The sequence below is a fragment of the Piliocolobus tephrosceles genome, chromosome 6 (assembly GCF_002776525.5).
Source record: "Piliocolobus tephrosceles isolate RC106 chromosome 6, ASM277652v3, whole genome shotgun sequence".
Classification (NCBI taxonomy): domain Eukaryota; kingdom Metazoa; phylum Chordata; class Mammalia; order Primates; family Cercopithecidae; genus Piliocolobus; species Piliocolobus tephrosceles.
In genome coordinates this window covers 51,977,711-52,085,142 of record NC_045439.1, presented here as the reverse complement: position 1 = coordinate 52,085,142, position 107,432 = coordinate 51,977,711, and the positions used below count along the sequence as shown (strand labels likewise).

The 107,432-nt window shown below is 42.3% G+C and overlaps 2 protein-coding genes across 2 annotated transcripts; both read right to left on the bottom strand.

Moving 5' to 3' along the window:
- Window positions 1–7,325: 7,325 nt before the first annotated feature.
- ATG14 (autophagy related 14) lies at window positions 7,326–52,797 on the bottom strand. Its single transcript, XM_023231147.1, has 10 exons — window positions 52,520–52,797; window positions 38,347–38,409; window positions 36,918–36,960; window positions 31,783–31,864; window positions 26,879–27,116; window positions 23,028–23,257; window positions 21,354–21,471; window positions 18,749–18,839; window positions 18,581–18,666; window positions 7,326–10,847 (listed from the first exon to the last, which is right to left on the bottom strand). The coding sequence occupies exons 1-10, from the start codon at window positions 52,738–52,740 to the stop codon at window positions 10,541–10,543; spliced, it is 1,479 nt and encodes a 492-aa protein (XP_023086915.1). The 5' UTR covers window positions 52,741–52,797; the 3' UTR covers window positions 7,326–10,540.
- A 2,290-nt stretch (window positions 52,798–55,087) lies between these two features.
- Window positions 55,088–80,872, bottom strand: TBPL2 (TATA-box binding protein like 2). The gene is made up of 7 exons (XM_023231161.1): window positions 80,652–80,872; window positions 77,318–77,778; window positions 76,603–76,690; window positions 74,590–74,681; window positions 69,803–69,970; window positions 64,761–64,855; window positions 55,088–55,332 (listed from the first exon to the last, which is right to left on the bottom strand). The coding sequence occupies exons 1-7, from the start codon at window positions 80,799–80,801 to the stop codon at window positions 55,256–55,258; spliced, it is 1,131 nt and encodes a 376-aa protein (XP_023086929.1). The 5' UTR covers window positions 80,802–80,872; the 3' UTR covers window positions 55,088–55,255.
- Between the last annotated feature and the right edge of the window lie 26,560 nt (window positions 80,873–107,432).

The following is a 107,432-nucleotide window of genomic DNA, read 5'->3' as shown; positions in this document are numbered from 1 at the left end:
CCTGGGAAGCTGTTCACCAGGCTCTAGATAAAATTCCTTCCATCCAACAGTTCCAGACTACTGCAATAAAGCAAGTCCTGAATTTTTTGGTGCATATACAAGTTGTGTTTATGTGATACTGTACTAAGTGTGCAATAGCATTATGTCTAAAACACAATGTACATACTTTAAGGAATGCTTTATTGCTTAAAGCATGCTAACCATCAGCTCTGAGTCATAATCGTTTTGCTGGTGGATGGTTTGCTTCAATATTGATAGCTGACAACTGATCAGGGTTGGTGGCTGCAGAAGGTTGGGGTAGCTATGGCAATTTCTGAAGACAACAATGAAGTTTGCTGTATCGATTGACTCTTCCTTTCACAAAGAGTTCTCTGTAGCATGTGATGCTGTTTGATAGCATTTTATCTGCAGTAGAACTTACTTCAAAATCTCAAACCTCTCTGTTATTTCAACAATGTTTGTAGCATCTTTATCTGGAGTAGATTTCATCTGTTTCTGCCAGTAATCCCAGCACTTTGGGAGGCCAAGGTGGGAGGGCTGCTTGAGCCCAGGAGTTCAAGACCAGGCTGGGCAACATAGGGAGACCTTGTCCCAAAAAAAAAAAAAGCGTGGTAGTGTATGCCAATAGTCCTAGCTACTTGAGGTGCTGAGGTGAGAAGATCACTTGAGCCCAGGACGTCAAGGCTGCAGTGAGCCGTGATCATGCTACTGTGATCCAGCCTGGATGAGAGTGAGGAAAACAATTTTTTTTTTTTTTTTTTTTTTGAGACGGAGTCTTGCTCTGTCACCCAGGCTGGAGTGCAGTGGTGCGATCTCGGCTCACTGTAACCTGTACCTCCAGGGTTCAAGAGATTCTCTTGCCTCAGCCTCCCAAGTAGCTGGGACTACAGGTGCACACCACCACACCTGACTAACTTTTGTATTTTTAGTAGAGACGGGGTTTCACCATGTTGGCCAGGGTATTCTCAAACTCCCGACCTCAGGTGATCTGCCTGTCTTGGCCACTTTGGGATTACAGGCGTGAGCCACCACGCCTGGCCAAAAGAAATACTTTCTTTTGCTCATCCATAAGAAGCAACTCCTTATCCATTCAAGTTTTATTATGAGATTGCAGCATTTCAGTCACATCTTCAGGCTCCACTTCTTAGTTCTTTTGCTAGTTTTCACGACATCTCCAGCTACTTCCTCCATGGGTCTTGAACCCCTCAAAGTCATCCATGAGGATTGGAATAAACTTAAAAACCCTGGGTTTTTTTTTGTTTGTTTGTTTTTTAACTCTACGTTTTATCTTTTCTTTTCTTTTTTTCTTTTCTTTTTTTTTTTTTTGAGACAGAATCTTGCTCTGTCACCCAGGCTGGAGTGCAGTGGTGCAATCTCAGCTCACTGTAAGCTCTGCCTCCTGGGCTCACGCCATTCTCCTACCTCAGCCTCCCGAGTAGCTGGGACTACAGGTGCCCACCACCATGCCTGGCTAATTTTTTTGTATTTTTAGTAGAGACGAGGTTTCACTGTGTTAGCCAGGATGGTCTCAATCTCCTGACCTCATGATCCGCCTGCCTTGGCCTCCCAAAGTGCTGGGATTACAGGCTTGAGCCACCGCGCCTGACTATTTCATACAAGATATTTATTTTAAACAATCAGAGGCTAGACTTGAAGGTGAAAGTAGAAATTAGACTTAAAGGTGAAAGTAGAAAGGATTCTAAGCCAAACTCCTGTTAATGTTGATATTTTGGCTGGGCGTGGTGGCTCACATCTGTAATCCCAGCACTTTGGGAGGCCTAGGCGGGTGGATCACCTGAGGTCAGGAGTTTGAGACCAGCCTGGCCAACATGGTGAAATTCTGTCTTTATTAAAAATACAAAAATGAGTTGGGCATGGTGGTGTGTGCCTGTAATCCCAGCTATTTGGGAGGCTGAGGCAGGAGAATTGCTTGAACCCGTGAGGTGGAGGTTGCAGTGAGCCGAGATCATGCCACTGTACTCCAGCCTGGGTGATAGAGTGAGATCCCGTCTCAAAAAGAAAAAAAAATTGATATTTTTCTTCTTCCAATGAATCACAAGTGTTTTTAATGGCATCTAGAATGGTGAATCCATCCCGGTTTTCAGTTGACTTGGCCCAAATCCATCAGAGGAATCACTATCCATAGCAGCTATAGCCTTACAAAATGTATTTCTTAAATAAGACATGAAAGTCAAAATTACTCCTTGAGCTATTGGCTGCAGAATGGATGTTGTGTTACCATGCATGAAAACATTAATCTCCTTATATATCTCCATCAGAGCTCTTGGATGACCAGGTACAATGTCAATGGGCAGTAATAATTTGAAAGGAATCTGTTTTTCTGCGCAGTAGGTCTCAATAGCAGGCTTAAAATAATCTGTAAACCATGCTGTAAACAGATGTGGTGCTATGCAAGCTTTGTTGTTCATTTACAGAGCACAGGAAGAGTAGATTTAGCATAATTCTTAAGAGGCCTAGGATTTTTGGAATGGTAAATTAACACTGGCTTCAACTGAAAGTCACCAGCTGCATTAGCCCCTAATGAGAGAGTCAGCCTGTCCTTCCCAAACTTTGAAGCCAGGCACTGGCTTCTCTCTAGTTGTGAAAATCCTAGATGGCATCTTCTTCCAACAGGATTCTGTTTCATCTCTATTGGAAATCTGTTGTTTAGTGTAGCTATCTTCACAGATTACCTTAGCTACATCTTCTGGATAACTTGTTGCTTTCTCTTACACTTTTATGTTACAGAGACAGCTTTTTACACCTCATGAGCCAACCTCTGCTAGCTTTCAACTTTCCTTCTGCAGCTTCCTCACTTCTCTCAACCGTCACAGAATTAAAGAGATAGAGCCTTGTTCTGGATAAGGCTTTGACTTAAGGTAATGTGGCTGGTTTCATCTATCTAGACAAAGTTTTCTCTATATCAGCAATAAGGCTGTTGTGCTTTTTAAATCATTTGTGTGTTCACTGGAGTAGCATTTTTCATTATTTTCAAGAACTTTTCCTTTGCGTTCACAACTTAGCTGTTTGGCACAAGAGATCTAGCTTTCAGCCTGTCTTGGCTTTTGACATGCCTTCCTTACTAAGCTTAATCATTTCTAGCTTCTGATTTAAAGTGAGAGACATGGAACTCTTTCATTTGAACACTTAGAGGCCTCTGTAGGGCTATTAATTAGGCCCAATTTCAATATTGTTGTGTCTCAGGGAATAAGGAGGCCTGAAAAAAGGGAAATGAGGGAACAGGAGGTCGGTGAAGCAGCCAGAATACACACGTTTATTAAGTTTGCTCTCTCATACAGACAGACCATGGACCCCCAAAATAATTACAACAGTAACATCAAAGATCACTGATCACCATAACAGATACAATGAAGAGATTTGAAATATCGTGAGAATTACCAAAATGTCAGACATGATGAAGTGGGCACATGCCGTGGGAAAAATGGCGCTGATGACTTGCTCAACGCAGAGTTATCACAATTTGTAAAAAACCCACTGAGAGGTGCGACAAAGCAAAGCGCAATAAAACAAGGTATGCCTGGATTAAGGCAAAAAGAATGTAAACTGTCTCAAAGGAGTAGCAGAACTCCTTTAAGCCAGTACCAATGGCCCCTGAACCAGAAAACAGTTATTTCCTCCTGTGGATACTAGACTTAGTCCTCTTTATTTTGAATGCAACTGTGAAACTGCTGACCACCGAAGTTACTCTCTGCTCCTATCATTCTTTCATCAGCCTTGGGTTGGGAGGTCTCTCTATTTCATCTACCATCAAACCACTTGGCACTTTCATTCCAAATTGAGAGCAACATACTTAAGCTCCAGAAATGCTGTCTTGACAATTTATTTATTTTTTTAATTAGGGAAGTAAGCTGCTGGAAAGCGTAGGAAAATTCTTTCCTCAAAATCCAGGTGTCTCCTGAAGCCATACAGTAAATGCTAAAATGTCACACCCAAAGAGAAGGCGAGGTCAGGAACAATCTGATATGGATCTGGAGGTATCACGGCCACAGGACCCTTTCTTTCTTTTCTTTTTTTTAAATTTTTTTAATTATTTATTTATTTAGAGACAGTTTCGCTCTTGTTGCCCAGGCTGGAGTGTAATGGCACAATCTCAGCTCACTGCAACCTCCGCCTCCTGGTTTCAAGTGATTCTCCCGCCTCAGACTCCTGAGTAGCTGGGATTACAGGCACGCACCACCACTCCTGGCTAATTTTTTCTTATTTTTTGTATTTCTAGTTTGAGACGGGGTTTCACCATGTTGGCCAGACTGGTCTTGAACTCCTGAGCTCAGGTGATCCACCCACCTTGGCCTCCCAAAGTGCTGGGATTACAGGCATGAGCCACCAAGCCTGGCCTTTTCTTTTTTTGAGATGGAGTCTGCTTTTTCATCCAGGCTGGAGTGCAGTGTCATGATCTTGGCTCACTCCAACCTCAGCCTCGTGGGTTTACATGATCTTCCCATCTCAGCTTCCTGAGTAGCTGGGATTACAGGTGCCCACCACCACACCCAGCTAATTTTTGTATTTTTAGTAAAGATACGGTTTCACCATGTTGGTCAGGCTGGTCTCAAACTCCTGACCTCAGGTGATCCACCCACCTTCGTCTCCCCAGCCCACAAGACTCTTTAATGCAAGCTTGTCCAACTCGTGGCCCATGAGTTGCATGCGGCCCAGGATGGCTTTGAATATGGCCCAACACAAATTTGTAAACTTCCTTAGAACATCATGAGATTTTTTGCAATTTTTTAAAATAGCTCATCAGCTACTAGTGTATTTTATGTGTGGCCCAAGACAATTCTTCCAGTGTGGCCCACAGACGCCAAAAGATTGGACACTCCTTCTTAATGCCTCTGAGTTTTTTTTTTTACTCAACTGGCTCTAGCCCATTTTCAACACTTAAGTAGTGTCATCAAATACCGTCTGCCAATTTTCTTTTCTTTTTTTTTTTTTTTGAGACAGAGTTTCACTCTTGTGCAGGCTGGAGTGCAATGGTGTGATCTTGATCTCGGCTCATTGCAACCTCTGCCTCCCAGGTTCAAGCGATTCTCCTGCCGTAGCCTCCTGAGCAGCTGAGATTACAGGCATGCACCATCACTCCCAGCTAATTTTGTATTTTTAGTAGAGACCAAGTTTCTCCATGTTGGTCAGACTGGTCTTGAACTCCTGACTTCAGGTGATCTGCCTGCCTCAGCCTCCCAAAGTGCTGGGATTACAGGTGTGAGCCACCACACCCTGCTAATTTTCTCACTTTTTAAAGGGGAGCATTCATTCAAAGGCTCTTTTAGATCCCTCCCACCACCAGAATCTCTCTCACTCCTCCCTACAAAAGGCACAACAAAGAAGTCATTGATGTAACTCTTGTTAGTTTACTATCCTCTTTCTTGGAGGAAAGATTATCCCACTGGTGGTTTCTGGGGGATTTTGTTGTTGTTTTGAGATGGTCTTGCTCTGTTGCTCAGGCTGGCATGCAGTGGCACGATCTCGGCTCACTGCAACCTCTGCCTCCTAGTTTCATGCGATTCTCCCACCTCAGCCTCTTGAGTAGCTGGGATTACAGGCATGCACCACCACACCTGGCTAATTTTCTTTTGTATTTTTAGTAGAGATGGGGGGGTTTGCCATGTTGGCCAGGCTGGTTTCGAACTCCTGACCTCAGGTGATCTGCCTGTCTCCGCTTCCCAAAGTGCTGGGATTACAGGTGTGAACCACTGTGCCTGGCTTTTTTTTTTTTTTTTTTTTTTGAGACAAGGTCTCACTCTGTCACCCAGTGAGTGTACAATCACAGCTCACTGCAGCCTCAACATCCCAGACTCATCCCAGCTCAACCTCCTGAGTAGCTGGGACCACAGATGCACATCACCACGCCTGGCTAATTTTTAAATTTTTGTAGAAATGGGGTCTCACCAGCTGGGTGTGGTGGCTCACGCCTGTAATCCCAGCACTTTGGGAGGCCGAGGCAGGCAGATCAGGAGGGCGGGAGATCGAGACCATCCTGGCTAACATGGTGAAACCCCACCTCTGCTAAAAAAAATACAAAAAAATAAAAAATAAAAGCCAGGTGTGGTGGCGGACGCCTGCAGTCCCAGCTACTTGGAAGGCTGAGATAGAATGGCATGAACCCGGGAGGCGAAGCTTGCAGTGAGCAACAGAGCAAGACTCCATCTCAAAAAGAAAAAAAAAAAAAGAAATGGGGCCCCACTATGGTGCGCAGGTTGGCCTTGAACTCCTGAACTCAACCAATCCTGCCTTTGGCCTCCCAAAGTGCTGGGATTACAGGCATGAACCACTGTGCCCAGCCCTAAAAAACTTCACTTCAACTATCTAAGCAGATTGTGAACTCTTTCCAGTGTATTTTCTCACCAGGTCAACTGGTGGTGGTTTTCCTCATTGAGAGTTTCAAGGCTGAGGTGCGGATGGCTTGCCCAAGAGTCCAGTTTCAAGTTTTCTGGTACATTTTATTGATGCAACTTTGAAATAATCTCCCCAGTACCAATGACAAAGTTATCCTTAATTCCTCCCAATCTGTTTCAATCTGATTCCTGCCTCAATCATGATGTAACTCGGGATGGAGAGAGCTCCTTTTAAACACCAGATGGGAGCACGCTTTAAACTGCTGCCTGGAAGGACTGAAGGACAGTGCCACCGAAGCACACACGCTGTTCGAGAACCCTTCCGTTTCCTTGCCTATTTCCTCCTGTTGCCTGCCAGCCTTCTGTTCCACATAAAGGGGCAGTGTGACCATGGCAATAGCTCCTGGGGGTATCCTGGCTGGCCTGGCTCTTCCACAGCAGTCACTCTTGGTGTCTCTCCACCACCTGCAGGTGGTCCTTCTCTCCAATAATCTAATCTGAAGGGCACCACCGACTACCCACCTGGGAGAAATCAGTTATAAAAGATAAGGGGTGTTGGGTCGGGGAGGGCTCCTCCAAAGCTATTCAGGCCTCTGAGTGGTTCCCTCTAACATTTCCCTTTTCCTCTTGTCCTGAAGAAAGTCTGGGCAGGTTCCATGTGGGCATCCTAGAGGTCCCCTCCCCCGGGGGTCTGTTGCACAAAACCAGGTCATTCTAGGTCACATGCATCAAATGATGGCGACCAAAGAAAAACACGTCTTTAGGGAAAGCATGCAACCAGCTTCTCAGCTGGGGAGAGATCATTATTAATACCACCATGATCCGTCATTTTAAAAAACATATTAACGTTTTTTCTTACCTGGCAAAAATTCTACAAACTTCTATAATTTGTAAAGGGTTCAATCTCATTCTTGCTACCCTTAATGTAGCAGTGGAAATGAACAGAGTTTGAAAAAGACATACACATTAGCAAAGTACAGTTAAAAGATTTATTGCAGTAATACAATAAAAGTTTAGAAAACATTTGTATGACTCAAACTGGTTTAGAAGTTGCAGGGCAATGGGGAATTCCTGCAGTATGATACTGTGAGATCCTCGGACTAGCCCTCTAACAGCATGCCACTGAATGCTCTTCCCCAAATTATGTGAGTCCTTACATGAATCCCGTCCACTCTACCCAACGGTGAGATACTGTTTTTCCCCCTTACAGATGTGCAAAACTTTTCTTAGTTATATTCCATTAGCAAAAAATGTCTTTAACAGACCATTTTAAGCAGCCTGTTTGGTGCCTGTGGGTTTTTATTAGTATTACCTTGTTCCAATAAATCATTTTAAAATGGAAAACATGACCCAGTTCTATGGCTTTTTGTTTAAAAAAAATACCAGCTTCAATTTTTAAAAAAGCTGTTTACATATGGTTCTGGCACCTACATGAAAGATTTTAATGAGCAGCAAAAAGAGTAGAAAAAACAGTGGTTGAAATGTATACTTAAGAGTATTTACAGGGTGGATCCAGTGCAAAATAATGAAACCCAAAATATTTCAGCAGTGTAAGCCAGTATGTTGGTGTTCAAAACCACAAAAGGGTTTGATCACTTAACCCTACATAAAGTGCCTCTAGTTGATATTAACAACAAAATATATCCTATCCCTAAAGTTCCCACGTTTGTAAATTTTGCTGAAGTACTCTAGATGAGTTTGTGATCTCTGGATTCGATTCTTTAGCTTCATCTCACATTCATGGTTTCATAAGAGGCTTAAGAAAACCACTACAATTGCGCATCTCTCAGCTGAAGACAATCTCCACCACCGAGCTCCAAATCCCACTCTTACAACTGGTGAGACTAAGTTCTTCTGAGGGTTTTAAGTAGCTAGACAACTCTTACAAGATTGTGTTTATTTGGTATCTGTTCAAATCCACCATCTTCACTCTCTATGAACTCCAGAACTGGATGGGAAAATGGAAGGCCAGCAATCATGAAGCTGAGCACTTAAAACAGAGATCCCAGCAGTGTCGAAGAACCCATAAGGGGCCGGGCATGGTGCTCACGTCTGTAATCCTAGCACTTTGGGAGGCCGAGGCAAGCGGATCACCTGAAGTCAGGAGTTCAAGACCAGCCTGGCCAACATGGTGAAACCCCGTCTCTACTAAAATACAAAAATTAGCCGAGCATAATGGCGGGTGCCTATAATCCCAGTGACTCGGGAGGCTGAGATGGGAGAATTGCTTGAACCCAGGAAATGGTGGTTGCAGTGAGCCGAGATGGCACCACTGCACTCCAGCCTGGGCAGCTGAGCGAGACTCCATCTTCAAAACAAACAAACAAAAAAAACACCCACAACGAGAAAAGCCTGCTTCTTCCTTTCATGGAAAATTCATAGCGCCAAGGAATTTGTGACTACCGGATAGAAATAAACTCCCTTTTGCAACTCTACCCAAAACTATACCAAACACCAAATATACCATTAGCAAAAGCTATATAGCACCTCGGACTTGGAGGCAAAATATCAACTATAATTATGATGATGAGAAAAGAAGCTGGGGCATGGCAAACCTCTGAATGATTTATCTGAGGTGCTATCATGCCAATCACATACGATATGGTACTAATGCCTGTTAGGAATCTTCCATAGGATTTCTTTTGGTAGTTGTTACCAGGATTTTTTTTTTTTGCAGTTATTAAAAATAAAAAACTACTTACATATTTGTACATAATGCCTCTCTCATTACAGTTTTCCTGTAAGATTGTCACTAAAAGAATGACAAGACACATGACCTGAAAATGATCTCCTGGTGAGGGAAATCCTTTTGAGATGGAGTTTCGCTCTCATTGCCCAAGCTGGAGTGCAATGGCACCATCTCAGCTCACTGCAACCTCTGCCTTCTGGTTCAAGCCATTCTGCCGCAGCCTCCCAAGTAGCTGAGATTACAGGCGTGTGCCACCACACCCGGTAATTTTTTGTATTTTTAGTAGAAACGGGGTTTCACCATGTTGGCCAGGCTGGTCTCGAACTCCTGACCTAAGGTGATCCGCCCGCCTCCGCCTCCCAAAGTGCTGAGATTACAGGCGTGAGCCACCGTGCCCAGCTGGGAAATTGTTTATATTGTGCCTTCCCCAGAACAGAGCAGAGCAGCATCAGTCATAAGGATCTGCACTACATTTCTGAGCAAAGCTGTGTCCTCAGAGCAACAAAGAGTTCAGGGAAACAAGCAGGATGGTTTCCCCTGAAAACACCTGCCACCTACTCAATCCCATAGAAAGAAACTGGACATCACAAGAATGACCAGAGGCCACTGAACTAAGTGGCTTTTCCCCTGTGCCCAGGCAGGCGCTGAGCTCTCATAAGGGAATGACCTTCATGACTTATTTTCACCCAGAGAAGATAAGTTCAATTTTAAAATGCTCACAGTGTAGATGGCAGGACTTCAATCAACTAGGTAAGAATAGGCTTAATTCCCCTCAGAATACAAGAAAATAGTTAAAACCTCTCTAGGACATTATTGCAGCCAGGATTTCTTCCATTTATGGATGTGGGTCCTAAAGAAAAAGACTTTCATTTTCTTTGGTGTGTGGGGTAAAGAAAAACAGGAATGTCTGACAAACTACGACAGAGCAGCATGAATGAAATACGTGTAACTCACCCCTACCAAACAAAATTAAAGGACCAAATTATAAAGAAATCATTTCAAATTGCCTGCTGCTTCTCCGTACAAAAAATCAATGGCAGAAAAACTCTTTATTAAAGAGCTTTTATCTTTCATGTCCTAATCATCAAGAATCACCTCTTGTGATTCAACCAAACCCTAAAACTTAAGTGTCAGGAACAGTCTCAGCACCGCAAGGACCAGCACACTGACCCAGGTCTGTGGGCCCGGTGGCCTGGGCCCAGAGGAAACCCAAATCAATTGCTTCCTTGGCAGAACTGGCCACACGCACAGGTCCTCCCTCCACCAACACTGGTCTGGGCAGAAGGACCTTCAACTCCTGTTCTATTAGGTATCATGAGCATATTGGTCACCATCACAAGCTACTTCACAAATAGAAATGTTTGTCTCCCTGCTTAAAAAAAAAGAAACACTTTAACCTTTGTTCCAGGCACTATCTTAACTTAAACAGATAATGTTTACTAGAGTGTAGTGGGAGAAGAACTTTCTTGATGCAGATTTGGCATGTTTTGGTCCATGCTCATTAACGGTGTCCAGTGTAAGCTTTAAACCAGGAGGTCACCGAGGCTGCTGCAGAGGAGATCATCCCACCCGCACTGCTGCTTGCGATGGGTGGGGATGCCTGGGTGCTCTGACTCTGGGAGACTTCCACGGACTGGGAAGGGATATCACAGAACCGGGGACTAGGCAGGTTCTCCCAGTCTGTGCCCAGGTCGGTCTCTTCATCGCTGATGCGCTCGTCTCCGCTCTCATCTGATTCTCCAGCAACTCCGGGATCCACAAATTCCATGGACTCCTCAAGGTCTGCTCGTACTTCAAAGGGCCCTGACCTGTGTGCAGACAATGAGGGTCTCTTTAGGATAATCACCATTCTCAACACCAGAAAATATGCCATCTTCCCGAAGGCCCTCACCTGAGGGGATGAGGCATGCCGCACGCTGCATTCATTCCTCACGTCTGTGCAGCACTCCGTGTTGACATACGATTGCGTTTTCCTTTACCCAAATAATCTCCATCCATGTTTTACATAAAATCATGATACCACAATTTCCCACAAGTCTACCTACTTAATTGGTGATGACCCTGCATAGGAAAAAAACCTCTTCACTGAGATGGCCCATGTTGGTCCTAAGTCTGACTTCCTGTTGTAAAGAACTGCACTGTCTACGAAGTAAATACAGGGCACTCCAATGAGATAATTCTAACAAAAAGCCACTTGATGTATACTCTGGATATTATTTAGTGTAGTAAGTCATATATAAATGGTATACAAAGAAGACTCAGTGGCCTCCTGTACATGTTTAAAAATATCACCACAATTTTCTAGGACACATTTGTAGCACAGAGTGAGGCACAACTGTTTAGAATACATTCAGAGGCAATGTTGTATATTTCTGCACCATATTTCAGGAGAAAACAATTTCTATTTCTCAAAGGTCCCTAATGACACCCTCACTGCCAAGTCCTATTACCCTTTCTCAGGCCTCATCCTCTTTGCTGGCGCCTCAGCACAGGGAACTGAGTCAGCAAACCTCAGAAGTCTTTCTGCATTTCTTTTTTTTTTACTGAGACAGAGTCTTGTTCTGTTGCCCAGGCTGGAGTGCAGTGGCACGGTCTTGGCTCACTGCAATCTCCACCTCCCAGGTTTAAGCGATTCTCCTGCCTCAACCTCCTGAGTAGTTGGGATTACAGGTGCCCGCCACCACGCCCATCTAATTTTTGTAGCTTTAGTAGAGACGGGGTTTCACCATGTTGGCCAGGCTGGTCTTGAACTCCTGATCTCAAGTGATCCACCCACCTCCGCCTCCCAAAGTGCTGGGATTAAAACAGGCGTGAGCCACCGCGCCCGGCCACCTTTCTGCTGCTTTTTCCCCTCCCTTTCAAATGCCCCTCAGCTCCGGCTCCAGGGCAACCAGGCTGCATGTCCTCCCTGTAGGCAGCCACCCCCACCCACTGCCTTCCAGGGAACTGCCCTGCAACCAGCTACAGGATGGGACCAAGGTGCTGCTATCTCCCTGCTGCTGCCCCCAAGATAAGCACACGATGCCTTGGTTCATTTAAGGGTTTCACTGATAACAACTTTGGGGAACAAAAGGAGAGGTCAAAATAAATAGCAGGCAGAAATGAGAGTCTAGAATGTACAGCGTGACATTTCAGCCTATGGTCCCAAATTCTTCACAGCCTTCACAATGATGAACGGCTAGTACTGGCCTCCAACACACCTCACCAGGTCTGCACCTTTGACTCACTTTTTACAGGAGCAAGCAGCCCTCATTCCTCCCAGACACCTGTGCTTCCCAGCTGGGTAAAGTAATAATAATAGCTATCATTTATGCTCCAGGGACTGTTTTTAAGTCTTTAGTAATTAAATTGGATGATATGCCATGGGGTTTCCCACTTGGTATCCAGTAAGCAATTTACATTTTCAAAGAGCCCATCAGGCCAGGCGCAGTGGCTCATGGGCGCAGTGGCTCACGCCTGTAATCCCAGCACTTTGGGAGGCTGAGGCGGGCGGATCACAAGGTCAGGAGGTCGAGACCATCCTGGCTAACACGGTGAAACTCTGCCTCTACTAAAAATTCAAAAAGTTAGCCGGGCGTGGTGGTGGGCACCTGTAGTCCCAGCTACTCGGGAGGCTGAGGCAGGAGAACGGCGTGAATCCCAGAGGCGGAGCTTGGAGTGAGCTGAGATTGCGCCAGTGCACTCCAGCCTGGGCAACAGAGTGGGACTCCGTCTCAAACAAACAAACAAAAAAACAAAGAGCCCCTCAGACTAGGGGGCTTCCAAGTTTACTAGGCCCCACTCTGCCCAGAAGTCAGTATTTTGCAAGGGTGAAGGGAGTAGAACCTCCTACTGCCCCTTGAATTTCTCTGCCAGCAAACTAATGGCCACTGAACAGTTTTTAGCTCTGAGCACCCTTTTCTGTATCCTCACATTTCTCCTTGCACTTCATTTCTTTTCTCCCCTTTTTCTATTCCTTGGCAAACAGTTCTACTCTAAAGCCATCTTTTCAGATTCCTCTCCTAGCGCCACTCCCAAATATCCTCTGGTTACTAAACCCTCAGGTTCATCCCAGGTATCTGAACTCGTCTCAAAATTGTAGCTGGCTGGGATTCCTCCTCTCCCTCATCCCGCTCTGTGTCTGGGGTCACCAGGGCTACCTGTTATCATTAAATAAGCCCCCTTTCCATTCTCAATTTGTCACTCTGGCCCAGGTCCTCACCTTATCACCACTTCCCACCTGCCTCCTCTTGCTGGAGAGTTGCCTCTCTCTCCTTCTGGCACACACCCACTAAAAATGTTCACAATTTAAATTCTTTGCCTGGGCTCCTTCCTTTACTAAACCCAAGATGCTCTGATTCTGTTCTGTTCAGCTGTGCAGTCCAGGGGACCTCAAAACTGACTGACAGGCTAAGTCTCTTGGTTTCCCCAGATCCCCTAAAGGCCCCAGTCAGCTTTTTACCACAGCTTGCTCCTCCCTTCCTTCTTTCCCTTCCTCCCTTCCTCATTCGCCTCCTTTCTTCCTCCCTCCCTCCCTTTCTTCCCCAGTCAGCTTTATCCACAGCTCGCTCCTCCCTCCCTCCCTTCCTTTTTACCACAGCTCCTTCCTTCCCTCCTCCCTCCAAGGCTCAGCCTGTTTTCTTCTTTGATGCTGCCTTCTCTAATCCTGGGGTCTTAGTTTTCCCAGGAGGCAGGAGAAGGGACAGAGAGGAGGAAATGACATTTCCTCCAGGCAGAGTTCCTGGTGGACTCCAGTTCCCTGCGTGAAGAAACTCACCTGGCATGGAGCAGGTGCTCAGCTAAGTACAATGAAAAGCGACTGAATGGAAGACTCCTCAAGGAGCCTGTATGGAACAATTTTGGTTCCAACGATCAACCTACATCTCTGAGAAGCCACAGAGCAGGAGGAGGGTCGTGGCAGAGGCCCCTGCGATGTTTCTCCACCCAATGCCTCTCTCCTACCACTTCCAGATTAGAGATACATCACCTGCCTGCCAGACCCCAAGCTAGAGACACAGCCCACATAACCAGCTAGCAAGATAATTCATCCTATTTTGCTTAATGTCTTTGAGGAATAAAGATTACAAAATAGTTTCCTAATTTTTAGTTTAGCTGAATAATGGATATCTTTTTTTCAAGGCCCTGAACCAGGAATACTCATTTTCTCATGGTGCTGCAGGGAGGTATTCTACCAATTAAGGCAACAAAAAGATCTTTCTGGCTTTGTAAAAGTCACTTTTACAATATATCCTATTTCAAATATGTGGGAGTATGTGCATTTATGGATACAGAGACTGCACAAAGGATAAGCAATGGGCAAAATATTAACAGGTGAATCTGGGTAAGGGTGTATGTGTCTGTACTATTTTTATTTTTATTACTTTTTTTTTTATTTTGAGATGGAGTCTCAACTCTGTTTCCCAGGCCAGAGCGTAGTGGCACGATCTCAGCTCACCGCAACCTCCGCCTCCTGGGTTCAAGCGATTCTCCTGCCTCAGCCTCCCAAGTAACTGGAATTATATCCACCACGCCCAGATAATTTTAGTATTTTTAGTAGAGATGCAGTTTCCCATGTTGGCCAGGCTGGTCTAAAACTCCTGACCTCAAGTGATCCACCCACCTCAGCCTCCCAAAGTGCTGGGATTACAGGTATGAGCCACCATGCCTGGCCCTATTTTTATTTTTTTATAAATTTGTTTCCAAAAAAAAAAAAAAAAGTTTATCTTTTCAGAATAGAATCCTCAGTTCTGCCAGTCTGAATAGAAACAGGAAATGCCACCCAGGTTCCATTAACAATCTTCTTTACACTTTGATTCTGATGAAGCTGGTGGGAAAAGGGGACTTTTGAAGTTCTACTTCCTGTCCTCTGGCCATAAACTTAGATGTGACTCACAGCCTAATTGTGTGTGCAATTCTAAATGGAAAACCTGACTCAAGAGCAGGCCTACAGAAAACTTCAGACCCGCTACAAAAAGTCACCTCCTGTATGAATGCCCTTCCCCCCAACTACCAGCAACACTGGATTCACTGCTCCTTCCTATTTTTGTCAAACTGATGGTTGCAAATGGAAACTTGTTTTGAATTGCATTTAAAATTTTTTATTATTTTAATTTCTTTTTTAAGAGATGGGGGTCTCACTCTGTTGCCCAGGCTGAAGTACAGTGGCTGTTCGCAAAAGTGATCACAGTTCACTGTAGCCTCCAACTCCTGAGCTCAAGTGATCCTCCTGCCTTAGCCTCCCAAGTAGCTGGGACTACAGGCACGTATCACTGTGCCTGGCTGCAGTTTTTTTTTTGTTCTTCTTGATTGAGCCTAAAGATTTTTTTCCTTTGAATACTGATTACCTTCATCTTTTGTGTGAGCTGCATGTTTTAATCTTTTGTCTATTTCTCTAATAGGTTGTTGGTCTTTCCTGTACTGACTTGAAAGATTTAAGTTGTTTAGATTTTAATCTGTTGTCTGTTATAGAGGTTGCAAAACCTATCTATGATGTCTTTTAACTCTGTTTATGGCAGCTTTCACTAGACACACTCAGAGTTTTGACACAGGAAGATGTCTAACTCCTTTCCTTTATGGTTTTTGGGTTTTGTGGCTTACTTGGGAATTCTCTCACCATCCTATCATTATAAAACACTGTCCTTTGGCTTATTTTATAGATTTTTTAAAATAAGGCTGTTTATATCATCTGGATTTTATTTTTATATATAGAATGTGGTATGAACTCAACTTTCCCGCCTTATGAATACCCAACTGGCCCAGCACTATTGAAACATTATCTGATTCAACTCCTCCTCCATCATAAGATTATATTTCCACATACACAAGAGTCTGTTTCGGGACTATTCTCTTCCTCTAATCACTCCACCTATTTGCATGCTAACAGCATTCTGTTTTAATTACCTTTACGCTACGTTTTAAATGGACCAACCCCATCCCTCATTACTGTTTTCAAAACTTCCTTGCAGACTATACTTCTGGCTGAACTTTAGAATCAGCTTGTCAAAGCTCCATGAAATACGATCAGTCTTCCTTTAGAGAAGTAGCCCTTTTGCAACACTGAGCCTTCTCATCCTGGAAAATCATAAGGGTTTTCCCTGCCTGTGGCTTTCTTTCAGCTCCACTCCTCATACAGTGTGTAGCAGCCATTCAAAAAATACATGTGGAATAAAAATAAGCTTCATAATTTTTATAATCATTTTACATACATTTTATTAAGATCACTGCTATAGAATTTACAGTTTTTGCTGCTACAATAAAAGGAAGACTTTTTCCATTAAATTTCCAAACTGGTTGCTGTTGGCACACAAGAAAGCAACTGTTTTTTGTATGTTTATCTTTTTCTTTCTGAAGAGACAAGGTTTCATTCTGTCATCCAGGTTGGAGTGCAGTGGTACAAATTCCCGCAGCCTGGAACTCCTCAACTCAGGTGATCCTCCCACCTCAGCCTCCAGAGTAGCTGGGACTACAGGCATGCATTACTGTGCCTGGCTGAATTTTTTTTTTTTTTTTTTACTTTTTGTAGAGATGGAGTCTCACTATGTTGCCCAAGCTGGTCTTGAACTCCTGGGCTCAAGTGATCCTCCCACTTCAGCCTCCTATGTAGCTGGGATTATAGGCATGAGCCACCATGCCTGGTTTGAACTATCACTTCAAATAGTTTCTTAGTTCTCTTGGGAATCCAGTTCAATAATTATACCATCTACAATAATCCCAACTTAGTTTCTTTCTTTCCAATATAAATACACCTCACTTCTTTTTTAAAATGCTTTGCCTTGGCAAGGCCTCCAGAGCTGTTAACACAGCACTGACAGTAGGCATCCTTGATTTTTTCCTATGTCATCTATTACATAAATTACATCAATATCTATGTAAGTAATGTGCCATTAAGTATAACTTTCCTAGTAGGTTTGTGATAGATATCCACTAGTAATAATCTACTTTTAACTTGCTAGTAATTTTTCCCCCTAATTATTAATGGGAACTGCATTTTATTTAATTCTCTTCAGCATCTATCAGCTCGATCTTACGGTTTTTCTTCTTTAATCTGTCAATGTGATGAAATAATAAACACTGGTTAACTGCATGAGTATCTCTGACTGTGGAGGCAGCCAGGTGTGCGCTGAGACCCCGGCTCCACCACTTGCACTGGCTCTGTGACCATGGCCATGAGTTACTTGACCATACTAAGCTTCAGTTTCTCCTGTCTATAAAGTAGGAATAATATCCAAGGCAAGTAAAGAAGTTGGCCCTGTGTCAATAAAGAGTGGATCAATAAATATTAGCTCTTATTAATAAGGATAAATTTCCTAATTTGAGCCTGTTACAGGTAAGGTACAGAGAGGACGGTGAGTAAACTCACAGAAACCAACCATCAAAACTGGCATGGATTTCTAATGTTCACATTTCCATGGCTCATGAACCAGTGAGGGATCGGGGTGAGAGGCGTGAACTCCCTGTAAAATGGCACAACATTGTAAGTATATGTGCAGTTTCCTGGTGAGTTCACAGCTTTTTATAAAGGAGTCTATGTCCCAGAAATGTTAACTGTCTGAGGTGGGGAGGGGAAGGAAGCATAAGACAATGGTTAAAGGCAGATTATCACCAAAAGTTAACTGCTGCGTGGGGGAAGCCAGGCGCACACGTCAGAGGACAAGGCCTCCCCTAATGCCTCGGGTTTCAGTAGATGGATGATGCGGAAGGGAATCCCAAAAGAACTTTCCCGCCATTTGTCTTGAGCCACACCTCTAGTACCTTTTATCTCCAACAAATGGTGATCGGATTGACTCAGTGATAAGAAGAAAACCGTGCGGCTGGGCACGGTGGCTCAAGCCTGTAATCCCAGCACTTTGGGAGGCCTAGGCGGGTGGATCACCTGAGGTCAGGAGTTTGAGACCAGCCTGGCCAACATGGTGAAACCCTGTCTCTACTAAAAATACAAAAATTAATCAGGCATGGTGGTGCACACTTGTAATCCCAGCTACTCGGGAGGCTGAAGCAGAAGAATTGCTTGAACCTGGGAGGTGGAGGTTGCAGTGAGCTGAGATTGCACCACTGCACTCTAGCCTGGGTGACAGGATGAAACTCCGTCTCAAAAAAAAAGAAAATTGTGAATTGTTACGATGGACAAGGAGTGAGCAGGAGCAAAAGAAAATGTGCAGGAAACAGGGCAGACACTAGGTAGGGCTAGAGAGTTCCCAGCTTTTTTATAAAGGGGTCTATGTCCAGGAAGTGCTGGAGAAGAAATAGATGCAGATCCAAAGACATGGTCTTTGGACTTCAGGGAGAGCACAAAAAGGCACCACTCCAGGAACACTTGGGTTCTTCGACTGTGCTTTGGGTATTAAAAATGATTGATATTAATTTTTTCTAAGACATGTTTACAGAAAAAAACCCATAAAAGTTCAAATATAATTACCTTTGTTTCTTTCTGTATGGGACTCTGCAATTTTTGTCCGGTTTGAGGAGTTTGGGATTAGGGAACACGACTCTACTATGCCAATATACCATTCCTCTAACAGGAGTCACAAAAACACTTAGAGAAAAGCAACAAATACCTTCTTACCTGCCTAGGTGTTCAGAGCTCGGGCTGACCAGGTACATTAGATTCCTGAGGGTATGCAGTGGTTGTAACTGATCTAAATTTACATGCTAAAAACAAAAATTAAAGAATTGGTTAATATTTTCGATTATTTAATAAAGTAAAAATTAGTTCACAACCTATTTTTCATACCTGAGAAAAACAAAGATAAAGAATATTTGCATTCAGTTTCTTCACTGCTCGAGTAAATTTCTGCTTGCTTAGATTTTCGCCACAAAATTCACTGTAAAACAAATACACAATTTATAAAGTTCTATTTTTTTGAGGAAATTATATGTTAAGATTTCCATTTACAGTACAATTAGGTATAGCACATATTCTGTGCCCTTTGACTCCTTAGTAAATTGCACTTAAAGACTTTCTAAGAATACACCATTCCCCTCGGAGAACAATTATACTGCATCTATACACATTACGAAGGCACACACCCTTTGACCAAGCAATTCCACTTCAGGACATTTATTCTACACAAATATCTGCACACTAATGCAATGAAAAATGTACAAGATTATTTCTTGAAGCATCAACAGCAGACTGGTAAGATCCTGACACCTGTACAGAAAGGTAAACTACACAACTGTCATCTGCTTTATGCAGAATGGCAGTCAACGGCTTACAACGGCCCTGTGAGGCCCACAAGATTTGCACCCCATCGTCTTCTCTGCCCTCGTTTTTCTATCCAGGACTTTGCAGCTGCCATTCTTTTTGCCCACAGCCTCTTTCCTTAGGGGTCCACACAGCCTGCTTCCTCCCTCCCTCCCTCAGTTCCCCTATGACCACACACCTGCCCACTCAAACACAGCAAGCCCCTCTCTCGCCACATTCCCTTTCTCTTACCTTTTTTGTTTTTTAGGCAGGGTCTCATTCTGTCACCCAGACTGGGGTGCACTGGCATGATCACAGCTCACCACAGCCTGTAGCCTCAATCTCCTGGGCTCAAGCGATCCTCCCACCTCAGCCTCTCGAGTAGCTGGGACTATAGGTGTGTGTCACCACACCCAGCTAATTTTTTTTTTTTTATTTTTAGTAGCGACAAGGTCTCACTATGTTTCCCAGGCTGGTCTCGAACTCCTGAGCTTAAGTGATCCTCCTGCCTCAGCTTCCCAAAGTGCTGGGATTACAGGCAGGCATGAGCCACCGTACCGGGCCCTCTCATCCTGTTTTAATGTTCTCCACAGCACTTACTGCCATGTGACGTGCTGTTGATTTGTTTACTATTTATGCTGGGCCCTCCATGAAAATGTGAGCTCCAAGAGGGCAGGGATTATTTTTTTGTCACCAATGTATCCTCCAGTGCTGGCACACAGTAGGTACTTCATAAACGTTTGTTACATAACTAAAAATTTTTAAAGCAAAGTTTATAACACCATAGTATAGCATACTACCATCTGTGTTTATTTAAAGGGGGAAGATGATGGCTGGGTGCAGTGGCTCATGCCTGTAATCCCAGCACTGTGGGAGGCAGAGGAGGGTGGATCACTTGAGCTCAGGAGTTCAAGACCAGCCTGGGTAACATAGGGAGACCCTACCTCATACAAAAAAATACAAAACAAATTAGCCAGGTGTGGTAGCGTGCACTGTAAGTCCCAGCTACTCGGGAGGCTGAGGTGCGAGGATCGCTTGGGCCTGGGGCGGGATGGAAGTTGCGGCGAGCTGAGATAGCACCACTGTACTCCAGCCTGGGCGACAGAGTGAGACCCTGTCTCAAGAAAAAAGAAGAAAGCAAACTTTTAGTTTTTAAAAAAAAAGTAAAAAGAATTTTTTTTAAGCGGGAGAAGACGGTAATATGTTTATATATGCTTGAAATGCAATGATAGCTGGAGGGTAGTAGGAAGGCTGTAGTGCAAACTGGGTAGACTGTGTATCTTTAACTTTTTTGAATTTTATTTATTTACTTTTGAGACGGAGTCTCACTCTGACACTCAGGCTGGAGTGCAGTGGTGTGATCTTGGCTCACTGCAACCTCCAGCTCCCGGGTTCAAGCGATTCTCTTGCCTCAGCCTCCAAATAGCTGAGATTACAGGCACAGGCCACCACGCCCAGCTAGTTTTTGTATAAATGTTTTGAATTTTAAACCATGGGAGTTTTTTATTAAGAAAACAACAACAACAACAAACAAAAAGAATTCAGGGCAGGGCACAGTGGCTCACCTGTAATCCCAGCACTTTGGGAGACCAAGGCAGGCAGATCACTTGAGGTCAGGAGTTCAAGAGCAGCCTGGCCAACATGGCAAAACACCCCTCACTCCTAAAAACACAAACATTAGCCAGGCGTGGTGGTGGGTGCCTGTAATCCCAGCTACACAACAGGCTGAGGTGGGAGGATTGCCTGAAACTGTGAGGTGGAGGTTGCAGTGAGCAGAGATTGTGCCACTGCACTCTGGCCTGGGCAACAGAGCAAGACTGTTTCAAAACAACAACAACAACAACAACAACAACAAACCAAATAATTCAACAGCTACAATTTAACATATGAGGATCTGCAGCAAACCCTCTGAACATCCTGATACTCCCCTTTATATTCTCTGTGGTCTTCTCGAAGGCTTCATGTACAATTGTAAGATAATGAAACTAATCTGAACATAAGGCTTTTGAAATTAATCTCAATATTTCAATCTGACCTTCTTTGTCTTGATAATACTTACATTCTTATTTTTGGTTTACTGGAATAAATATGGACAAGATAGAAACCCGAAAGAGCCATGATCAAGATGACATTACCACCTTCAATTACTTGCCTGTTGCACAGCTTTTTGGGAAGATTTACATCAAGTATATGAGACAGAATGTTGACCAGCTGAGTTGCATAGCACAGCGCAGCACTGATGGTGTAGGCGGGGTTACTCTGCTCCATGTCTGCAGTAGGAAAACAACCACCATGTACAAAACCTTAATTCTAGCGAAACTACTAATGAGCCAAGAGTTTAACCATTTGTGATTTTATCACGATAGCACTGTTACGTTTTAGTGCTTACTCAATAGATGCTCCATGACCAGACATAAATAGTCCTTTATTTGTACTTTTTTTTTTTTTTTTTGCTGAGAGCAATGTAACAGGGCAAATGGGCCTAAATAGACCCAGCATAAATGAAATTAAAGTCTGACCTGCGTGAACCTGATAATGTAGTATCAAAACAATAAAGGCCCAACTTGAATGCCACCTCCCCAGAAAGGCCTCTCCTGATAACCCTACGGAAGACTCATCCCTTCCTCTGTACCCCACCCCACCCAAGGATGCTCCCCTAGTTCCTTCCACGGCACCCACTCAATGGACAGCACCTCGATCCTTTACTTGCTTCCTACCTTTCTCCCCTGGGAAGGGCAAAGGGCCACATCTGTCTCGGTCACCGTTTTATCTCCAGCACCCGGCAATGTGCATAACACAAAGCATGAGCGCACTAAATATTTACTGAGTGACTAAATGAACAATCTTTCTCCACGAAAGAGAAACCGCAGGGGTTTTAAAGGGTTTTCCATCAGGGCCTTTCAGTCTCCATTTAGGACTACTAAAACACATTACAAAGTTATACTCTAAAAAGATGGGTCTCTGGCTGGGCGCGGTGGCTCAAGCCTGTAATCCCAGCACTTTGGGAGGCTGAGACGGGCGGATCACGAGGTCAGGAGACTGAGACCATCCTGGCTAACACGGTGAAACCCCGTCTCTACTAAAAACTACAAAAAACTAGCCAGGCGAGGTGGCGGCGCCTGTAGTCCCAGCTACTGGGAGGCTGAGGCAGGAGAATGGCATGAACCCAGGAGGCAGAGCTTGCAGTGAGCTGAGATCCGACCACAGCACTCCAGCCTGGGTGACAGAGCGAGACTCTGTCTCAGGAAAAAAAAAGAAAAGAAAAAAAAAGATGGGTCTCAACAGGTAAAATATACTTCTTTAAATAATGTCTTCTTATATAAACAAGGCAGTATTAACCCCCAAAAGATGAGACTTCTAAAAAATGTTTTCAGTCCATCAAGTGATGAATAAACAACATGTGGCTTATCCATACAATGGAATATTATTCAACCATGAAAAGGAATGAAACACTATATATATCATGTGGATGAACCTTGAAAACATTATGCTAAGTGAAAGAAGTCTGACACAAAAAGCTATATATTCTGTGATTCCATTTATGTAAGTTGCCCAGAACAGGCAAATCTATAGACACAGAAAGCGATGTGTGGTTGCCAGGAGCTGAGGGGAAGGGAGAGTGGGGGAATGTGACACTTTGATGCCATGGGGTTTCTGTCTGGGATGATCAAAATGTTTTGAAACAACACAGAAGTGATGGGAGCATAGTGCTGTGAATGTACTAAATGCCCCTGAATTGTTCACTTGAAAGTTGTTCATTTTGTTATGTCAATTTCACCTATAACTATCTCTATACATAGATTTCAAAGGATCTGCTGCTTCTCACCAGGCCCCTGGGTTGTTTTCTTCTCCTCCACCCAGCTGTAGTAGGCAGAGTAGTCCCCATTGTTAGGGAGGCTAATCCAAGGCCCTGTAATGCTGATGCTGGTGTCTCCGTTGTGGTCGTCACAGACCCATCGTCCTGAGAGGTAAGTTGTCCTCCGGGCTTCGGCAAGCTTGCTCACAGTGCTGGAGGTCATGGCACTGTCACTCTCTGAAGACACATCTGCGGGGTCTCTACAAGTAGGAAGACACATACGGATTTCAAGAGAGAGGGTTTTTAAGGGCATGCAACAGACCTGCAAGACATGCTAGAATATCGAAAAGCTGCCTATGAGCATGGGAATTTTACATTACATTTTTATTTTTTATTTTTAGAGATGGGTGTCACTCTGTTACCCAACAGGGAGCACAGTGACAGAGGCAATCATAGCTCACTGAAGCCCTGACTCCTGGACTCCAGAGATCCTCCTGCCTCAGCCTCCTAAGGAGCTGGGACTACAGGTACCTACCACATCTGGCTAACTTAAAAAAATTTTTTTCGTAGAGATGGGGTCTCACTTTGTTGCCCAGGCTGGTCTTGAACTCCTGGCCTCAAGCAATCCTCTGAAAGTGCTGAGATTATAATCATGAGCTACCGTGACCAGCCAAAGTGCAAATATTTCAGTGGTGAGCCACCATGCCCGGCCAGGAATTTAACTGGAATATATGTAGAAAAGAGCTTGCTATCAGAGAGGAAGATCAAATCAGCTGTATGTGAGGAAGACAGAACCATGAGGTAGGGCCGAACATATTAGGTTCTCAAACTACTTGGTCTCAACACCTCGCTACATGCTTAAAACACTTTGGAATCCCAAAGAACTTTTGTTTCTATGGGTTAAATTACTGATACTTACTGAAGTAGAAATACTGAGAAAAACATAAATAATTCATTCAAAAATACCAATAAATCTATTATACATTTTTATGAAAAAAATCTTTTTCAAAACAAAAAATTAGTAAAGAGTGAAACTGTTTTACATTTTTAAAACTCCCTTTAATACTCAAGTCTTTCTGTTGTTCTTTCAAGTAAAAATAGCATCCCACAAAAACAGCAGCTAGTTCAGCGTGCAGCCCAGTCTCTCAAGTGTTTTTCCTTGAGCCAGCAATGGTACTTCAGTGTGCAGCACAAGGGCCTTATGCATGCTTCCCATGCCACAGCCAGCCCCGTATTCACAGGTTCCATGTCTCGAAGTAACTGAGGACCAAAAATATTCGGGGGGAAAAAAAAGAAAATAAACAATAGGGCTAGGTGCGGTGAGACTCACACCTGTAATCCCAGCACTTTGGGAGGCTGAGGTGGGCAGATCACTTGAGGTCAGGAATTCGAGACCAGCCTGGCCAACAGAGTGAAACGCCATTGCTACTAAAAACACAAAAATTAGCTAGGTGTGGTGGTGGGCACCTGTAATCCCAGCTACTTGGGAGGCTAAGGCGGGAGAATTGCTTGAACCTGGGAGGCAGAGGTTGCAGTGAGCCAAGATCACGCCACTACACTCCAGCCTGGGTGACAGAGAGCAAGACTCCATCTCAAAAAAAAAAAAAAAACAAGAACAAAAAATAACAACAAGCTGCCATGATGACTCATGCCTGTAATTCCAGCACTTTCAAAGGTCAAGGCAGGTGGACTGCTTGAGCCCAGGAATTGAAGGTTATAATGAGCTATGATCACACCACTGCGCTCCAGCCTGGGCAACAGAATGAGACTCCCTCTCAAAACTCCCTCTCAAATCCAAAAGCCAAAAAACAAACCCACCATAAGAAGTCACAGCAGGTACAAACGCACTGAGGGGGAAGAACATAGTGTGCCTGGGGAACAGAGATGTTCAGTGCGGCTGGTGTGTGGGATGCACAAGGGAAGTGCCAGGAGACGGTACTGGGAAAGCAGGTAGGAAGCAGGCAGACTGGGAAGGGCCTTCTGTGCTGCACCAAATTTAGATTCTGTCCTCTCGGCCAGGGGTTCTTCATATCTTTCCTTCTGCCACGACATACGTGTAAGATAACTGCTACCGCCTGTCACAGATAAGACTGTGGCCAGTTATGAGCTGTACTGCTATGTCTCCCTTCTCCCACAAGAAGTTGAGAGAAATGAAAACAAGAAACCTTATTAGAAGGATAACTTTAAAACCACCAATTTCTTTTAAAAAAAAATAATGGCATATAATAATATACACGAAATAAAATATTAAAACAGCACAGAAATAGTTTTTTTTCACGTTTTCTCTTCGTGTATTTTCTTTTTGAAAAAATGTCAGCCTTACAGAAAAGTTGCAAGAATTTTAAAGTTCCCTGTATACACTTTGCTCAACTTCCCCAAAGTATCAATTCAGGAAAATATTATATAATAATCACAATCAGATAATTAGCACTGCTACAACACTATTAACTAATTTATAGACCTTATTCAATTCTCTCCAACTGTCCTACTAATATCTCTTTTGGGGTTCAGGATCCAAGATCACACATTGCACTCAGCTGTCTCCTAAAAACTTTCTATTCTGCTCTATTTTGAATCTGCCTTTTTATTTTTCTATTTGCAAACTCTTACTAATGACAAAATACTTAGAGTCAGAGAGTTGCTTCTCAAGCTGGAAGCAGCCATCAGTCTTTTTGATTTTTAGGAAGCCAACTCTGGTAACAGACTAAAGGACAGACTGGAGAGAATAGTTATGAAACTAGCAACAGTCCAGTGAGTGTCAATTTCCATGAAAAGGTGCTGGAGAGTGAGAGCAGTCTGAAGAGACAGGAAAATCCTCAATAGAGCAGTCTGATGGCTTGTGGTTGAACAAAATGGAAGCCTTCGGTGGTAGTTTCCAAATCTGCTGACCAGCAGCAGCATCAGGGAAGTGTAAAGATACAGAAGTATTACAAGATGGACTGGGAGGTTGGAGGGGTGCCCTCTGGAACCTCTATTTCTCAGATGAACAGCCAGATGGGGGAACCACTGTCCGGTCCACCCCACCAGAGGTTATCCATGCACTACCGCCTAAGACTAAAGTCACAGTATTCAGTGCTCGGTAACAGTTAACACAATAAGCAGCACTCACCAGGAAAAGTCTAAGTCAACATGCAGTGCCCACCATCTCAGAGACCCCAAGCTCTAGATGTTTTCTTATGTATTTGGTCATGATTTCTCTGTGAAAAAGGCATTTTTAAATCTCCATTTATCAGACAAGGAAATCAAGATTTTGAGGTCCAAGAACATGCCCCACAACACACAACGAATAAATGGCCCAATATCGCCCATCAGATGGTTCTTTGTTTGTTTATCTGAGACAGAGTCTTGCTCTGTCACCCAGGCTGGAGTGCAGTGGCACAATCTTGGCTCACTGTGACCTCGGCCTCCGGGTTCAAGCGATTCTCCTGCCTCGGCCTCCCAACTGGCTGGGACTACAGGCATGCGCCACCACGCCTGGCTAATTTTTGTATTTTTAGTAGAGACAGGGTTTCGCCATGTTGGCCAGGTTGGTCTCAAACTCCTGACTTCAGGTGATCCACCTGCCTCGGCCTCCCACAGTGTTGGGATTACAGGCGTGAGCCACCACTACCAGCCATCAGATGGTTCTTAGTCAAGAGTGTGAGTCAGTACCTCATCTAGAAGCTCCAGGAGAGTTCACAAGCCTGGGCCCCACCCCTCACCTGGCTGCCTCCCCAGCTTTGTGCAGTGCGTACTGTTTGTTGAAGCAGATAAGACTTATGTTCCATCACCAGGAAAACCAATGACCCTAGAATAAGGCCCAATAAATGAGGTAATGACATACTTTAAAAAGTATTTGGAACTTGATCTATTCCTGGAGTCAAAAGACTTGCTTAATGTACCTCACACCAGTCTTTACTTCCTCGATTGGAAAAATGACAGAGGTGAGTTCTAATATATGGGATCGTCGAAGATTTGCCAGACGCTCATAATGACTTCTTAAGTCAATGGTCTTTTTTTCTACCAGGTCACCAAGTTTGCGATTATGCCTCTGAATCTTCTCCTTTTTCTCTTGGTGCCGTTGTGCTCGACTGTAAAGCTTCTGATTCTTTTCCTTGGTTTTGAGAAGGCCTTCAGAATCTAAAATAAATAAATCACACCCAACAATTATCTTTGCAAACAGTTCCTGTGTACTGCAGAGCTCTGCCCTGCAAACACACGTTTTCCCTTGCAATCTAAACTGAAAGAAAAACCTCAATAACATCAACTAATGTTCACTAAGTGGAAATTCTGAGAGTTTAGTTCAAGTAGATATTACACATAAAGCAAAGAGAACCATGATTAAAATGACTCTGGATCTCTATTCGTAATCACCATTAGTAAAAGGAGTCACTCAACGACTATCGAGTTTAAGTTTAGCACAGGAAGGACCTAATTTTCCTACAGTGCGCACCAAAGAATAGTCATGTTGGGCAGAAAAGAGATCTAATTCAAGTTTGAAAAACTTACTGGCTATCTGATTTCCTTACAAACTTCTTAGGTGTGCCCTGGGCTATAATCAGAGAACCCAGGTATAATCTCACAGCAGGTGGTCATCCAGTAGAGGAGAAGGGCAACAGAGACAGCCCAAGAGTTCTGCAAAGTCACAGTGCAGTGTGGCAGCCACCAGCAGGGTGGGTGGGAACATATCTGGTGAGGTATCCAGAACACATATGCCCAGCATTTTAAGCGCTGCAAGGGAAACAAAAGCCTGGCCACACAACCATGAGGAGACATACACTCGTCCTGTCAGACTTAGGTTCTTTGTGTGGAGTTCCTTCCAGTTCTGGATCCTACACCTGCTAGGGCTGTTGGGCTGTAGCTAAACTTCACTTGAATGACAAAAACAAGCTGTAAACTTTCAGACAGATACCTAGGAGCTGCTTAGGCAACTTAAACCCAAGTTCAAAATCAAGTTCATTATTTTTCCAGGAACATCTTTTCCAGTTTCCCTACTTCAAGATTATTTTTGACTTGTCAACTGCCTAATCAACCCCTTGATGGCCAATTCCATTCCCAGTCCAAGTCTTTCTATCTAGGCCTTTCTTTTCATTCCTACTATCACAATCCTAGTTAACGCTCACCAACACTCTGCCTATCTCCAGCATGGCTCAACTCCAAGCCTTCATGCCCTCTTTCACTTGCTCAGTCTTTACATATTATAGTCAATGCTCAGTGTTTCTCCACGGCCTGTCTAATACAGAGCAAACCCCTCAGCCTCAAGGCCTCCTCCAAATTGGTACATATCCCACAGTTCCCCTCTGCACACCCTTCGCTCTAGCTGTACTCAACTGCAACATATTTCAAATCCTTTCTGTAAGATAGAACCACCTGAACGCATGGATGGATGGATGGATGCTGAACCAGTCATCACTCCCTAACTCTCAGGCTATCTATTTGCTCCTGTTTTCTAAGTGTTCGAATTTTACTCATTCAGGGAGGCCCCCCCCTCCATAAACATTCCCTAGACCTTTTGCTCCTCGGCACCCTACGGTAATGTGTTAGGACTCTTCTGATGGCACATAGCTCTTGGTTCCTCACATGAGGTCCCACCGAAGCCTTGCTGTCTCCTAACTAGGGTATAAAAGGCACCTGATAAATGTCTGTGGGTCCCAATCACCCTCCCACCCTCTTTCACTGAGCACCACTGAACTTAGGTATTTGGTTGCACGCATGAGATTTCTGACAGTTTATTTGTTTTGAGACGGAGTTTCACTCTTGTCGCCCAGGCTGGAGTGCAGTGGCACAATCTCGGCTCACTGCAACCTCCACCTCCTGAGTTCAAGTGATTCTCCTGACCCAGCATCCCGAGTAGCTAGGATTACAGGCACAGGCCACCACACCCAGCGAATTTCTGTATTTTTAGTAGAGATGGAGTTTGACCATGGCTGATCTCGAACTCCTGACCTCAATGTGATCTGCCCGCGTTGGCCTCCCAAAGTGCTGGGATTATGGGAGTGAGCCACTGCACCCGGCCGATTTCTTACAGTTTTGAAACAACGATCAGCCAGGTGTGGTGACGGGTGCTTGTAATCCCAGCTACTTGGGAGGCTGAGGCAAGAGAATTGCTTGAACCTGGCAGGTGAAGATTGCAGTGAGCCGAGATCGTGCCACTGCACTCCAGCCTGGGTGACAGAGCGAGACTCCATCTCAAAACAACAACAACAGCAACAACATCTCTTTGCCATCCTGCTCAATGTGAATGTCCTAAAGGTTCAGTCTCTTGGTTCCATCACATGCTAACTCATTTTCATTATCTTTACTGAGCTCTTTACAAGTGCTGAACTGAATCTATCCAGCCATGATCCTGAGTCATACAGTGGTCAGAATTTTTGGGGAGGATCCATTTCAAATTTATTATCATGACCACTCGCAGGTCACAGGAAATCATCAGTCACCCCATCTGCACTCAGTGCAGACTCAGCACCCAGTCATCCTCTCTCCCTACCATCTCCCCATAAACATCAAAATGTTTGGTGCTGTATCTACTCTTGTAATCTACTCTTGCTTCTTTAGATAAGTAACTCTGACTACAGCACAGATCAACTCAACACTGCAATTGCATATAACCTAACTTCCCTATCTATGCCCTGTATCTGTATTATACCATATATCATGAAACCTTAAGTCAAAAGATTCTAGAGAAATAATTCATCAGTCTCTACAATTTATAATGTGTGCCCTTTCATGAATACATGGCGTAATTCAACAACAAGCTCTTAAGCATGAGTCCAAGCATAGTTTCTGGAATCCATTAACACCTTTAAAACTGTGCAAATTTTGTAAGTCTGGTCTAGAGGGTGGGAAGGAGACTACATGTACATTCTAAAAGAGCAATAGTTCCCAACCCTGGCAGGTCATCAGAACCACGTGGAGTAGTACTACTCAAAGTGTGGCTTCTAGACCTGGGCCCATCTGTACACTGCTACCAGTCATGAGGAGAGGAGGACAGAAATACAGAGTAAGCACATGGAAGCTATTTTCTTCTACATGGCTATCTGACATTGCCGTAACATTCAAGCATGTGATCATTTTCCTAAGTCCAGGATAGATCCTAGAGTTCTCTCTCTAGATTTTAAAAAGGTCACCAGGTGACTGATGATTTGCTAGGGATGGAAACTACTGTTATAGGGTCTACTCCTTTAGATCTATGTCTAATTCTCTGTGGTGGCTGTTTTTGTTTTTGGGAGTTAGGAATGTGTTACAAAGAGCTGATCAGAGCTTTTAACTTGCTTATCAGAGAAACACGCATGGTCAGTAAATTCAGCAATTTCAGGAGGTTCACAGATGCCCGGTGGCAAAGCCCTGAATATCATGGGAAGATGAGGAGAGGGTGAACTAACGTTAAGGAATGGGTTTTTATGTTGCTATTGAACCAGAGCCTTTGGAGAATGCATACAAGACTGGGTGGAAAGTAGGTTCAATATAGTTTTGTGCACTGTTCACTGTGCTGCCCTAATTGTCTAGTTTAGTAATCCCGTGAAACTCCACGTGAGCACTTTATTAGGACAAATGTTTTCAGCGGAGGCTTTACACCATTATATGTCACTATAAAAGACTTGCTTCTGGAAGCAATGAGTAGACAAGAAAAGGAATTCACGAGGTCTGATGGTGACTCATTCTAAACTTTAAACAGTGATCTTCAGAAATTCATGGACTGCAGCTTGCTGCTGGTGCTCATTTAATGTTACATAAACACGCTCTTTGAGTCTGAAGTAAATCTGATTTTCAATGTGAAAATAAAATATAAAAACTGTTTTTGCCAGGGAGGCAGAGCTTGCAGTGAGCTGAGATCGCGCCACTGCACTCTGGCCTGGGTAACAGAGCGAGACTCCGTCTCAAAAAACAAACAAACAAATAAACAAAAAAAACTGTTCTTGGAGTTATTTCTAAACAGAACTTCTCTCTAATCCTAATGTAACAGAAATGCATATGATGTTACATTAGGATTAGAAGCAAGAGTATTCTTGGGGCAAATGGGAAATGGGTTAAGGATGTAGGATTTCTAAGAGAATTTTGACAACGATCTATGATAAAGTATAAAGTGTACAAATATGATGTAAAATTAATACAGATTACAATGTGGAGACTCGTAAGGGAAAAAAAACAAAAAAAACAAAAACAACATTCTGTGCTTCTGGCATGAGCCAATAATTATTACAAGTGAGTACCAAGTTAGACTCTGAGCTTCCTGTTAGCCAAGGCAAATAGGAACATATATTCCTTAACTTTTTTTTTTTTTTTTTTTGAGACGGAGTTTCGCTCTTGTTGCCCAGGCTGCAGTGCAATGGCATGACCTCAGCTCACCAGAACCTCTGCCTCCCGGGTTCAAGCAATTCTCCTGCCTCGGCCTCTCAAGTGACTGGGATTATAGGCGCCTGCCACCACGCCTGGCTAAGTTTTGTATTTTTGGTAGAGACGGGGTTTTGCCATGTTGGCCAGGCTGGTCTTGAACTCCTGACCTCAGGTGATCCACCTACCTCAGCCTCCCAAAGTGCTGGGATTATAGGCATAAGCCACCGTGCCTGGTCAACTTTTTTAATTGAGAAAAGAATCTGGTTATTTAGGGCCTCTATAATTGTGCATTTAATTTTTAAAAATTCCTTATACAAATGTTTTACAAGGAAAGATGAAGGCGAGTAGCAAAATTCTCCAAGTTGCCACTGCCCCACCCCTCCCTCTCTTTCTGTGTCCCTCTAGTTTATTAATCCCATGAAATTCCACATGGGCGCTTTCTAGGGCTGGAGGAAGGACGCGAATTACTTACTTTTCTCCATTTCTTCGTTTCCTTTACATATTGTTTGTTTTAACTGTTCAATCCTCATCTTGCAGGACATTATTTTCCATCTCTGAAAAAAGCATGTAATAAATATCACAAACGTTGGTCTCCTATGATAAATATGATTATCTACCTGGGATCACTGCTTATTTTCAGATATGTCAGAAAACATAATGAAGAAAAAGACCAATATAATTATGTTTGTTATAGCTTTTGTAACTATGGAACATTACAAAAAAAGAGAGCAATGTTTTTCTAATTCAATGAAGAGAAAAGAGAAATTAGGCCGGGTGCGGTGGCTCATGCCTGTAATCCCAGCACTTTGGGAGGCCGAGGCGGGCAGATCACGAGGTCAGGAGATCAAGATCATCCTGACCAACATGGTGAAACCCTGTCTCTACTAAAAAAAATACAAAAATTAGCTGGGCGCGGTGGCGCATGCCTGTAATCCCAGCTACTTGGGAGGCTGAGGCAGGAGAATCGCTTGAACCAAGGAGGCGGAGGTTGCAGTGAGCCAAGATCGCACCAGCCTGGCAAGTGAGACTTCGTAAAAAAAAAAAAAAAAAAAAAAAAAAGGAAAGGGAAATTACACGAAAAAAATTCACATAGCTCTTTTGTATGTATCAGTAAGCAAAGAGAAAAAAGTTGAAGGACGTTGTCTAAACCTGGTCTACTATATAGCTACTAGCCACATGTGGTTACTTAAAACTCAATTTAAATCAAAAATCAAAAATTCAGTTCCTTACTCACACCGCCCTCATGTCAAATGTCTGACATCACACATGGCTAATGGCTACTAGACTGAACAGCGCAGATATAGAAGTCAAGCCTCATCACATAGGGTCCTACTGATGCGCGGCTCCAAACCTCTAGTTCTAGTTACTGAGGAGACGGTTAACATAACCGAGTCATCTCACCCAATAAGCAAAGAGTACTTGCAAATTAATAAAAATGGCAAAAAACATTATTTTTTCAGGGCATAACTCAGGGAGGTTTCCTGAAAAGCCTCAGAAAATTACATGAAACATGAAATTGCCTCTTTAGATTACCAGAAGTTAGGTTCAGCATCCGCTAAAGCAGCAGTCCCCAACCTTTTTGGCATCAGGGACAACTGTGGAAGACAATTTTTCCACAGACAGGGTGGGGGATGGTTTACAGGGATGAAACTGTCCCACCTCAGATCATCAGGTTTCAGATTCTCATAAGGAGTGCACAACCTAGATCCCTCCCATATGCAGTTCATAATGGCGTTCGCACTCCTATGGGAAACTACTGCCACCACTGATCCGACAGGAGGTGGAGCTCAGGCGGTAATGCTCACTCGCCCTACTCACCTCCTGCTGTGTGGCCTGGTTCCTAACAGGCCACAAACCAGTAGCTTGTTGCCTGGGGGTTGGGGACCTCTGCCTTAAAGTGAACAAAGGATCAATAAAAATAGGATCTATGGCCCAGTGCAGTGACTCACACCTGTCATCCTAGACTTTGGGAAGCTGAGGCAGGCACATCACTTGAGCTCAGGAGTTTGAGGCCAGCCTGGGCAACATGGTGAAACCCTATCTCTACCAAAAATAAAAAAATTAGCCGGGTGTGGTGACACGCACCTATAGTACCAGCTACTAGGGAGGCTGAGGTGGGAGAATCGCTTGAGCCCAGGAGGCAGAGGTTGCAGTGAGCCGAGATTGTGCCACGGCACTCCAGCCTGGGTGACAGAGCAAGACTCTATCTCAAAAAAAAAAAAAAAAAAAAAAAAAAAGAGGGGATCTACTAGTTAGTTAAGAGGTGATCTACTAGTTAGTTAAAAAGAATGAATATTCTCTAATGCCTCTGTAAATGTGGATAATTAAAAGCCTAAAACAATGCTAAAATGTTCATGGTGTTACACTTATCTAAGTAGTCTGATGGTAAGAGATACAGAACAGATTACAGGGATGTTATGGTGAGCGAAACTAACCTCTAGAATAGAGTCAGACATTCAAAAACAGATCCACAGGGACTGAGGGGTTCAGAAATCTATCAGATATGACCGATGTTCAATTGTAAAAGGTAATAGAGTCTTTAGAAACGAATATTGAGGTCTTAGATAGAAAAACTAGGAACATGACAGAACTCAGAAAAATCTTCCACAGAACATATTTTGTTTACTAAAACATTCAGAGTTAAAATAAGCAAAATGCACTTCTATCACAAATTTTAAGTATAATGAAATGTATGAATAATGTTTACTGTTGTGAAAAAAAATTACACATTACAGAAGAAAAACAGAAAATGTGACTGTTAGCCTGACTCCTTCCCATTTCTCAGGGGTAATCTTTAAAATTAAAGTTTAATGTGTATCTTTTCAGGTTTTTTTTTTTTTTTGAGTCAGGGTCTCACCCTGTTGCCCAGGACAGAGTACAGTGGCATGATTACAGCTCACTTCAGCCTTGACCTCCCTGGCTCAAGTGATTCTCCCACCTCAACTTCCCGAGTAGCTGGGACTCCATGCCTGGCTAATTTTTGGTTTTTGTTTGTTTGTTTGTTTTTGTAGATGTGGGGTTTTGCCATGTTTCCAAGGGTGGTTTTGAATTCCTGGGCTCGAGCAATCCATCTCGGCCTCCCAAAGTGCTGGGATTACCGGCATGCGCCACGACACCCAGCCCAGATTTTATGAGTCTATTTATATTTAAAATACATACTCTCATAAATGGACTCATACTTCATCCTAGTTTACTTTTTTTTTCATTAATAAATACAACTTGGACATCATTCCACGGCATGTAGACTGACCACATTCTTTTCTTTTTACCAACTACACAGTATCATAACTTTTTTTTTTTTTTGAAATGTCTTGCTCTGTCGCCCAGGCTGGAGTACAGTGGCACAATCTCGGCTCACTGTGACCTCCGCCTCCCAGGTCCAAGTGATCCTCCTGCCACAGCCTCCTGAGTAGCTGGGATTACAGGCGTGTGCCACCATGCCCAGCTAATTTTTGTATTTTTAGTAGAAATAGGGTTTCACCATGTTGGTTAGGCTGGTCTCAAACTCCTGACCTCGTGATTCGCCTGCCTCAGCTTCCCAAAGTGCTGGGATTATAGGCGTTGAGCCACCACGCCCAGCTCAGTATAATTTTTTATCTCATCCAGATTGATGAACATTTATTTATATATTTAGCTTCACCATTATGCTATAATCAGCTTTTTTTTTTAACCCATAAATCTCTATTCATGAGTATTTCTTTTTTTTTTTTTTTTTGACAGTCACTCTGTCACCCAGGCTGGAGTGCTGTGGCACCATCTCGCCTCACTACAACCTCTGCCTCTCAGGTTCAAGCGATTCTCCTGCCTCAGCCTCCCGAGTAGCTGGGCTTACAGGCGCCTGCCATCATGCCCGGCTAATTTTTGTATTTTTAGTAGAGACGGGGTTTCACTATGTTGGTCAGGCTGGTCACGAACTCCTGACCTCGTGATCTGCCTGCCTTAGCCTCCCAAAGTGCTGGGGTTACAGGCGTGAGCCACCGTGCCTGGCCCTTTTTTTCTTTTGTAATTGGGATTTCATTGGTTGTGCTGAAGATCAGTACACAGACATTTCAATTTGTACCCAATTCTTAATATACATACCAAAAATCTAAAAGCCATGTATTTTAATTCTTTTTTAAAGTTATTCCAGTGACTTTCCAGCTTAAAATCTGGAAGCAAATTTTCCTTATGAGGTCATCAAGTACCAGTATCTTCACATGTTGATCAGCTGTTACGTATGTCCCACCAATTCACAACCGAATAGCATGTACACTACATATTCAAATTTTCAATCTTTCACAGCATAGTATCAAAGTTATTAGGAAAACAGGACTACCACGACCAAAGAGCTCACAGAGTGCACGAAATTCTGACAGGGAGAGCCATCATCAAGGAGCGGTTTTCTTTAGGAAAGAGTTCTACTAAAAAACAACATGGGAACAGATGTTCAATGCATTAAATGCAGGACTCTGACTCCACAGTGCCATTTAGTATGCTTGGCATTACAGGATATAAAAACTAACCCCCCAACTACGGAACGTTAGGCTGACACCCAAGACAGTCAAAGCCTCCCATAACTCAATATCCCACACTATCTTCTGGTTGTACCAAAAAGTAAACAATCAGAGAATGATTCCACCTCTCAAAAAAAAGCACCGACACTTAAAAGGGCCTCTCCTCAGTTTTAGTTTCTCGTTTTCTGCAGGTAAATCTTCAGTTTCTTGGTTAGCCACTTCTGACTTTTCCCCCTTTGCTCTCCTTTTCCCTTTTGTTTGCACTTTTTTGTCTGAAGATTTATCCTTTCCTGCTGCTTTCTCAGCTTCGTTTCCACTTCTGCAGGAGCGAGTTCAGCTGATAACCGTGCCGATCTCCTCTTGGGCTCTTCCTTTGTGGCCCCTTCAGTGGAGTTGACCCTCCTCTTGGGCATGCTGGCTGCAGGGAAGGGATGTGCCGAGCGCCTGCGAGGCACAGTGCCTCTAGAGCCTTAGCAAAGCTGGGCTGCCTGGCTGCTGCCACACCTTCACCAAACTCTTTAATTGTTAAATTTTTTTTTTTTTTTTTTTTTGAGGAAGTCACTTTGTTGCCCAGGCCGGAGTGCTGTGAGGCAATCTTGGCTCACTGCAGCCTCTGCCTCCCAGGTTCAAGTGATTCTCCTGCCTCAGCCTCCCAAGTAGCTGGGATTACAGGCATGAGCCATTGCACCTGGCCAGAAGTTTTAAACTGTTATGTAATCTGTCAAAATGCTTTCCTCTACGGTTTATAAAGGTTCTCCCCACTCTAAATTATGTAAATACCCACCCATATTTTCTTTGACACATTTAATCATTAATCCATTTGGAGTGTGTATGATAAATAAGTTTTGCACAAAGGATAATAGCCCATTGTTTTTGTTTTTCTCTGTCAACACCCCAGATTTCAAAATTATCCTTTACGATGGCTCCATAATTAATCGCCGATACCCCATTTTTGATAACTAGACAAAATATTTGACAAGGCCATGCTACAAGTGGATTAAGTAGAGGACTGCCAAATATGATTTTTAAAAAATTTCAATTAAAAATGGTTTTATAAGCTCTACCAATTTAAAAACATGTAGCCCCAAGAAAAAGAACATGTATTACAACTTACCAACTGATCTGTTATCCATTTTCCTTCCATAGCTTTTAACACTCTGTAAGGAAAAGAGATAGAAAATAAGTTCTTGAAAATAATAAAATTCTAAGTTCAAAAATGTAAAATCAAACACTTTTAAAATTAAGTTCTCAGAAACGGCTAGAAATGTCAAAATGGGACTTAGCATTTAAAGTGTTTTCCAAATTCCCTGTTCTCTGCAATTTTTTTCATCTCCTTTCTTTTGTAGTTCTGAACACTGCTAAGAGCCTTTCTACAAACGTCCACAATAAATCTGCCTAACAGTCTTAGCCTTTGTCCTCAGTCATCATCAGTAACTGCCATCCATCATAATTCACAGTAATAGTTACAAGAGAATTAATGATCTAATAGTTCCCAACGAAATGATACATGCCAGTATCTCCAAATATTGGTTCTGTGGAATAAAATGTTCTTTGGGAAAAACAAACTTTTTGTGTTTGAGGGAGTTAGGGAAATTACAGAGTTAAATAAATTCAAGCAGGTTTCTCTAATACAGAATATCCTGTTAGATTTAAACTGCTCATGAATGTGTTTATCAGACCACTGCAGACTCTAGAGAAGCTCGGGTCACACTTTGGGAATCACTGGCCTGAGCATTAACTGTTTTCATCGGGGGTGTGAGACATCCATGTCGGCATGGTTTGGGGAGGTGCCACAAAAGAGACAACCCTTTAAGAACCTTGAGTTGGGCAGGACGCGCTCACAGAAGAGGAAAACTACTGAGGTAGAGAGAAACTGAATGAAGGCACAGAGATGCAAACATCTGCGGTGCATCTAGGGAGCAGATTCTATACCAGAAGGTTCTATAGGACAATTCTCGATCCTAGGAGGTGAGAGAGTTATCAGGTGTACCTGTTAATAACTCAGATTCCCCACCCCCACCCCCCCAAAAAAACAACAAACCTCAAATTCCTAGGCCTCATCCCATATCTACTGAATCAGAGTCTCTGAGGATAGGATTCCAAGAATCTGAATTTTTAACCATTATCTCAGCTAATGAATTCTGATACAGATAATGTGCAGACCATATGTTGTAATATACTGATAAGGACAAAAGAAGAAAGGTAAATGGAAGCAGTACGTCCTTGGGAGCCACCAGCACTAATTTAAGTCTACTAATCATGCCAACTGTCCTAGACTCACACATCAGTTATCAGTGCCAGGGATTTGATTCACTGAGTACCTACTTTGTACCACGTACCGGGTCTGAGGCCAGTATTTTCTAGAAACTTAGTAGCTTCTCCTGCTTTACCTCTCCCAGATGCACTCCTTTCCTACACTTTAAGAGGTTGTATCCTAGATTCAGTAAGTCAACAATCCGTATATCTGCAAACCACAGCAATGAATTAAACCAAATGGTGACTAGATCACCTCCACAAATTAAAAGGCAAAACAAAACACTCACTCTTTTTGAAATTCTTCTTGCTTGCTCTTAAGTCGGCTTAACCTTTCCTTCTTGTCAATAAACCTGTAAGAACAAATTCAATGTCTTATTTAAATGTTCATTTTTTTCAGTTCAATGAGACTACGCAAATTCCCAAGAACCAATCATTCTGCAGAGTCATGTGAAAATGTCATTGTCCTGATAGTAAATACACATCTTCTCAATGGGGTGCACACAACCGCTAACCATTTGGTTCTTTCAAAACTAAGCTCGAATCCTCAACTTTAAAATTCTTTCCTGTGTTTATAAAATATCTATAGATACCTTCCCCTCAGGTTACATTATTTGTCAAAACAGGAACATCAGAACACTAACGTGAATTTGAATTCAAGGAAATAGATGTTTTCACTAGAAAACAAATTTTAATTACTAATCTGGACTCAATCCTGCTCTCTCCTATAAATTAATTCCTTATAATAAATTTTAAAAAATTGTATGTACACTTTTTCCACTAATTTTATTGCTAGTTACTATAGGCTAACAAATTACTTAGTAAAAGTTATCAAAAAGAAGGGGTATCACATTGCAGTTATTATTTTCTTTTTTCTTTTTTTTCTTGAGACGGAGTCTCACTGTCGCCCAGGCTGGGGTGCAGTGGTGCAATCTCGGCTCACTGCAAGCTCCGCCTCCTGGGTTCACGCCATTCTCCCGCCTCAGCCTCCGGAGCAGCTGGGACTACAGGCGCCCGCTACCAAGTCTGGCTAATTTTGTTTTTGTATTTTTAATAGAGATGGGATTTCACTGTGTTAGCCAGGATGGTTTCCATCTCCTGACCTGGTGATCCGCCTGCCTTGGCCTCCCAAAGTGCTGGGCTTATAGGTGTGAGCCACTGCGCCCAGCCGCAGTTACTATTTTCTCTTTGCCAGTTTTCTATCCTTATTTTCTTCTTGCTAACTTACTTGGGGGGTCTTTTTTTTTTTTTTTTTAATTTTGCAGTTTAAGGTGATAACTCAGGTCAATTTTAAACTTCTATTCCTTTTAAATATAATCACATGAAGTTTTAAATTTCCTTCTATGCACTGTTCTAGCTATATCCTAAGATTTTGATATTGTGTATTTTCATTATCATTTAGTTTGAAACTTTTAATCTTCCATAAGAATCCTTCTGACCCACCCGTTATTTAGAAGCATATTGTTTAATTTTCAGATATACAGGCTTTTCTAGGTAGCTTACTGTTATTGTTTCTAATTTAATTCATTCTGATATAGCTACAAAATACATTGTGTGATTTCAATCTTGTGACTTGAGACTGTCTTATGGCTTTACCTATGGTACGCCGTGGAGAAAGTTCCAATGAGTACTTGAAATAATGTGTATTCTACAGCTGTTGGGCAGTGTTCTATAAATGTCTGCTAGATCTGTGCTGTTCAATGTGGTAGCCACCAGCCACATATGGCTACTGAGTGCCTAAAATGTGGCTTGCTGCTTAATAAGGGCATGGACAAAAAAAAAAAAAAAATTGTATGACTAACATCATACAACTATGGAGTGAACGTGACCTACTGACCATTTTCAAGGGAATAGGGATAATGACTCATGCTGCAGTAACATGATGTGGTGTTCAAGAATAGGCTTTTGGCTATCTCCCAGCATAAAGGAAAACAATTCAACAGGCCATAACAGACCTAAAAATAATCTGGACAAAGAAGTCTTTCTAAAATACTACTTCCGTAACCCCATGTTTGAAACATACCCCAAGATATCTAAGAGGAAGAAATACAATAGTCTAATCATGACCCTAACAAATTTAATAATCACTGAAAATGCACAATATTCATTAAACAGAAAAAGCAAAAAGGCAATATTATATGTGACAGAACTATATACTTATAATGTGACTATTTACATTTAAATTAATTAAAATTATATTAAAAGTTCAGTTTCTCAGTTGTACTACCATCCACATTTCAACAGCTACATATGATTTACTGGATGGCGTGCATAACAAGAACGTTCCCATCATTGCAGAAAGTTCTACTGGATAGCACTGCAACGTCCAGTAAGGTGGCAACAGCGTGAAACAGTATTAGAAAACTCAGAAACCAATGTGGAATGTGGATGAACCCACAGATTCATCAATCAGTCTATCAGGCATTTACTATGTACCTGCGACACAGAACAAGGCATCCTCCAGAATACTAAGAAATCTAATTATAAATTCTCCTGCAGTTGACTTGAATTCTTGGACCTATCACTTGTTATATGCTTCCATTTCCTTGCATCAAAAATGAGAGACTAATATGGCATTTACTTTTACATCACTGAGACAACATGGTGATTTATGTTCTGATAATGTAGAAAATAAGAAACTCACAAGTTAGCAATCTCAAACCATGCAAAGGACTGACACGGGAAAATAAAATCTTGACTTTAGAGGCCATAAAAGTTCTCCTTTGAGGTCTGTTGTAAAAATGCCACTTTGCTCTAAAACAAATTGGGAAGACAGACAACTGTGTCCAGCTTAATAGTGAGCTGGTTGATTTTCTCAGACTTTGTTAAAAACACAAAAGAAACACACTCTTACAAACAAATATACAGATGGCAGCAGGAATAACGAACAAAAGATAAGTCCTACTGCATCAAATATTGAAAGGAACAGCAAAGACAGCAATTACTTTTGCACCAACCTAATACTTCATGAGTCACGTCCTCCTTCATGAAAGAAATCAAAAATAGGTGGTATCAGCAAAGCTAAAGAGCAGATGATACCAAGCCAGATGGGTGTGTCAGGGCTGCAACTGCTCACTCGGTCACTCATCCAGGCTCTGCAGTCGCCATCCCACCACTCACAGAGGGAGAAAAAATTCATTTCACAAGTCTGTGCTTTCTCAATACAGCTTCCAAGAGGTGAAAAATAAGAGTATCACTATAGTCAAACCAAATGTAATGATACATATTATATATATAGTTTTTAAAAGTGTGTGTAGGAGGGATCCATATTTCACATATTGTTTTCCAAATTGCAGCTGTCACATAAAATATCTTGGTCTCTTTTACTATGCTAGAACATATTGATCTAATTCACTAACAGGTGCACAGCATTTCGCTGGATGGATGCCATATAATTTATTTATATAAACCTCTACAGGTGAACACCAGTCTTCCTTCCAAACTTTCACTATGATCAGTAACGATACAAATGAATAGCCTAGTGCACCTTTACAGGCTTTTAAGTTTCTCTCTGAAAAATTCCTATAAATAAAATAAACTGGGCTGGGCACAGTGGCTCATGCCTGTAATTCCAGCACTTTGGGAGGCCGAGGTGGGTGAATCACCTGAGGTCAGGAGTTCGAGACCGGCCTGGCCAACATGGTGAAACTCTGTCTCTACTAAAAACACAAAAAATGAGCTGGGTGTGGTGGCAGGTGCCTGTAGTCCCAGCTACTTGGGAGGCTGAGCCAGGAGAATTGCTTGAACCCGGGAGGCGGAGGTTGCAGTGAGCTGAGATCACACCATTGCACTCCAGCCTGGGTGACAGAGTGAAACTGTCTCAAAATAAATAAATAAATAAAATAAAATAAACTGCTTAGTCAAAGATATTTACAAGCAAAATTGTGGGTAATCCTCAAAATTTCCTCCAAAATACTTCATACAATTTACAAGCCACCAACAGAACCTGTTTTCTCACTCTCCCCAGACATTGGACATTGCTTTTTATTCTTTGCTAATGTGATTGGCCTCCCATCCCTCCCTCTGAGAGATGGTTCGTAACTCATTTATTTGCATTTATTTCATTATTAGAAAGTTGGAACAACTTTTCATACTTTATTGGCTACTTATTTTTCTTGTTATTTCCCTATGTCCTTCACCCAATTTTTTAATAGGTTTTTTTTTTTCTTGGAGGATTAGTTAGCAGGGAAATTGGCCATTTTTCTTTCACACAAAGTATTTTTTCTATTTTCTTGTTACTTATGTTTTTGCTCTACAGAATTTTCTGAACTTTTATGTAGGCACACATCATTTTTCTGTTGTTTAATGGCACTAGTTTTTGTGCCGTTTTCTGAAAGAAATCTGCCAGTGAATCTGTTCCATGCCTGGCTCTTACAACACTATTTCCTGTATTTTCTCTCCCAATTAAAAAAGTCTTCTATATTGTTTACTAAATTATTCCATACTTAAATGACTTGGGTTGTTCCCCCCTAAAAAAGCATTCTCTCAAATGAACTTTGTTGTTTCATAAATTCTTCCATACTTTTATGACTTACGATTTTTTCTGTTAAAAAAAGGTACTCCTTTAAACTGACTCTCCAGCAATCCCTCTGTGATACAGACAGATGGGAACAAGGAGAAGGGTGCTCACACACAGCCCCAGTGGCACCACAGAAAGCACACAACCCAGCTCGGGCTTCAGAGGGAGCCACCCGGGAGCACTGCCTGTCCAAGCTGAGACCTGAGGGTGAGCCACAGTTGATCCTGTTAAGGGAAGGAAGGGCATGGAGGCAGAGAAAATTCTATGTAAATGCCCCAAAGCATTTCAATATGCCAAGTGGGAAAACAATGATGGGAGTATGCTACTAATGCGGTAGTGGTTATGAATGCAAGTCTCACTTCCACTCTGTACCCCGACTACAATTATGGGCAACTGAGTGGACCTAACCACAGGTCAGACTATTCACATAAATCTGCCCTTTATTACCAGAAAAACAACACCAGGGCACGCACTCTATTAGGGATGCAGACCATTAATACGGTGCTAGGAATAACTAGCCTCACTATAACACCCACAATTTACTGAGCACTTACTATGTCCCAAGCATAGTACCTTTCATAAAGTAACTCTCACCCCTCTACCTGCCTGTCCAGTCCTTTCCCTCATTCCAGGGTTACACATTTACTTTGTGCCTAAGGTTATGGCAATGAAAAGTCTCAGAAACACTATTAATGTATTTTAAGAAAGGCAAAAAATAGATTTCAAATAAGCAATTGAGGGCCTAAAAAAAAATATCCAACCCTTTGATTCAGTTACTGCATTTCAAAGAATCTATCCTAAGAAAATAACAGAGATGAAGAAAGATTCATGTCTGAAGGCACCAATCATAAAATCAGGCCTAACTGTAAGGAAATGGAAACTAGTGTTCAATGGGAGAAAGACTAAACATTAAAATATTTTTATAGACAAAGATACGAGTATGCTTTTATTCTTTAATCATACAAGTGTATGATTTCCACAGGCAAATAAGATTTAAAAACCTGGTCCTTATCACGATTTTTAAACCTTGTGTTAGAATATTTAGAATATGAGAAAGCATGGCATAAATATATTCCACTGTCAGGAATAAAGGTTAAAAATCATTTACGGAAATTAGAAACAGGCCAGGTGTGGTGGCTCACACCTGTAATCTCAACACTTTAGGAGTCTGAGGCAGGAAGATTATTTGAGTCAAGGAGTCCAAGACCAGCCTGGCAACATAGTAAGACTACATCTCTATAAAAAAAATACATATATATTAAAAAATAGCTGGGCATGGTGGTACATGGCTGTAGACCTAACCTCTCTGGAGGCTGAGGTAGGAGGATCCTTTGAGCCATGAATTAGAGGCTGCAGTGAGCTATGATCCTACACTATACTTTGGCCTGGGTGGCAGAGTTAGACCCTGTGTCTCAAAAAATAAAATAAAATAAAATAAAATAAAATAGAAACAAAGTGCTGTTTAGTTTCCTCATTTGTAAAACGGGAATAATGCTTACATACTCCTTGGTAAAGGGATTAAATAAGATAAATGTGAAAGCAGTGGGTACAGATGCTTAGCACACACATATGCCAGCTTTCCGCTTCTTCACTGCAATGAGTGATTCTGCACTTAATCTTACTATGCATTAAGCTCGACTAGAGAATACAGTTCTATAGAAGAGACTGAGGGATTACGAAACCAGGATAAGGCAGTCCTAATTACACTCGCTTCTTCTGCACACAGAGAATATGTATACTACAGTTCCCTCATTCAACTTACTTTAAACTGAGGCATCCTTTAGAAACAAAAATAGAAAAGTTCATTTTTGTTTGTAAAATAGTAAATAAACAGAAAAATAAAAGGGATAGTCATATATAATCCTTTTTTTCATGAAGTGACTGAATGATTCTAACTTTGGGTTTTAAAAAGATAAAAATTTACAGCTGTAAAAGGAATAATATTGTGTACTGGCATGAAAAGATGTTTAGGTATGTTAAATGACCCAAAAAACCCCAAAAAACAAAACAAAAAAAACTCAGCAAAATAGTTGTGTTGCGTGATCCCACTCTGGCAGAGAATATGCATAGAATATTCAGGACTGTGCCTCATCCATAATAGAGGCACCTTTATGTGGTGGGATTGTGAGAGAATTTTCCTATTTCTACAATGTTTGAGCTAAACATTTCAAAATTTCAAATGTCATATTTACAATATTTAGCTCTCTTTAAAAACATGCATTTTGATTTAAAATGTAAACTTAAAATTCAAAATACTCAAATTCAACTACATCTTGTTTGAAGAAAATATCCAAAATAAAAACGTTTTTTAAATTTGATGGGCTGGAAATGGTCACTGAGAGTTATTCTTTACTAAGTAGGAGACCCAAGGAACTGACCTTCTGGAAGCCTGGATTACATCAATTACTTGAGATAGGTCAGCTCAAGAGGATTTCACAAATATCTATCCCAAATGAACTCTGATTATTAAGGGAGCTAAGTTTTCCATTTTAAGACATGACTACAAATTCATCTGAAAAATATTTTAAAGGATTAAACTAGGGCTGGAGACTTTCACTTGGCTCTGGCTGAAAGTAGTTCAACTTTACTTAAAAAACACTCATTGAAACCTCACAATGACACCTTAACTACAACCCTGATCCCTAAAGCGCCCGCTCCTTTCTGGCAGTTTCTAAAAGAAAACACATGCTCTCTCTGAATCCTTACACAACCCTCTGAGATGCGCCACCACTGCTCTGCCATGCGCAAGTAAGCACTCAATTTCCATCATCACATCAATTCAGTACCTTCCCTAGCAACAGGAGGTGGCAAATCTCAGGATTATTTTTATATAATCACATTTTATTTTCCATGAAGTATGTCTTTTGGTGTTCAAAAGAGACTTGAGATTATGAAAACTCTTTTGCATTATGACAGGCCTTGGAAATATCTAGAGGTGAGAGAAACTGGACATTTCAGGAATCTTCACACAGTGGCAGGGTGTACAGGTGAGGGGTGCTGCCTCTCCAGGGTTAATCCCAGCCCTTGGTTCACTAGAGCACATATGACCTTCCAAGATATAGCAATCTGTATAACAATATTTTCTTTTCTGATACTGTTACACACACACATGCACACAGTATAAAAATATAGTTCAGACCTAAATATGAACTTAAGAATTAGCAGAACCCGGGAATAAGTCAGTCACAGCAACCCTGAGACCCAGTTTTTTCTGCTTTAAATACATTAATAACTCATGGGGTGAGGGTAGAGAAGAAATGAGACCGTAAATGCAAAAACCGTTTATAAGTTCTAGAAAGTATAATCATAAGAGTAGCCAGTGATACTGGCTGAAAACAAGTTATATTTTCCTAGCAGATCCACATTTTCTGGTGGAAACACCATAAACAAACTCCATGGGACAAGAACTGAGACCCTCTGAAGGACACAGTGAAACAGTTGTAAGGCTGGTGAGCTCCTGTCTACCTGTAGAGCTTTTGTTCTGCTGAGTTCAGTACACAGAACTGAATTCTCAAGACAATAGATTTATATGGGCCACAGTGGCTGACAACCCAAAATATACTGGAGGGAGAACCAAAGTATCTAAAGGATATTTTCTGGATATTGGTTGTGCCTTCCCCTTGAAATCTGCAGTAATATTTAAATTTCTTCTTCATCCTTTATCCCATTTCTCAATTTGTTTAGGGCATGCATTTCTGTTTCCTGGCAAAAGTATAATCATATATTCTAAAACTTGTCAGTGAAGATAATGTGACATCATTCCTGAAAACATAATTATAAAGTAGTACCTAGATGTTCATACAATTTGTCTTTCTTTTAAATCCACATGTGAAAATCAAGGGCTCCTAAACCAGCAGGTACATTTCCCCAGGTATCCTTAGATTAATTATCAGTCCCATTCCCCCATCTAACAAGAACTGGTAACCAATTTCTTTCCTGTTGTGAGTGGAAAGATTACTTCAACCTATCAGGTGTCTACTGGGTAGCAGTGCTATTTCTGGTGTCAGACAAATACATAATCCATACAGTTCTGTTCCCGTAATTTTAATATGTCCAGCAGTACAGATTCAAAGAAGATTGTATTGGAGGTACTGCCTAATATCATTCCTCTTCTTCATCCCTTAAGGAAGCATACAGTTTAAAGGGCAGATGATAGGGAACGCACCTTCAGTTTACACTGAAGGCTGGGTCTCCCCTGGGGGCAGGAGTAGGGGGAGAAAAGGCAGGTGAGAAAGTAGAGGAGGTACTGTTCAGGACTGGGGGCAAGGTGGGAGATGAGGAAAGGATGATGTGGGTGAGGACACCAAAGTTGTAGGGAAGTTTTCCCATCGAACAACAACAACAAAAATAATGAGTTTAGGTATTTCTCAACTAATCTGTCTGCCAAACTCATATTGTCCCCAAAAGTATATAAAGACACATGGTTCCCTCCTTAAGAGTCAAAGGAACTAATTAATGTGAGATCGATTTATTTATTTAATACTTAATTTTCCTTGAGCTGCCAAACCACTAAAACCTAGATATTCAGCTAGTCTGTTAATGGAACCTTAAAAAAATACATTTACCTTTACAAGAACTTTGATATGCATGATCACATTCAAGATCCATGTAGGCACAGCCGGTTTGGCTAATTTACTGAAAATCAGAGGTTAAACAAGGGTTTTAAAACTGTGCTGTAAGGTTCCATATTTTATTAACAAGTGGTTTTCTACAGTTAGTGAGAGGCTTGTCATGAAGTTAAAAGGAAAAAGAGTCTAAAGGCAATCACAGAATACAAAATTTTCAAAAATAATGAAGATAGAATATCTCACAATCAACCTGTGGCCCACACAATTCAAGGCCTCTTGACAGTCAGTAAAAATCCTTGAGAGCAGAGACCTGTCTTTCTCCTCTGTATTGCCAGAACATTTTGCGCACATAACAGTGCACAATGAAAGCTCATTAAAAAATATTTGGCTATTAGAACAACGGTCCTGGGTCTCAAGAGATTCTTTCACCCTACTAGATATTGGGCACAATTCTAGAAACAAAGAAAAACTAACAAGCCATTCTTCTTAAAACACATAGTTTGGAAAAGAGAAAGATGGAGAGTTAGGTGAAGCCGACCTAAGCAGACCACTGTTGACAGTTCTGCTATCCCTGAACCCTAAAATTTCTTTTTTATTCTAAATTCTGAATGGTTCTGGTATTTGCTTTATATTTTTCTGCTTGGTCAGGAAAGGAAATCCACTATGACATATCTCTCTTCTGAAAATCTAATGCTCACATTTAGCCAAGAATTTTTGGGATTTTCTTTCTTCTTCATTTTTGTTTTGAGATGGAGTCTTGCTCTGTCGCCCAGGCTGAAGTACAGTGGCGTGATCTCGGCTCACTGCAGCCTCTGCCTCCCAGGTTCAAGTGATTCTCAGGCCTCAGCCTCCCGAGTAGCTGGGATTACAGGCCTGCACCACAACACCCAGCTAATTTTTGTTTTTGTTTTTGTTTTTTTGAGATGGAGTCTCACACTGTCACCAGGCTGGGGTGCAGTGGCATGATTTTGGCTCACTGCAACCTCCACCTCCCGGGTTCAGGTGATTCTCCTGCCTCAGCCTCCTGAGTAGCTGAGACCACAGGCGCGTGTGCCACCACGCCCAGCTTATTTTTGTATTTTTAGCAGAGACAAGGTTTCACCATGTTGGCCAGGATGGTCTCCATCTCTTGACCTCATGATCTGCCCGCCTCGGCCTCCCAAAGTGCTGGGATTACAGATGTGAGCCACCGCATTTGGTCTAATTTTTGTATTTTTAGTAGAGATAGGGTTTCACCATGCTGGCCAGGCTAGTCTCGCTCTCCTGGTCTCAAGTGATCCGCCTGCCTTGGCTTCCCAAAGTGCTGGGATTACAGGCATGAGCCACTGTGCCCAACCCCTATGTTGAGTTTCAAAAATTGTATTGCTTTTGACATTCCTTCAACAACTCGCCTAAGTTCTGCTACCTGCTGCTGCTGGGCTGGTGATCTGAAAGAACAAGACTAGAATTCATGCCTTCATGAAACTACATTCTGGATGTGGCCATCTTCCTCAAATAAATAGTATTACACATCATGTGTGGTACCATGAAAGAAATAGGGTATTTTTTACAGCAAATAATGGGGGAAAAGATGAAGGTGGGAACCTATCTTAGTGAGGGAGGTCAGGAAAGGCCTCACCGAAGAAGTGGACTTTAAGTTGAATGGTGAAAGACAAGGTATCAATCAGGAGGAAAAGTGTTCCAGGCAGAAGAAACGGCAAGGAAAAAGCCCCACTGGTGGAAGTTTCATGTGACTGAGGATTTGAGAGAAGGCCTATAACTGTGGAGCAGTGAAAAAGGGGGAGCACAGGGATGAACTTATTTGAGTGCTTAATACATTCTAGGCATCATGCTAAACACTTTAAATGCATGCTCTTAGGTAATCACTACCAGAAACCTATGGAGTTAGATACCCTGCCATTTTCAAAATGAAATAAACATAAAGTTAAGAAACTTGCTCAGGGCCAGGCATGGTGGCTCACGCCTGTAATCCCAGCACATGGGGAGGCCGGGGCTGGCGGATGGCTTGAGCTCCGGGGTCCAAGATTGGCCTGGGCAACACGGCAAAACCCTGTCTCCACAAAAAATACAAAAAAACTAGTTAGGCGTGTTGATGCACGCCTGTAGTCCCAGACACCAGGGAGGCTGAGACAGGAGAATCCCTTGAGCCCAGGGAAGTCAAAGCTGCAGTGAGCTGTTATCTTGCCACTGCACTGTCTGGGTGACAGGGTGAGACCCTGTCCCCTCCCCCATCAAAAAAACTTCCTCAAACTCACATAGCAGCCGGGCGCGGTGGCTCATATCTGTAATCCTAACACTTTGGGAGGCTGAGACAGGAGGATGGCTCAGCCCACAAGTTCGAGATTGGCCTGCACAACACAGGGAGACCTTGTCTCTACAAAAAATTTAAAAATTAGCCAGGTATGGTGGTGCATGCCTGTAGTCCCACCTACTCAAAAGGTTAAGATGGGAGGATTGCTTGAGCCCAGGAGTTTGAGGCTGCAGTATGCCATGATTGTGCCAGTGCACTCCGGCCTGGGTAACAGAGCAAGACCCTGTCTCAAAAAAAAAAAAAAAAAAAAAAAAGAAATCACATAGCAAGTGGTGGAGCTTGGACTCAATTCAAGGGAGCATGAGTCCAAAGCTCACATTTTAAACTCAACCTCTAAGTTGAGTTACAACCTCTAAGTTGAGTCTAAGTTACAGAGGCAAACAGCAGCCAAATCACAGGAGGCTTCATATGCCATAATAAGGAGCTTCGATTTTATTTTAAATGCAATGGGAGCCAATGAGAGGTTTAAGCAAAACAGTGACATCTTATTTACATTTCTATTGTGGCTTATTTACATTTCTATTGTGTTTGGAGACCAGAGGCAAGGTAGCGAAGAGCTGTCTGAGTAAAAGAAGGGAGATCACTTAGTAGTCAGGAGAGAAAAGACGGTGGTCTGAACTAAAAGTTAGATAGATTCAAGACATATTTTGACATCAAAATGAATTAGACTTGCTGATTATTTGGACGCAGAGAGTAAGAGAAAAAGAAAAGTCTAGGATAACTCCCAGGTTTCTGGCTTTACTAACAAATAGATCATGATGAATAATACTGAAATGGTCTAGAAACTGAGTTTGGGAAAGAGCGCCAGAGTCAGTTCAATCATTCCATAAATCTTTATTGAGCTTCTACTATGTGAGAATACAACAGTGTATAAAACAAAAACTCTTGCCCTCATAGAGTTTATATCACTGGGTGGGGGGCAGTTAGGCAAATTAATATGCACAACCATCAGATGGTGATAAGTGTTATGGAAAAGAAAAGATAATAAAGCTGGTTAAACAGGCAAGAGGTTAGCATTTTAATAGAAGGATCAGAAAGATACTCTCCAAGATATGAGCAAGCACCTAAAAAAAAAAAAAAAAAAAGGAGGCAGCCCTGAAGATTTCTGATAGAGAAAGAGTCCTGGCTGTCTAAATACCACTGCAAAGGTCCTGAGGAAGGAGTGTTCTTGGTATGTCTGAGGACAGACAAGGAGGCCACAGTGGCACAGCAGATTAGTTAAGAGAGAAAATAATAGGAGATTAAATCAGAGGAACAGATAACATAGAACTTTGGTTAAGGACTCCAGCTTTTACTTTGGGTAAAGCGAAAAACTACTGGAAGATCTGAACAGAAATGGAGGAGTAGCGTAACGCTGGCTGCAACATGGAAATTGCATAAAAGGGGAGCAAGGATGGAAGCAGAGATATAAGAGGAAATAACCTTATGTCTCTGGTAGATCGGACCAGGTGATGGTGAAAGGGTCAGATTTAAGATAACTTGTGAAGAGTAGATGGAATTTGTTGATGGTACTAAATCGAGTCAGGTTAAGAGAGGAGTCAAGGAGAACTGAAAGGTTTTTTAGCCTGAAACAAACGAACAATGAGATTGACATTTACTGGGTTGGGATGAGCATGGGCAAACAGATTTATGATGGAAAATAAGGAGTTCAGTTTGCCATATTAAAATGAAGATATCTATTACAAATCTAAATATTGATGTTGAATAGGCAGCTGTTTTCTGGACTTTAGAGAAGTCTAGGTTGGAGATGCAAGTCTGGCAGTCTTAAGCACATAGATGATATTTAAATTATGTGAATAGATATAGTAAAACATGTAGACAGACAAGGAGGTCCAGAACTAAATCCTCAATTAAATCCATCAGTTAGACATTTCCATCTCATATCCAGTATTTTTATAACTGGTTTAATTTTTAAAGCTATCACTTACTACATAAGCAGTTTCTAAAGTCATCAAGAGCACCAATGAGACACAGCAACAAACTAAAAAAGAGTTTGTCATTCAAATCTCCTCAAAAGAGAAAGAAAAGAACTCCATCCACGATCACAGATATACTAAGAACTCAAAACATTCCCAAATATAGAGGATATAGTATCTAGTGGTTAAATGCGGGTACATAGGTCCAAGCTGTCTGAATTTTAATTCTTGTTCCTACACTTATTTGTGTGACCTAGGGCAAAGCACTTACTGTGCACCTTCCTAGTAAGTTGGGGATAAGTTATTGGGTTGTTGCTAATGAATTAATACCTGAATTTTTGTGCTCAGAATGCTAGCTATCTTACTATCATTGACACTAAGTTGTTGAAACAGAAGTTGAGAGTGGGAGACCCTGCAGCTAATCACGCTAATTTTTCAATTTTCTTAACCAAGAACTTGTAGCTCTCTGTTTAGATTTCGAAACGGAACCAAAACATGTTCCTAAAAGCAATTCTCTTAGCTAAAAGCATGCAGCTGTCAATCTGAATTTTAAAACAAGGCCAAAACACTTTCACAAATTCCTAAGAATCCAAAATAATCTTTAGAGGCAGGGAGGGGAAAGGGGAGTTAACAGCAAGCCCCAACTCACACATTAGAGTAAGCATGTCTGATAATAAAGTCCATCTGTGACAGACTACCAGGCCCAAATCCCTCTAAAGCAGTTATTTGATTCTCTTCTACTCTCTTCTCTAGAGAATGAGTATAAACGTGCTTTAAAAAATAGAAACCCAAGCCTTTGAATGGGAGCACATACAGCAAAGAGCTGGGAATCCAAGTCAATGGCAGCTACAGGGGAAAACTTCTCCAGAGAGTCACCACTTACTCCTTTTTTCCCCAGTGGCCAAGAACACCGTGGGGTCAAACTCCTCTTTGGTGGGTGATGGGGAAACGGCGCCCTTCCCTCATCTGGTCCCTACGCTGTCCTCCGGTAGCAAAGCTCCGGTGCAGAGCAGTTAGCTACACTCCCTCTCTCTCCCTCCTCTCGCCGGGATCTCGTGCCCGGACGGGGAGCCCCAAGTTCCAGCCTTCGGCCGCCTGGCTGGAGGAGACACAGCAGAAGAAACAATAGGGCCGTGGCGGCCGCCGTACCTCTCCCTGTCGCGGCCGTCGAAGTAGACGAAATCGCCGCTCTGAACGCATTTGGCGCAGGTCAGCCGCCGGCGGGTAGTGTTGCACAGCGGACAGCGCTCCACAGCCACGTACAGCCCCTCCGCGTCGTCCACAGAGTCCACCAGGTCCCGGGCGAGCGGCCGGGGCCCGCACCCAGGAGCCTCCGGCGCCCGGGGTCCCTTCCCACTGGGAGACGCCATGATGGCCTGAGAGGAGAGCCAGTCACGTGGGATTTTGTTTTAACCGGGTGCATTCTGGGCCAGGAGGAGGGGCCTGGGGGAGGCGGGCTGGGATCCCGGCGAGCCTCCCCGGGCCCGGCGACCCCTTGGACCCCTCTGGACCCGCGGGTGCCTGTACCAGGCGCTGTTGTTTTTCCGGTCTGCTGAGGGGCAACAGGTCCCGAAGCAAGGGGAGAGTTATATTAGAGGGGCTAGTCTGCCAAACAAAATGTCATCATCTCCTGGCTCAGGCCAAGACTATGAGTTAAAGCCTCAAACTTGTGCAGAAAATTTTAATACCATACCCTAAGGATTCTGGGTAAACGGAATGGGAGCGGAATAAGGGAATTTAACTTGCTGTGGATGCTTTAAAATCTGGCTAAAACTACAGCAAACAAAGTAGGGTGAAGGGGCTGGGTTTTGGAACTAGGTTGAATTTTGGCTCACTCACCCGCTTAATAGCTGTGTGACTTGGGGCAAGTTCCTTAATCTTTGCGCCTGTTTTCTCGTGTTAAATGGATAGAATTATAGTACCTATCTAATGCCTTGAGGATTAATATGGTTAATAGTATTATACTTTACCAATAGTGAAAACAACCAAAGTGAACGTGCAAAATCAGAATTGTATCTTTCTGAAAAGTTAATCACGTGGCTAACGTACCTTCCCTATCCTGCGGCATGCTCTAGGAGAATTTGAACTAGATAGATGGTTAGGACTTCCCTTCACGTTTCTTTTGGGGGATAGGGGATATATAAGATGATGTGTTGGGAGGATCATATCAGAGTAATTAGTGTTTGAATATGCCTCTAAACTACAGAGAAAAGTGGGTTTATAGGTCAGATTAAATAGACCAGTGATTCTCAAGGATTTTACTAGGCTAACCACTGATAAACTGCCCTGAATTCTCTCTCTAGCCAGGATTCCTTTCTCAAGTTCCATACCCAAAGATCCAGAACTACTTACTAGGTATCAAGTGACATTCCAGGACACCACAAACTCAAATTGTTGGAAACTGACCTCTACCTCCCTGCAAACCTGTTTTCTTTCTTTGGTGAAGGACGTAATCACTGATGATTTACAGCTAAGAGCCATGATTCATATCAGCCTGTCCCTCCCTGTTAATCTCCACATCCCCGTCAAATGCTGGGGATTCTACAAGCTAATTCAGTCTTGGATCTGAGCTCTTTGCCCCTCCGTCTTCTTAATCTTACCCAGTCTTTTTAAATACAAATCATGTAGGATTACAAAATCAAGCAAAAGCAAAAATTCTCTAATTTTCAGAATGGAGTTTACACTAAACTTGAATGGTTCCTGAAAACCTAAGATTTATTTTTAAGTGAGAAGTCTTTCTCTCTGCTCTTTTCAAACAAAAGGATTTATTTTTTAAGGTCTCGGGCTTATGTTTAATTTGTATTCAGACAGGATCCTTCACAGTTCTTAGTACCTAATGATCAGCATCAACTGTTCAATATTTTAAAAGGCAAAAAATACACATTAATTCCTATACTGGTAGATGATATCACAGTATCTAGCTTATGCAGGTATTTGAAACTCCTATATATGGCTATGTATTTTCAGAGAACGCGTATTAATGTGTTACTTAACAGCAGAGTACTGAGGTTTTTGGATACAAAATGTAGTTTAAATATTTCTTTAAGGGGGGGGCGCCACACTTCTCAATGAAGAGAAACATTTGTACAGTTCAGAATTTTTTTAACACCTATTACGCCATGAACTCATAGGGAATAGGTTCCAGCAGCCCAGGCTCCTCTCCATTGGTTCTCACAAAGTTCTTCTCTGGGTGGAGCAGGCTGGCACTTCATTTGAACTCAGACACCTCTCCCTTTGACGTCTTTTTCTGATCATTTACCTTCACGCGTTTCAGGAAACTTACTTGGCTCTTAGACACATTCATTCTTTTGGCAAAAATCTTGCCCTTGTTTACAACAATGCCAACAGCATGCTGGGTAACACTGTAGACTCTTCTAGCTTTGCTGTGGTAACATTTGCGAGGCACTCCTTTTTTGGAAAGCACCCATTCCCTTGATGTCTACATTATCACCTTTTTCGTAGATTCGCTTGTATGTGGCCAAAGGAACAATTTCATATTTTCTAAAAGGCCTAGAGAACATGTATCAGGTGCCTCACCTCTTTCCCTTTGTGTTCGTTATTTATGGCCAATTACTGGAAGATGGCCCTTCCAGCTAAGAGGAAACGCGTTGAGTCTTAATGATACTACAATATCATTCTAGTGAGACCCTAAATCTCTCAAATTTTGAAATGTTTACTTGTTCAGTTTTTAAAATAACACAGAAGGAGTCATTTTGAATACAAATTTTTCTTTGTTTCTTAGACAGGTTTACTTACACAGAATCACCCTTTAATAAGTAATGTACTTGGAACATCTACAATTAAAGGTAGAAGAATCCAGCTGTTTCTGTGCTGGGCTTATGGACATATTCAAACCAGAATAATGTGAGATGTTGAATAATATGCTCAGGCTTTTTTAAAACCTTTTAGAATAGGATAGATGTTTTCAAATGCTTCATAGATCTCAGAGCGTTCTTTGGCACCTATAAAGAAATCCAGGTTTACATAATTTTTAATGTAAAAAATACCAAAATCTAAACACTAAAATTTCATTGTATTGTCTCCAATTACAATATGACATCTCTTTAGCTGTACCTGAGAAATGGCATTCATTTCAGGTAAATAATTTGGCAACTACAGTCATATTTCCACAAGACACAAACCTTAGAGCAGAGGTTTCTAGAACTTCTCTGTGGGTGTCATCTTTGCTCACACAGTGCTCAGTATGAAATGTGGAATGTTATCTCTACGTGTGCCATGAATATGGCCGCAGGGTAATTTCATCAGCACCTGTGGGCACTTAGCTACCAGCAAAAGGGACTTCCTTTGATCCACCTCCTCTCTAGTTAACATCTTGATTCCCTAATATTGACTAACAGATTGAGACAAATGAGCTTTGAATTTGTTTTACATTTTAGTTTTAAATTTAAAAGTTTTAAAATTTAAAAGAGTTTTAACTTTTAAGTTTAAAAGAGTTTTAAATTTTAGTGGATGGGAAGGGATTATTAGAGGGGAAAATTGTACTACTGTCACTTGTAAAGTCTTAGGTTTCAAGAAATTGTAAATCATAACTGCTCTAGGAATTACAGGGATAAAAACATGAATCAGACAGTCTCCACTCTTGAGAAATATTAGTCAGTCCCTACTCATCTCTCACCTCCACCAACCAAACACCACTACCTCCACCTTCCAAATTATGCAGGCACGTTGTGCTAAGGGTCATGGACTGATACTACTTATGTTTATATGGAGCTTCAGCTAATCAGGACACTAATCAGCTAATCTGATATTTTGTGGTCTGGAGGCAAGGAAGGAAGGAGGATAATGAAAGGACTAACAACTGTTAGCATGAAGAGAAAGGGAAAATAGCTTTAGTTGATAAAGACTCTTAAGAACTATAAAGTACATTGCTGATAGGAACATAAAATGGATCAGCTACTGTGGAAAATAGTTCAGTGATTCTTTAAGTTAAATAATTACTACATGACCCAACCATTTCATGCCTTGGTAAATATTCCCCAAATTGAAAACAGGTACTCAAAAAAAAAAAACGCACTTTCATTGCAGCACTATTCACAATTGCCAAAAGGTGGAAACAGCTTAAATGCCTATCAACGGATGGATAACAATTTATAGTGTAGGTGGGGCGTGGTGGCTCACATCTCTAATCCCATATCTTTGGGAGGCCTAGGCAGGTGGATCACCTGAGGTCAGGACTTCAAGACCAGCCTGACCAAGATGGCGAAACCCTGTCTCTACTAAAAATACAAAAGAAAATTAGGCGTGGTGGCAGGCGTCTGTAATCCTAGCTATTTGGGAGGCTGAGGCAGGAGAATTGCTTGAACTTGGGAGGCAGGGGTTGTAGTGAGCAGAGTTCTCGCCATTACACTCCAGCCTGGGTGACAAAGCGAGACTCTGTCTCAAAATGAAACAAAAATGTATAGTGTATATATACAATAGAATATTACTCAGCCATAAAAAGAAATGAGGCACACATGCTACAACATATAGCATGTGTCTTAGGCTCATCTAAGTGAAAAGCCAGACACAAGAAGACACGTAAGATTCTATGTATAAGAAATATCCAGGGAGAGGGGAACGAGGGGAACCGTTGAATGATATCAGGTTTTATTTTGGAGCAATGGAAATGTTTTAGAACTAGGTAGAGGGGGTCGTATATTCACAACACACAACCAGCTACTAAATGCCACTGAACTGTTTACTTTAAAATGGCTAAATTTGTTATGTACGTTCACCTTAAAGATTAAATTATCAGGGATGAAGTCTTTATAAGCTTAATTTTTTTAGAAGTAAGGGCAGGCATGGTGGCTTACACCTGTAATCTCAGCACTTTGGGAGGCCAAGGTGGGAGGATCCCTTGAGCCCAGGAGTTTGAGACCAGCCCGGGTAACATAGGGAGACCCTGTCTCTATAAAAATGAAAAAGGAAAAAAATAGAAAGAGAAAAAATAAAGAGAAGAAAAGGTAAGTTACTTATTTATTGCCAAAAAGTTCACTATCTGTAGGTCTTCACCTTCAAAGATTTTGGGTGGGGAGGAGAGTGAGTTACTGACACACATAAGAGCAACTGGACCTTTGGGGTAGAAAAAGTCACAAGTTTCAGCAGATTTTTAGTTCCAGCACTAAAATTTTGGTTTCTACAAAACCAGTCTCTTTAGAAACTAAACAGTGAGTTGGTGAAGAAGCAAGAACCTCTGCCTCTGGTTTGATGGACTTCTTGGGCTTCTAGCTACATTCATCTTGAACAACCTTGTTAGCAGATAGTGAAGCATAATAGGTACCGCAAACACACACATGCCCCTGTCCCAAAATCCCCAAAACCAAGGTTCTTCTTTTCACATTTAATTGAGGAACAGTGTCCAGGTCCAGTATTTTGGGATAGCCATGAACTTCACTTTTTTTCCATAACATTTTCATACTAAAAAATCATAACTAGGAGGTGGTATAGCTCAGGGGTAGAGCATCGGACTGCAGACCAAAAATCATAACTAAGAGTATTGCATTCAAGCACAAGGAGTATACCATCTGGGGGCCCCTGGGGAGCACCCTTTCCCAAGAGGGAATGGACGTTTGAGGGATCATTATATCATAGAGAAACGATTTTAGACATAAGAGGACTTTAGGAAAATTAGTACAATTTCTTCATTTCATAGAGGCATAAGAAACAGATGTTACCTGAATCATACAGCAGCAGCTGTGGGAAAAGAGCTCGTGTATCCAGTGTTCCTTCCTTTACACCAAAAGTCAACGAATCAACATTGCCAATATTTGTAACCAGGTGTTACAATGAGGGAATTTGGTCAATTTAGTCAAATATTTCCTCACTAAAATATTGTCATCAAAAGTTTAAGGGAACCTAAATTGCCTCCATAGTCCTATTAATAATCAATCAATAATCAAAACCCCCAATTTGTAGTACCAGGCTCCAATTAGATGACCCTTTCCTTTTTTTAAAAAAAAAAAAAAAAGAGTCTCACTCAGTCACCCCAGCTGGAGTGCTGTGGCGCCATCTCAGCTCACTGCAACCTCTGCCTCCTGGGTTTGGGTTCAAGTGATTCTCATGCCTCAGCCTCCCAAGTAGGTGGGATTACAGGCACGCACCACCATGCCTGGCTAATTTTTTGTATTTTTAGTAGAGACAGGGTCTCGCTATGTCGCCCAGGTTGGTCTCAAACTCTTGGATTCAAGTGATCTGCCTACCTTGGCCTCCCAAAGTGCTGGGATATGATCCTTGCTTTTTAAGCAAAACTTACCATTCCTTTTCTTTGGGCTGTAATGACTGGGGAATAAATACCATTCCTAACCTTGGTGAGTAAGGTGAAAATTGTGTGGCCTGGTGCACTAGAGAAAGGACTGGCTTTGAGATCAAACAATATGGGCTGAAGTGCCAGCTCTACCACTAACTAGCTTTGAAATAACAGGAAAATAAATTACTTAACCACTTTCAGTTTTCTTGTAAAATAAGGACAATAAACCTTCTTATAGAGTTGTGATAAAGAGTGTGTGAACTAAGGTTTGTAGAAAGTCGGGGCATTTTATAAGATCTAAGCCATTTTATTACCCTAGAGGAATATACTTCTGGATTAGGGACTGACATGGCTAGTCCAAGTACATATGGCTTATCATTTCATTCTAATAAGCCAGCAACATGTAGTTTCTTTATATCTGTCTCCTTCAGAAGGGCTGGATTCCTGCCAGATGGGGAGTATGTTAGATTCACCTTTGTCCTCAGCCCCCAGCACATTACAAGTACTTGGTAGGCACCCCAAATTTATTAAATATCTGTAATTTGTCCATAAGGTTTGTAAGTTCATCCCTACCCCTTAGTCAGCTCCAAATATCAACCTCTAATACTATGTGGATTTTCCAGCTCTGTTCTTACATCAAGCCATAACTGCACATCTTATTTTCCCAAGTGATGCCACATCTGTGTGTATATAAGTCAAAGCCTTACACGTTTGTAAAAATAGCATTGCACTGCTCAAGTTATTCATTTTATGACATATACCAAGTTGCTATTAGTTGGGGGTTACTGTTAACAATTGGCAGGGACATCCTGTCGTGTCTCTGGCCCACTCACAAATAAGTCTTGGCATTTTTCTGCTGTCCTCTGATCTACTCATTTCCGAGAAGCACGGATGTTGAGCTGATTGAGGGTGACCCTCAGCAACAATGACCCAACTTCTTAGTTCTTTATGCTAGAGGGAAATAAGTAAATAAGCATTTTCCTGAAGGCTCTTTGTCTTCATATTCCTATCATCAGGGCAAGGCATCACAGCAAAATTCCAGTCTTTGTCAATGATAGAGAAAAAACCAGGAGAGTGGGTTTTCACTAAGATAATAGCTCAACAGTGCCAGGCACTGGTTTTCTGCTTCCTTACAATGCTTAGGAGATAGATTCTATGGTCACCTGCATTTTGCATGTATGGAAACCAAACTGGAGAACTTAAACTCACCAAGGCCATACAGTCAATAAACGACAGATCGTGATTAAAACTGGACAACTCTCCAGTCCAGCCTTTTAGCCACCACACCTGCTGACCCTCACTGCTAAGAGAATCTTAATCATTCTGTCAGCTGACAAGGACAATTAAGAAGGTGCCCAAGAGACCACACAGGTGTTACTGTAGACTTGTAAATTGCTGTGGGTCAAGGTGAGCCCAGTGGGCTCTGGAGCCAGGCTGCTCATATGCCTGTTGCCCTGTGGCACACACAGCTGCTTGACACTGTTAAGTGTACTAAGCCTTTCCATTTTACAGGTGAGGAAACTGAGGTATAAAGTACAACTCACAGTTAACTAGACCCCACGTGAAAGTCCTTATGTAGCAGTGTCTGTCATATGAGTGCCCAATATGTTAGCTCTGATGATTATGCCTCATCTTAGAAGTGGAAGTTGACATATTTGCTGTTTGTTGTACATTATTCCAGCAGAACCTAGCTACGCTATTAATTTTACTGTGGTTTGAGAAAAAAACATGGGTCCTAAATGTCACGCCAGCCACAGAAAACAAACACAGATCCAGGAGAACAGTGTAAGCTGGGCCCAGATCCTGTTGCTTTCTGTTCAGGACCATGACAGTAGGACAGCAGGGCCTCTTTGTTTTCAGCTTACTTGACGATAATTAGGAAATTCAGAAGTAACCTTGAACATGGTGGCTGTAGCTTTGGCAACTCAGGGGAGTAAGACCATTTTATATGGATAAATTATTTTCAAAGACCTGCAAATGGCATGATACAAGAGTTTCAAATTGCCACCCATCTGTACTATGGGCATTGGCATTCTACAGTTCCTACCTACGCAGGAGCTGGAATTCATTATTTTCTACTGTCAGACTCAAAGTTCATTTGTAATTGCAACACATTACCATTTTCTAGGCAAGTTATTTACCATTACTGAGATACTGCTTTCAGAACATCTCTGTAGAGTACCCAGTTGTGCCATGCTGCACTAGGCCACACATGAGCCTCCTCAAGCTTCAGTTTAGGGAGAAGTCTGAAAGGAGACCACTTTGGTCCCTTTCCTGAGGTGTTTCCCCCTGAGATTAGGCCCTTAAGGTGTTAAGATTTTTTTTTTTTTTTTTTTTTTTTTTGGAGACAAACTCTTGCTCTGTCACCCAGGCTGGAGTGCAGTGGCACAATCTCGGCTCACTGCAACCTCTGCCTCCCAGGTTCAAGCGATTCTCCTGCCTCAGCCTCCTGAATAGCTGGAATTACAGGCATGCGCCACAATACCTGGCTAATTTTTGTATTTTTATTAGAGACAGAGTCTCGCCATGTTGGCCAGGCTGGTCTCGAACTCAGCCTCCCAAAGTGCTGGGATTACAGGCGTGAGCATGGCGCCTAGCCAGGCCCTTAAGTTTTTAATCCATTTGCAGGTGAAAAGAGTCTAGAGACACAGGATTAAGGAATAAGGAACATTTGTCTCTAAGGTTGAGGCAAAAATCACCTAAACCATGTAGCTTTGGCAAAATAGTTTAAGATGGTATAGCATAAACAGGTAAAACACCAACAGATAATTATTTATCATTTCAGTAGTAAGTCATGAATTAACTTTTACTTCACAATATAAGCAGAATTTGGATTTCAGTTAATATATTTAATCCCCTCCTCCAGAAGAGTCATGATCCATATCTTGCAAGAATGAAGAAATTTAAATTTTCCTATTCTGTATACTTAGAAATTTTAAGGGAAGTGTACTGTATAGTCTTTAGTATTTAGTAACAATCCTTTACTTCTGTGATTTGAAACTTCTGGCAAATGTGTCCATGAAAGCTTTTTAAAAGAGATTTGGGGTAAGTGGGAAATCTGATGTGAATTAAGAGCATTTAAAGAAATCTATAATAGGAACTTTGCCTTTGCTTGGCAATTTTCACTTTTAATAAGCTTTATTTGTAATGATACATGGCATTTATGAAAGTTTCCTTGCAAAGGACTTGAAAGTGTGTTTCCTTAAGTGGGGTATGTAATTGCCTCTGATATCTATACTATTCAATTTTGTTGGCAGGCTTTTCTCACTTCCTCTAGGACATATAGAGGTAAACTTTATGTCAGTCACTAGAGGGTCTTAATTACTCCAGACTCTAAATTAGTGGCATCTGCGGAATTATAGTTTTGCTGCATTCAAAAGGCTCTTAGATTCCAAACAAGCTTTCCCACTTGGTTTTAATTTTTAATTAATTAAATTTTTTTTGTTGTTTTTTTTTGAGACAGAGTCTCGCTCTATCGCCCAGGCTGGAGTGCAGTGGCCAGGTCTCAGCTCACTGCAAGCTCCGCCTCCCGGGTTCACGCCATTTTCCTGCCTCAGCCTCCCAAGTAGCTGGGACTACAGGCGCCCGCCACCTCGCCCGGCTAGTTTTTTTTGTATTTTTTTAGTAGAGATGGGGGTTTCACCATGTTAGCCAGGATGGTCTCGATCTCCTGACCTTGTGATCCACCCGTCTCAGCCTCCCAAAGTGCTGGGATTACAGGCTTGAGCCACCGTGCCCGGCTTTTTTTTTTTTTTTTTGAGATGAAGTCTCGCTCTATCACCCAGGCTGGAGTGCAGTGGTGCGATCTTGGCTCACTGCAGCCTCTGCCTCCCGGGTTCAAGTGATTCTCCTGCCACAGCCTCCCAAGTAGCTGGGGTCACAGGTGCCTGCTACCATGCCCAGCTAATTTTTGTATTTTTAGTAGAGATGGGGTTTCACGATGTTGGCCAGGCTGGTCGTGAATTCCTGGCCTCATGTGATCTGCTTGCCTCAACTTCCCAAAGTGCTACCCAGCAACTTTCCCCTCTTTGAAGACACATTAATTGTTTCTTACAGAAAAGCAAACTACAAAACTCAGAGTTACACTTAAAATAGACATGTCATTCTGCTGGATGCTGAGTTATGACTTAATCAATTTTTCTGAATTCAGGTAATATAAAAGTCTCAATTTTTTTAGATGAGGCAAGATTTTATAAAATTCTAATTTGGAGGAATATATATTTAAGAGAAGCTAAGAAATATAAAAATTAAAGTAATGAGGGGAAATTGGCCCTATTAGACATACCATGAGTATTAAAGCTACAATAAGATCAAGGCAATAGGATTATAATGGGATAATCCCAGAGCAAAGGCAGAGCCGAAGAACAACTGCATATGTAAAATAAAGGTCAAAAGGAGTCATCCAAAATTAATGAGAAGAATATGTAGTGTTAAGTTGGTTGGCTAGCTATTTGGGACTGGGGCATGGAGATCAGTTTGGCTCAGGCCACATAAACTTGACATTCATTATGGTAGAGGAGAGTAAAATGTATAAAAAGACAAAACTAGACAAACTAACAACCTTCTATAGGCTGGGTGCAGTGGCTCATACCTGTAGTCCCAGCACTTTGGGAGGCCAAGGCAGGCAGATCACTTGGGGCCAAGAGTTTGAGACCAGCTTGGCCAACGTGGCAAACTCCCATCTCTACTGAAAATACAAAACATTAGCCAGGCATGGTGGCACAGGCCTGTAGTCTCAGCTACTTGGGAGGCTAAGGCAGGAGAATCGCTTGAACCCAGGAGGTGGAGGTTGCAGTGAGTCAAGATCACGCCACTGTAGTCCAGCCTAGGCAAGAGTGAGGCTCTGTCTCAAAAACGAAAACATATATATTGGTTGCTATATATATATAGCAACCTTCTGTAAAATGACATAGAAAGGAGTCTCAACCATTCCCTCAAGTAGTTTTTAAAAGTGCTGTTTATGGAAAAATTATTAAAAATAAGCCAACTGGAAAAGTAACAAATATAGCAAAGAGTAATTTATCTTTAATAGTATTATAGTAGACTCATAAATCCTGAGAAAACGAATACAAACTAAGTAGACCAAAGGATAAGTTATGTACATATTACTTACAAGAGCCAAAATGCTATTTATTGGATATGTTGAAAAGTGGTCGATTTCTGTCTCTGATTACCGGTAGGGTTAAAGCAGTGAGATAATCTTGACGTATACAGTTAAAGTTTTCTTTGGTACCATTTTGTTTGGAATGCTGCTGAGCATTTGGCAAAAGATATTTAGATACATTGCATGTAAGACCATGTGATACAGAACTATGTCGTATATCCCTTTAAAACAATTGGGTGATTTGTTCTAAGAACAAAATGGACATAGCCTTAAACGAAAGTCCCATTTCTGAGTGTCCACACTAATAACATAATTGTCTACAGGTAAAAACAGCCAAATGTCTGCCCTTCCTAAGTAGCACACAAAGAAGGAACATTTACCTAGCTAACAATGGGACAGTACATTTGATTCAACAACATGTTAGAATGGGTTCAGGAAAGGTAGGTCTGCTGGCTAAAGCCATCCTGCTGCCTGATTTTGTTAGCCTGTGAGCTACGAATGGTTTATTATCTTTTTCAGCAGTTGGGGAAAAAATGTTGCATGATACACATAAATTATGTGATATGAAATTCACAATTCAGAGCCCATTCCTTTATATAATGTAACATTCAGAGCTGCTTTCACACTACAATGGCAGTGCTCAGTAATTGTGACAGACCCTGTGGCCCACAAAGCCTAAAATATTTAGTATTTGGCCCATTCCAGAAAAGAGTTTGTTGACCCCTGTGTTAGGACCTTGTGTGGCCATTAAAAGCCTTTATGAAGAGTTTGTAACAGTAAGCTTAAAAAAATTATCACGGATAATGTTTTTTTTAAACTCAGGATGTAAAGATGAAATACTTATAAAATGACATAAAAACATGAAAAAATTCTTGTTTTCGGTATTGGGACCTATGTTATTCCTTTCTTATTTTTCATTCCAGGTATTCTGTAATAACAAGAATTACTTTACCATGGTGAACAAAGGTATTTAAAAGAATAAGCAAAGCACATACATAGCGATTACATTTTATGAGTCAGAAAATAATCTTGGTACTTACCTGTCAACACAACTTTTCCAGATACAAAGATAAGCAACACAATTCGTGGTTTTACCATTCTATAAATAAGACCAGGAAACAGTTCAGGCTCGTAACTGTTAAGATGTAAAAGGAAAATGTTAAAAATAGCACGATTCAGCTCCTTTCCCGTAACATGTAAGGCCCAGTATATTAAAGTGCATATTAAAGCAGTTGTAAATAAGTTAACTGTTTTATCAAAAACCTTTTAACTATCTTGATGAAAAGAGTCCTGAGTGTCCTAGGTAATATCTTATGGAAGTTAGGAACATAATTAATTTTTGGTCATAACACTTTTTCAAGTGCAAGCCATCCTGGATGGTTATTAAAAATCAAGGTAACTTAGGGCATCTGATTTAGTGTATTTAAGATCTTGTTGGTTAAACATCCTCTATCTTTTCAAAAAAGTCTGTTGATAAGAATGCATAATCATGTTTATCTGGATTTCCAAATTCTCCAGTCATAAACACATTTTGTATGCTTTTATAAACTGCTGAAGTTAACATTTTCAGCAGATAGAACCTAAAAATATTTCTAGGCTACTGCTATTTGTATTTGAAGAGGTGCTATATAAATAAAGAAAATCCAGTTATCCCAAGTTTTAAAAATTCAGGATTTGTTGCCATAAATAGTAACTCATATTTACTAGTATGAATGTAAGCTGGCTTCTCCATGGAGCAAAGGATGATAGCACTTAAGAGCTGCTTCTCCACACTCCAGCCTGGAGAGGAGGGCAGATTCCTAGAAAGGCTCGAGGAACCTACCAAAAATAAGTCAGGAGGTGAGAGGAGGTGAATAAAACTATTCTCAAAGTAGTGGCCAATGAACAAGAAATATAAGAACAAAAGACATCCAATAAATGGAACACTAGCATCTTTGCACTTAAAGAGTGAATCCAGACTGCATGGAAAAGCTCCATTCAGTTCAGCAATGAACAAACCCCAGAACAAGAGCAGATGTGGAATCTCTTACTGGCTCCAGAAAGGCCATCTTGAAGTGAGGCTTGCCCATCTCAAGTATAGGAGGTCACTGTGGGTGGAACTGTCTTCCTGGAACATCACTCTGTCTTACTGCAGGGAGCCTGTCAAGACTTTCTCCCACTAACCACTTCCCGACACTGGGGAGACCGTGATACTAGAGGGAGCCCCGAAAATCCAGGACTATGAGATCCAGGCCAAGAAAATGAAGGCTGCAGACACCGAAGGAAGATTTCCATTTGGTCTTCCAGCTGAATTTTAAGACTTAGAAAAAACAAAAACTTTGCTACGTAAATGATATTGAACTGTTTGGCTTTTAGAACCATGGTTTTAAGATTACTAGTAGAATGAGCTCCCAATTAGGAATATACTTCATTTTATTTATTCTCTGCCTCATTCCAAAAGAAGGCTGAGATAGAGAGAGTGGTTTTGGTTAGGGATGGAGAACATTTCACAAAGATTCAGAATATTGAACACCTGCCAATTTCTTGGCCAACCCAACTTTGACCCATCCTTCAAATCTCACTTTAAATGTTACTTCCCCAAGAAAGTCTTCCTTGATCTCTACCCACCCCCAATTACGTTAAAGACCCTGCTTTATAGTCTCATAGTCCCCAAAGGGCCTTACTTTCACAGTCATCATGTTTCATTACTGTCATTGACTTGTCCATCTTTTCTTTTAGGCAGTGATCTCTATGTGGGCAAGGGACTATAGCTATATCGCTTGCCATTATCACCCTAGCATCTGCTACTTGGTAGTCACCTACATCTTATTCATCATTGACTTGTCCATCTTTTCTTTTCTTTTAGACAGTGATCTCTGTGTGGGCAAGGGACTATAGCTATATTGCTTGCACATTATCATGCTAGCATCTGCTACGTGGTAGTCACCTAGATCTTATTCATATAGCAAGTATTTACCATCAGGATACTTTTGAAATGAAAATTAAAGAGGGGGCTTGGTGCGGTGCTCATGCCTGTAATCCTAGCACTTTGGGAAGTCAAGGTGGGTGGATTGCCTGAGGTCAGGAGTTTGAGACCAGCTGGCCAACATGATAAAACCTCGTCTCTACTAAAAATACAAAAATTAGCCGGGTGTGGTGGTGGGCACCTATAATACCAGCTCCTCAGGAGGCTGAGGCAGGAGAATCACTTGAACCCCGGGGGGGTGGAGGTTGCAGTGTGCTGAAATCATGCCACTTCATTCCAGCCTGGGCAAAAGAGCGAAACTCCATCGCAAAAAAAAAAAAAAAAAAAAAAAAAGGAAAAATTCTCATTGATAACTGTGGAAATGATTATGACGTAGAAAGACTGCCAGAGAAAGTGCCTGGTAACAAAAGGAGATACTTGTATTATTAAATATTGACATACAAATTTGCAGAACCTATGGAACTGAATGATCTTAGGGGTTTAACACATGGCAAATTTGGCCTGATAATTATAACTGATTATGTGCCATGGTTCCCCACAGAGCTACAGACAATTAGAGAGGCCTCATGTTAAAAATTCAAACCTGCTAAGAGGTTTTTTTTTTTTTTTTTTTTTTTTTTTTTTGAGACAGAGTCTCGCTCTGTCTCCCAGACTGGAGTGCAGTGACCGATCTCGGCTCACTGCAAGCTCCGCCTCCCGGGTTCACGCCATTCTCCTGCCTCAGCCTCCTGAGTAGCTGGGACTACAGGTGCCCGCCACGGCACCCGGCTCGTTTTTTGTATTTTTTTTAGTAGAAACGGGGTTTCACTGTGTTAGCCAGGATGGTCTCGATCTCCTGGCCTCGTGATCTGCCCGTCTCGGCCTCCCAAAGTGCTGGGATTACAGGCTTGAGCCACCGCGCCCGGCAAGAGGTGTTTTTAATGTTCCCAGTGTCAAGAATATACACTCTGGAGTTGTAATCCATAACCTGAGGCTGACAGCTAAATGGAGAGGATGAGGAGGAGGCAAGAATGAGATAGAAATAGACAGCTGTGGGAATACAAAGCAAGCTTCCTGGCCAGATTAAAATAAAAGAAGGAAGGAAGGAAGGAAGGGAGGGAGGGAGGGAGGGAGGGAGGGAGGGAGGGAGGAGAAGATGACTGAAATCATAAAACTGTCCCAGGAGGAAGATAGAACAGGGATGGTCCCACTCTGTCTGATGTATTCTCACTACGCCCTACTGGCAACCCTTCCAGAAGCTGGTAGTAATAACAAGGGGCATCTATTCTAGACTTAGATCTACTCTGCAAGGAAGACATTGTTGGTGAAAAAGAAATGAATGGAAACTTGGGAAGAACTACACACATCATTTTAGAGCCCTGAATGGCCAGAAGGGAATGCTAAGTCTAATGTAGACATAACCTTAGAGTTCAGGCAGAGCTCTTGCAAGATGTACACTAAGCTGATTCAGAGAAAGATAGGCTGGAGGCTCATGACCTGAGAGTCTGGAAGATAAGACAATTTAAGCACTGGGAGACTCTTAGAAACAGGCTTTATTAGGAATCTGCAAATTATGCCAAGATTGAAGGAAGAAAGATATCTAAAGAGGCAATATGTCTTACACGGGGGAATGGGAAGACTTTATAGGGAGCTCAGGTTTTTGAAAAATGGGGTATATTTTAGGCATTCAATAGCATACAGTGAAAAAACTGAAGAAAAAAGAAAATACAATCAAGAGAAAAATAAGCGTATCATAAAAGCTGAATCTCCGAATGAATGAAAATATTTTAGAAGAAAAAGGAATTTTTAACTTCCATTCAGATCATATCTGAAAGGAAAGCTAACAAATGCTAGGGAAAGCACAGCAATATGATCCCTATCTACTGTTTTTTTTGTTTGTTTGCTTTTTGAGATGGAGTCTCGCTCTGTCGCCCAGGCTAGAGTGCAGTGGCTGGATCTCAGCTCACTGCAAGCTCTGCCTCTCAGGTTTACGCCATTCTCCTGCCTCAGCCTCCCGAGTAGCTGGGACTACAGGCGCCCGCCACCTCGCCCAGCTAGTTTTTTGTATTTTTTTTTTTGGTAGAGACAGGGTTTCACCGTGTTAGCCAGGATGGTCTTGATCTCCTGACCTCGTGATCCGCCCATCTCGGCCTCCCAAAGTGCTGGGATTACAGGCTTGAGCCACCGCGCCTGGCCCCTATGTACTCTAACAGGATAGTCATTCGATGGCAGAGAGGGTAAGACGTTGGAATGAAAGAACTTCAGTTCCAGCTTGGCCAAGAGAATTTAAGAGCATCTGTGATTCTAACCCAGGTCAAGTGCCCTAGCCCAGGTGTATATCTTGGTGAGTCGAGGGATTTGGTGTCGATGAGTTACCCTCCGTCCTTGCTCTCTGAGGGCCTGGGCTGGATGGGAGAGCCACTAAAATAGCTGGGGACAGGTGGAGGAGCACTAGCTGTTGAGACAGGAAGTTTGAAGTCAGGAAGGCTAGAGATGTTCTCTAGGGAGAGGAATATACTACAGACAATGTTGTGATGGGGGCTGCAGCTACACACACACACTGAAATAGGGGAAAGCTAGTTAGGATTGCTTTCATAGACTGCTACCGCCATTCTTTTTTCATCTTCTCTCCAATCCATTCTCCCCTCACCAGCTGTCAGCCCCTTCCTACTGCCCTAGTCCTTTTCACATGCCTTATCTTGCCAGCGCCATTGCCAAGCTACATGTGTGCTTATTTTCTATGTGGGTGCTTATAATCTGTAGATCAGTGGATCACAACACGTGGGCCTCTGACCAGCAGCACTGGCATCACCTTTGAGCTTTTTAGAAGCACAAATTGTAGCAAAATCTCCAATGAAGAAGCCCAGTCAGAGATGTGTGCTTTAATGAGCTAAGTGATTGCTAAGCAATTTAAACTTAAAGTTTAAGTTTTAGAACCATGATTTCAAAAGACTAGGCACATATGGTAACCTATGAGGACTCAGGCACACATAGCATCTTAATCTTTTCACTATTGTGTCCCCCGCCTTTTTTTCTTTTTAAATCACAGTTTCTCTAAAAGATACATTATATAAGCAACCCATAATGTAACTTAAATATCTTGGTAAATTCAAAGTTCAAGCTATATAACCATCATACCTACTGAACTGCTGATGGGTTAACACCAAACCTTCCAGCCTGATGGGAAATCTCACATCACAGCTTCCAACCATGTTCTGAATTTTAAAATCGAGGAATCTGGCAGGGAACCCAAGCTTCTGCACCACACGAGCATATTTTCTCGCTGCAAGTCGAGACTGCTCTTCACTGGGGAGGGGCAAATATGTTTAAAGATGTCTTAATCACTACATCCTCTAAACTACTGGTGTTATATTGGATTGTTACCGTTTGTACCATGTTCATCTTTCAACATACACTGTGAAGCTGTAGGCTTTGTGAGGACTTACTTCCCATACTTTGGTCCCTAGCACCTTATAAAAGATCTTGTACAGTTGTACAGCTATTGAACACAATCAAATTTTTGTCATTTGTCACCTTTCATATATGAGGTACTTTTACTTTTACTTGGGTGCTATTTGCTAAAACTATTCCAAGGATTCGCAAAGCATGTCCCCAGACCAGCAGCTTCACCTGGGAACGTGTTAGAAATGCAAAGTCCCAGGTCCCACCTCAGACATGCAGAAACTCTGGGGGTGGGGCCGAGCAATCCGTCTTTTAAGAAGCCCTCTAGGTAACTGTGCTGCTCACTACAGTTTGGGAACCATTTATCCAGTCTCAAAGTATGTCCCATTTAGAAGAGAACAATGGCTGGGCGCAGTGGCTCACGCCTGTAATCCCAATACTTTGGGAGGCCGAGGCAGATGGATCACCTGAGGTCAGGAGTTCGAGACCAGCCTGGCCAACATGATGAAACCCCGTCTCTACTAAAAATACAAAAAAATCAGCTGGACGTGGTGGCAGGCACCTGTAATCCCAGCTACTCAGGAGGCTGAGGCAGGAGAATCACGTGAACTTGTGAGGCAGAGGTTGCAGTGAGGCAGAGGTTGCAGTGAGCCGAGATCGCGCCATTGCACTCCTGCCTGGGCAACAAGAGTGAAACTCCCTCTCAAAAAAAAAAGGGGGGGGCGGGGAACAACAAGAAAAATAAGGACACATGCATACAAAAAAAAAAATCACATATAAGGAGGTAAGATGTGTGCTGACTGAGTGGCACAGACAAGATATCAGTTCTTGAGTCTTTACTGGACACATTGTCCAAAACAACCACATGAAAATACCTCAAAACCCGCCTTGTTTTGCTTGGCTTTCTTGCCCAATCTTCAATTCAATTCATACTCAACACAAGAAAGACAGGAATTTGTCCTACTCTGTGGCTATGTCCTTTAAGTGTCTGTCCTGCTGCACCCCTAAATTCATAGCAGAGCCTGTGGGGTCCTGAGAGGTGAGGCTTCATTTCTCCTTAGGTATTTTTCAACTGTTACAAAACAAAACAGTAGGTAGCAACACCTGGTGGGTGAATCAGGTGAATTCCACCCCCGTCATGGGTTTGGCCCTATTTTTAGGCCGTAAATCAGAAACACCTGAAAGAAAAGCCAGTTTGAACTTGTTCGCCTGGACCGAAGCAAGCGTTTGATTCTCTTATCCAGATCCTTCACCAACACTGCCCCCTCTTGGGTATTCATTACTTCATATATGTGTCACCTCATTTAATGTTGATAATGTTGATTCTCCTCACCCCCCCCCCTTTTTTTTTTTTTTTTTTTAAGAGACTGGGTTTTTGCTCTGTTACCCAGGCTGCAGTGCAGTGGCACGATCATAGCTCACTGCAGTCTTGAACTTCTGAGCTCAAGTGATCCTCCTGCCTCAGCCTCCTAAGTAGCCTGCAGGGGCATGCACCACCACACCTACCTAACTTTTTATAGAGACAGGGTCTTGCTGTCTTGCACCAGGCTGGGCTCAAACTCCAGGGCTCAAGTGACCCTCCCCACCTCAGCCTCCCAACGTACTCAGGTGACAGGTGTGAGCCACTGCACATGGCCCTCTGTTGATCTGGTATCTAGTCACTAGATTGACTACTGCTGCACAGCACTACCCTTGGCTCTCTTCATCCACTTCTCACTCCTGAAATGTCCTTAGCAAGGCCATGTCCCCAGGTTAGCAGTGAAATAAACTGTTTCCATTTTGAACTACATTTTGCCCAACTGATCTATTCCATTTCCCATAATGTAAATAAGTTCAAATTTCAAGTTTGCATAGTCCTGTAGCTTCTTGGGATATCAGCTGTGATATTCTAAGGACACAGAAGTTTCTATTGAAACCACTAATAGTTGAAAGTCTGCATACATGTTCATTGTACAAACATTAGAAAGTAGTTTAAAAATCTTAAAATCTCACCCATAGCGGTGTTAACTACCTAAATTTGATCTTCTGCACTTTTCATGTGCAAACACAGGTATCTCTCCTACTCTTGCTATTACAACTAAAGAGAATAGGTTTGGATAAAATGCGGAGATAATACTGGCACCTCTTATTAACCAAATTCTCACAACTCACTATCCAAAACTTCAAAACCAAATGTATGTGAATAACAAGTATCTCTTATTATCTGAACTCATTATCCAAACTTTCACAGTCAGATTTTAGGAACCAAATAAATTCAGATGAGAAAAGACACTCATGAATGTGTGTAGTATGTGTAACATGAGCATATTTTACAATGAAAGTTGGATAACAAACACCATTTAGTTGCTTACTTCTCCCTCCGCAATCCAACTTAAAACAATGTGACCATCCTTTCAGCTCAGTATGTGTGTGTCTATGGCTAATATAATTTTACTTTATGACTTCAGATTGAAAGCCTATTATTAATTAGGTTTTCCCTGTTTTAATGCTGAAATGAACATTGTTACAGACATCTTGCACAACTGTCCAATAATCACTTTAAAATGGAGATTCCTGGGATCAACATAAGAGAAAGTCCAGAAATGTACTCAGACACATGTGAAGAACTTAATATGTAAAAACAGGTAGGGGGAAATGTGGCAACAATGGATTCTTCAGTAAATGTATCTGAGTACCGAATGATCATTTGGGAAAAATAGTTATCTTACGTTGAAATAAAATTCTAGATCTGCTCTGTCCAATTAATATAAATTAAATTCAGTCCCTCAGTTGTATTAGCTGTATTTCAAGCACTCGATAGCCACACATGACTAGTGGCTACATCATTGCATTAAACAGTGCAGATATAGAACATTTCCATCTAGAGAAAGCTCTAGGTGAATCAAAATACCAGCTATCCTTTTCCTATCACAAAGCAGGACCTGAAAAAGACCAGAAAAACATATGAAAGTCAATATTTGTATAATATTGTACACAAATGCCTTAAGGGCAAAGCCAAATGTAGAAAACAAAGAAAAAATGGGATAAAATGAATATACCCTTCAAAATTTATGTTTTTTTAAAAAAACCCACCATAGGCCAGATGTAGTAGCTCATGCCGCCTATAATTCCAGCACTTTGGGAGACTTGAGCCCAGGAGTTCGAGACCAGCCTGGGCAATATGGTGACACCTCCATCTCTAAAAAAAAAAATTAGCCAGGCCTGGTGGTGCATGCCTGTGGTTCCAGCTACTGGAGAGGCCAAGCTGGAAGGATGGCTTCAGCCTGGGAGGTGGAGGTTGCAGTGAGCCCAGATCATGCCACTGCACTCCATCCTGGACAACAGATTGAGACCCTGTCTCAGAAAAACAAACAAACAAACAAAAAAACCCACCATAAAACACCATAAACAGTAATCTAAGAAAAAATATTTGCAGTATAAAGTGGTGAAAATAGTTAAACACAAAAACAAAAGATAAATCTCTCCATAGATAATTGAGCAAACGGCACAGCAGTTTCTGTGCTTCTAAAAAGTTATTTAATCTCACTAGTAAATCAAAGAAATGTAAAACAACATAACTTTTTGCCAATTTAGTAAATATGAAAAGAATATCGACACCCAGTGTTCATAGGATAAAATGAACACTTAGTACATTTCTAGAGCTAGAAATTGGCACAACCTTTCAGGAGGACAGTTTGTTTCTCATCTTTTAACACCTACAGGGGAGAACAGGCTCTCCCACTACAGAGTCATGGTGAAAGAATACCCAGCAACGCAGGGCTTCCTCTGGGTGAGATCCAGGAGAGATGAGATTTTTAAGGGATGCCTCCTGAGCTAATGCAAGCTAATGGTCAAGGAATGTCTAATTTAGCTCCTTTAGAAAGTTCTATCCATTTATCTGCAGTGAGGAAAATCCACAGTAACTACTTGCCTAGGCTTATAACACACTTTATCATTACTGTAACTTTAAAAAAATTACCTTAGAAACAAGTTGTAACAGTTAAGTCCCCTCGGTTTAATAGGGGAAACTGTAAAATGGGGATATATCAGCATTTTATTATTTTTTTTTTAATACAGACAGGATCTTGCTCTGTAACTCAGACTGGAGTGCAGTGATATGATTATAGCTCATTGCAGCCTCAAACTCCTGGGTTCAAGTGATCCTCCCACCTCAGCTTCCCAAGAAGCTAGGACTCCAGGCATGCACCACCACATCCAGCTATTTTTTAGTTTTCTTTTCTTTTTTTAAACAGAGATGGAGTCTCACTATGTTGCCTAGGCTGGTCTCAAACTCCTGGGCTCAAGAGATCCTCCTGCCTAGGCCTCCCAGAGTGCTGGGATTATAGATGTGAGTCACCATGCCTGGCCCAAGTCAGTATTATAAGACTGTTTTTAACCCAAAATGAGGTATTTAATTGAATAAAGTCTTCAGCAAAGGAGGGCATTTTGCTCCTACTATGTGCTTTAACACATTAATTCTATGCTTCCTTGTTTCACGTACTAAACTGTTTCTCTGGAAACGGCGGAGGGATGATTCCTCATACCTTTTGGCTCCCGTGCAGACCATCTTCCCAGAGCTAAATATAAGGGCCGTTGTCCTGGGCTCTCGGATCCTCATTATGACAGCAGCAAACCTCTATACCCAGAAACCAAAAGAGAATTAGCCTCTGCTAGGAGATAACATTATCCCAATTGAAAAGCTGAGCTGCATACGAAAATCTCAAAGAAACAGATTGGATGGGAAAACTAAATGTCTGGGTCTTTTCTCCCTACATTAAGGTTAACAAAAATAATGATGATTCTAAAATGTACTTATTAACAGGTAAAAATAATATCAGTAACTGCTAAATTTGAATGCTTGTTGTGTTTCAGTTCCTATTTATCCTCACGATAGGATGAACCTGTGTTCATTATCATCCTCATTTAGTGCTCAGGGAAAACAAGGACCTATTTAACCTCCGATATTACACAGGAAATGGTCAAGTTAAGATTCAAAACCCAAACTGATCAGATTCCCTACTTTTTACTTTGACACCTTCTTTTCTTTTGAAGACTCTTTGGGAAAAAAATAAGAAGTATGTTAAAGGCTCACCAAGACAATGTACAGAAAAGCAACCAAAATGCGGAAGAGTCTATATGACAGCCATGCTAAAGACGAATGACAGAAAGTTGATGTCAAGTTCTTGCCTCTTATAGTTCTCAAAGTGTCATCCAAGACCAGTAGCATCAGCAAGCCCTGGAGGTGAGGCTGACACACATTAGGGTAGGGAACCTCTGGCCTGCCACATTGACATGTCATCAAATGGCCTGCTCCTACACAGTCTCTTCGCCCCAACTCCTCTCCCCGATTAAGCTAGGAAGGGAAGTGGGGTGGGTACTAGCTTAAGGGCCAAGTCAGAATTTCTTTGGGTGTCAAGCACAAGTTCAGAGAGATCCTATACACTTCATCCCCAGCCCCGTCTACTCCTACCCCTCATCCAAAATGAGGGGTGTGCTGAGGATGGTGGAAAATAAAAGTTGCCTAAAATGCTGATTGCGCAATGTGATCACAGCTGCAGCTGTGAGGATCTTAGCTCATCTTTGTGTGTGTGTGTGTGTGTCCTCACCATTGTTAGCTGTATGAAATATCAAAAGGAAAGCTTTATTGTATTTGGGTAACATGCAGGTAACATTTAAATTCAGATGTCAGCAACAATACTACCACAACAGTGAAAACAAATAATACATAAATAGTTGATGCCTGCAAGGTCTCTGGGTTCCTACGAATGTGATCTTTTTTTCATCTAATTTCGTAAATCCTCCACCACCTAAGCCAGTGAACTTTTTGCCAGTAGGAAGCAGGTCTTACTCGTCTTTGTATTCCTAAGTACAGAGCCTGGCAAATCGTTAAAAGTTGACAGGATCGACAAATCCAATTACCCTAGGTAAACAAGCCATTGAAAACAGGATGCCTGGCCTTGGCAGGATACAAGAAAGAACAGATTTTATTAAACTTTGAGGAGGGGGCGGGGGGAAATCCCTGAATCTTACATTAGTAAATAGGAGCTTGAACTTTATACTTTATACATAGACTATCTTTGCTACTCTGGTTAGATCTCTAATAAGTTGCCACTCTCTAAGTCCAATTTTGCAGTAGGGGCAAGAATCCATTTAGCCTTCTCAAATAAGAGGAATTGTAAATTGAAAGATAAGTAAGTGTCAGGTAGCTGAGACAACATTTAGCAAAAATTATTTCCAGAAATATGATGGAATATAAGAAAGTTAGCATCCCAATAGTCAGGTGGAAAATTATAGTCATACGGAAAAATCTTTTTGAATGACAAAAGAAAGAGCTTATCTTTAAGGAACTGCTCAATTACTGCTTTATTCAGCATAAAGAATGAGACTATTTTTTATAACTCAAAACAGAGTGAGGTATTAACCTTGAGTTGCCAAAAGCTTTTTCAGTAACAATTTTTTAAAGAAAAAACAGAGGAATTAGTCAATATCATGATCATATTAAGAAAAGTAAATCTAAAGAGAAGCTAATTATTGAAAGGAATACTGAGAAATCTTACCTTTGGGTTATATTCTGCATTTTTTGCGTGCAAAGCTATTTTCTTCAGATCCAACTTACAGGCCAGGTTGACAGTGGAAACTATATTCCTGAAGAAATAAGTCAGTTTAGAAAATTATATATGAAGGGTAAAAAAAAAAAAAATACAAAACAACTTATTTTCTCATTTCTTAGGTTATACCTTAGCAATTTCCTAGGGGGAGAATTATTCCAAATGTGAAATACATGACAACATGATTCCTAGTAAAGTGTAAAATCCCAAAGTGAAGTGCTAAAAGAGCCTTTCCTAAAATTTCATGACTAGCTGCTAAAATTAAGTTTTAGATCTTTTTTCAAAACAATGCCTCAAAATAGAAATTATAATTCTGAATCAATTTGCAAATCAAACTAAATTTTACATCTTTATATCCTTGGTGTTTATCCAACCCTACCCACAATTTTCAGCAACTTCAGTGCTTTAGTATAAACAATACAATCCTTCAAGAATGTGTCTATTAAGTCCCCTCCACCCACCATAGAGGATCAAGAATTAGTGCTTCACCTTACAGATAATCAAACTGTCTAAAGCAACAATCCATTTAGAACTGATAAAACAAAGAATTATGAAATCTGAAATTCTCTTCCCTACATTATTATCCTGAAATTAGTTGTCATCACATTCAGGAATATAAAATGTGTATCCAATCTGCTCAATTAAAACAAAAATAAAAACTTACTGTAGTTGAGGTACAATTCCACAACATTCTGAAACAGGGGTCATTGGTGTCATGGGAGTTATGGATGCCAGAGACAAGGAGTCGGAGTTTGGTTTCTCAGGAGAGGGCTGGACTGAGTCACTATCACCAGGGTGCAGCTGTGAATGGGAATTTGACAAACTACTGCTGTTTAAGCCCAGCCCAATGTCCTGTTCGCTCAGTGATGGCAACCTACTTTGTAGACTTTGGCTTTCAGAATTTTCTTCAGTTTCATGTCTGCTGCTAATGACAGGTTGGTCTTTATTTTCTTGAGTAACTTCATCTGGTAGGAAGCTAAGATCCACAGATGAGAAATCACCTGATGTTTCTTTGACTTCAGGGTTCGAATTAAATGCAGTATCCGGATTGGATGCATTCAATATGTACATACCATAAGGTACAACTGGGTTGAACAGGGGAGACCTGGGTGGGGCAAGGTCATCCTAGGCAGTTCCCAAAACAGACAGACAAAAACACAACAGACAGAACAGCGTGTTACACAAAAGGGATGTCACTTTGGCAGGCAGGCAATGTATTCAGTGTTAGAGGCAGTTCAAGATTGCTTGTATTCGTGCACTGCTTCTTTCTAGAAAATGCCATTAAGATTCTATTACAGGCCAGGTGTGGTAGCTCATGCCTATAATGCCTGCACTTTGGAAGGCCGAGGCAGGAGGAGGCTGGAGGCTAGGAGTTTTGAGACTAGACTGGCCCACGTCTCTACTAAAAATGCAAAAATTAGCAGAGCGTGGTAGTGTACACCTGTAATCCCAGCTACTGGGGAGGCTGAGGCATGAGAATCTCTTGAACCCGGGTGGCAGAGGTTACAGTAAGTCGAGATCATGCCACTGCACTCCAGTCTGGATAAAAGCAAGACTCCAACTAAAAGAAGATTCTATTACAGTTACAGTACACTTAATGAAAACAGGAAAGAATGTTATAAAATGCAGAAAAAGCATTCTTCATAGACTATCTTTGCTACTCTGGTTAGATCTCTAATAAGTTGCCACTCTCTAAGTCCAATTTTGCAATAGAGGCAGTTGAGTAACCATGCTCTAAATTGTTGTATACTTTGAAGAGAACAGATATACTGCACTATTTAAGTTAATTGTAAACTTTAGTTGACTTAACTTTGAAATAATTTTGAGTTTTAAATTTAAATAAATGAAGGAAGTTTAAGATATAGTTGAATGCTAATCAAGATTCACTAAAGACCCATGGTTATTCCTTCTGAGGCAAAGGTGTAATAAGAATTCTTGTAATGTTCTAGTTACAAGACTTTACACTAGGAAAAAAGTTATTGAAACTTAAATGGTAAGAATAGTGTAAATCAACGTATTTTCAGTCCAGGGAAGGCTGTTTAACTACCATTATCCAGCAACGGAGAGAATGACGTGTGCACCTGAGGAAAACAACTAATGTAAAATTCATGGGCTTTATTATGGGAAAAAAATCGATTACCTTGATAAATGCGTTACCACCTGCTTCACCCAAGTTACAGGCCTGGACTCCAGATTTTGAGCACTGCTTGCAGGAGAAACTCAAAAAGATCTTATTTCTTTTCTGACCACCGAAGGGTCAGGAACGCACTGTGTTGCATCTTCTCTATTTCAATACTACCTCCGCTAATGTACGTCTGACTAGTGCCTATTGGAGTGTTCTGTTACAAGTCCAGCAGGTGGCAGGGGTGACTAATTGTTTGAAGAAAGCCCTTAGAAGAAAAAAAATCAAGCTAGTCTCTCAAGATTTTTTTTTTTTTACCTCTGTTTCATTTTGAATACATGATAGGCTCCCATCTTTCCCCACCCTCAACCCACAGAGTGGCGTTAAGTGAGGTGGGGACAATGGGCCCCGATTCCACTGCAGGGTTTCCTTGGCCTCACCTGTCCCAGATGGAAAGGGTCTCCTAGGGCAATTTATGCTAAAGCACCAAAGCTGCAACAGTGTCTCCCTTTCCCTTCCCCATCAAGGCATTTTATCAGGGAACAAAGCTAAACATACACAAGAATGTAAGGCAATGGCGAGGAGTTGAAGGGGGATGTTTTACAGTAATGGACACTTGACGGGCTCCCTGCAGGGTCTGCCTGTAGGGACACACCTCAGAACATGTCTGTGTAGCATGTTCACTGCATCCTTGGCCTCAGGATCTTTAGTCATTTTTTGTTAAACTGTATCCACTTATCTTTCTCAGAACCTTTCCTGCCTGGGCTCTTTGCTGTGTTAAATTCTAGGGAAAGTCAGCATTTCTACCTCACTGCTGACCACTGTCTTTATAAAAAAAATTCTCCCAGCAAAGAAAAAAAAAATTGCTCTCTTGCTTTTTGGTTTTTTTTTTGAGACGGAGTCTCACTGTCACCCAGGCTGGAGTGCCCTGGAGCCATCTCGGCTCACTGCAACCTCTGCCTCCTGGATGCAAGCAATTCTCCTGCCTCAGCCTCCCGAGTAGCTGGGACTACAGGCTCCTGCCACCACGCCCAGCTAATTTTTGTATTTTTAGTAGAGGCGACGTTTCGCCGCGTTGGCCAGGCTGGTCTTGAACTCCTGACCTCAAATGATCCACGTGCCTCGGCCTCCCAAAGTGCTGGGATTACAGGCGTGAGCCATCTCACCCTGCCTGATGCTAAGGATTTTTAAAAGTCTTAAGAGTAATTAACTAAAAGAGCCACAGGTGTTTCTAGTTGATATTTGGCAAATCCTGCGACCACCAACTCCACCAGAGACTTGAATTCTCGAGGGAGGCCTAGTACTGGCATCCATGCTGCAGGGTACAAGGGATCTCTGTTTCCCCTGTCAAAGCAGAAACCCTTGGGAACCTAAAGTGGCTACAACTAGCACGACGGGCTCTCTGTGCGTGTCCTTTAGAACCGGGCGTGGGGCCAGGAGCGGTGGCTCACACCTGAAATCCCAGCACTTCGGGAGGCCAAGAAGGTGGGTAGATGACTTGAGGTCAAGAGTTCAAGCCAGTCTGGGGAGCTGAGATCGCGCCACTGCACTCCAGCCTGGGCGAGACTCCATCTCAGAAAAAAATCAATCAATCAATCAATCAATAAAAACCAAAACAACCCAGGATAGCCAGTATAATCTGGTGACTGAGTGAAGGGTTCTGGATTCGCGCTAGATGAAGTTCGAGCTCTGTTTGGCAACCTTGGTCAAATTATTTCACTTTTCGAAGCTTCTAACCTTCGACGGAAAGACGTGGGAAACCAAGCCCGCCTCTTATGGTCGCTATGAGTTTTTAGAGGAACGAAGGCAAAGCCCTTGGCACACAGTACCGGGCGGGACTTGGGTCCTGACTCTGGCACAGTGGCGGCAGCCTTACCTGAGCGGCGCACTGGTCCAGGTAGAGCTCCAGGTAGGTTTCCTCCTGCTCCATGGACAGTAATCCCACTGTTGGGGGTGGGGGCGGGTAAGGGGGTAAGCACCCAGCGAGCAGCCTCGGAACCCGCTCGGGCCGGGGCGCAGAGGCCATTTATGAGCCTGGGGGCAGCGAGGCGGGGCGGCCCTCGGCCCAGGCTCCTGCAGAGGGCGCGAGAGAAACGTTGGGCGATGGTTCCTGGAGCGGGAAGCGGAATTTAGTTACTGGCCCATGGGCGCTGGGAAGCGGAGATGGGCTAGGGGTGGGCCGGAGAGGGGCGCCTCGCCTCAGAGCAGTCACCCCACTCCGCCTGCAGCTGGGAGGCGCCTGGGCCTGCAGATTTGATTTCCTTCGATACCTGCAATGTGGTCTTTGCTTCCAGGAGAGAAATTCTCGGTGCAAGTGCATGGAAAGTTAGTGAGAAAAAAGGGGAATTTTTTTTTTTTTTTTTGAGATGGAATCCGACTCTTTTGCCCAGTGCCATCTTGGCTTACTGCAACCTCTGCCTCCCGGGTTCAAGCCATTCTCCTGCCTCAGCCTCCCAAGTAGCTGTGATTACAGGAGCGTACCACCACACTCGGCTACTTTTTGTATTTTTAGTGGAGATGGGGTTTCACCTTGTTGGTCAGGCTGGTCTCGAACTCCTGACCTGAGGTGATCCACCCGCCTCGGCCCCCCAAAGTGCTGGGATTACAAGCGTGAGCCACTGCACCCAGCCGTTTTTTTAAAATTTAAATACTGGGTTTCCACTCTGTCGCCAAGGCTGGAGTGCAGTGACAGGTGATCATAGCTCACTGCAGCCCTGACCTCCTGGACTCAAGCTCCCACCTTAGCCTTCCTAGCAGTTGGGATTACAGGCAAGCGCCACCACGCCTGGCTAATTTTATTTTTATAATTTTTATTTTTAGTAGCAACAAGGTCTTGGTATGTTACCTAGGCTGGTCCTGAACTCTTGGTCTCAAGCCATCCTCCTGCCTCAGACTCCCAAAGTGCTGGGATTACAGGCATGAGCCACCGCATTCCACCAGGGATCTTTTTCTTCTCTTGAGCAGAGTGAGTGGAATGTGAGTCGCCTTACCTAGTCACGTGTAGTATTTTTACATTATCATTACTTCTCACCATCAAATCCCACGTGATTTTTCTCCAGTCACTGAGCGTTCTGTCTAAAGCCACATACAAAACAGTGTGTTGCTTCACAGTTAGGGTTGAGGAAATCTCACAAAAATAACACAAAACATTCAGAGAGGGTTTCTTTCCTGAAATCATTATTTTAATTTTCAGTGCCTGAGTTTTCATAAGAGCTTAACTGTGTACTGTGTAGACGATTTTGTAAACATAATTGATATTTTTTTTCTTTTCTTTTCTTTTTTTTTTGAGACAGAGTCTGCTCTGTCGCTCAGGCTGAAGTACAGTGGTGAGATCTTGGCTCACTGCAACCTCCGCCTCCCAGGTTCCAGTAATTCTCGTGCCTCAGTTTCCCGAGTAGCTGGGATTACAGGTGCCACCATGCCCAGCTAATTTTTGTGTTTTTAGTAGAGATGGGTTTTCACCTTGTTGGCTAGGGTGGTCTTGATCTCCTGGCCTCAGGTGATCCACCTGCCTTGGCCTCCCAAAGTGCTGGAATGACAGGCGTGAGCCACCATGCCTGGCCTATAATTGACATTTTTAATGTAAGATGTGTAATAATGTACAGATGGCCGGGTGTGGTGGTTCACATCTGTAATCCCACCACTTTGGGAGGCCGAGGCAGGTGGATCACCTGAGGTCAGGAGTTCAAGACCAGCCTGGCCAACATGGTGAAACCCCACCTATATCTAAAATACAAAAATTAGCTGGGCATGGTAGCATGCGCCTGTAATCCTAGTTACTCGGGAGGCTGAGGCAGGAGAATCGCTGGAACCTGGGAGGCTGAGGTTGCAGTGAGCCCAGATCGTGTCACTGTACTCCACCCTGGGCAGCAGAGTGAGACTTTGTCTCAAAAAAAACACATGTACAGAGACAGACATAAAATACATCTTTTTTAAACTAGATTTTGCTCTCTGAGAGCAAGAATTTTGATAACTAATTTTAATATCTCTGTACCAAGCTTATCTGCTCAGTAAAACTGGATAGGTGAAGGAAACTGACCTTAGCATAGGAAGGAAACTGAACGTAGTATAGGAAGCACATTATAGTAGAGACAGCTCACTCTAAGAATCAAATCACAGCAGAAATCTTACAGAATTTCTAATTAAGAATAAAGGAAACATTTTGATGAGATTGGAATTTCATATAATTGCTTGCGATGGCATTTAATTTAACCTAAAGGTTTGTGTTGAGATAACCTACAAATTTGTTTTAGCACAGTACCTGCCTAGTAGCTCAAATATTAGCTCTTAATTTTGTTATTAGACTGTTATAGACTGAATTGTGTCCCCTCCAAATTTATATGTTGAAGCCCTGATTCGATCTGACTGTTGTCCTCACAAGAAGATGAAATTTGGACATGCAAAGACACCAGGGATGTTCGCATAGAGAAAAAGGCCAGGTGAGGATGCAGTGAGAAGGCGGCCATCTGCAAATGAAGGAGAGTGGCCTCAAGAGAAACCAGTCCTGCTGACACCTTCATCTTGGACTTCCAGCCTCCAGAACTGTGAGAAAATAAATTTTTGTTGTTTAAGCCACCACAGGCTGTAGTATTTTGTTTGTAGTATTTTGTTGTGGCAGCCCTACCAGACTTACACATAGACTTATAAAGTCTCTCATCATATGTGGTAGGCGGAACGCTGAAATGCCCCCTAAATTCCTATCCGTAGTATATAAACACCTTCTCCCAGTTATTTAAATACCAATCTAAGTGCTGCTATGCACATACTTTACAGATGTAATTAAGGTCCCAAATCGTTTGACTTTGAGAAAGAGTATCCAGGCATTTCTTGGGTAAGCCTGACCTAATCAGGTAAGCCTTTAGAAGGAACTGGCTCTTCTTTGGGAGAGCGAGTCAAAATCTGAGAAGGATTTGCCATGAGGAAGATTTTTCACTGCTGGCTTTGAAGATAAATGGGGCCATATTGGAAAGAATGTGGGCACAGCATGGTGGCTCACTCCTGTAATCCCAGCATTTTGGGAGGCCAAGGCAGTAGGATTGTTTGAGTCCAGGAGTTTGACACCAGCATGGGCAACATAGTGAGACCTTATCTCTACAAAAAATTTTTAAAAAATTAGCCAGGTGTGGTGGCATGCACTTGTAGTCCTAGTTACTTGGGAGGCTGAGGCAGGAGGATCACTCAAGCCCAGGAGGTTAAGGCTGCAGTGAACCATGATAGCGCCACTGCACTCCAGCGTGGGCAACAGAGTGAGACTTTGTCTCAAAATATGATAATAATTGAAGTAATAATTTTAAAAAAATCATATTGGAAGGAATGTGGGTGCCTCAGGGAGCTTAGAGTGGCCCACATTTGAGAGCCAGCAAGGAAATGGGGACCTCAGTCCTATGACTGCCATCAATCATGAATCGACTTGAAAGTGGATTCTTCCCAGAGCTTCCAGAAAGGAGTTTAGTGTGGCCAATACGTTGGTTTTAGCTTTGTAAAGACCCTGAGCAAAGAAGCTGGCTATGCTATACTCAGACGTCTATAGAACTGCGAGCTTATAAGTTGGCATTTAATTGCTAAATTTGTGGTAATTTCTTACTTTACAAGAGAAAACAAATACATCAAAATTATAATAAGTAGGGACACAAATTCGCAGTGATGTGCCATGCAAATGATACAGGAATAAAATGCTAATAAGCTCACTTGCGTAAAAGGTGTATCAATGTTCCTTACATTATTTTTATTCCTGTAACTTTTTGTAAGTTTGAGATTGTTTCCAAGTAAAATGTTTCAAAATATAATATTAGTGATTGTTTTGTGAGTGTTTTAGTTGTTTGAGATTTATACAAGATCTTATTTATGTTTTTAAAATATTTTTTTAAATAATTATGTCACTCAGGCTGGGAGTGCAGTGTTGTGATCTCAGCTCACTGCAGTCTCTGCCTCCCGGGTTCAAGCAATTTTCCCCCCTTAGCCTCCTGAGTAGCTGGATTACAGTCATGCACTACCTCGCCCAGTTAACTTTTGCATTTAAAAAAAAAATTTTTTTAAAGTATAGATGGGGTTTCACCATGTTGGCCAGGCTGGTCTCGAACTCCTAACCTCAGGTGATCTGCCTGCCTTGGCCTCCCAAAGTGTTGGGATTATAGGCGTGAACCACCGCGCCTGGCCCAAAATCTTAAGTTATTCTATTTCTGGGAATCAAAGATTGCTATGGTTTGATTGACTAACAGTTAATTGCTAGCATTTATTCAGCTCTTACTATGTACCACACGCTATTCTAAGTGTTTCACATATATGAACTCATTTAAATGTCTTAACAACCTGGTGTGATAAATACTCTTTTTGTCCCCATGTTACAGTTCAGGATACTGAGGCACAGAGAGGTTGAGTAACTCGTCCTAGAGTGTCTGACTATGGAGTCATTTGCTATGTATTATCCCTTACCAAAGGCTTACATAGACCATTTCAAATTAGTAGTATGTTTTCTTTTGAACTGTGGTTGTTATCTGTTTTGATCCTGACTTTTTTTTTTTTTTTTTGCTTTAGAATTTGTAATATTTTATACTTTGGCAAAAAAAGAAGAAAACCAAAAAACTACTTTATCCAATTCATTCGTTTCTTTCTCATTTTACTGCTGTAAGGATTAAATGATTTAAATAGGAGCATATATATATATATATATTTTGATATAAGGTCTCACTCTGTTGCTCATGCTGGAGTGCAGTGGCACAGTAACAGTTCACTGCAGCTTCGACATCCCAGGCTCAGGTGATCCTCCCCGCTCAGCCTCCCAAGTAGCTGGGTCTCTAGGCTTGTGCCACCACACCCAGCTAATTTTTTGTATTTTTTGTAGAGATGGGGGTTTTGCCTTGGGATTGCTCAGGCTGGTCTTGAATTTCTGGGCTCAAGCAATCCACCTGCCTTGGCCTCCCAAAGTGCTGGGATTATAGACATGAATCACTGTGCCTGACCATACATAAACTTTTACTAAGCACTTTGCAAGTATGAAGTATTGTTATTAGAATCTTTAAGAGAATAATGTCAAGACAGGAGTGCATATTCGTGATCATGAGGAGTCTTGAACAGAGGTCAACTCTATGGAAAATATGCCTTTAACTCTTATTTTAAGAGGACCTGTCCCTCCTCACAGAAAAAAAAAAAAATGTGTATACACACACAGACATACACACACACATACATATATACATATAATATATATTTGAGACACTCTAGGCTGGAGTGCAGTGGTGTGATCATGGCTCACTGCAGCCTCAACTTCCCAGGCTCAAGTAATCCTCCCACCTCAGCCTCCTAAGTATTAGTTATGACTGCAGGTGTGTACCACACACCTGTCTACAGATGAAAACCCCCATCTCTACACAAAATTTTTAAGAATTAGCTGGAAATTAAAACAAAAATTTTTGTAGAGCTGAGGATCTTGCTATGTTGCCCTGGCTAGTCTTGAACTTCTAGGCTCAAGCAATCCTCCCACAACCTTGGCCTCCCAAAGTGCTGGGATTATAGGCGTGAGCCACCATACCTGGCCTCCTCATAGACAATATTAAAATGAACCTATATTCTACATTAAATATAATTTTTGTGTAACAATTTAAGAGTTGAATTGCTTATGATTAGCTGATATTTTATAGACATTTAATCAAATTCACTAATTTCGGTTTTGGAATTTAAAAAAATGTTCGGAGTCAATAGATTTTCTTAGCTGTTGAACAGTTTTATTGTCCCTTGAAAAGCTGCTAAGCCCTAGGCACTGAACCTCAACCTCTCAAATGCAGTCATGTCACCACTGGGGCCTGAGATTCTCTGGCAAAAATAATGAAGATGGAAATTCAGTGTTGGAGGGAGGTTGAGAAACATTGTTCACTAGGGGGCGCACTTTCATCTCCATGAAGGAAATACCTTCTGGTTTGGGGAGCAAACAAACAGCTTTGAGGGGAAAGAGAAAAAAAAAAAAGAGGAGCAAATACTCCCTAAATGTTAAAGAAAAAAAGGGTGGCTACTTCTCCATGGCAGAAGACCAGAGGGTACTTCCAAAAATAAATAAGATTAGTTACTGTATCAGTCAATGTGAATGTATGTCCACATTTTATACAAGGAGGTCCTGTTTATGGGAGCTAAACTGAAAGTGCTTGTAGAGTAATCCACATTCACACTATCTTGATGGTTGTTAAATGTGAGGGGCAATTTTGCTGCCCAGGAAAAAATGGAAAAGAATTTGCATAAATGAGATTAGGTTTCTAGAAGCCACGTTGGGAGAGAACATTTTTTTAATGGTGGCAATATTTGCTAAATGCAGCCTTCTCTTTCTTTTAGAAGCCGCGGACATTGGGTTTGATTAATCTCTACATAGAGCTGTCAGTTTCCAGACAGTGATTTTTTACACAGGAATAGGGAGGTGGATTTGAGCACTGCATGGAGGCCTTTTTAGATCAAAATTCAATGAATTCTTGTCCTTTCAGTAATCATTGGAAATAAAAACCCACAGTAATTCTTCCTCCCCCTTTTTGGTGGAGGTGGAGCATGAACGTCAGCATCTGGGAAGGAGCTGTGTAATGGCTTAGTCAGGAGGTGCCGAAGCACAACACAGATAACCTTGATCTCCATAGTCTTGGCTCACCAACCCCAGTCCACTGAAAATCTTGAATCATAATGGTGCAGTTTTCTTTCTCAGGCAGTGCTGTACACTGGCCATAAAGAAGACTTGCTGTGTTTAAAGTTTCTCAGGAAAATGGCTTAATTTCATGTAATATTAAAGACAAGAATGAAAATTTCACAAGTTACTTGTTCTCCCTCAACTGATCCCTATTATTTTCTTTCTGTGTGAACATATTCCATGAGAGCGTTTCTCCAATAAATAATGCATTGTTTTAGAAAGCATATTATAACTGGGAAATGTTATTTATAAGCATCGTTTTGGCAGTTGTTTCATGGAAACAGAACCAATCAATCAGCACTGATTCTGGGCAGGAGAGAGTTGCTTTACCATTTTCCACGCTGAGCACATCAGGGATGTCTGATCCCAGACGGTAGCTACCTGCCTCCTGCCACGCACAGCAAAACAGGGAGATTAGGTTTTACAGTATTAGCTTGGGGAAGTATGGATGAAGATTTCAGCTTCGGTCTGTTCTGAACTCTTTTTTTGTTTGTTTGTTTTTTGAGACAAGGCCTCACTCTGTCATCTAGGTTGGAGTGGAGTGGTGCAATCTTAGCTCACTGCAACCTTTGCTCCTGGGTTCAAGCAATTCTCCTGCCTCAGCCTCCTGAGTAGCTGGGATTATAGGTGCACACCACCACACCCAGCTAATTTGTTTGTATTTTTAGTAGAGACAGAGTTTCACTACTTTGGTCAGGCTGGTCTCGAATGTCTGAACTCAGGTGATACACCTGCCTCGGTCTCCCAAAATGCTGCGATTACAGGCGTGAGCCAGCGTGCCTGGCCTGAACTCCACTTTGTATGAACCTCACTAGGAATGGATTTTTGTATGTGTTTGTACTTGTACTAACAATGAAAATCTTCTATATACATCTACTAGGTACCCACAAAAATTAAAAATCTTCTAGAAGACTTCGGTCTGAACTGTGTCTCTAGAGCACTGGCCCTCTAGAAGGCAGCTTTACAAAATAGCTTGTGGGATTATGTAGGGGAAGATTATGGTGTGTGTAGAGAATTAGCAGTGCCACCTCTAAAGGCTTCCACAACTCCTGTGAGGTCCTGGAGAAGCAGCAACCTTTGGGAGGAGGCCGGAGGCAGAAGTGAGTCAGCACTCCTACCCAGTTCCTGAGAAGAGGCTCCCTAGGGCCACTGAGTCACTCTTCCCTTAAGCCTGGGAGTCAGCCCCTCCCCATCCCCTTTTTTCACTCCTATTTCAGAACCACATCAGTGCTAAGAGGTACAGTGGGAATAATAAAATATAATTACCATGATGACAAATCAGCAAATGATGCTCTTTATGAAAGGAATTCTCCTTTGGATATGCTGTACTTGGAAACACCAGAGTGGCAACTCTCCAAGTTGTGCTGCTTGTAAATCAAAGGGAAAACTGTTGGCAGGGAGTTTTGACCAAGACTTTCCACTTTGGGGAAGACCTGAATACTTTTCTGCTGGTTGAGTGTTGGATAGAGGAGTCACTCTTCAAGATATTTCCGAACATGTCCCTGTTTTGACTATCTCAAGATGACTTAGCTGTCATTCCCTTCTTCCCCCTGATATGTTCACTCATCCATGATTCTGTGCAAGATACTCTTTAGAATCTATGGAGGCTGCCAAGATGACTATCTTTAAGGAACTTACAATATAGTAGGGAAGATATATGATAAAGATAAGGATAATAATAGCACATATGGATGATTTGCTATGTCTGGCCACTGTTCTAAGTCCCTTAAAACTTCGTTTTATCAAAATAATGCTATAGGCTGAGCACAGTGGCTCACGCCTGTAATCCCAGCATATTGAGAGACTGAGGTGGGCAGATTACCTGAGGTCAGGAGTTCAAGACCAGCTTGGCCAACATCGTGAAACCCTGTGTCTACTAAAAATACAAAAATTAGCCAGGCATGGTGGTGCATGCAAGTAATCCCAGCTACTCGGGAGGCTGAGGCAGGAGAATTGCTTGAACTTAGGAGGCAGAGGTTGCAGTGAGCCAAGATCACACCACTGCGTTCCCAGCCTGGGCAACAGAGAGAGACCCCATCTCAAAAAACCAAAACCAAAATAATGCTAAAAATAAATGTAATCATCATCTCTGTTTCAAAGATGAGGAAATTGAGGCCTATAGAAGTTAGGCAACTCACTCAAAGATAAGCTGTTCACACAAACACAATATCACAAAGTCAAATTCAGTTGAGTTTCTTGGCAGTTCATAAGAGGGAGAGATCTTTCCTGGGGCTAGACATCAAGGCATATTTTATAAAGGAGGCAGCAAGAGACCAAAGTCTTAAAGGGTACACGGGTTAAATTGTAGCCTCCCAAAAGACATATCCACTCAGAACCTGTGTATGTGACCTTATTTGGAGAAAGGGACTTTGTAGATATAATTAAGGCTCTCAAGATGGAAGCACCCAGGATTTAGGATGGGCCCTAAATCCAATGACAAGTGTCCTTATAGGACAAAGGCAGAGGGAGATTTGAGACTCGGAGACACAGAGAGAAGGCCACGCATGTGAAGACAGGCAGAGATTGGCAGCCCCAAGCCAAGGAATGACGAGGGCTGCCAGCAGCCCGCAGCAGCTAAGAGAGAGGTATGGAGTGGATTGCCCCTCAGAGGTGCCAGACAGAACCAGTCCCGCTGACATCTTGATTGTGGACTTGTAAGAATACGTTTCTGTTGTTTTAAGCCACCCGGGGTGTGGTAATTTGTTACTGCAGCCCTAGGTAACTAACACAAAGAATACGTGAGAATGGCTGTGAAACAACAGCTCAAGCAAACACACTGAGGTGGAAAAACACAAAGGCTTAGGTTTATTGCCTTTGGTTTGTCTGAAGCATAAGGATCCTGAAATGGAATGTGTTGTTTAAGACACAGATCATATTATGGAGAGCTTTGAGTGCCAGGTTAGGAAATGTAGATATTATTTGATGATCAATGATGAACTTGTTGAGTTGTGTGTTCAGAAAATGAAGGTGTCTCTGAGCCAACAGGAGGTAATATGGGCCTGAATTAGGGCAGGGACAGTGGAATGAAGAGAAGTGTTAAAAGAAAAACTTCAGCTGAATTGAATTTAAAGGAGTTTCACTGAGCAATGAACCTTTCATGAATTGGGCAGCCCCCAGAATCAACAGACTCAGAGAGACTCCAGGGATGCCTGGTGGTCAGAACAAATTTATAGACACAAAAAAGGGAAGTGAGTGACATGCAGAAATCGGAAGTGAGGTACAGAAACAGCTGGATTGGTTACAGGTTGGCATTTGCCTTCTTTGAACAGTTTGAACACTAACCAGTCTGAGTGACTGAAGCATGGCCGCCGGGATTGGCCAAGAGTCAGCTATGTTACAGGCACATACTCCTAAATTTGGTCCTCAATTTTGTCTGCCTATTAAGCTAGGTTACAGTTTGTCCACAGGGACTCAAATATAGAAGTATGGTGTCCTTCTCAGGTCATATTTAGTTTGCTTTAACAGAAGGGACAGAGAGGAAGCGTCTTGCAGGAATCAAAGAGACTTGGCAATCAATAGATTCTTGATCTAACTTGCTAAGTAGCTTGATTCATGTTTTACCTGCTGTTGTTTACATGTGTTTGTCTTCTGGGCTGCATAACACCCACACTCTAAATGAGGTACCCCAAGTCATTTGGCTGCCTGTCAACTAGGATTATTAGCTTTTTCTGGCTTCCTGGTAATTAATCTGTGTTTTAGGTTGAGGACTTTCCTTTCTCTGCCTCTATTCCTCTTATGTAAGCTAAGCCTTTGGAAATTGTTTCAATACCCCATGTCTCCTTCCTTTGGTACCTGAGCTGGGGGCAGGAGGCAGGGTTTCAGGGCAGCGATGCTGGCCTCACTCCAGCATCCTATTATAGATCCTGTCTCAACACTTTATGTTGAGTGTGGTATAGAGGTGGCCTTGATTAAGCTGTGACATCTCGGACAGATGTGAACCTTAGGGCCATGTAAAGAAGTTGGACATTACCAATGTGCTGGAGACCTTGAATGTGCTCTAAGGCTTCAAGCCTTATTAGCATCATATTCTGTTTTTTAGTTTCCCCAAATCACACTGACCCTTTTTAATCTGGCTTTCTAATATTAGACTAGTGGGAAGAAGAGGAACCAGTGTTTACCCAGGGCTTACTCAGTGACCAGATATGGTGTGAGGTGCTTTATATATATTACTTCATTTAATCTTTACATCAGAAGTATGAGGCAGGTGCTATTATCCTCATTTTACAGATGAGAAAATTGAAGTTCAAAGCAATTAAGTCACTGCACAAAGTCACACAAGGAGTAGAGCTGCCAAGATACAACCTTGGGATTTTCTCAGATATTACACCACCTCTTATCCAGAGTATACACATTTTTTTTTTTTTCAGTGTTACTGAGGTGACAGAATTCAGTTTTTGGCACATAGGCAGGATTTGGCTGGTGCATGCTGGGTTTTGACTTTGTGCCATGATTTTGTACAATCATTTCCCCTGTGGTCCCTCCTATAGCACATGCCCTGACCTAGCACTTCCTGAACATCAGCTTCGAGAATGAGAACTTTCCAGGCTGATGAACTTGTGCTGTTTTCTGAAGGAACAAGAGCATGTTTTAGCCTCATGTGAAAGTTTTCTGGTTGCATGCCTAGGTTTGGTTGAATTGGAAAGAGTGAATAAAATGAATCCTCATATATAGCCTTGATCTCTACATTGGTCTTGGAAAAGAAATGACTTTGGTACAGTAACTGTGGGTAGTACTGCCTGCAAAACCTGTGATGTTAGGGCCTCTGTTCATACCCTCTAATCTCTAAACCCAGGCCAAATCCTTAGGAACCAAGCCAACTGTCCTTGGTCCATGCTGTTTTTGTCCCATCTTCCATCAGCTCAATCCCAGAGTGCATTTCTCCCTTCTTTCTGCAATCCTGAGTCTAAACTTTGTTCATGGCTCTGCTCCAGCTCATTTCCTCCATTAAGCCTCTCCCAACCAGCTTTCCTTTTCTGAATTCCTGCAGTCGGTTTGCTCATATGATGCTCTTCCTAGCTCTCTGATTCTGGGTCTGTGTATTATCTCTTTAACTGACTGTAGCCTGTTAGAGTGAGGAGTACAGTCTTCCTTCTGACCCCAAGGTGCCTGGCATAGTGCTGGGCATGCAATGGGGGCATCACTTATTGATTGAGGTCTACCTTTCTGATTCCTGCTCTCAGAAAAGATAGTAGAATGGAAGGGCTGTTAGTCTGTAAATGATAACAGCCTATAAACTCCTGTACAGAAATATAGCAATATTCACAGGGGATATTTCTGGGTACCGAGCTTATTGGTGGGTTTCATTTCTTCTTTGAACTTTTGGTATTGTCCAAATTTTCTATGGCGAACATTTATATTTTACTTCTTACAAAAAAGAGTATTTTATAAAAGTGCATATTACTTTTAAGAGAAAGGACAGTGCCTGTTTTCCATCCCCATTTCTATCTCCTTGATGCCCGTGGAGATATATTTCAATTTAACCATGTGCTTCAAGATCAGGAATCTAGATTTCTCATTAGCCCTGCTATTGACTTTTTAATTTTTAATTTTTTAATTTTTTATAGAGATAGGGTCTCTTTTTGCTGCCCAGGCTGGTTTCAAACTCTGGGCTCAGTGATCTCCCACCTCAGCCTCCCAAAGTGCTGAGATTACTGACTTTCTGAGCGCCTCTTAAAACTCTCATTGCTTTGGTGTCTCTATCTGTAAACCTGACCAAGTGATAAAGGAATTCTCATATCTGCCCTTTTCCAGAACTGTAAGGCATTCGATGAGGAAATGTTCCAAAATCACTTTAAAATAATCTGGTAAATGTTTATAGACCCAGTTATTTGACTGTGCATGCCCCAGATTTCTATGCACCCCATTCTCTGTGCAACTCAGTTTTCTAAAGCACTTTTTGTTGGAAACTCAGCTCTTTGTTTAGAATTTTTTAGCCTCAAAAGTACTGTCTTAAAGAATATTGGAAGATATATGGGATTTCTGCTGAAAAGTACCATACTAGGACTGTATACTGGGAGGTAGAATAGTGCTGTGGCTAAAAGTATAGGCTTTGGACTCAGTGTCTCTTGTCCTGAGAATGTTTGAGAACTTTTTGGGCTGATGAACTTGTGCTGTTTTCTGAAGGAGCAAGAGCATGTTTTAGCATCACATGGCAGTTTTCTGGTTGTATCCCTAGGTTTGCTTCTATTGGAAGGAGCGAATAAAATGGGGCCAGGTGCAGTGGCTCATGCCTGTAATCCCAGCACTTTGGGAGGCTGAGGTGGGAGAATCACCTCAGGTCAGGAGTTCGAGATTAGCCTGGCCAACATGGTGAAACTCTGTCTCTACTAAAAATACAAGATTAGCTGGGTGTGGTGGTGGGCACCTGTAATCCCAGCTACTCAGGAGGCTGAGTCAGGAGAATCACTTGAACCCAGGAGGTGGAGGTTGCAGTGAGCCGAGATTGCACCACTGCATTCCAGCCTGGATGACGGAGCGGGACTCTGTCTCAAGAAAAAAAAAAGGGGTCCTATTATATAGCCTTAATCTTTTTTTTTTTTTTTTTTTTTTTGAGACGGAGTCTGGCTCTTTCGCCCAGGCTGGAGCGCAGTGGCCGGATCTCAGCTCACTGCAAATTCCGCCTCCCAGGTTCATGCCATTCTCCTGCCTCAGCCTCCTGAGTAGCTGGGATTACAGGCGCCCGCCACCGCGCCCGATATAGCCTTAATCTTTACATTGGTCTTGGGAAAAGAAATTTCAGATACATTTCTAGAACCCAGATCACCTTGCTAAAATGTAAAGTTTACCTCACTCCATGCTTCCGCAAATCTGCATTGTTTTCCACACTGAGTTTAGAATAAAATACAAATTCCTGAGCCTGGGCGAACAAACAGAAACCTTCCCATCTTCAGTTCCCAAATGACACTTCTAGGCTCTGAAAAAGCTCTGAGTATCATTGTTCCTATAGTTCCCTCAGCTGAGAATGTTATTTTTCGATTCTCTGTCTTTGGAAATCCTTCCTAGCCTTCAGATGCCACCTTCTGTGTGGAGCCCTCCTTGATCTCCCAAGGCACAACTAAGACACAGTGTTTCTTCTGAATGCCCATACCAGTTTGGCCTGTGTTTCATTTAACCTTGTCCTACATTTCATTGTTTACACTCCCTTCTGGACTGCATACTCCTTGAGGAGTGGAAGGTTGTTGATTCACTTTTGCATCCAGATAATGCCTAACAAAAGATAGGCAGCCTTTCATAAATGCTGGGCATGCTTAGTTTAATTCCTTCCTGATAGGAATCAGCAGCAGCTCCAATGCTTTTTAGTGGCAGCATATTTGTAGAGCAGCTAAAGGGGAGGGTTGAGGAAGGACTGTGCCTGCTCTTTCCTTCTTTCTACCCCCCATCCCCAGCAGCAGAGATAGGGTTCCTAGGTCTCCAGCTCTGCAAGCTTGACTAGCCTCCCATCGCAGCATATTTGCTGGAGAGGAAATGGAAATTGTTCCTGATTTAAGTGCATGCATCACATCAGAGGCAGGCCAGGGCCCCTTCGTCTCATGAGTCAGCAGACATTAAGCCAAGCTCATCTCTTCCCCTTACCTAAAAGCCCACAAAGCAATAAACTCATTATCACCGCACAGAGAATAATGAATAGGCCAAGGACAGGTCAGTCTGGATTGTTGCAAGGGCTGCTTTTGTAAGGAAACAGGCAGTGAGCCATTTTGCTTTCAATCGCTCAGTACTTACACTACTCACTGCCTGAACCGGAGACACCCACTTGACATTATGCAGTAGGTACCCCAGATACTGTTATCAAACAACTGGGTCTACTCGCCTGGCACAAAAAAGCCAAACACTGACATCCGGGATTGCAGCAAGAGAAAGTGAGGCATTTATTGCCAGGCACCAACAAGGAGAATCAGGCAGTTCAGGCCGAAGACCCGAACCCCCAAGAGCTTACAGGTAAGGATTTTTAAAGGCAGGGAGACAGAGGTTGCAGGCAAAATCATAAACCAATACATGCAGGCTGGCCAGTCACAATGGCTCACGCCTGTAATCCCAGCACTTTGGGAGGCCGAGATGGGTGGATCACTTGAGGCCAGGAGTTCGAGACCATCCTGGCCAACGTGGTAAAACCCCGTCTCTACTAAAAATACAAAATTAGCCAGACATGGTGGCATGCATCTGTAATCCCAGCTATTTGGGAGGCTGAGGCAGGAGAATTGCTTGAACCTGGGAGGTGGAGGTTGCAGTGAGCCAAGATCGTGACATTGTACTCCAGCCTGGGTGACAGAGTGAGACTCCGTCTCAAAAAAAAAAAAAAACAAAAAAACATGCAGGCTATACATTGGTTTTACCTGTATAAAAGGCGAGACATCTTGAAGCAGGCACCCACAGGTCTTAGGTGGAGTCAAAGATTTGCTGATTTGTGATTGGTTAAGGAGGTGGAGCTTTGTCTAAACATTTGGGATCAGCAGAAAATAATGTTAGTTTTGGCTCGTGGGTGTGATCTCCAGGCCCCTCAGAAAGAAATTTAGAACAAGAAACAGCGGTCGGAGTTCAGTCCTCAGTTCCCCTTTATCTAAGGTCTCTGTACCAGTGTATCCATTTGGTGGAGGTCCAAATTCTGAAAAACAACTCAAGAATATATGCTAAGATGTTATCTTTAGTTTCTATTGGGAAGCAAATATTCATGTGACTCTAACGTCCTTGGCTATTGTTTTAAGCTACTGTTACCATCTTGCTTATCAGGTTGCTCATTTACTTGTCAAGGCTAGCTAGGTGCCTGGAAGTTTCATTGAAGGAACTCAAGATTTTCTTTTATTTCCATGCTTGGTGTTGGGGGTGGAGGAGGGTGCTGCAAGCCCTTAAGAGGGGTCCCTGCTCCATCTCAATACTTTCCCAATAGCTCTGAGAATTCTTGCTGGGGGGGCATGTGGAAGGAGCCAACTTGTGACTCCCTCTGCCATGAGTCTCTGCTTCCACTGCCTTTCTGGCATCTACTCTGGGCCCTGCCTCTGCATGTCTCATTCCTTTTGCATAGCCTGTATACTTGCTCAGCTCACATACAAACCCCTCAGTCCCCAGACTGCCACTGGTCATGGCTGTGCGTGTGGTGCAAACTTTAATGAAGATTTGGGCAACAGTGTGCGTATGTGCATGTATGTGTGTGCATGGGTGTGTGTGCATGAGTGTGTGTACATGCATGGTGTGCATGTGCATATGTGTTAATTTCCTAGGGCTGCCATAAAAAGTAACACAAACCAAAAGGCTTAAACAATAGAAATTTCCTGTCTCATTGTCTCACAGTTCTGGAAGCTAGACATCTGAGATGAAGGTGTCTGCAGGGCTATGCTGTCTCTAACAGGTGCTAGGGAAGGAGCTGTTCCAGGTCTCCCCTCCAGCTTCTGGTAGTTCCTTGGCTTGTGGGAGCATCACTCCCATCTTCATGTGGCTGTCCCCGTATGAGTGTCTGTGTTCAGATTTCCTCCTTGTATAACCACAGTCACATTGCATTAGGGGTCTACCCTACTTCGCTATGACCTCATCTTAATTAACTATCTGCAATGACCCTATTTCCAAATAAGGTCATATTCTGAGGCACTGGGGGTTAGGACTTCAGCATATGAAATTTCAGGGGACACAAATCAACCCATAATTGTGCGTGTGTGTGTGTGTGTGTGTGTGCGCGCGTGCGTGTGCGTGCGCATGTATGGTCATGGTTAGGGATGTTAGATTACAGGATGGAAGGGTAACACACTTTTAACTGCATACTCAATCATCCCAGTTCTCAAAAATCCTCAGCTTTTCTGTCCCCTGAGGGCGTGTCCTGTGTCATGCCTTCCTCACAGCCTCCTGCCATGCGGCGGGACACCTTCCGGCCCTCTCTTGGGCTTTTCCCTGCTTCCTCATGGCTCGTTTCAGCTCCAACTCCAAAAATCACTGTGCATTTCTGATATAAAACAGTTTCACTATTTTCCTCCCCAGGCCAATCATCCAGGCCTGGTCTAGAGGGCCATCTTAATAACTAAAAAGTCCACTAGAGATGTTTCTAACAAAGACAGTTCTCTCGCCAAGGAGAAATTCTGTAGTCAGCTCTGACAGTAACACTTTTTTTCCCTTCATCAGTTAAATAGAATAAAATTATTTATTAACCTAAATGTTTTATGCACTAGTTTCTGTTATTTCTGGATGCATTTAAAAAACAATGCCTCCTGTACAAAATCAGAAAAAAACCAGAAATGATAGTGAGGACAGGTTGTGCCTCATGGGCCAGGGATGGACAGCTTATTACCCCTCCTTCTACTGGAAACATACTAATAAATCAGTAACTCTTTCCTGCCAGGCAAGGTCATGGTTTCAGAACTCTTCTCTACAGAGTTGACACAGGCCATCATTATGAGTTCATCAGAGCTGATACGAGAGATTAAGGCAATTTGCCACCCCTGTTCTAGACGTTCTGCGGAGGGAATTTTATGCTTCTGGTGACGACTTCTATTTGTGTTCATTAATAGTTGCCAGTGCTTGGAAATGAATATAGGGTAGACAATGTGATTTCTGTATTAGTCAGAATAGGCTGAGTCATGCAATGGTAACAAATGACGCCCAAATCTTGGTAGCCAACGTGAATAAAGGTTGATTTCTTGCTCATAACACCTGTCCTTTCAGGATCACCTGACGCTCTGCTCTGCATCCCCTTCATTCAGGGACTCAGGCTGATGGAGCAGCCTCTACCTGGAATATTGCTGCTCTTGTAGCAGAGGGAGAGAGGACATGGGCGAACATTAAGCTGGCTCTTTAAAGCTTCTGCTTTTAAGTGAGCCAAGTCAATTCCACTCACATTTCATTGGCTAAGCCAAATGTCAATGAGGAGAGGAAGTATTAATTCTTCCTCAGAGAGGGGCAGCAACAACATTAAAACAGTTTACTTCAGGTACCTCATTTTTAAATGTCTGAGAAATGAAGTGAAAGAAAATGGAGACCTTTTATATTTATTAATTTTAATGACTCTTCTTTACTTTTCTTACTATATGCGGTAGAATTCTTATGAGGCTTAAATAATTGAAATACATATTTGATGGGATTGACATCAGAACCTTTATTATTTAATGCTTTTTCTGTAGCAGGAATGTAACTAGTTTTAAGAGAAGGCTACTTAATAGTCAAAATAGGTGTATTAATGAAGGACTAAAATAATCATGGTTAAATCCCAACTCTAATGATCTAACACAACACTGTTGTTATTTATCTTCATAGCAAAGTATGGGAAACCTAACATTATTATCCTAATGAAACATATGTTGTACTTTTTTACATGCTTTTGCTAGGCAAATAGTATTTTCATATCGAAATACATTAAGGCAGATATTAAAGGGTGGGTGCGGTGGCTCATGCCTGCAATCCCAGCACTCCAGGAGGCCTAGGCGGGCAGATCACTTGATGTCAGGAGTTCGAGACCAGCCTGGCCAACATGGTGAAACCCCATCTCTACTAAAAATACAAAAAAATTAGCTGGGTATGGTAGCACATGCCTGTAATCCCAGTTACTGGGCTGATACAGGAGAATCGCTTGAACTCGGGAGGTGGAGGTTGCAATTTGGTGGACCAAAATTGCGCCACTGCACTCCAGGCTGGGTGAAAGAGCAAGACTCTGTCTCAAACAAAACAAAACAAAGCCAAAAAAAAAAAAAAAAAAAAAAACCAGATATTAAAAAATGATCACTTGCTGTGATAATTATTCACTTCATTCCATTAATGTTAGAGTTTCAGCAGGTTACATGCAAAGCAGAAAGTTGCTAAAGTGTGTTTAGAAGAAATTAGTTTAGAAGACTGCTGATAAATATTGAACTAAAAAAATTTAGTAATTCAAAGGTGCAGGGAATATTTGGTTAAACACACAATAAACAGGACTGATTCAAGACAGAACTTTAATAATGTGTCATTAGTGCATAATCCCTTTGTCAAGCAATGTTCTATAGAAAAGACTTTGGGAAATGCTGGCTCAGCTTTTAATCTGTGTGTGGTGGGGATCTCCATCTCACTTCATTTTTAATTTCTTTTTATTTTAGTTTTTCGTTTCTGTTTTTTTTTTAGATGGAATCTGGGCCTGTTGCCCAGGCTTGGATGCAGTGGTGCAATCATAGCTTACTGCAGCCTCAACCTCCTGGGCTCAAGCTATCCTCCCACCTTGGTCTCCCAAGCAGCTGGGACGACAGGCATGCAGCACTACACCTGGCTAACATTTTATTTTTTAGTGGAGACAGGGCCTCGTTGTGTTGCCGAGGCTGGTCTGGAACTTCTTGGACTCAAATGAGCCTCCTGCCTCATCTTTCCAAGGTGCTTGGATTACAGGCAGGAACCTCCATGCCCAGCCTCCATTTCACTTGAGCCTTCCAAACTCATGGCCATTTTAGGCTCTACCATCACCCAACATGCCCGGAATCACCAGTTCAAGCTTTCCGTTTCTGGCCACAGCATCTTTTCCTGCTAGCCTGCTTTCAACCAGTCCCAGTACAACCACTTATCAACCTCACTGAAACTCCAATCCTTGCGGACTTCGTTTACTTCTAATCATTCTGTCTCCTGCTCTCTCGATTTCCTGCTTATCACCTTAGACTGCATGATACATCATTTTAGTAACATACTTGGCCAATGATCTAAAGCCCCTTTCTATCCTATCTCTTAGTTGTACCCTTTCTATCCTATCTCTTAGTTGGGTTTGGCAAAACCCACTGTGGGTGAATACAACGTTCTACTTCTCTTAGCCTTGCTGGAAAAAGCCACACAATCACTAAAATGGGCCCGTAATAGCTGATGATCCTTCTATATTTCCCTGTTCAGCTTACTTTTTACTCTCCCACTCACTGTAATGACTATTCCAAGACTTTTCTGCTTCCTGGATTCCACAACCACCTCCCTCCACTCCCTCTGCATGCCATATCTCCTTTAGGGCCTGGTGTTCCTAATTCTAAAAACTCCCTATAGTGATCCCCATTCTAGCCTCCTTCTCCCCTGTTGGGACAGTAAAAATGTTTCTCCCCGTCTAAGAACAATACCTTTCTGGGGACTTTGACTCTCATACCCTCCCAACTTTCCAAAGACCTTGTAGTATTGATTGTACTTTCTCTCTCTCTTTTTTTTTTTTGAGACGGAATCTTGCTCTATTGCCCAGGCTGGAGTGAAGCGACATGATCTTGGCTCACTGCAACCTCCTTTTCATGGGTTCAAGTGATTCTCCTGATTCAGTTTCCCAAGTAGCTGGGATTACAGGCATGTACCACCACGCCTGGCCAATTTTTGTATTCTTAGTAGAGATGGGGTTTCACTATGTTGGCCAGGCTGGTCTTGAACTCTTGACCTTGTGATCCGCCCACCCCCAGACTCCCAAAGTGCTGGGATTATAGGCGTGAGTCACTGTGCCCAGCCCACCTTCTCTTTCTTGTATAGACTCAATCTTACTTTTCAACTGCTCTTTCTCATCAACCATCAGCTTTGAGATATGCTTAAGTCCCATTTTAAAAAGGAAGAAAGAAGAAAGGGAGAAAAGGAAAGAAAGAAAAACCTTCCCTTGACATTACATTCTCTCTAGCTAGTCCTGTCTTTTCATAGACAAAATTCTCATTGTCTCCACTTCTTCTTCCATGCACTCCTCAATCTGCTCCTATCTAGTTAAAAAAAAATTATTAGGATGTTATATATAGTAAAGTGTGCTAATCCTAAATGTACAGCTCAGTGAAGTTTTACATATTTATACACCTCATGTAGCTACCACCCAGATCAAGATATACAGCATTTCCAGGAACAAAAGGTAGAATATCTCAGTGTTTGAGAACTTGTTATCTTCACTTAACAATACATCTTGAAGATCATTCCATAGCAGTATATAGACACTTTTCTCACTTCTTTTCAGCTGTGTAGTGCTTCATTACGTAGCTGTGCCATCATTTATCAATATTCTGCTGACTTACGTTTAGATTGATTCCAGTCTTTTGTTATTACAACTAATGCTTCAATGAACAGTTTTGTGCAAATGTCATTTTGTATTTCTGCCCATGTATGTTTAGTACAGATTCTTAGAAATAGAATTACTGGGCCAAAGATTAAACACATTTGTAATTTGGCTAGATATTGTCAAATTTCTCCCCTAGAGGCTGTAACATTTTACATTCCCACCAGCATTGTATGAGAGTACCTGTTTCCCCATAGACTTGCAAATAACATAAGTTGATAAACTATTGAATTTTTTTTTTTTTTTTTTTTTTTTTGAGACAGAGTCTTGCTCTGTCGCCAGGCTGGAGTGCAATGGCGTGATCTCGGCTCACTGCAACCTCCAACTCCCTGGTTCAAGCGACTCTCTTACCTTAGCCTCCTTTGTAGCTGGGATTACAGGCATGTACCACCATGCCCAGCTAATTTTTGTATTTTTAGTAGAGACGGGGTTTCATCATGTTGGCCAGGATGGTCTCAATCTCCTGACCTTGTGATCTGCCCACCTTGGCCTCCCAAAGTGCTGGGATTATAGGCATGAGCCATCAAGCCCAGTTCAACTTCTGAGTTTTATATGGATACTGTTTTATTTATATTTTCTTGCAGCTTAATTGAGATATGATTGACATACAATATACTGTCACAATTTGATAAGTTTTGTTATATGTATATAACCATGGAACCATCACTACAATCAAGATAATGACTACATCCATCTCACCTGGAAATGTCCTTATACTCCTTCACCATCTATCCATCCTTCCCTCATCCCATATCTAAATGTAAGACTTCCCTCAAATTTAGGATTTCCTGTACCCTTTCTCAGGGTATCAGGGGGTATGCCTCCCAACATGAGAGTGTAAATTAAAGAGGAAGAAAACAGCATAGTGAACCCAGTAGGGAGGAAAGGTAATCCTCAGCGTTAAAGTGAAGGGAAATCACAGTCTGATGACCTGCTGCGATCGAGGCTGATAGTGCCAGCCTGGAGGACAAGAATAACATCAACACAAGGCTTGATGTGTCAAGAGTTTTGAGTGGAAATTCAGAAACTGTAGATAATTTGTGCCCGAAAACCAAGCAAATGAAAATAAAAGATAATTTAAAAAGTAAGAAAGGAGGAAATAATCATATGCCGGGTGACTCACATTGTCACTGTCATGTAAATATTGAAGTTGATTTAACCAAGATTGTGATATGATTCAGAACAGTGGCTGAACGGGAGGGCTGGTGCATGTGGCAGAAGCAAGAGGATGCCAAATCCTTATCTCCCCACAGGAGAAGCTGAAGGACAGCACTTACAACTGAAAGATACAAAAGAAACAATAGGCCGGGTGTGGTGACTCACGCCTGTAATCCCAGTACTTTGGGAGGCCGAGGCAGGTGGATCACTTGAGGCGAGGAGTTCAAGACTAGCCTGGCCATCATGGTGAAACTCCATCTCTACTAACAATATAAAAGTTAGCCAGGTGTGGTGGCAGGCGCCTGTAATTCCAGCTGCTCTGGAGGCTGAGGCATGAGGATTGCTTGAACCCATCCTCATGGAGGTGGAGGTTGCAGTGAGCTGAAATCACACCACTGCACTCCAGTCTGGGTGACAGAGTTAAAAAAAAAAAAAAAAGCAATAGAAGCACATTCTCAGCTACTTCCTACATAGCCTTATACCTTGGCTTGGATGGCACGTCCTTGTGTCATTTTCCCTGAATGCTCATAACAGAGCATGGTGGCCTTATTTCTGGCAATCTTGTGCATACCTCTATAAGGGAACCACTATAATTTTTTTTTTTTTTTTGAAACAGAGTCTCACTCTGTCGTTAGGTTGGAGTGCAGTGGTGTGATCTTGGCTCACTGCAACCTCTGCCCACCCCATTCAAGCGATTCTCCTGCCTCAGCCTCCCGAGTAACTGGGACTACAGGCATGCACCACCATGGCCAGCTAATTTTTGTATTTTCAGTAGAGACAGAGTTTCATCACGTTGGCCAGGATGGTCTCGATTTCTTGACCTCGTGATCTGCCCACCTCGGGCTCCCAAAGTGCTGGGATTACAGGCGTGAGCCACCGTGCCTGCCTGGGAACCACTATAATTTTCAAATTGACTTTTCTGTATGCCCATCAGAGCGTAAGCTCCTTTGGAGAAGGACAATGTTTTATAACCCCTTGGTCTGACACAGAAAGTCCTCAATTTTTATTTGCTGAATTAATGAACAGTACTACAGAACACTGCACAAGCAAAACTTGCAAAGTCTAGGTAAAATTAGGAGGCAAATAAAAAGTCTATTAAGAAGCTTAGTATATTACAATTAAACTCAGAATAACTTAAGAACATTTTACAGACATTAATCCTAGAAGCCTTGAAACATTGCATCTTCCATGGTACTGAACTGCAGTCACACATGTATCTCCACTTAACTCTTTAGGCTGTGAATGTTTCTTAATAAGAATAAGTGCTTGGAGCCCTGTCATGGGGACATTTATTTAACTTTTTTCATTCCTTAATGGAAAGATTTTCATATTCATATTTCTGTTACCTCCTGCTGGGATAATTTCATAAACCCTAGTTATATCATTAAGAGTTAGAAACCACTAATTTCCAGGAAGTATTATGGGATATTAAATTGTGATTAACAGTACAAATGTGTTCTACTTTAAAAGCTCAAACAGGTTAATTGATAAAATATATTAATTTTGCTGGAGGCAGAGAGTAGGCTGGGAAAAGGAAGTGGGAGGGTGAAAAAGTGACTACTTGATTAATAAAAATAATTTTCTTCTTGTCCAACAACTTGCTTTACATTATGAGCTCCCCAAATGCATTTAAAATACAGTTCAATTTGTCATGGTTTGACTTACATACAGATTTTTTTTTCTAGGAGTACATCTATGAAATAAACATGTCAGTATTTGTTTTCCTAAAAGTACAGTGTTTGAGCTGTTTGCTCCAGATTTAATAAACATGGTAGGCAAGGCAATGGCACTTCTGACCGCTATACACAACGAGCCACTTGCAAAATTTTCTTTGCCCATTTTCAAGATTTTGAAGCTTTGTTTGATGCCCATGGGAGGAATGATTGCTTTCACTGGTGGATACAACTATGTTTGCACCAAGTTGGAAGCTGAGGTTTCCATATGCCCTTGGTTGAACAATAACAACAAAAAACAGCGGGTTTACAAAGTTGATGAGGTGATTGTGCCTGGCTCCTAAAGGGGAAATGGGATTGCTGCCTATAGGAAATATGATGAAACACCTCGATACCTTTCGGGCAAGGATTTACCACCCAGCTACGGGCGGTACAGTCAGCAGGCAGCTTCCAGCTCTCTTCTCCTTCAGGGCCTGCCACTTCACCAGGTCACACTCTTCCTAGTATGGCAGCCACACGAGGAGCGGGTATTTCCACCTGGTGTAGGACATGGTGATGGCTACACTGGCCCCGGAGCTCCCACCAGGTTGGCCAAGGCTTTGTTGGGCTTGCACGACAGTTTAACATCTCCCTCAGCCCCATTCCTCTCCCTTAACTTCCCATTGGCAATCCCAGCAATCACCTTGCACCCCAAGCCCCATGGCAGCAGCCATTTCCAGAGAACCCAGTCTGCAACATAGATCACATGAGGGAAGAAGGGATACACACATGACTCAATGAAGCCACCGGTGCCTCTCCACTGCCACTGCCAACAATCAAAGTAGGCAGAACACTGGAGTAACTGAGTGGAAACTGGACCACGATAGGCTCAGATCCCTCATGAGTGAGGTATGGTTCACTTCATCAGGTAGAATCCCAACAAGCTGAGATGCTGGTGGAAGGCAAGGGAACATGGAATAGATGGTGGAAGAATAAGTCATGAATACCAGTTATGGTATTTGTATAACATGGCTGATATAAGAATGATTTCAGCAACACGTTTTCTACTCTGCTTTTCATGGATATGCTTTTGTACCGTAACTTCCCTCTTCTTTCCTCTCCCTTTCCTCCTGCAGTTACATACAGGGCATATGGATGATGGTTAACCTTACAATTTAGTCTACATGTTACAGGCTACCAATAAGGGCTGAGTAGAGCAAAAGAGAAATGACATCTCCCAGAGCCTGGACTTAAAGCTGGATGTATAAACTCTTAGGGCTTTGAGACTTTAAAGAAGGGGTGAGTATATTTTTGTTTGCATAAGGACACTTTAATTTTGTTAGATGAGAGCACTTTGGGGATTATAATTACATGCAGAAAAGTTGATACTGGGCAGTGAAGGTGTGGAATATAAGAATAATGGTAATAATTAGTTTCATATCTACTAGTAAGTATTTACTGAGCACTTACTCTGTGCTTTACATGAATTAGCTCATTTAAACCTCAAGAGAGCACTATGAGAGTGGTACTATTATCTCCATTTCCCAATGAAACTAAAGCTTCTACGGCCATAGTTACAGAGCATTTCCCCAGAGGCAATGAGTGTATAAGGCCCATGCTCTTAATCTCTCTGAGCTATATTGCCTTCTTTTACTGTAGAAGAGATAAGTTATTCTTTTAGGTGGCCTAACGTCTAAATCTTCTTGTTTGAAAACTTCTCCACATGATTTGGATAGGAGACAAGGTCCACCTGCTAGTATAAAAACTGAAAGTGAAGATACTCACTTCCCAGGTTGCTTTGAACCTTGGGTGTGGGCCTGTAATTTAGGCCCACCAATCAGGTACACTCTCTGGCAGTCACTGCAGCAAGATCAAGCTTAAGGAGTACCAGTTGCAGCAGTGCCCATGGTGGGTTCCAGCATCCAGTGCCGGGAGTGTTGGGGTTATAGCTGCAGCTTCTGGCAATTGGCAGTGGCACTAGGCCTGAGCTCACTAGACCAGTCTTGTAGCACTGTTTTGGGTGTTCTTGGCTTTGTAGCCTTTAAGGTTGTCTACCTATCCTTCCCAGCTATTCTACGAGGTACTCAAATATTCTGATTTGTAGTAAAAGCTCTCATCATTGTTTAGCTTTATTTTTTTAAAACAGCTCTTTATTGAGGTACAGTTGACATACAAATAACTGCACAACTTAATGTGTGTAATCTGATGAATTTGCACTTATGAAAATGTCACAGGATCCTTCAGGTGTCGTTTCACCAGCTGGAAACCTCTGTGGCCAGCGGTGCCTCTGCTTGAGTTTTGCTTGTGCCTGCTGGGCTCGTTCTGCCCATTCAGCCTGGCAGGCTGCACTCAGCTCGCACAACTGGCCTGGATCCCATGCCTGCCAAGGGTGAGTCAGGCGTGGCACAGCGAAAGGTATGTGACCGAGTGAGCATGGGGTCCGGCCACTGTGCACAGCCAGGCACACCAGCTGCTGTGGTGGGGTGGGTAGCTCCAGGTGCCAGCACAGGCGCCAGCTCCATGCAAGGCTGCAGCTGGTTCAGGCGTACCATGCATGGCTTCCACTGAGGGCACCAGCATCTGGACAAAGGGAATGCAGTGGCACCTGAAAGTTTGGAGACTCCAGGAACCACAGAGCCCAAAGAGGGTGTTACAGTGTATCACAGCCCTGGCTCGGGCAGCCCCGAGGCCTGGGCTTCCAGAAGGGCGGCAGCTCTTTTCTCCCTCTTATTGCCCACAGCCTGGTGAGTGGGAGGTATATTTTGTGGGGGTATGTTTCAGTCATTTGTGTTACAACTCGGTCAGTCCTGCTGGCCTGCAGTTCCTGGGCTGGCTCAGCCCTGCTGCTGCTTCCCATTATGTGGAATGGCCACCTCGCACTCCAGAAGGCAGAAGGGCTAGAGTGTTACAGCTCTGGCTTGGGGAATCCCTAGGTCTGGGCCCCCAGAAGGGTCACCACTCTTCACTGCCACAGTCTGGGAGCTTGTCACCACCCACAGCTCAGCGAGCCAGCTAGGAACATGTTACAGCCCCTTTAGCTCCCACCCACAGCTCAGTGAGCCAGCTAGGAAAGTGTTATAGCTCCTTTCGCTCCCGTCATTTGGTGGGTGCTGAGTTCTTGTCCCATGTCCAGGAAGAATGAGGATACACAGAAAACTGGAGGGTGGGCAAGGTGAAGAAGAGCTTTATTGGGCTACCAAACAGCTC

Coding starts and splice junctions, on each gene's coding strand:
- ATG14 (XM_023231147.1), bottom strand. CDS start 52,740: ATGGCGTCTCCCAGTGGGAAGGGACCCCGGGCGCCGGAGGCTCCTGGG. Junction 36,961..38,346: donor CAAGAAGAATTTCAAAAAGA/GTGAGTGTTTTG, acceptor TTTTCCTTACAG/AGTGTTAAAAGCTATGGAAG. Junction 21,472..23,027: donor GAAAACAACCCAGGGGCCTG/GTGAGAAGCAGC, acceptor TTCCTACTGCAG/ACATGGAGCAGAGTAACCCC.
- TBPL2 (XM_023231161.1), bottom strand. CDS start 80,801: ATGGCCTCTGCGCCCCGGCCCGAGCGGGTTCCGAGGCTGCTCGCTGGG. Junction 77,779..80,651: donor TGGACCAGTGCGCCGCTCAG/GTAAGGCTGCCG, acceptor GGAACTGCCTAG/GATGACCTTGCCCCACCCAG. Junction 76,691..77,317: donor GGAATTGTACCTCAACTACA/GTAAGTTTTTAT, acceptor TTATTTCTTCAG/GAATATAGTTTCCACTGTCA.